Source organism: Mobula hypostoma, chromosome 5 (genome assembly GCF_963921235.1).
Source record: "Mobula hypostoma chromosome 5, sMobHyp1.1, whole genome shotgun sequence".
NCBI classification, from domain to species: Eukaryota; Metazoa; Chordata; class Chondrichthyes; order Myliobatiformes; family Myliobatidae; genus Mobula; species Mobula hypostoma.
The window spans coordinates 20,272-164,450 of NC_086101.1; the positions used below are offsets into that span (position 1 = coordinate 20,272).

Below are 144,179 nucleotides of genomic sequence, written 5' to 3' on the forward strand. Positions count from 1 at the left end.
ATCCTGGGCCTGGAAACCAACATAAACTGGTCAAACCTCCAAAGAAAAAGAGCAGAGAAGAGATGGATTGAAAGACTACAGACACATTCCCCAAACGGCCTAAACGAGGCCTAAAAAAACCAGGCCAGCAACATAAAATGTACTCACTGAAGGGCCAACACTGCACACCGTAATTTTAAAAAATTGAGAAAATTAGAGTAGAGGGGAAGAGGAAGATCCCCTTCAGTCACCCACCCTGAAACAAATTAAGGCAGGGGACCATTAAATAGGAAAGGTTCATCTTACTTTGGAAATAGAGCCTAACAACTAGGCCCCAGAACATAACCTAATTCCCCAAGTAGAGAGGGATAAAATTAGAAATTATAACTCTACAGGAGATAACAATTAGGAAGAATAGATGCGTAACGACCAGTTCAATCCAGATACAGCACTTGCCCCAACCTCCCAGCTTCCCCCATGGGGAAGAATACATCCCCAGCACATGACCCTGCCCTGAAACCTAACATCTTCACACCATATAAACACAGGTCCTCTTCTCACCAGAGGGGCAAACTCACCCCACATCACCAGTTATACCTCCCACTGCCCAGCGGGCCCCCCTCAACCCTAGCCCTCCAACCTAATCCTAACATCCGGAGGACCACACACCCCACCTAAACCCTAACCCTAACCCTAATTTCCAATGGACTGGGCACCCCAACTAAACCGGACAGCACCCCAAATAACCCAAACCACACCACACTAAAGGGCTTATATAATATTCCTTTGCCCTACCACTAAACCTAACACCTCCAACCCTGCTAGACACTCCCATAAACCCAAACCCTCACCCCATCAAGGGGCCAAGTTCACCCAATATCACCAGCAGTTAGGCTCCTTATTCAGCCCTCCCCCCTACTGCAAGGGCAACCCCTCCCCCCCCCGGCAATACCATTTTACACCCCACCCCACCTCCCTTCGCCCTGAACCCTCAACCCCCATTACCGAACTGTACCCCTGGGCATGTCCCTCCCCACACACCCCTGAATTAGCTACTGCACAGCCCCCAGATCACAGCACCCAGTCCCTATAAATAAAGTTCCCAAATCCAAAACACTATCCATAGGCAAGAACTCCACCATTTTAACTTAAACTCCAGAATGGAGGTTAAAGAGGAGGAAGATCCCAATAAAGGCAAGCAGGGGACCGAGATGATGAGAACGTGGGCCAAAAACAAAGTGGCAGGGTGAAGTGATACTGCATCTCCAGTAAGAGATCCACAAACACTAGAGGGATATTTTGCCCACTGCCCGCATACTCGCATCCTACCCCTAACCCCAAACCCTAAACCCTTAAACCCTAACCCTAACCGTAACCCTAGGCACATCCCGATCATCCCAGGCCACACCCCCACAAACCAGATGCCCTTGGTCAGGAAGGGCAAGATCCAAGAAAGGCAAGTGTGGACCTGGTTAATGAAGGCGTGGGCCAGATCAAAGTGGCAGGGTTGCGTGAAATTGAATCTCAAGTGAGGAGATCAAAAAGCACAAGAGGGCTGATTTGCCCACTGCCCGCATACTCTCAACCTAACCTAACAGTGACACACTCTTCATTCTCCCGGTCGACAAAATGCCAAGAAAAAAGCCCAGATGCCCAAAAGGCGAGAGAGAACCAGAGAGTTAAACCCAAGCTGGGTCCACAGAAAACAAGTCACCACCAAACTCAGGTGCAGGGACACCGAATGCCCCGTAAACACTGTCTATTTTACCAATGCAATCCCAGGCATACAGATGCCAGGTAATCATTAAAAACATCATTACCCTCATAGTTACATGCCTCTCATTATCCTGGTCCATGGGAAAACACAAGCTGAGCTTGATCAACTCTGGCTGGGTCGCCTCGGGGAGGGTGTCTAATGATGAAAGACCCAAAACACCCGATGATCCGAGGATGCATTACTGATGATGTGTCCCAGTGCACACCCGGTTCATTGAACCAAGTGGTGTCGGACCACGATAATGAAAGGCATGGGCCAGATTCACCTGGCTTCACCACATTAGCCTATGCGCCATAGCACCTCATACCTCACCACTCAAAACTCTCTGCAGGCTTAACTCTCCCAGTCACACACACACATCCACCAGCCCAACACTCAAACCTAATCCTAAAGTCCAAGGGGGCACACACCCCCACAAACCCTCGGCACATCCCAATTATCATGCCACACCCCCACAAACCCTACGCACACCCCGACTAACCCTGGCCACACCCCCACAAACCCGATTACCTTTGTCAGGAGGGGCAAGATCCAAGAAAGGCAAGTGTTGGACCTGGTTAACGAAGGCGTGGGCCAGAGCAAAGTAGCAGGGTTGCGTGAAATTGAATCTCAAGTGAGGAGATCAAGAAGCACAAGAGGGCTGATTTGCCCACTGCCCACATACTCTCAACCTAACCTTACAGTGACACGCTCTTCATTCTCCCGGTCGACAAAATGCCAGGAAAAAAACCCAGATGCCCAAAAGGCGAGAGAGAACCAGAAAGTTAAACACAAGCTGGGTCCACAGAAAACAAGTCACCACTAAACTCAGGTGCAGAGACACCGAATGCCCAGAAAACACTGTCAATTTAACCCATGCAATCCCAGGCATACAGATGCCAGGTAATGATGTTTAAAAACATCATTACCCTCAGAGTTACATGCCTCTCATTATCCTGGTTCATGGGAAAACACAAGCCGAGCTTGATCAACTCCGGCTGGGTTGCCTCGGGGAGGGTGTCTAATGATTAAAGACCCGAAGCACCCCCATGATCCGAGGATGCATTACTGATGATGTGCCCCAGTGCACACCCGGTTCATTGAACCAAATGGTGTCGGACCACGATAATGAAAGGCATGGGCCAGATTCACCTGGCTTCACCACACAAGCCTATGCGCCATAGCACCCCATACCTCACCACTCAAAACTCCGCAGCCTTACGTCTCCCAGTCACACATATACATTCACCAGCTCAACACTCAAACCTAATCCTAATGTCCGAGGGGGCTCATACCCCCACAAACCCTAGGCACACCCCGACTAACCCTGGCCACACCCCCACAAACCAGATTACCAGATCAGGAGGGGCAAGATCCAAGAAAGGCAAGTGTTGGACCTGATTAATGAAGGCGTGGGCCAGATCAAAGTGGCAGGGTTGCGTGAAATTGAATCTGAAGTGAGGAGATCAAGAAGCACAAGAGAGCTGATTTGCCCACTGCCCACATACTCTCAACCTAACCTTACAGTGACACGCTCTTCATTCTCCCGGTTTACAAAAGGCCTGTTAAAAAGCTCAGATGTCCAAAAGGTGAGAGAGAACCAGTGAATCCCTTTCACAGTCTGAGCAGGTGAATTGCCTCTCCCCAGTGTGAACTCGCTGATGTAACTTCAGTTTAGATGACTGGGTGAATCCTTTCCCACATTCAGAGCAAGTGAACGGCTTCTCCCCAGTGTGAACTCCCTGGTGTGTCAGTAGGTTAGACGCTTGAGTGAATCCCTTCCCACATTCAGAGCAGATGAACAGTTTCTCCCCAGTGTGAATTTGCTGGTGTCTTAAGAGCAGAGATGAACGAATAAATCCTTTCCCACATTCAGAGCAGCTGAACGGCTTCTCCCCAGTGTGGACTCGCTGATGTATCTTCAGTTCAGGTGACCAAGAAAATACCTTCCCACATTCAGAGCAAGTGAACGGCTTCTCCCCAGTGTGAACTCGTTGATGCTCCTTCAGTTGAGATGAATGGGTGAATCCTTTCCCACATTCAGAGCATGTGAATGGCTTCTCCCCAGTGTGAACACTCTGGTGTCTCTGTAGGTTAGACGAGTGATTGAATCGCTTCCCACAGTCTGAGCAGGTGAATGGCCTCTCCCCAGTGTGAACCAACTGATGTCGTAGCAGGTGATTTGTCTGAGTGAATCCCTTCCCACAGTCTGAGCAGGTGTATGGCATCTTTTCAGTGTGAACTCGCTGGTGTTCATTCAGCTGAGATGATTGACTGAACCCTTTCCCACATTCAGAGCAGGTGAATGACTTCTCAGTGTGAACTTGCTGGTGTTCCTGTGGTGTGATTGAGTGTGTGAATGCCTTCCCACCATCTGAGCAGGTCAATGCCCTCTCACTGGTGAATTTTATGATATACCTTTAGCCTCAAGAACAGAATGGCTTCCCGCTTACAGAACAGGTGGACCACCTCACTATAGTGTGAACTTGCTGATGTAACTTTGGACTGGATGACTGAGTAGTTCCCCTCCCTCACACAGAGCGGGTGGATGGCCTCTCCCCACTGTGAACTCACTGGCGTGTCTGCGGGTAGCCTCTGAGTGAATCTCTTCCCACACTGAGAGAAGGAGAATGATATCTCACGGCGATCAATTCTCTGCAATTCAGACGTTTCAATCCCTTGTACAATCAATGCAGTTGAAGAACTGATCTCCAGTGAACAAGTGCTGGTGTTTTCTCAGCTCCTGGTTCCAGTGGATTTCACTGAGTTAAAACAGAAAACTTCATTTCAGAGACAGAATACATCACGAGCTGGGATGAGATACTTCTTCATCTCCAAGGATCGACCACAGATGTGTTGGTGTTGCAAAGAAAATATTTAGTCATTCCTTAAATATCCAGACAGAGTCAGCAAAACTGATGTGTTGTTGTGTTTGAGATTCCTGTACACAAGTGTTCTGCCATTTCAACCCTGCAAAAATATTTGCAAAAGACATCATTGGGTGAAGAACAGTATTTCAGGAGAGATTTTAGTCTGTGGTGAGAACATAAGAACATAAGAAATAGGAGCAGGAGTCGGCCATCTGGCCCGTCGAGCCTGCTCTGCCATTGATTAAGATCATGGCTCCTCCTCATCTCCATCCCAATTTCCCCTGAATTTTGAAGCAATGTCCTCTAGTTCTCATCTCATCTACCAACGGAAACAACTTTCCTGCCTCTATCTTATCTTTCCCTCTCATAATTTTACATGTGTCAATGCAAGGAGCATTTGTAACAAGGTGGATGAATTAAAATCAACACACATCAAAGTTGCTGGTGAACGCAGCAGGCCAGGCAACATCTCTAGGAAGAGGTACAGTCGATGTTTCAGGCTGAGACCCTTCGTCAGGACTAACGAAGGGTCTCGGCCTGAAATGTCAACTGTACCTCTTCCTAGAGATGCTGCCTGGCCTGCTGCATTCACCAGCAACTTTGATGTGCATTGCTTGAATTTCCAGCGTCTGCAGAATTCCTGTTGTTTGGATGAATTAAAAGTGCAGATTGTTATTAATGAATATGATATAGTCGGGATCAAAGAGACATGGCTCCAGGGTGACCAAGGATGGGAGCTCAACATTCAGGGATATTCAATATTCAGGAGGGATAGACATGAAAGAAAAGGAGGTGGGGTAGCATTGCTGGTCAGAGAGGAGATTAACGCAATAGAAAGGAAGGACATTAGCCGGGAGGATGTGGGATCGATATGGGTAGAGCTGCATAACACTAAGGGGCAGAAAACGCTGGTGGGAGTTGTGTACAGGCCACCTAACAATAGTAGTGAGGTTGGGGATGGTATTAAACAGGAAATTAGAAATGTGTGCAATAATGGAACAGCAGTTATAATGGGTGACTTCAATCTACATGTAGATTGGGTGAACCAAATTGGTAAGGGTGCTGAGGAAGAGGATTTCTTGGAATGTATGCGGGATGGTTTTTTGAACCAACATGTCGAGGAACCAACTAGAGAGCAGGCTATTCTAGACTGGGTATTGAGCAATGAGGAAGGGTTAATTAGCAATCTTGTCGTGAGAGGCCCCTTGGGTAAGAGTGACCATAATATGGTGGAATTCTTCATTAAGATGGAGAGTGACATAGTTAATTCAGAAACAAAGGTTCTGAACTTAAAGAAGGGTAACTTTGAAGGTATGAGACGTGAATTAGCTAAGGTAGACTGGCAAATGACACTTAAAGGGTTGATGGTGGATATGCAATGGCAAGCATTTAAAGATCGCATGGATGAACTACAACAATTGTTCATCCCAGTTTGGCAAAAGAATAAATCAGGGAAGGTAGTGCACCTGTGGCTGACAAGGGAAATTAGGGATAGTATCAATTCCAAAGAAGAAGCATACAAATTAGCCAGAAAAAGTGGCTCACCTGAGGACTGGGAGAAATTCAGTGTCCAGCAGAGGAGGACAAAGGGCTTAATTAGGAAAGGAAAAAAAGATTATGAGAAAAAACTGGCAGGGAACATAAAAACTGACTGTAAAAGCTTTTATAGAAAAGATATATAGATATTTGAAAAGAAAAAGATTGGTTAAGACAAATGTAGGACCCTACAGACAGAAACACGTGAATTGATTATGGGGAGCAAGGACATGGCAGACCAATTGAATAACTACTTTGGTTCTATCTTCACTGAGGAGGACATAAATAAGCTTCCGGAAATAGTAGGGGACAGAGGGTCCAGTGAGATGGAGGAACTGATGGAAATACATAGAACATAGAATAGTACAGCACAGTACAGGCCCTTCAGCCCACAATGTTGTGCCGACCCTCAAACCCTGCCTCCCATATAAGCCCCCACCTTAAACTCCTCCATATACCTGTCTGGTAGTCTCTTAAACTTCACTAGTGTATCTGCCTCCACCACTGACTCAGGCAGTGCATTTCACGCACCAACCACTCTCTGAGTAAAAAACCTTCCTCTAATATCCCCCTTGAACTTCCCACCCCTTACCTTAAAGCCATGTCCTCTTGTATTGAGCAGTGGTGCCCTGGGGAAGAGGCGCTGGCTATCCACTCTATGTATTCCTCTTATTATCTTGTACACCTCTGTCATGTCTCCTTTCGTCTTCCTTCTCTCCAAAGAGTAAAGCCCTAGCTCCCTTAATCTCTGATCATAATGCATACACTCTAAACCAGGCAGCATCCTGGTAAATCTCCTCTGTACCCTTTCCAATGCTTCCACATCCTTCCTATAGTGAGGTGACCAGAAATGGACACAGTACTCCAAGTGTGGCCTAACCAGAGTTCTACAGAGCTGCATCATTACATCGCGACTCTTAAACTCTATCCCTCGACTTATGAAAGGTAACACCCCATAAGCTTTCTTAACTACCCTATCCACCTGTGACACAACTTTCAGGGATCTGTGGACATGTACCCCCAGATCCCTCTGCTCCTCCACACTACCAAGTATACTGCCATTTACTTTGTACTCTGCCTTGGAGTTTGTCCTTCCAAAGTGTACCACCTCACACTTCTCCGGGTTGAACTCCATCTGCCAATTCTCAGACCACTTCTGCATCCGATCAATGTCTCTCCGCAATCTTTGACAATCCTATACACTATCTACAACACCACCAACCTTTGTGTCGTCTGCAAACTTGCCAACCCACCCTTCTGCCCCCAAATCCAGGTCGTTAATAAAAATCACGAAAAGTAGAGGTCCCAGAACAGATCCTTGTGGGATACCACTAGTCACAATCCTCCAATCTGAATGTCCTCCCTCCACCTTCTGCAGGCAAGCCAATTCTGAATCCTCCTGGCCAAATTTCCCTGGATCCCATGCCTTCTAACTTTCTGAATAAGCCTACTGTGTGGAACCTTGTCAAATGCCTTACTAAAATCCATATAGATTACATCCACTGCACTACCCTCATCTATATGCCTGGTCACCTCCTCAAAGAACTCTATCAGGCTTGTTAGACACGATCTGCCCTTCACAAAGCCATGCTGACAGTCCCTGATCAGACCGTGATTCTCTAAATGCCTATAGATCCTATCTCTAAGAATGTTTTCCAACAGCTTTCCCACCACAGACATAAGGCTCACTGGTCTATAATTACCCGAACTGTCCCTACTACCTTTTTTGAACAAGGGGACAACATTCGCCTCCCTCCAATCCTCCGGTACCATTCCCGTGGACAACGAGGACATAAAGATCCTAGCCAGAGGCTCAGCAATCCCTTCCCTAGCCTCGTGGAGCAGCCTGGGGAATATTCCGTCAGGCCCCGGGGACTTATCCATCCTAATGTATTTTAATAACTCCAACACCTCTTCTCCCTTAATATCAACATGCTCCAGAACATCAACCTCACTCATATTGTCCTCACCATCATCAAGTTCCCTCTCATTGGTGGATACCGAAGAGAAGTATTCATTGATGACCTCGCTCACTTTCACAGCCTCCAGGCACATCTTCCCACCTTTATCTCTAATCGGTCCTACCTTCACTCCTGTTATCCTTTTTTTCTTCACATAATTGAAGAATGCCTTGAAGAACCCTAATGCGAGGGTTTTCCTTTACCCTACTCGCCAAGGCATTCTCATGCCCCCTTCTTAAGCTCCTTTCTTCTTCCCTATATTCCTCAATAGACCCATCTGATCCTTGCTTCCTAAACCTCCTGTATGCTGCCTTCTTCCACCTGACTAGATTTTCCACCTCACTTGTCACCCATGGTTCCTTCACCCTACCATTCTTTATCTTCCTCACTGGGACAAATTTATCCCTAACATCCCTCAAGAGATCTCTAAACATCGACCACATGTCCATAGTACATTTCCCTGCAAAAACATCATCCCAATTCACACCCACAAGTTCTAGCCTCATAATTTGCCTTTCCCCAATTAAAAATTTTCCTGTCCTCTCTGATTCTATGCTTTTCCATGATAATGCTAAAGGCCAGGGAGCGGTGGTCTCTGTTCCCCCAGATGCTCACCCACTGAGAGATCTGTGACCTGACCCGGTTCATTACTTAGTACTAGATCTAGTATGGCATTCCCCCTGGTCGGCCTGTCCACATACTGTGACAGGAATCCGTCCTGGACACACTTAACAAACTCTGCCCCATCTAAACTCTTGGAACTAATCAGGTGCCAATCAATACTAGGGAAGTTAAAGTCACCCATGATAACAACCCTGTTATTTTTGCACCTTTCCAAAATCTGCCTCCCAATCTGCTCCTCTGTATCTCTGCTGCTACCAGGGGGCCTACAGAATACCCCCAATAGAGTAACTGCTCCCTTCCTGTTCCTGACTTCTACCCATACTGACTCAAAAGAGGATCCTGCTACATTACCCACCATTTCTGTAGCTGTAATAGTATCCATGACCAATAATGCCACCCCTCCTCCCCATTTTCCACCCTCTCTATCCCTTTTAAAGGACTGAAATCCAGGAATATTGAGAATCCATTCTATTACTATTTATTATTTATGGTGCAACTGGAACGAAAACCAATTTCCCCCGGGATCAATAAAGTATGACTATGACTATGTTCCATCTCCCACGACGCCTCAGTCAGCAACACCCGCTTGAAATCGGTCATCCTCAGGGCCGCACCCCGGAGGCGCCATGTTCCCAGCCATGCCTGGAGAATGTCACAAATGGGTCAGCTGATGAGCTCCAGAAACCGGAACTCATCAGCCGTAAAAGCAATCTCGACAGAACCTGAACCACTCGGGAAAAGGAAAAAGAGATATTAAAGAGAGTAATTAAGCTGTTTTCCAGATGATCTCGATAGAACCAGAACGTCCCAGAAAAGGAAAAAGAGATATTAAAGAGAGGAATTAAGCTGCTTTCCAGATGATCTCGATAGAACCCAAGCCACCCAGAAAAGGGAAAAGAGATATTAAAGAGAGGAATTAAGCTGTTTACGAGGATGATCTTGAAGAGGCAGCCACGTGGTGCCCTTATTGTTTTCCTTTGCTGCTGCTTTGGGAAACACTTTGTGTTCTGCCCCTCAGTTTTCAGAGCATACACTGGTGTGTCGGCCTGTGCAGTGGACAGTATCAGCCCCACGGTACTGAAGGGCTGTACAAGCCAGCTGTCTGGTACTTTGCAGCACATTTACAGTCTGAGCCTCAGTCAGGAGAAGATACCGGTGCTATGGAAGACTTCCTGCTTGGTTCCTGTACCCAAGAAGGTGATTATGTCGGGACCTAATGACTGCAGACAAGTTGCTCTAACATCTCATGGGATGAAGGTGCTGGAGAGACTGGTGCTCACTTACCTTGCACCGCATTTGAGATCTTCTTTGGACCCTCTGCAGTTTGCCAAGTAGCCTCTTGTCGGAGTGGATGATGCCATCGTCTACCTGTTGCAGAGAGCTCACTCATTCCTGGATGTGTCACAAGGATCGTTACAGAATAAGCATGTACAACAGTTCATCTTTGTGTGACATGAGAACACACATCATAGTGCAATAGTCTCTGCTTTATTGTTTCCTTTATTTCCTACATTATTATTGCAAATTGGTACATTATTGGTACAGTCTCTGTGGGTGGAGGTTAGGGACATGAAGGGGTCAATATCTTTATTGGGTGTTTTTTATAGGCCGCCCAATAGTAACAGGGATATTGAGGAGCAGATCGGGAAACAGATCCTGGAAAGGTGTAATAATAACAGAGTTGCCGTGATGGGAGATTTTAATTTCCCAAATATCGATTGGCATCTCCCTAGAGCAAGGGGTTTAGATGGGGTGGAGATTGTTATGTGTGATCAGGAAGGTTTCTTGACACAATATGTAGATAAGCCGACAAGAAGAGAGGCTGTACTTGATCTGGTATTGGGAAATGAACCTGGTCAGGTGTCAGATCTCTCTGTGGGAGAGCATTTTGGAGATAGTGATCATAATTATCTCCTTTACAATAGCATTGGAGAGAGATAGGAGCAGACAAACTAGAAAAGCGTTTAATTGGAGTAAGGGGAAATTATGAGGCTATTAGGCAGGAAATTGGAAGTTAAAATTGGAAACTGATTTTCTCAGGGAAAAGTACGGAAGAAATGTGGCAAATGTTCAGGGGATATTTGTGTGGAGTTCTGCAAAGGAATATTCCAATGAGACAGGGAAGTTATGGTAGGGTACAGGAACCGTGGTGTACAAAGGCTGTAATAAATCTAATCAAGAAGAAGAGGAAAGCTTACAAAAGTTTCAGAGAGCTCAGTAATGTTAGAGATCTAGAAGATTTTAAAGCTAATTGGAAGGAGCTTAAGAAGGAAATTAGGAGAGCCAGAAGGGGCCATGAGAAGGCCTTGGCGGGCAGGATTAAGGAAAACCCTAAGGCATTCTACAAGTATGTGGAGTGCAAGAGGATAATACGTGAACGAATAGGACCTATCAAGTGTGACAGTGGGAATGTGTGTATGGAACTGGAGGAAACAGCAGAGGTACTTAATGAATACTTTACTTCTGTATTCACGATGGAAAAGGATCTTGGTGACTGTAGTAATGACTTGCAGCAGACTGAAAAGCTTGAGCATGTAGATATTAAGAAGGAGGATGTGCTGGAGCTTTTGGAAAGCATCAAGTTGGATAAGTCGCCGGGACCGGATGAGATGTATCCCAGTCTACTGTGGGAGGCGAGGGAGGAGATTGCTGAGCCTCTGGTGATGATCTTTGCATCATCAATGGGGACAGAAGAGGTTCTGGAGGATGGGAGGGTTGCCGATGTTGTTCCTTTATTCAAGAAAGGGAGTAGAGACAGCCCTGAAATTATAGGCCAGTGAATCTTACCTCAGTGACTGGTAAGTTGATGGAGAAGATCCTGAGAGGCAGGATTTATGAACATTTGGAGAGGTATAATATGATCAGGAATAGTCAGCATGGCTTTGTCAAGGGAAGGTCGTGCCTTACGAGCCTGATTGAATTTTTGAGGATGTGACTAAACACATTGATGAAGGAAGAGCAGTAGATGTTGTGTATATGGATTTCAGCAAGGCATTTGATAAAGTATCCCATGCCAGGCTTATTGAGAAAGTAAGGAGGCATGGGATCCAAGGGGACATTGCTTTGTGGATCCAGAACTGTCTTGCCCACAAAAAGCAAAGTGTGGTTGTAGATGGGTCATACTTTGCATGGAGGTTGGTCACAAGTGGAGTGACTCAGGGATCTGTTCTGGGACGCTTACTCTTCGTGATCTTTATAAATGACCTGGATGAGGAAGTGGATGGATGGGTTAGTAAGTTTGCTGATGACACAAAAGTTGGAGGTGTTGTGGATAGTGTGGAGAGCTGTCAGAGGTTACAGCGGGACATTGATAGGATGCAAAACGGATCTGAGAAGCGGCAGATGAAGTTCAACCAGGATAAGTGTGAAGTGGTTCATTTTGGTAGGTCAAATATGATTGCAGAATATAGTATTAATGGTAAGACTCTTAGCAGTGTGGAAGATCAGAGGGATCTCGGGGTCCAAGTCCATAGGACGCTCAAAGCAGCTGAACAGGTTGACTCTGGTTAAGAAGGCGTACAGTGTATTGGCCTTCATCAATCGTGGGATTGATCTTAAGAGCCGAGAGGTAGTGTTGCAGCTATATAGGACCCTGGTCAGACCCACTTGGAGTACTGTGTTCAGTTCCAGTCAACTCACTACAGGAAGGATGTGGAAGCCATAAAAAGGGTGTAGAGGAGATTTACAAGGATGTTGCCTGGATTGGGGAGCATGCCTTATGAGAATACGTTGAGTGAAATCGGCCTTTTCTCCTTGGAGAGACGGAGGATGAGAGGTGACCTGATAGAGGTGTATAAAATGATGAGGTGTATATTGATCGTGTGGATAGTCAGAGGCCTTTCCCCAGGGCTGAAATGGTTGCCATAAGAGGAAACGTTTAAGGTGCTGGGGAGGAGATGTCAGTGGTAAGTTTTTTACTGAGAGAGTGGTTAGTGCGTGGAATGGGCTGCCGGCAACGGTGGTGGTGCGGATACAACAGGGTCTTTTAAGAGACTTTTGGAGAGATACATGGAGCGTAGAAAAATAGAGGGCTCTAGGTAAACTTCGTTAATTTCTAATGTAGGGACATGTTCGGCACAACTTTGTGGGCGAAGGGCTTATATTGTGCTGTGGGTTTTCTATGGTTCGATTATTATAGTTCTCTAAGCGAGTTTTTAAAAGTTGCTGCCGTCACGAATTTCCAACTCGGGATCAAATGCGCATGCGTAGAGGTCAGCGCTGATCCCGGATATCGCGCATGCGCTCATTAGATGAGAGGCTCAGGAGGGTCGGCTGCAGGTAGAAGGCTCCGGGCGGGAATTTAATCACCGGTGTTTGAACCGCGACTGAAGTACAATTACTTTGAGCTCCGGCTACACTGGTCCTGATGTTTTCCCTGCGGCAGTCCCGATGCTTTATCTCTTTCTCGGACCCCAGGGACCATTCGTCTGATGAGCGCTGGAGCCGCAGCCAGCACTACAGCGCATGCGCGTCGCTGGATCCTTAGGTTTCTGGTTCGTCGGACATTCTGGGTAAAGAGGCAGCCATGGGTGTAACTGCCAGCCTTGCCCCGTACAGGCGGAGTAAATGGTGGGAGCGGATGTATCTCCCAAATACTGCCGAGCTCCAGCTATGTAAATCCGAGGATTAAGAACTCGGAACAAAAATATAGTTATCTCGGATGAAGAGTCTACCTTCCAGTCAGTGAAAATGTAGTGCTGAATAGGGAAAAAAAACATTCCGTCAGCTTTTGTTCTCTCTGGTAAATAAGGATATGAAACACCTTGGCCCTCCGTGACCAGTGACTTCTAGCTTTCATATCACAAAATTGCCACACTCGAATAACTACTGTCCTCCCCTTCATATTCGTTGGCACTGCCATCGATGGGTTCATGACTGTCAATCAGCTCGGGAGAGGGGATCCGAGGAATTAGGAAATCTCCAGGATCAGACATGTAGTAACAAGTTCACTTTGTAATGTTGTGGAACATGACCAGAACTTGAAATAATACCAAAGGACAGAGAAATTGAGCCAAGTCACATGTTGATTGAGGGCAGAAATGCCCATTCTGATACAGACAGGAATACAGTCAGAGAATTTTCTGGTCAGTTAGGATGCCTGATCCTTGCCCAGTTAGAAAATGAGGAATTAATAGATCTAGTAGAAATCTACAGGACATTACTAACCATTAGGCTCCAATTTGAGATGATCTTTCTAACATTGTGATGCTACAGCTCATGACAGACTAAAATCTAACCTGAAATATTGCCCTTCACCCACTGATATATTTTGCAAATATTTTTACAGGTTTAAGATGCCAGAACACTTGTGCATGGGAATCTCAAATAACAGCATGTCAGTTTTGCTGGCCCTGAACAGATATTTAAGGAGTGGATTGAGACAGGTTGTTCTCTGGCAAGGATGTGATCGGTAAGTGGGAAGCCTTCAAAGGAGAAATTTTGAGAGTGCAGAGCTTGTATGTTCCTGTCAGGATTATAGGCAAAGTGAATAGGAAAAAGGATCCTTGGTTCTCAAGGGATATTGCAACTCTGATAAACATAGAACATAGAATAGTACAGCACAGTACAGGCCCTTCGGCCCACAATGTTGTGCCAACCCTCAAACTCTGCCTCCCATATAAGCCCCCACCTTAAATTCCTCCATATACCTATCTGGTAGTCTCTTAAACTTCACTAGTGAATCTGCCTCCATCACTGACTCAGGCAGTACATTCCACGGTCTGAGTAAAAAACCTTCCTCTAATATCCCCTTTGAACTTCCCACCCCTTACCTTAAAGCCATGTCCTCTTGTATTGAGCAGTGGTGCCCTGGGGAAGAGGCGCTGGCTATCCACTCTATCTATTCCTCTTATTATCTTGTACACCTCTATCATGTCTCCTGTCATCCTCCTTCTCTCCAAAGAGTAAAGCCCTAGCTCCCTTAATCTCTGATCATAATGCATACTCCCTAAACCAGGCAGCATCCTGGTAAATCTCCTCTGTACCCTTTCCAATGCTTCCACATCCTTCCTATAGTGAGGCGACCAGAACTGGACACAGTACTCCAAGTGTGGCCTAAAGAAGAAGAGAGAGTTGTATGACATGTATAGGAAACGGAGTAACTAAGGTGCTTGAGGAGTATAAAAAGTGCCAGAAAATACTTAAGAAGGAAATCAGGAGGGCTAAAAGAAGACATGGGGTTGCCTTGGCAGTCAAAGTGAAGGATAATCCAAAGAGCTTTTACAGGTATATTAAGAGTAAAAGGATTGTAAGGGATAAAATTGGTCCTCTTGAAGATCAGAGTAGTCGGCTCCATGTGGAACCAAAAGAAATGGGGGAGATCTTAAATGGGTTTTTTGTGTCTGTATTTACTATGGAAATTGGCATGAAGTCTATGGGATTAAGGGAAACAAGTAGTGAGATCATGGAAACTGTACAGATTGAAAAGGAGGAGGTGCTTGCTATTTTGAGGCAAATTAAAGTGGATAAATCCTCAGGACCTGACAGGATATTCCCTTGGACCTTGAAGGAGACTAGTGTTGAAATTGCAGGGGCCCTGGCAGATATATTTAAAATGTAGGTGTCTACGGGTGAGGTGCTGGAGGATTGGAGAATGGCTCATGTTGTTCTGTTGTTTAAAAAAAGATCGAAAAGTAGTCCGGGAAATTATAGGCTGGTAATTTGACGTCAGTAGTGGGTAAGTTATTGGAAGGAGTACTAAGAGACAAGCATTTGGATAGACAGGGATTTATTAGCGAGAGTCAACATGGCTTTGTGCATGGTAGGTCACGTTCGACCAATCTATTGGAGTTTTTCGAGGAAGTTACCAGGAAAGTGGATGAAGGGAAGGCAGTGGATGTTGTCTACATGGACTTCAGTAAGGCCTTTGATAAGGTCCCGCATGGGAGATTAGTTAGGAAAATTCAGTCGCTATGTATACATGGAGAGGTGGTAAATTGGATTAGACATTGGCTCAATGGAAGAAGCCAAAGAGTGGTAGCAGAGGATTGCTTCTCAGAGTGGAGGCCGGTGACAAGTGGTAGGCCACAAGGATCTGTGCTGGCTCCATTGTTATTTGTCATCTATATCAATGATCTGGATGATAATGTGGCAAATTGGATTAGCAAATTTGCTGATGATACTAAGATTTGAGGTGCAGTGGACAGTGAGGAAGGTTTTCAAAGCTTGCAGAGGGATTTGGACCAGCTGGAAAAATGGGCTGAAAAATGGCAGATGGAGATTAGTACAGACAAGTGTGAGGTATTGCACTTTGGAAGGACAAACCAAGGTAGAACATACAGGGTAAATGGTAAGGCACTGAGGAGCGCAGTAGAACAGAGGGATCTGGGAATACAGATACAAAATTCACTAAAAGTGGCGTCACAGGTAGATAGGATCATAAAGAGAGCTTTTGGTACATTGGCCTTTATTAATCAAAGTAATGAGTATAAGAGCTGGAATGTTATGATGAGGTTGTATAAGGCATTGGTGAGGCCGAATCTGGAGTACTGTGTTCAGTTTTGGTCACCAAATTACAGGAAGGATATTAATAAGATTGAAAGAGTGCAGAGAAGGTTTACAAGGATGTTGCCGGGACTTGAAAAACTCAGTACAGAGAAAGGTTGAATAGGTTAGAACTTTATTCCCTGGAGCGTAGAAGAATGAGGGGAGATTTGATAGAGGTATATAAAATTATGATGGGTATAGATAGGGTGAATGCAAGCAGGCTTTTTTCCACTGAGGCAAGGGGAGAAAAAACCAGAGGGCGTGGGTTAAGGGTGAAGGGACAAAAGTTTAAAGGGAACATTAGAACATAGAGAACATAGAGTAGTACAGCACAGTACAGCCCCTTCGGCCCACAATGTTGTGCCGACCCTCAAACCCTGCCTCCCATATAAGACCCAACCTTAAATTCCTCCATATACCTGTCTAGTAGTCTCTTAAACTTCACTAGTGCATCTGCCTCCACCACTGACTCAGGCAGTACATTCCACGCACCAACCACTCATCAGTAAAAAACTTCCTCTAATATCCCTCTTGAACTTCCCACCCCTTACCTTAAAGCCATGTCCTCTTGTATTGAGCAGTGGTGCCCTGGGGAAGAGGCGCTGGCTATCCACTCTATCTATTCCTCTTATTATCTTGTACACCTCTATCATGTCTCCTCTCATCCTCCTTCTCTCTAAAGAGTAAAGCCCTAGCTCCCTTAATCTCTTGATCATAATCCATACCCTCCAAATCAGGCAGCATCCTTGTAAATCTCCTCTGTACCCTTTCCAATGCTTCCACATCCTTCCTATAGTGAGATGACCAGAACTGGACACAGTACTCCAAGTGTGGACTAACCAGTTTTATAGCATCATTACATCGCGACTCTTAAACTCTATCCCTCAACTTATGAAAGCTAACGTCCCATAAGCTTTCTTAACTACCCTATCCACCTGTGAGGCAACTTTCAGGGATCTGTGGACATGTACCCCCAGATCCCTCTGCTCCTCCACACTACCAAATATCCTGCCATTTACTTTGTACTCTGCCTTGGAGTTTGTCCTTCCAAAGTGTACCACCTCACACTTCTCTGGGTTGAACTCCATCTCCCACTTCTCAACCCACTTCTGCATCCTATAAATGTCTCTCTGCAATCTTCGATAATCCTCTACACTATCTACACCAACACCAGCCTTTGTGTCATCTGCAAACTTGCCAACGCACCCTTCTACCCCCACATCCAGGTTGTTAATAAAAATCACAAAAAGTAGAGGTCCCAGAACAGATCCTTGTGGGACACCACTAGTCACAATCCTCCATTCTGAATGTACTCCCTCCACCATGACCCTCTGCCTTCTGCAGGCAAGCCAATTCTGAATCCACCTGGCCAAACTTCCTTGGATCCCATGCCTTCTGACTTTCTGAATAAGCCGTATGCACTTCTGGCAGATGTGACTCTGCGGGAGAGGGGAGTTCCCCAAAGACTGCCACATCTCACATGAGAGGCACATCACCATCTCAGGAGGCATTGTAAAAACTAACTGCGAGCAAGCTTGTCCTCCGCCGGCCACAGGCCGCTCTGCTTGAGCTACCCCTCTATTTATCTGTTTGAGCTTTTCTAAATGCTTGGTCACTTGACCTCGATAGCCCAATCAGCTGCTTTCTGCTGAGTCTGAGCTATTCAAATCTTGATTGTCTAATCAACGGCTTTCTGCTGATCTTTTCAAATCTTGATTGACTTGATTGCACAGACATTTCTGAACCAACATGTCGAGGAACCAACTAGAAAGCAGTCCATTCTGGACTGGGTATTGAGCAACGAGGAAGGGTTAGTTAGCAATCTTGTCGTGCGAGTCCCCTTGGGTAAGAGTGACCATAATATGGTGGAATTCTTCATTAAGATGGAGAGTGATATTGTTAATTCAGTAACAAAGGTTCTGAACTTAAAGAAGGGTAACTGAAGGTATGAGACGTGAATTAGCTAAGATAGACTGGCAAATGATACTTAAAGGGTTGACGGTGGATATGCAATGGCAAGCATTTAAAGATTGCATGGATGAACTAGATAGATAGATATAATTTATTGATCCCGAGGGAAATTGAGTTTCGTTACAGCGGCACCAACCAAGAATAGAGGATAAATATAGAAATACAAAAACCACAAACAATCAAACAACATAATGCAAACTATGCCAGATGCAAAATAAGTCCAGAACCAGACTATTGGCTCAGGGTGTCTGACCCTCCACGGGAGGAGCTGCAAGTTCGATGGCCACAGGCAGGAACGACCTCCCGTGCTACCCAGTGTTGTATCTCGGTGGAATATGGCTGAAGTCCAACAGTAAAAAGTTCAATATCCGGTCTACAAGCACGTTCCTTGATCGTAATATGACCCCGATTGCATCATCTGTTGTTAATCAGAACAGTAAGCACCGAACTGCTTTACGCTTACCGGTCTGGAAGCCGTCCATGGAAGAGTTTTGATCGGGTATGTCCTCATGCAGCCCCGTTCCAGTGAAACACATAACACTGCACTCCCGAAATGTTCTCTGACCCCTGGCTAGCGCCATGAACTCGTCCATTTCATTACCTACTGAACTCCTCTTCTCCATAAGTCTCTGTTGTCTCGACCTGGTCCTCTTTCCTCGACTTTGTGATCCCCCTCTGCATCCTCTGTGTGTTTTCCTCCAGATTTCAGCAGGGGTGTCCGCCGCTCTGCTCGCTAAACCGGCCACGGCATAAGCGCAAGCAGCTGGTCCCTGGAATAAACAATGCGACCATACTTCTGTCCCGCTAATGAGACGTGTCAGAACGTAACTATTTCCAGCGCTAAAAACCCAAATAAAACTCTCTCTACCAGCATGTTAGAGAGGGTGCAGCTTCGACGTGTTACTGTGAAAAAAAAATACAAAAAATGATGTAAGTTAAAAAGTAAGAATACTGATTGGAACGGCTGTAACAGGCTACATGCACGACCGGCGCATGCACACTTGAGAAAAACAACAATTGTTCATCCCAGTTTGGCAAAAGAATAAACCAGGGAAGGTAGTGCGCCCGTGGCTGACGAGGGAAATTAGGGATAGTATCAATTCCAAAGAAGAAACACACAAATTAGCCAGAAAAAGCAGCACACCTGAGGACTGGGAGAAATTCAGAGTCCAGTAGAGAAGGACAAAGGGCTTAATTAGGAAGGGGAAAAAAGATTATGAGAGAAAGCTGGCAGGGAACATAAAAACTGACTGTAAAAGCTTTTATAGATATGTGAAAAAAAAAAGATTGGTTAGTACAAATGTAGGTCCCTCACAGTCAGAAACAGGTGAATTGATCATGGGGAACAAGGACATGGCAGACCAATTGAATAATTACTTTGGTTCTGTCTTCACGAAGGAGGACATAAATAATCTTCCGGAAATAGTAAGGGACCGAGGGTCTGGTGAGATGAAGGAACTGAGGGAAGTACATGTTAGTAGGAAAGTGGTGTTAGGTAAATTGAAGGGATTTAAGGCAGATAAATCCCCAGGGCCAGATGGTCTGCATCCCAGAGTGCTTAAGGAAGTAGCCCAAGAAATACTGGATGCATTAGTGATAATTTTTCAAAACTCTTTAGATTCTGGACTAGTTCCTGAGGATTGGAGGGTGGCTAATGTAATCTCACTTTTTAAAAAAGGAGGGAGAGAGAAATTGGGGAATTATAAACCGGTAAGCCTGACATTGGTGGTGGAGAAAATGCTAGAGCCAGTTATCAAAGATGTGATAACAGCACATTTGGAAAGCGGTGAAATCATCGGACAAAGTCAGCATGGGTTTGTGAAAGGAAAATCATGTCTGACGAATCTCATAGAATTTTTTGAGGATGTAACTAGTAGAGTGGATAGGGGAGAACCAGTGGATGTGGTATATTTGGATTTTCAAAAGGCTTTTGACAAGGTCCCACACAGGAGATAAGTGTGCAAACTTAAAACACACAGTATTGGGGGTATGGTACTGATGTGGATAGAGAATTGGTTGGCAGACAGGAAGCAAAGAATGGGAATAAATGGGACCTTTTCAGAATGGCAGGCAGTGACTAGTGGGGTACCGCATGGCTTAGTGCTGGGACCCCAGTTGTTTACAATATATATTAATGACTTGGACGAAGGAATTAAATGCAGCATATCCAAGTTTGCGGATGACACGAAGCTGGGCGGCAGTGTTAGCTGTGAGGAGGATGCTAAGAGGATGCAGGGTGACTTGGATAGGTTAGGTGAGTGGGCAAATTCATGGCGGATGCAATTTAATGTGGATAAATGTGAAGTTATCCACTTTGGTGGCAAGAACAGGAAAACAGATTATTATCTGAATGCTGACCGATTAGGAAAAGGGGAGGTGCAACGAGACCTGGGTGTCATTGTACACCAGTCATTCAAAGTGGGCATGCAGGTACAGCAGGCGGTGAAAAAGGCGAATGGTATGCTGGCATTCACTGCAAGAGGATTCAAGTACAAGAGCAGGGAGGTACTACTGCAGTTGTACAAGGCCTTGGTGAGACCACACCTGGAGTATTGTGTGCAGTTTTGGTCCCCTAATCTGAGGAAAGACATTCTTGCCATAGAGGGAGTACAAAGAAGGTTCACCAGATTGATTCCTGGGATGGCAGGATTTTTATATGATGAAACACTGGATCAACTAGGCTTATACTATCTGGAATTTGGAAGATTGAGGGGGGATCTTATTGAAATGTATAAAATTCTGAAGGGATTGGACAGGCTAGATGAAGCAAGATTGTTCCCGATGTTGGGGAAGTCCAGAACGAGGGGTCACAGTTTGAGGATAACATAGAACATAGAACAGTACAGCACAGTACAGACCCTTCGGCTCACAATGTTGTGCCGACCCTCAAACCCTGCCTCCCATATAAGCCCCCAACTTGAATTCCTCCATATACCTGTCCAGTAGTCTCTTAAACCTCACGAGTGTATTTGCCTCCACCACTGACTCAGGCAGTGCATTCCACACACCAACCACTCTCTGAGTAAAAAAATCTTCCTCTAATATCCCCCTTGAACTTCCCACCCCTTACCTTAAAGACATGTCGTCTTGTATTGAGCAGTGGTGCCCTGGGGAAGAGGCACTGGCTATCCACTCTATCTATTCCTCTTATTATCTTGTACACCTCTGTCATGTCTCCTCTCATCCTCCTCCTCTCCAAAGAGTAAAGCCCTAGCTCCCTTAATCTCTGATCATAATGCATACTCTCTAAACCAGGCAGCATCCTGGTAAATCTCCACTGTACCCTTTCCAATGCTTCCACATCGTTCCTATAGTGAAGTGACCAGAACTGGACACAGTACTCCAAGTGTGGCCTAACCAGAGTTTTATAGAGCTGCATCATTATATCGCGACTCTATCCCTCAACTTATGAAAGCTAACACCCCATAAGCTTTCTTAACTACCCTATCCACCTGTGACGCAACTTTCAGTGATCTGTGGACTTGTACCCCCTGATCCCTTTGCTCCTCCACACTACCAAGTATCCTGCCATTTACTTTGTACTCTGCCTTGGAGTTTGTCCTTCCAAAGTGTACCACCTCACACTTCTCGGGGTTGAACAACATCTGCCACTTCTCAGCCCACTTCTGCATCCTATCAATGTCTCTCTGCAATCTTTGACAATCCTCCACACTATCTTCAACACCACCAACCTTTGCGTCATCTGCAAACTTGCCAACCCACCCTTCTACCCCAACATCCAGGTCGTTAATAAAAATCACGAAAAGTAGAGGTCCCAGAACAGATCCTTGTGACACCACTAGTCACAATCCTCCAATCTGAATGTACTCCCTCCACCACAACTGTCTGCCTTCTGCAGGCAAGCCAATTCTAAATCCACCTGGCCAAACTTCCATGGATCCCATGCATTCTGACTTTCTGAATAAGCCTACCATGTGGAACCTTGTCAAATGCCTTACTAAAATCCATATAGATCACATCCACTACACTACCCTCATCTATATGCCTGGTCACCTCCTCAAAGAACTCTATCAGGCTTGTTAGACACGATCTGCCCTTCACAAAGCCATGCTGACTGTCCCTGATCAGACCATGATTCTCCAAATGCCCAGAGATCCTATCTCTAAGAATGTTTTCAAACAGCTTTCCCACCACAGACGTAAGGCTCACTGGTCTATAATTACCCGGACTATCCCTACTACTTTTTTGAACAAGGGGACAACATTCGCCTCCCTCCAATCCTCCGGTACCATTCCCGTGGACAACGAGGACATAAAGATCCTAGCCAGAGGCTCAGCAATCTCTTCCCTAGCCTTGTGGAGCAACCTGGGGAATATTCCGTCAGGCCCCGGGGACTTATCCATCCTAATGTATTTTAACAACTCCAACACCTCTTCTCCCTTAATATCAACATGCTCCAGAACATCAAACTCACTCATATTGTCCTCACCATCATCAAATTCCCTCTCATTGGTGGACACCGAAGAGAAGTATTCATTGAGGACCTCGCTCACTTCCACAGCCTCCAGGCATATCTTCCCACCTTTATCTCTAATCAATCCTACCTTCACTCCTGTCATCCTTTTTTAAAGGGGAAGCCTTTTAGGACAGAGATGAGGAAAAACTTCTTCACACAGAGAGTGGTGAATCTGTGGAATTCTCTGCCACAGGAAACAGTTGAGGCCAGTTCATTGGCTATATTTAAGAGGGAGTTAGATATGTCCCTCGTGGCTAAAGGGATCGGGGGTATGGAGAGAAGGCAGGTACAGGGTTCTGAGTTGGATGATCAGCCATGATCATACTGAATGGCGGTGCAGGCTCAAAGGACCGAATTGCCTACTCCTGTACCCATTTTCTATGTTTCTATTATTCCCAGAAATACCTGCCATTGTTGTTCCATTGTCATCCCTGCAAGGGTATATTTCCAGTCAGCTTTGGCCAGCTCCTCCCTCATGGCTCCATCGTCCCCATTGTTCAACTGTAATACTGACACTTCCGATTTTCCCTTCTCCCTCTCAAATTGTAGATTAAAACTTATCATATTATGGTCACTACCTCCTAATGGCTCCTTCACCTCAAGTTGTCTTTTCAAATTCCATTTATTACATAACACTAAATCCAGAATCGCCTTCTCCCTGGTAGGTTCCAGTACAAGCTGTTCTAAGAATCCATCTCGAAGGCACTCCACAAACTCCCTTTCTTGGGGCCCAGTATCAACCTGATTTTCCCAGTCTACCTGCATGTTAAAATCCCCCATAACAACTGTAGCATTACCTTTGCGACATGCCAGTTTTAACTCTTGATTCAACTTGCACCCTATATCCAGGCTACTGTTTGGGGGCCTGTTGATAACTCCCATCAGGGTCTTTTTGCCCTTACAATTTCTCAGTTCTATCCATACTGACTCCACGTTTCCTGATTCTATGTCCCCCCTCGCAAGGGACTGAATTTCATTCCTCACCAACAGAGCCACCCCACCCCCTCTGCCCATCCGTCTGTCCTTTTGATAGGATGTATATCCTTGAATATTCATTTCCCAGGCCCTGGTCCTCTTGCGGCCATGTCTCTGTTATTCCTACAACATCATACTTCCCAATTTCCAACTGATCCTCAAGCTCATCCACTTTATTTCTTATACTTCGTGCATTCATATACGATACTTTTAATCCATTACTCCCCTCACCTTTCACATCGATTCCTATTGCTCTTGGCCATACTCTCCAATCTCTTCCTGAGCTTTCTGTCCCGTTAATTCTGTCTTTCTTAACTTTCCTTATTCTCTCTTTCCCTTTAACTCCATCCTTATATTTCCTCTCCTTCCCCCCCCCCCCCAATTACTTAATTTAAACACACCCGTGTAGCAGTGGCAAACCTGCCTGCCAGAACGCTGGTCCCCCGCCTGTTAAGATGCAACCCGTCCCTTCTGTACAATTCACCCTTGCCCCAAAACAAATCCCAGTGGTCTAAGAATCTAAATCCCTGCTCCCTGCACCAGCTCCTCAGCCACACATTCAGATCCCCTCTTCCTGCCCTCACCAGCACGAGGAACTGGAAGCAAACCGGAGATAACTATCCTGGAGGTCCTGCTTTTCAGCCTTCTTCCGAGTTCTGTGAAGTCACGCTGCAGAATTTCTTTCCTCCTCTTCCCGACGTCATTTGTGCCGACATGCACCACCACTTCCGGCTGTTCACCTTCACCCTTGAGGATGCCCTGCAATCAGTCCGTGATGTCCTTGATCCTGGCACCAGGGAGGCAACACACCATACTTAAATCCCGCCTGTTGCCACAGAAACCCCTTTCTGTATCTCTCACTATGGAGTCCCCTACTACCACGGCTCTGCCTGACGTCTGTCTCCTTGGCTTTGTTTCAGTGCCAATTTTTGACTCGCAGACCTATCCGCCTCTCAGACTGGCAGTGTCTTCTATCCCGACAGCTTCCAAGAGAGTGAACCTGTTTTCAAGAGATACATCCCCCCGGGGTCTCCTGTACTCCAAGCATCCATCCCTTCCTCATCGTCGCCCCCCTTCTCTCTTCTGGTGTGTTTGGTGTAACGATCTCGCTGTAGGTCCTGTCCAGAAAACTCTTGTTTTCCCGGATCAACCTGAGGTCATCCAGTTGCTTCTCCAGTGCCCCAACACGGTCCTTCAGAAGCTGAACCTGGACACACCTTCCACATTTGTAGCAGCCAGAGGCCCCTTCAGTGTCCCTGACCTCCCACATCATGCAAGCAGCACACTGAATCAGTTTACCTGTCATTTCCTCACCACCTCTCACCCTCTCCAACTGTGGCGTGTCTCCTCCCTTGGCCTCCTCACCGAAGACTCTCGAGACAAAGACTCGCACTTCTCTCACAGGGCACTTCCCTCGACAAGGCCACTCCCCTACAGCAAACCTTGCTTATATTGACTGATATATTGACTAATTCGTTTCACTTGCCGCACATTTGCCGACCTTGAAGGTATGTGTTGCAGGCTGGTCCCGACCGTTTTTTAAATCACCTGCTCCTGAAAACAACAGAAAAAAGACTCCCAAGACCTTAACTTCTCAGCCAATCCCCGCACTCACTCCTTCACTTGCCGCACCTTTGCCGATCTTGAAAAACTAACCTGAAAAAAAGACTCCCAAGAGCTTAACTTCTCAGCCAATCCCCCCACTCATTTCCCTCCTGGAACCTATCCTTGCAAGCAAGGGAAGTTTTACACGCTCCCATTTACTTCCTCCCTCAGCTCCATTCTGGCTCAGAAACAGTCCTTCCAGGTGAGGCAACATTTCAAAACAGGGTAAGAATAGGAATTCGGCAGGTGGATGTGTGGTTGAGGAACTGGTGCAGGGGCATTGAATCATATCTCTGGGTCATTGGGATCTCTTCAGGGGTGGATTGATCTGTACAACAGGAGCGGGTTGCACCTGAACCTGACGGGGTCCAGTAAGCTTGTGGGCAGGTGTGTTAGAGCTTGTGTTTAAAATAACTTGTCAGGGGATGGGAACCAGAGTGTGAGTGCTGAGGATGAGGTAGTGTGCAGTGACAGTACGAGCAAGCAGAGGCTGATGTCAGGTCAAAATTGCAGTCAACGGGATGAGTTGCAGCGTTAAAGTGGGATAACATTGATAAAGGTGATGTATGCAGGACTGGGGGTGTTATATTTGAATGTGCACAGTGTAGAGATTAACAGAGGTGAACTTTTAGCACAGTGTGATTTGGGTACATATCCGTATCGTGGCTGAACGAAGATTATAACCCTGATCTTAACCTCCAAGCAGACACGTTGTATCGAAAGGACAGGTCGGAAGGCAAAGGGGATGGGTGGCTCTGCTGGTAAATATGAAATAAAATCATTACCAAAAAGAGGCGGCAGAGAACCAGAAGATGTAGAATCTCTGGGTAGACCGAAGAAACATTAAGTGTAACAAGACCCTGAGATAATTTATATTCAGATCTCCAACCGTATTAAGGATGCGGTCTACAAATTACAACGGAAGACAAAATGCATGTCAAAAGGGTCAAAAGGGCTGTGTTAAGATAGTCATGGGGGATATCAATTAGGAAAATCAGGTTAGTGTTGGTTACCAAGAGGGGGAAATTTGTAGAATGCCGACGAGGTGTCTGGTTCAAGCAGCAGGTTGAACACACTGGGATCAGCTGTTCCGGATTGTGTGTTGAGCGATGAACCGGAATTGAGCCCTGTTGAAATACCAGAGAAGACTCAATGGGCCGAATGGCCTGATTGTGCTCCTATATCTTATGGAGTTCTGGTCTAACAAACCCCTGCAATGCTGAGTGACCAGGGTTCTGTCCTGGGTGTGATGAACTGCTGCAATATCTGCAGAATCTGACATTAACAGTCCCTCGTCAACTCGCAACTCAGTTTAGTCACCTTCATTTTTAAACTTTTAACAGACGGCTTACTTGAATTTCCTCCCTAGTGCGAAGTTGCTGGTGTTTCAGCAGGTGGGATAACTGAGTAAATCTCTTCGCTTACTCAGGACAGAAGTATGGCCTCTACTTATTGTGAACTCGCTGGAGCCTCTCAAGGTGGGTTAACTGAATGAAATGCTTCCCATGCTCTGAGAGGTGTACGGCTGCTTCCCCAGCGTGAAATGGCAGAGCTCGATTAACTGATTAAACCCTTCCCACACTCGCCGCTGGTGAATGGGAGTGACCGCTCTGGTATTTCTGCAGATCGGATGTTTGTATGAATCCTTTCCCATACCCGGAGCAGGTGAACGGCCTCACCACAGTGTGAACTTGCTGGTGTATCTGCAGGTACAATGACCTCATGCATCCCCTCCAAAATGAGAGCCTGTGAATGACATCCCACCGCTACCAACTGACTGGCCGTTCATCAGGTCAGGTCACAGACGTGTACACATATTCGGTTCTCCGTGCCACAACTGGGGTGCTGTCTTCTCCAGCATCTCCTCCTCCATATTCGAGGACTGGAGGCATTCAAGTGCTGGTGAACTGATAGACAGCAGAACTGACGTGCTGTTGTGTTTGACATTCCCACACACAAACCCTTTGCCTTTTCCGCGCTGTCAAAATTCTGAAAATGTCATCGATGGGTGAAAGACAACTGAAATAGTTTTAGTCTTAATAGCGACGACTGTTGTAGCAAGGCTGAACACTGGTTGGAGGAGGAATACCTCATCTTCTAACTGAGCACAATTCAAGCATCCAGGCACGACATCCACACACACGGTTGACTTGGAGTATCCCGTCTGACAGTGACTGCAGGTCAGGGTAGGAGACAGCTGACCCTGACCCTGTCGGTATCATCCCCAGAGTACAGAAGGCCTGTGTGAGCCTGCTGTCTGTATTTTGATGCACCTTTACAATCTGATACTGATTCTGGAAAAAGATACCGGTGCTGTGGAAGACTTCCTGCTTGGTTCCTTTACCCAAGAAGGCAACTCCTTCTCAACTTAATGACTACAGACCAATTGCCCTCATATCTCATGTGCTGAAGGTGCTGGAGAAGCTGGTCCTGACTTAGCTTTGACCCTCTACTATTTGTCTACCAACCTCATGAGGGAGTGGATGATACCATCATCTACCTGTTGCAGCGAGCTCACTCCCACTGGGATGATGTTGGTGGCATTGTGGGAATCACATTATTTTTTCTTTCTCGAGTGCATTCAACATAATCCAGCCATGTCTTCTGAGCAAGTAGCTGCAAAAGATGAGCATAGACAACTCCACTACCTCCTGGGTTACTGACTACCTAACAGATAGACCCAGTTTGTACTGCTGGGTATTTCTCTGTCTGAGGTGGAGGTGAGTGACACTGGAGCCCCAGAACGGACTGTCCTGTCTCCATTTCTGTTCACACTGTACACCTCAGACTTTCAGTACAATCCCAAGTGTTGTTTCTGAAGTTCTCTGATGACTCTGCGGTAGCTGGGTGCATCAGAGATGAGCAGGAGGCAGGATACAGAGGACTTGTGGGCAGATTTTTGGAATGGTGCAGGAGGAATCACCTGCTTCCGAATGTGGCCAAAGCCAGGGAAATGGTGATGGATTTTAGGAGGAAGAGGACGGTGACGAGTTCTGTATACATTCTGAGAGAAGAAGCCGCGGTGGCGGAGGAGTACAAATATTTGGGTGTTCACTTCGGCAATAGAAATGGCTGGAAAACCAACACCAAGGCTGTTTACAAGAAGGACTCTATTCTCTAAGGAAGCCAAGATTCACCAATGTGTGCAGCAGGATGTTGGAGATCTTTTACCAGTCTGTTGTAGCGAGTGCTGTCTTCTTTGCTGCTTTATGTTGGGGGAGCAGCATTGGTGCTGGTGATGCAAAACGCCTAAATAAACTAATCAAAAAGGCTGGAACCGTCCTTGGCCACAACCTGGAATCTTTCGAGTTAGTGGTGGAGAAGAGGTCACTAAACAAACTGTTATAGAAACATAGAAAATAGGTGCAGGAGTAGGCCATTCAGCCCTTTGAGCCTGCACCACCATTCAGTATGATCATGGCTGATCATCCAACTCAGAACCCAGTACCAGCCTTCCCTCCATACCCCCGATCCCTTTAGCCACAAGGGCCATATCGAACTCCCTCTTAAATATAGCCAATGAACTGGCCTCAACTGTTTCCTGTGGCAGAGAATTCCACAGATTCACCACTCTCTGTGTGAAGAAGTTTTTCCTAATCTCGGTCCTAAAAGGCTTCCCCTTTATCCTCAAACTGTGACCCCTCGTTCTGGATACAACATATACAACAGATCATCTTTCTGTGACAGGAGAACACACATTATAGTTCAATAGTCTCTGCATTATTATTTTATATATTATTATTGCACATCGGTATATTATTATTGTGTATATTATTATTCTCTATTTTATTTTCAGTAAAGTCTGCACATTGCTAAGTGTGTTTTTAAATGTTGCTGCCGTAACGAAAGAATTCCCCACTCGGGATCAATAAAGTATTTATAATTATAACAATAATAATTACTATTATTATTATTCTCCAGACCTTTATCTCTCTCACCAATCAACTACTCAACTCTTTACTTCACCACTCCCCCTCTCCCGGTTTCACCTTTCACCTCCACTCCCGCCACGTTCCTTTCACCTCCCTTCCTTTCCAGTCCTGAAGAAGGGTCTCGGTCTGAAACGCCGACTGTTCACTCCTCTCCATAGCTGCTGCCTGCCCCCCGATTCCCTCCAGCATTTTGTGCGCGTTGCTTTGGATTTCCACATCTGCAGATTTACGCCCAGTCGATCAGATGCGCACGCGCAAAGGGTTGAGCACGCCACGATTAACACGCATGCGCCTAGTAGACGAGAGGATCGCAAGGATCGGCTGCAGGTAGGAATGGGGCTCCGGGCGGGACTTTAATCATCGGCGTTTGAACCGCGACTGAAGAACAATTAATGTGAGCTCCGGCCACGCTAGACCTGTACCCCGGGACAGTCCCGGTCCTTACCCGCTTTCTCAGCCTCACGATATCGTACTTGGGCCAGGGGACTTTACGGCTGATGAGCGCTTGCGGCATTGCCTTTTCTGCGGCGCATGCGCAACGCTGGTTCCTTGGATGGCGGATAGATTGGTTTCTCCTTCGTGGGGGCTTCTGGGGAGAGAGGCAGCCATGGGTGATATGACCGTCGTTGTCCCCGTACAGGTGGAGGAAATGGAAGCGGATGTATCTCCCAAACACCGCCAAACTCCAGCTATGTAAATCTGAGGATTAGTCATAGTCATACTTTATTGATCCGGGGGGAAATTGGCTTTCGTTACAGTTGCATCATAAATAATTAAATAGTAATAAAACCATAAATAGTTAAATAGTAATAAGTAAATTATGCCAGGAAATAAGTCCAGGACCAGCCTATTAGGAACTCGGAACAAAAATATAGTTACCAGTTAATCTCGGATGAAGAGTCCAGTCAGTGAAAATGTCAATTAGTGCTGTGTGAAAAAAAAATCCTTCCTTCTGCTTTAGTTCTCTCTAGATAAATAACGATATAAGTGACTTGTGGCTTCCACATCCCAAAGGTGCCACACTCCAATGAGAAAAACTATCCCCTTCATATTCATTGGCATTGCAATCGATGGGTTCATCACTGTCAATCAGCTGAGGGAGCGGATCCGAGGAATTAGAAAATCCCCAGGATCAGACATGTAGTAACAAGTTTTGTTTGTAGTGTTGTGGAACACAACCAGAAATTGAAATAATACCAAATGAGGCTATAAGGCTACAACTTGCGGGTGTGAATTGGGATGATGTTTTTGCAGGGAAATGTACTATGGACATGTGGTCAATGTTTAGAGATCTCTTGCGGGATGTTAGGGATAAATTTGTCCTGGTGAGGAAGATAAGGAATGGTAGGGTGAAGGAACCATGGGTGACAAGTGAGGTAGAAAATCTAGTCATGTGGAAGAAGGCAGCATACATGAGGTTTAGGAAGCAAGGATCAGATGGATCTATTGAGGAATATAGGGAAGCAAGAAAGGAGCTTAAGAAGGGGCTGAGAAGAGCACGAAGGGGGACACGGTACATCATTAAAGACCTCTCACACCCTTTCCATGAACTGTTTGTTCTTCTGCCATCAGGCAAACGTTACAGGAGCATCAAAACTAAAACCACAAGGCCTCTAAACAGCTTCCTCCCACAGGCAGTCAGACTAAATAGCTGCTCCACCTGACTCTGCTTTGAACACTTTTAACTTGCACTGGACACTTATAACTGATTTAACTGACATGTGGTGTTGTGTTTTACTATTTATTGTTATGTTTATTATTTAGTATTGAGTTTGTTATGTTATGATTGCACTGCCCCTGAGAAACGCTGCCTCATTCTGCCCTGCAGAGCTGTTGTATGGTTAGAATGACAATAAAGTTTTTTGAATCTTGAATCTTGAATGAGAAGGCCTTGGCGAGTAGGGTAAAGGGAAACCCCAAAGCATTCTTCAATTATGTGACGAACAAAAGGATGACAGGAGTGAAGGTAGGACCGATTAGAGATAAAGGTGGGAAGATGTGCCTGGAGGCTGTGGAAGTGAGTGAGGTCCTCAATGAATACTTCTCTTCGGTATTCACCAATGAGAGGGAACTTGATGATGGTGAGGTGGATGTTCTGGAGCATGTTGATATTAAGGGAGAGGGGGTGTTGGAGTTGTTAAAATACATTAGGATGGATAGGTCCCCGGGGCCTGACGGAATATTCCCCAGGCTGCTCCACGAGGCGAGGAAGAGATTGCTGAACCTCTGGCTAGGATCTTTATGTCCTCATTGTCCACGGGAATGGTACCGGAGGATTGGGGGGAGGCGAATGTTGTCCCCTTGTTCAAAAAAGGTAGTAGGGATAGTCCGGGTAATTATAGACCAGTGAGCCTTGTGTCTGTGGTGGGAAAGCTGTTGGAAAAGATTCTTAGAGATCGGATCTCTGGGCGTTTAGAGATTCATGGTCTGATCAGGGACAGTCAGCATGGCTTTGTGAAGGGCAGATCATGTCTAACAAGCCCCATAGAGTTCTTTGAGGAGGTGACCAGGCATATAGATGAGGGTAGTGCAGTGGATGTGATCTATATGGATTTTAGTAAGGCATTTGACAAGGTTCCACATGGTAGGCTTATTCAGAAAGTCAGAAGGCGTGGTATCCAGGGAAGTTTGGTTAGGTGGATTCAGAATTGGCTTGACTGCAGAAGGCAGAGGGTCGTGGTGGAGGGAGTACATTCAGATTGGAGGACTGTGACCAGTGGTGTCCCAAAAGGATCTGTTCTGGGACCTCTACTTTTTGAGGCTTTTATTGATGACCTGGATGTCGGGGTAGAAGGGTGGGTTGGCAAGTCTGCAGATGACACAAAAGTTGGTGGTGTTGTAGATAGTGTAGAGGATTGTCGAAGGTTGCAGAGAGACATTGATGGGATGCAGAAGTGGGCTGAGAAGTGGCAGATGGAGTTCAGCCCGGAGAAATGTGAGGTGGTACACTTTGGAAGGACAAACTCCAAGGCAGAGTACAAAGTAAATGGCAGGATACTTGGTAGTGTGGAGGAGCAGAGGGATCTGGGGGTACATGTCCACAGATCCCTGAAAGTTGCCTCACAGGTAGATAAGGTAGTTAAGAAATCTTATGGGGTGTTAGCTTTCATAAGTCGAGGGACAGAGTTTAAGAGTCGCGATGTAATGATGCAACTCTATAAAACTCTGGTTAGGCCACACTTGGAGTGCTGTGTCCAGTTCTGGGTCGCCTCACTATAGGAAAGATGTGGAAGCATTGGAAAGGGTACCGAGGAGATTTACCAGGATGCTGCCTGGTTTAGAAAGTATGCATTATGATCAGAGATTAAGGGAGCTAGGGCTTTACTCTTTGGAGAGAAGGAGGATGAGAGGAGACATGATAGAGGTGTACAAGATGATAAGAGGAATAGATAGAGTGGATAGCCAGCGCCTCTTCCCCAGGGCACCACTGCTCAATACAAGAGGACATGGCTTTAAGGTAAGGGGTGGGAAGTTCAAGGGGGATATTAGAGGAAGGTTTTTTACTCAGAGAGTGGTTGGTGCGTGGAATGCACTGCCTGAGTCAGTGGTGGAGGCAGATACACTAGTGAAGTTTAAGAGACTACTAGACAGGTATATGGAGGAATTTAAGATGGGGTGTTATATGGGAGGCAGGGTTTGAGGGTCGGCACAATATTGTGGGCCGAGGGGCCTGTAATGTGCTGTACTATTCTGTGTTCTATGTTCAAAGAACAGAGTCAAATTGAGCTAAGTCACAGGTTGATTGAAGGCAGAAAAATCCCATTTTGATACAGACAGGAATACACTTAGAAAATTTGTTGGTCAGTCAGAATGCCTGATCCATGCCCAGTTGGAAGATGAGGAGTTCAGAGATAAATGTAGAAATCTTCAGTACAGCACAGGCCATTTGGCTCCAACTTGAGATGAACTTCATAACATTGTGATGCCAGAGCTCATGATAGAGTAAAATCTCATCTGAAATATTGTCCTTCACCCACTGATCTCTTTTGCAAATATTTTTACAGGTTTGAAATGGCAGAACACTTGTGCACAGGAATCTCAAACAGAGCAACATGTCAGTTTTGCTGTCTCTGTCTGGATATTTAAGGAGTGACCATATATTTGCTTTGCAACACCAACAGATCTGTTGTCGATCCTTGGAGATGAAGAAGTACCTCGTCCAAACTGCAAATGTGATTTGTGTCTGAAATGAAGTTTTCTGTTTTAACTCTGTGAAATCCACTGGAACCAGGGTGCTGAGAACACACCAGCATTTGTTTACTTGTTCACCAGTTCTTCAAATTCTTTGATTGTACAAGCGATTTAAACGTCTGACTTTCTGAATTGCCAGAGAATTGATCGCAGTGAGATATCATTCTCCTTCTCTCAGTGTGGGAAGGGATTCACTCACAGGCTACCACAGACACACCAGTGAATTCACAGTGGGGAGAGGCCATTCACCCGCTCTGTGTGAGGGAGGGGAATCACTCAGTCAACCAGCCTGAAGATACATCAGCAAGTTCACACCAGAGTGAGATGCTCCACCTGTTGGGACTGTGGGAAGCAATTCATTCTCTCATCGATTCTAAAGATATATCTGAAGATTCACCAGTGAGGGGACATTGACCTGCTTGGGCGGTGGGAAGGCATTCACACACTCAACCACACCACAGTGACACCAGCAAGTTCACACCGGGGAGAAGCCATTTACAGGCTCTGAATGTGGGAAAGGGTTCATTCAATCATCGCAACTGAATGAACATCAGCGAGTTCACACTGATAAGATGCCGTTCACCTGCTCAGACTGTGGGAAGGGATTCACTCACTCGTCCAAACTACAGGGACACCAGCAAGTTCACACTGGGGAGAGGCCATTCACCTGCTCAGATTGTGGGAAGGGATTCACTCATTCCACTCAACTACTGACACACCAGTTAGTTCACACTGGAGAGAGGCCGTTCACCTGCTCAGACTGTGGGAAGGGATTCACTCGGTCATTTCACCTACTGAGACACCAGCGAGTTCAGTCTGGGGAGAAGCCATTTACCTGCTTAGACTGTGGGAAGGGATTCACACAGTCATCTCACCTACTGGCACACCAGTTAGTTCACACCTTGGACACGCCATTCACATGCTCTGAATGTGGGAAGGGATTCACTCAGTCATCCAGCCTTGTGAAGCACTACCGAATTCACACTGGGGAGAGGCCATTCACCTGCTCAAGCTGTGGGAAGGCATTCACTCAGTCCGCTCACCTACTGACACACCAGTTAGTTCACACTGGGGAGAGGCCATTCACATGCTCTGAATGTGGGAAGAGATTCACTCGTTCATCTCAACTGAAGGAACATCAACGAGTTCACACTGGGGAGAAACCATTCTGCTGCTCTGAATGTGGGAAGGAATTCACTCAGTCATCCTCCCTTATGAAGCACTACAGAACTCACACTGGGGAGAAGCCGTTCACCTGCTCAGACTGTGGGAAAGAATTCAGATGGTCATCTGACTTGAAAGTTCATCGCCGAATTCACACTGGGGAGAAGCCAAACACCTGCGCAGATTGTGGGAAGGAATTTACACTCTCATTTGATTTGAAAGTACATCAGCGAATTCACACTGGGGAGAAACCGTTCACCTGCTCAGATTGTGGGAAGAAATTCACACGATCATCTGACTTGAAAGTGCATCAGCGAATTCACACCGGGGAGAGGCCATTCATCTGCTCAGAATGTGGGAAGAGATTCACTCGATCATGTCACTTACGGGAACACCAGCGACTTCACACTGGGGAGAGGCCGTTCACCTGCTCAGACTGTGGGAAGAGATTCACCCGGTCATGCATGCTACAGAGACATCAGCGAATTCACACTGGAGAGAGACCATACACCTGCTCAAACTGTGGGAAGGGATTCACTCAGTCATCTCAATTGAAAAAGCATCAGCAAGTTCACACTGGGTAGAAGCCAATCAACTGCACAGGTTGTGGGAAGGAATTCATTCAGTCATCTCAACTCAAGGAACACACTGGGGGGAAACTTTTCACCTTCCTAAGGCATTTATTCAGTCATCTCACCTATCGAAACACCAGACTGTGTGAAGGCATTCACACACTTTTCCACGTTGGAGAGACAGTGGCGGGTTCACACTGTGGTGAGGGCAGTCTTCTACTCTGAATGTGGGATGGGTTTCAATCATTCATTCATCCTTGTGTCGCCCTGCCGAGCTTTGAATCATGGCTAATTGCAGAAGCTTGAGAGGATGTAACTCACGCAAGCTCGTCAGTCAAGTATTAAAGGCAGTGGTTGAGGGCAGGTTATTTTTGAGCTTTCATCAGTACCCAATCAACATTCAGGATTGATTATCAAGGAAAACTTCAAGTTAGGCAGGAGCAGGAGCAGCGGTCATTGTTGGGGTGAACAGAGATGGAGCAGCGACTTTGAGACTTTACCTCTTTGAGGTTTCAGTGAGGAGAGCATTCCGTCAGAGAAGGCAGAATTATGCCGGAGGTAGAACTTTTTTTTTGCCCCCTTCTTTACATTTGCTCAGTTAGAACAGTGGAGATGCCAGGCAGGATAGTGAAAAGCTCCTCCCGCGGGATTTGGGAAGGCAGGAAACCCTCCTATGTCCTGATAACTACGCCTGTGAGAAGGACATCCAGCTTCAGCTCTGAACAATCCACATTAAGGAGTTGGAGCTGGAACCGGATGAACTCCAGATCATTCGGGAGGTTGGAGGGGTGATAGGTAGGAATTATAGAGAGGTAGTTGCACCCAAGGTCACAGCACAGTAAACTGGGTGACAGTCAGGAAGGGAAAAGGGGGAAACAGTGAGTGTAGTGTACCCCTGTGTCCATCCCCATGGACAACACATATATCACTTTAGATACAGTTAGAGACGGAGGGATGACCTGGCAAAAGAAGGTCACAGCAGGAGGGTCTCTGGCGCTTAGTCTGAAATGCTCTGAGACTGAGAAGGGAAGGGTGGAGAAGAGGCGAGCTGTGGTCATAGGTGATTTGTTAATTAAGGGAACTGACTGGATGTTCTGTGTGCGAGAATGAGATCCCAGGACAGTATGTTGTCTCCTGTGTGCTTGGGGTGAGTGCTCAGCATTCCTCAGGAGGGTGAACAGGGAAGGTCCTGGTCCATGTGGGTACCAATGATATGGGCTGGTAGAGTAACGGGGTTCTGCAAAAGGAGTTCAGGGAGTGAGGTGCTAAGTTAAAGAGCAGCTCGTCCAGGGCTGTGATCACAGGTCTGTCATCTGTGCCACGAGTCAGGAATAGGGAGAATATACAGTTTAACATGTGGCTAAGGAGTTGGTGCAGGAGGGAGGGCATAACATTATTGGATTATTTGAGCCCGCAAGGATTACTGTATGCATAGGAGTGTGAGTGCGTTGGGGGAGAGGGGACATCGTTGATGGAGGGTGAAGTGGGCAGTCAGCTAGCTCTCTCTCTCTCTCTCTCTCTCTCTCTCTCTCACACACACACACACACACACACACACACACACGTGCGAGGGAGGGGAGTGAGAAGGGAAAAGGGGAATGAGGAGGGTGTTGTCAGGGCTCCTTCATAAATTCCCAGACTCAACCCACTCTCCCCCTCTGGAATTGGTCCCATTCCCTACCCCAGGCTGGGGGTTTGCCTTCAGTTGCCTTGCCAACAAGAAAATGAATTGTTCGCTGACATCTGGTTAACACACTTTGATAATAAATTTACATTGAACTTGAACATTGAAATGTAGTTTTTAAAACTTGTACTGATGAGAAATGGTCTCAGTGAAGGTCCGAGAGTGGAAAATGAACCGGTGTTCAGCCCCACTGCTCCGTGCCAGACAAGAACCCCTATCGGAGTCTGTCCCTTCTGTCTGTGCTTGACACGTCTCACTGTAAAGTTTCCTCTTTCTGTAGCTGTCCCTGTGTGTTTTATTTTCCTTCTCAACCCCATTCTCTTGCCTTCTCCCCATGATCTTTGCCGCCTTTACTGATCAAGCACCAATCAAACTCTGTTTTAAATAAACCCAGCACCACACATAAAAGTTGCTGGTGAATGCAGCAGGCCAGGCAGCATCTCTACCTCTGAGCCGTCCATGGCAATGAATTCCACAGGTCCCTCATCTCTCTAAATGCATGCTGTCTGATATGAGACATTTTGACCCCAAAGGATAACAATGGCTGCTCTCTACTCTTATCCATATCTCTCATCATCTTATCAGGCTCCATCAGGTCACCCTGAGCCGCCTCCACTCCAGAAAAATCAGCTCACGTTTGTCCGAACTCTCCTCACACAGTAGCTCAAGCCTCTAATCCAGAGAACATCCTGGTGAGCCTCTTCGTTGCTGCCCTAAACGCCAGTGGCGTAACGGGCTTTAAGTAAGTAAATGGTGGGTTGTTGATTAATAAGGGTGTCAAAGGTGATGGGTAGAAGACAGCAGTATGGATTTTAGAGGATGAATCCAATAGCTTTGATCGAATGGTGGTGAAGACTCAATGGACAGAATGGGTATTTCAGTTCCTATGACGTGTGGTATATGAGGGGTGATTGATAAGTTTGTGGCCTAAGGTAGAAGGAGTCAATTTTGGAAAACCTAGCACATTTATTTTTCAACATAGTCCCCTCCTACATGTACACACTTAGTCCAGCGGTCGTGGAGCATACAGATCCCTGCCTTGTAGAAGTGGTCCACAGCAGGGTGATTGATAAGTTTGTGGCCTAAGGTAGAATGAGATGAGTTATTAACTTCAAACTTTCTGCATTATCAATCAAAGAGTTGAACTGCATGTGCATGTAAAGAGAGCATCATTGCCCTCTGTGAAACCCCTTCCATCTAGTACACCAATTCCCATTACTCTAAACCCTTCAGACCCCAACATGCTTTACCATCTGTGAAAACCCATCTAACCATGTTCTCCTGTAAAAAGGCTGTTCCCTTTTCTCATTTCCTGTATCTGTGCCACATCTGTTCACGGGATGAGGTTGCCCTTTCCAGGACATCAGAGATATCCTTCTCCAAAGAATCCATCTTTGTTGTTGATGTTACTCCCAATGGATCTGTTTCCTTAAAATCCTCCTTCACTCCGTCTTCCAGTTACCTGAGCACTGATGGAGTCCCTCTTGTCCTTACCTGCAACCCATGAGTGTTCGCATCCAACACAGGATTCTCCGCAACTTCTGACCCCACCAAACTCACCCTTACCTCCCCTCCCCGCACCAGATGTCTGCTTTTCACAAGGATTCCATTCGTCCCTCCCTACTAATCTCCCTCCTGGAGCATATCACTACAACTGAGGGGAGTTCTACAGGCTCCCAATTACTTGCTCCCTCAGCCCCTTTCTGGATCACAAACAGTCTGTCCAGGTGAGGTGTGATGGAATCTTAAGTTTATTCCTTATGGGCTGTGCCTTTAAGAATCATGCCTGTAAGAGAGAGAGAGAGAGAGAGAGAGACATACAGCGCAAGCAGCTTGCTACAGAGAGAGAGAAAGGGGAGGAGCTACTTGATGGACAGCTGGTGTTCAGCACACTGGTATTTAAACAAGCATAACTCCCTTTTGCAGGACATGCAGACGCCACTGAACTTTTAAGTGCCCACAAGGGTGGGGCTGAGGATCGATTAAGAGGAATCGATCCATGACTATCAGTGCGTGTAAGGGCGACCCAGTGGAATCTACCGGTGTGTCTAACCCTTGCCTGGGTTGGTAGATTATCACTTGAAGATGGCGCTCTTAAGTTGGTCAAGTTTGGCTAACTTGGAAGATTTGGAGGACATCAAGGAGGATCGATGACACCTGTTTACTTTGATTACAAATCTCTCTCTCTCTCACTTCAAACCCGTGGACTGAACTGAATTTCCTTATCACACCATCGTAAGACTGTATCATTTACCACCCCCGCTCTGAAGAAGTTTGGGAATTTATATATTTACAACTATATATCCATAACACTGTTAACTCTTGATTTGCCTGGTTTAAGTTACTATTACTATTTACGTAATTACTAATAAAATAGTGTTTTGTTAACAGCAAAACCAGACTCCAGGTGTGTTCTATTACTGTTGATACTTTTACAAGGTTGCATTACATGACAGAGGTAACACTTCACCTGTGAGTCTGTCAGGTTGATCTACTGTATCTGATGCTCCCAGTGCAGCCTCTTCTACATCAGTGAGACCCAATGTAGATTGGGAGTGCACTTGTCAAGTACATTCACTCCATCCGCAACAAACGGAATTTCCAGGTCACAAACAAGTGTAAATCTGCGGATGCTGGACATCCAGGCAACACACACACAATCTTTTCAATGATTCTTGCTTTGCACTGTGTTTATTCAGTCCATATACACCTCCACCTCCCACTAGGAAAGCCACAGAGCTCTTTGTTTGGCTTGTTTTCTTTGTTTGAGCCGAGCTCTACTGTCACTTCTGTCTGTCATCTTGCAGTAAACTGGTGTTGGTCACGTGTGTGAATGATTTGGAGGAGAATGCAGGTCGAACAATTAGTGAAGGTGTGGATGACACTAAGCTGGTGGGTGGTGAAAGTGAGGGTTGTTTGAGGTTGCAGTGGGATGGAGACCAACTGGGAAAGTTGTCCAAGGGATGGCAGATATTTCTCAAAAACAGGTTTCCAGGAGCTCAAATAAGACCATTATTCAGATAAAGAGACAGTTTCCTTTGGGGCTTTGGAATCAATCAGACAAGACTGGTGCATTACAGTTCAGTTCATCAGGTTGGAGGGTACCGAGACAGAATATAAGGTGTTCTCCTCCATCCTGAGCGTGACCTCATCAATTATGGGAACACTTTGTCGAGCAGCTTCGCACCATTGGCCACAAGCAGGACTTCCCAGTGCCAAACATTTTCATAGTGATTTCCATTCCCGTTCTGACTTGTCTATCCACGGCCTCCTCTTGTGTCGTGATAAGACCACCGTCAGCTTGGAGGTGCAACACTTTATATTCGGTCTGAGTGCTCCAACTTGATGGCATGAATATTGATCTCTCCTTCTGATAAACAATACTCACCTCCCGTCTTCCGCTATTCCTCACTCTGACCTTTTACTTCCCCCGGGCCCCCTCCTCCTTCCCTCTCTACTATGGTCCACTCTCCTCTCCAACCCTTGACCTTTCCCACCCAACTGGCTTCACCTGTCACCTTCCAGCTAGCCTCTTTCCCCTCCCCATTTTTTAAAAAACTTCTGGCTCCTTCTGGGTACCTCCAGCATCCAGGGCATGTCCTTTTCTCACTGTTACCATCAGGTAGGAGGTTCAGAAGTCTGAAGGCACATACTAGGCGATTCCGGAACAGCTTCTTCCCTTCTGCCATCCGGTTCCGAAATGGTCATTGGACACGACCTCACTTTTTTATATATACAGTAGTTCTGTTTTTTTTCCACTTTTTAAAAATCTATTCGATATAAGTACACTGTAATTCATTCACTTATTTATGTTTTTATTTCATTTGTTATTTTTTTTCTATATTATGTATTGCATTGAACTGTTGCTAATAATCCTGATTCTGATGACCCCTTCCCTCTCAGCCCTGCAGAAGGGTGTCGGCGCATAACGCCGTCTGTTTATTCTTTTCAATAGATGCTGCCTGAGCTGCTGAATTCCTCCGGCATTTTGTGTGAGTTGTTTTGGATTTCCAGCTTTTGTTGGTTCCAGAAATACTGACCGTGAGATCCAGTGCGCATGCGTGAATGTTAGAGGCCCGGAAACTGCGCATGCGCCCAGTGGCCAAAGGGGCGCTGATGCTTGGCGGCAGGGTGGAGTAGGGATCGGGTGCGGGTCTTATCGGCACCGGTGAACTGCGACTGAGGGACAATTACTGTGAGCTCCGGACACAGTGTGGCTCCGCACCTCAGGGCAGTCTCGTTCCTCTCCCTCTCATTCGGCCCCACGCTCCGTACGCAGGCCCCGGGAAGATTTCTGCATATGATGAGCTGGTGTAATCGCTATTCTTATGGCGCATGCGCATCACTGGGACCGTAGCTCCTCAAGGGGTCTCTCGATTGTGGGGTCTTCTGGGTAAAGATGCAGCCATATCTGACACTTCCTGCGCCTTCTGTGTTTCTAAGGGCAGGTAGAGGGAATGGCAGCGGATGGGGTTTACAAAACTGCCGAGCTAACGTTATCTATTAATAATAATGTAATAATAAAATTTTATTTCTTCCAAGGCAGTAAACATCGTTATTGTCCATAGCAATAAAGAGGGGAAATGTGGGAGGATATTGCCCAAACACTAATATTGTATACATCATTGCTTTTATATATATATATATATATGTACCAGATAGAATCAGGTCAAAGGTTCCAAGGATTCTGAACTCAGAACAAAAGTACAGTTCCCAGTTCAACTTGGATGAAGAATTTACATTCCAGTCAGTGAATTTGTCAATTAGTGATATATGAAAGAAACACAAAGTCCTTCCAATAGCTTTAATTCTTGAAAGAAAACCATCTTTGCTGAACCTCCTCTAGTTCCGGACCATTCTACCCGTGAGAACATGTTTGATACCATTTGATACTCTGGGTACAAAATGATATCAAACACCTTTGTCCTGGGTAACGAGTGACCTGTAGATTTCACATCACAAATGTGACACTCCGGTGAGAAAAACTACTGTCCTCCTCCTCATATTCATTGGCTCTGCCATCGATGGGATCACCACCGTCAATCACCTGGAGTGGGTGGGTGGGTCAGAATAATTGGAATGTCTCCAGGATTAGCTGTGTAACATCACATGCTCTTTGTAGAACTGTGGGACATGACCATTGGTCTGAGCAGGATTTGCTTTACGCGGCTTGAAAACTGCACGGCACGTTCAATTAACATGTGAAAGAAAATTCTATCAGTGCAGCACCAAATGCGATCTGCAAGGGAGCATTTCAGGTACTGTGCAGCCACGCATGCGCAGCTTAGAGATATCAGCACATCCTTTCTTAGATATCGGGCTCAAAACTGCTCCCAATACTCCAAGTGAACATAGAACATAGAACATAGAATAGTACAGCACAGTACAGGCCCTTCGGCCCATAATGTGCCGACCCTCAAACCCTGCCTCCCATATAAGCCCCCACCTTACATTCCTCCATATACCTGTCTAGTAGTTTCTTAAACTTCACTAGTGTATCTGCCTCCACCACTGACTCAGGCAGTGCATTCCACGCACCAACCACTCTCTGAGTAAAAAACCTTCCTCTAATATCCCCCTTGAACTTCCCACCCCTTACCTTAAAGCCATGTCCTCTTGTATTGAGCAGTGGTGCCCTGGGGAAGAGGCGCTGGCTATCCACTCTATCTATTCCTCTTATTATCTTGTACACCTCTATCATGTCTCCTCTCATCCTCCTTCTCTCCAAAGAGTAAAGCCCTAGCTCCCTTAATCTCTGATCATAATGCATACTTTCTAAACCAGGCAGCATCCTGGTAAATCTCCTCTGTACCCTTTCCGATGCTTCCACATCTTTCCTATAAGTGAGGTGACCAGAACTGGACACAATACTCCAAGTGTGGCCTAACCAGAGTTTTATAGAGCTGCATCATTACATCGCGACTCTTAACCTCTATCCCTCGACTTATGAAAGCTAACACCCCATAAGCTTTCTTAACTACCCTATCCACCTGTGAGGCAACTTTCAAGGATCTGTGGACATGTACCCCGAGATCCCTCTGCTCCTCCACACTACCAAGTGAGACCTTGCCAGATCTTTGTAAAGCCTCAGCAATGCGTCCTTGCTTATGTTCTCATCCTCTCAAAATGAATGAATGCTAATTGTCCTTCCTCACCACCGACTCAACCTGCAAATTAACCTGCACGAGGATTCAGAAGTCTCTTTGACATTTTTGAAATTTTCTCCAGTTAGAAAATAGTCTACACTATTATTTCTTCGGAATTAGAAGAATCAGAATCAAGTTTATTATCAGCGGCATGTGACATAAAATTTGTTAACTTAGCAGTAGCAGTTCAATACAATACATATAGCAGAGAGAAAAAAATAATAATAAATAAAATAAAGCATAATAATAAACAAGTAAATCAATTACATATATGGAATAGATTATTTAAAAGGTGCAAAGACAGAAATACTGTATATTAAAAAAAGTGAGGCCATGTTGTTACAATACCCCGTGGGTATCTTGTGTCTGTCTTATGATTATGATGTAATTGAGTATCTTGTGAGCATGATGTATTTGTCTTATGAAGGTGGGGTAATGTAATTTTCCCGCCAGTGTGAGGTCACATGTTGTAATTTTCCCGCCGGTGTGAGGTCACGTGCTGGCATGTCCCAACAGCTATATAAGACCATAAGACCATAAGACAAAGGAGCAGAAGTCGGCCATTCGGCCCATCGAGTCTGCTCCGCCATTTTATCATAAACTGATCCATTCTCCCATTTAGTCCCACTCCCCCGCCTTCTCACCATAACCTTTGATGCCCTGGCTACTCAGATACCTATCAATCTCTGCCTTAAATACACCCAATGACTTGGCCTCCATTGCTGCCCGTGGCAACAAATTCCATAGATTCACCACCCTCTGACTAAAAAAATTTCTTCGCATTTCTGTTCTGAATGGGCACCCTTCAATCCTTAAGTCATGCCCTCTCGTACTAGACTCCCCCATCATGGGAAACAACTTTGCCACATCCACTCTGTCCATGTCTTTCAACATTCGAAATGTTTCTATGAGGTCTTCCGTCATTCTTCTAAACTCCAAGGAATACAATCCAAGAGCGGTCAAACTTTCCTCATATGTTAACCCTCTCATTCCTGGAATCATTCTAGTGAATCTTCTCTGTACCCTCTCCAACGTCAGCACATCCTTTCTTAAATAAGGAGACCAAAACTGCCCACAGTACTCCAAGTGAGGTCTCACCAGCGACTTATAGAGCCTCAACATCACATCATATAAGGGTAAATCCCTGTTGTCACGCAGTTAGTTTGTTAGTTAGTTTTGCTGCGTATTCGTCTCATGACGCAGTTTCGTTTTAAAGTGGAGTTTTTACTTTCTCTTGTAAGGTGCAAAAACGTTGTGCCGGCAGTTCGCCTTGGAAGGAGATGCTGCCCTGACCGGGATGACAGCAGAGGAGGAATGATGTCAGTTTCTGGGAAAATGAGGAAGGTGAAGGATAGATGTATTCCAAAAATAAATGAATACTCAAATGGCAAAATAGTTTAGTAGGAAGACGAAGGATTGGGGAGATTTTGAATACCTACAGAGAGGAACTAAACGAATTATTGCGAGGGGAAAAATGAAACATGAAATTGAATTGAATTGAATTGAATTGACTTTATTACTTTCATTCTTCATATGCACGGAGTAAAAATCTTTACGTTACATCTCTGTCTAAATGGGTGAAGTGCAATTTATAGTACTTTATGATAAATGATACGTATAACATGCTAGTCAATATAACATAGAAATACAGTTGTCTCAGCATGAGTTAAGCAGTTTGATGGCCTGGTGGAAGAAGCTGACCTGGAGCCTGATGCTACTGGCTTTTATGCTGCGGTATCGTTTCCCGGATAGTAGCAACTGGTAGAGTTTGTTGCTGGGGTCGGGTCTCCAATGATCTTTTGGGCCCTTTTTACACACCTGCCTTTGTAAAACAAGCTCGCAAACAATATCAGATTTTTTTTTAAGTATCATAAAACAATAAAATAGAGATGAGAGTGGATATAGGACCGCTGGAAAATGAGGCTGGATATGTAATAACGAGGGACAAAGAGATGGCAGATGAACTAAATGAGTATTTTGCATCAGTATTCACTGTGGAAGGCACTAGAACTGTGCCAGATGCTGAAGGGTGCGAGGGAAGAGAAGTGAGTGCAGTTATTATTACAAGGGAGTTGGTGCTCAAAAATCTGAAAGACCTAAAGGTGCATAAGTCACCCAGACCAGATGAACTGCACCCAAGTGTTCTGAAAGAGGTAGCAGTAGACATTCTGGAGGCATGAGCAATGATCTTTAAAAAATCATTGGACCTTGACATGGTGCCAGAGGACTGGAAAATTATAAATGTCACTCAGCTCTTTAAGAAAGGAGGAAGGCAACAGAAAGGGGATTGTACAGCAGTTAGCCTTACATCTGTGGTTGGGAAGAAATTAGTGTCAATTGTTAAGTAAGAGGTTAATGCAATACTTGGTGACACTGGACAAAATAGGACGTCAGCATGGCTTCCTTAATGGAATATCTTGCTTGACAAACCTGTTGGAATTCTTTGAGGAGATTACAAGGAGGATAGATAAAGGGGATGTAGTGGATGTTGTATATTTGGAATCTCAGAGGGCCTTTGACAAGGTGCGACAAATGAAGCTGCTTACCAAGTTAAGAGTTCATGGTATTACAGAAAGTTTCTGGCATAGTTAGAACATTGGCTGATTGGTAGGAAACAGCGAATGGGCATCCTTCTCTGGTTGGCTGCCAGTGACTAGTGTTCCACATGGGTCAGTGTTGGGACCACGTCTTTTTATGCTGTGTATCAAGCTTCAGCTGATTTGTGTGTGTGCGTCCCATTTGTCTATGTTTGCCCCATACCCTCTAACCATTTCCTATCTGTGTACCTGTCTAAATTTATTATAAAGTATTTTCATTTTACCTGTTTCTACAGCATCTGACAGCAAATGCCATATACCCACCTCCCTCTCTGTGAGAACGTTACCCGATTGATCCCTTGTAAAAATACCCCTTCTCACTTCCAATCTGAGCTCTCTGGTTCTGTACTCCCATTTCTCGGAAAAAAACTCACTTTATCTAGGCCCCTTATCAATGTATTTACCTCGATGTGGGGTCATCCCTGAACATCCTACACTACGGCTAAATAGCTCAAGCTTATCCACACCCCTCTTTTAACCCAAACCCCTTCCCCTAAGTCCTGGTAATATCTTCCTCAAGCTTCCTGTCCAGTGCAATGACATCCTCCCCATATTCGGGGAACCAGATATGCACACAATACCGCAATTGTGGTCTATCATCGACACCAAAGCCCTTGCTGAAGTTCATGTGGACAGTGTCGAATAGGCTGATGAATATAGGACTGAAGGTGTTATATTGGAATGCACCAGTATATGGAATAAGGTAGATGATTTTGCAGCACAGGTAGAGATTGGCAGGTACAACGTTGTTGGCATCACTGACTTGTGGGTGAAAGGAGATCCTGGCTTGAAGCCCAACATCCAAGGATACACTTTGTATTCAAAGGACAGGCAGGTAGGCGGAGGGGCTGGGGAAGCTCTGTTGCTAAAAAAAACTAATGAAAAGGATTAGAAGATGTTGAATCATTGTAGGTAGAGTTATGAAACTGCCATGGTAAGAAGACTCTGATGGGAGTTATACACAGGTCTCCAAATAGTAGCTAGGATAGAAACGGGATACAAATTACAGCAGGAGATAGAAAAAAAGGACAAGGTGAAGATCGGAATGGGGAGTTACAACATGAAGGTAGATTGGAAAAGTCAGGTTGGTGCTGCATTCCAGGAGAGGGAATTTGTAGAATGCTCCCGAGATGGCTTTTTAGTACAGCTTGTGGTTGAGCCCAATGGGAAAAAGGCAATTCTGGAGCGGGATTTGTATAATGAAGCAGATATGATTTGGGAGATGAAGGTAAAAGTACCTTTAGGAAGTAGTGATCATAAAATGATAGAATTCACCCCAGAGTTTCAGAGGGAGATAAAGTCAGATGTGTCAGTATCAGAGTGGAGTAAGTCAGTTACAGAGGCATGAGGAAGGATCTGACCAATGTAGATTGGAAGGGGACACCAGCAGGGATGATTGCAGAACCACAAAGACTGGAGTTCCAGGGGCAATTCGGATAGATAAATCCCAAAGATGAAGAAGTATTATACAGGGAGGATGGGGTAACCGTGTTTGACAAGGGAAGTCAAAGACAGCATAAAAGCGAAAGAGAGGGGTTAGAAGAGAGCAAAAATTAGCATGATGTTGGAGTATCGAGAAGATTGTGATAATCAACAGAAAAAAGTTATAAAGCCACAAGCAGAGAAAATGAGATATGAAGGAAAGCTTTCCAACAATACTCAAGAGGACACAAAACTGCAAAGAATAAAAGAGAGACAAGAGTGGATATTGGACACCTAGAAAATGAAGAGGAGAAATGTGAGATTAAGGCATGGCAGAGGTACTTAATTAGTATTTTGTGTCAGTCCTCACTGTGAAAGATACTAGCTGTATGTCAGAAATGTGAGAGTGCCAGGGGACGGAAATGAGTGTTGTTGCTATTAAAAAGGAGAGAGTACGTGGGAAGATTGAAGGTCTGAAGGTACTTGGACCAGATGGACTACACCTCAGTGTTCGGAAAGATTTAGCTGAAGAGAATATGTGGGCATTAGTAATGATCTTTCAAGGATCACTAGATACTCGGTCATTCAAGACGACTGGAAATTCCTATTGAAAGAAATTTGCTTAAATTAAAAAGTCAATTTTATATGTTTGGAGATAAAAGTAATAAGCTATTAGCATCCCAATTAAAAGCAGTTAGAACTAAAAGACAAATTTTAAAAATTTGTAAGGGAGATGGTAGTTTAGCTTGTAATTATGAAGATATTAATACAATTTTTCAAAACTGTTACAGTGAACTCTATAAATCTGAGTTTCCAGCTGATCCTTCTAAAATGAATGCCTTTTTACAAAAGATTGATTTTCCTAGATTATCTGCTGAAGATCAACAAATTCTTGATACTCCTTTTACTGAAAAAGAAATCCAGAAAGCTATTTTTTCAATGCAATCTGGTAAAGCTCCTGGACTGGATGGTCTTTCTGAGGATTTTATAAAAAAAATGAAAATTTGCTTACTCCTTATACGTTGGAAATGCTTAAAGATTCTTTATTGTTAGGAGAGTTACCTTCTACATTTTATGAAGCATTTATTTCTTTAATTCTTAAGAAAGATAAAGACCCTACGGATTGTGCTTCATATCGACCTATATTATTATTAAATGTAGATGCTAAAATTCTTTTAAGAATAATGGCTAATCGGTTGGAGAATATATTAGCTAAAATTATTTCTCAGGACCAAACGGGTTTTATAAAAGGCCGTTATTCTTTTTCTAATACTCGGAGACTGTTAAATATTATATACTCACCCCTCTCGAAAACTCCCCAATGTGTTGTTTCTCTTGATGCTGAAAAGGCATTCGATAGAGTTGAATGGAAATACTTATTTAACGTTTTAGAGAAATTTAGCTTTGGTACTAATTTTAATAAGTGGATTAGAATAATATATAAAAGCCCTATTGCCACTGTGATTACTAATAACTGTAGATCCCCCTTTTTTTCAACTTTCGCGGGGTACGAGACAAGGATGTCCGTTAAGTCCTCTGTTGTTTAATTTGGCGCTGGAACCTTTGGCTATTGCACTTCGTGAAGCAAAGGATATTCAAGGAATTTCTATAAATGGAACTATTCATAAGATTTCTCTGTATGCTGATGAGCTCTTAGATTATGTTTCGAATCCTGAAGAATCTATTCCTAGTTTATTGAAATTATTATATGAATTTGGAAAGTTTTCAGGATATAAATTAAACCTGCATAAGAGTGAATTATTTCCTTTAAATGATTCTGCTTTTATATATGCTTTTATAAAGCTAGGGCTTTACTCTTTGGAGAGAAGGAGGATGAGAGGAGACATGATAGAGGTGTACAAGATAATAAGAGGAATAGATAGAGTGGATAGCCAGCGCCTCTTCCCCAGGGCACCACTGCTCAATACAAGAGGACATGGCTTTAAGGTAAGGGGTGGGAAGTTCAAGGGGGATATTAGAGGAAGGTTTTTTTACTCAGAGAGTGGTTGGTGCGTGGAATGCACTGCCTGAGTCAGTGGTGGAGGCAGATACACTAGTGAAGTTTAAGAGACTACTAGACAGGTATATGGAGGAATGTAAGGTGGGGGCTTATATGGGAGGCAGGGTTTGAGGGTCGGCACAACATTGTGGGCCGAAGGGCCTGTACTGTGCTGTACTATTCTATGTTCTATGTTCTATATGATGATATTCCTTTTAAAGTTACAGATTCCTTTAAATATTTAGGTATTATCATCACTAAAAATTATGGAGACCTTTATAGAGCTAATTTAGTTCCCTTAGTGGATTTTATGAAGCGATTATTTTCTAGATGGAATCCTCTCACACGTTCGTTAGTTGGTCGAATTCACCCTGTTAAAATGATGATTTTACCAAAATTTTTATATATATTTCAAAATATTCCTTTTTTTTAACCAAGAAGTTTTTTGATCAGGTTGACTCTATTATTTCATCTTTTCTTTGGAATAATAAAAGACCAAGAATTGGAAAATGTCATTTACAAAAGTTAGAAAAGGATGGAGGTCTTGCTTTGCCTAATTTAAGAATGTATTATTGGGAGGTTAATATACGCTATGCGTGTTCTTGGTTAAAAATAAAAGAGAAGAAGTATAACATAGCAAAGGCGAGTGGGAAGCCGGAGGATTGAGAAACTGTTGAAGAGCAACAGAAGGTAACTAAAAAGGCAATACGCGGGGAAAAAATAAGGTACGAAGGTAAACTAGCTAAGAATATAAAGGAGGATAGTAAAGGCTTCTTTAGGTATGTGAAAAGGTAAAAAATAGTTAAGACCAAAATTGGGCCCTTGAAGACAGAAGCGGGTGAATTTATTATGGGGAACAAGGAAATGGCAGACGAGTTGAACAGGTACTTTGGATCTGTCTTCATTAGGGAAGACACAAACAATCTCCCAGATGTAATAGTGGCCAAAAGACCTAGGGTAATGGATGAATTGAAGGAGATTTATATTAGGCAGGAAATGGTGTTGGATAGACTGTTGGGTCTGAAGGCTGATAAGTCCCCGGGACCTGATGGTCTGCATCCCAGGGTACTTAAGGAGGTGGTTTCAGAAATCGTGGACGCATTGGTAATCATTTTCCAATGTCCTATAGATTCAGGATCAGTTCCTGTGAATTGGAGGGTGGCTAATGTTGTCCCTCTCTTCAAGAAGGGAGGAAGAGAGAAAACAGGGAATTATAGACCGGTTAGCCTGACGTCGGTGGTGGGAAAGATGCTGGAGTCAATTATAAAGGATGAAATTACGACACATCTGGATAGCAGTAACGGGATTGGTCCGAGTTTGCATGGATTTATGAAGGGGAAATCGTGTTTGACTAATCTTCTGGAATTTTCTGAGGATATAACTATGAAAATGGACAAGGGCCAGCCAGTGGATGTAGTGTACCTGGATTTTCAGAAAGCCCTTGATAAAGTCCCACATAGGAGATTAGTGGGCAAAATTAGGACACATGGTATTGGGGGCAGAGTACTGACATGGATTGAAAATTGGCTGGCTGACAGAAAACAAAGAGTAGCGATTAACGGGTCCCTTTTGGAATGGCAGGCAGTGACCAGTGGGGTACCGCAGGGTTCAGTGCTGGGACCGCAGCTGTTTACAATATATATTAATGATTTAGATAAGGGAACTAAAAATAATATTGGCAAATTTGCCGATGACACAAAGCTGGGTGGCAGTGTGAAATGTGAGGAGGATGTTATGAGAATGCAGGATGACTTGTACAGGCTGGGTGAGTGGGCAGATGCATGGCAGATGCAGTTTAATGTGGATAAATGTGAGGTTATCCACTTTGGTGGTAAGAACGAAGAACGGGAAGCAGATTATTATCTAAATGGAGTCAAGTTAGGAAAAGGGGAAGCACAACGAGATCTAGGTGTTCTTGTACATCAGTCACTGAAAGCAAGCATGCAAGTACAGCAGGCAGTGAAGAAAACTAATGGCATGCTGGCCTTCATAACAAGGGGAATTGAGTATAAGAGCAAAGAGGTCCTTCTGCAGCTGTACAGGGCCCTGGTGAGATCAGCACCGAATCTCCAATTTTCAACTCCGGCCACTCCGTTCCTCGTCCTCTGGAATCCTTAAGGGTATTTTTTACCTGGGAGTGGAGAAACTTTAGAGAGAATTACAAAAAAAAACTTTATTGTCATTCTAACCGTACATCAGCTCTGCAGGGCAGAACGAGACAGGATGTCAGTTGGCGAAAGTACTTCTGCAACTCCTCCCCCATAATGTGTAGATCCACCTGAGTCGGGGGTATCCTGGGCGGCCATGAACAATTTCCGCTGCAGATACCCCTGCAGTGGAATGTGGGGTAATCCTCATATGATACAAAGCTAACGGAAGGACCTTCAGCCAGTTCAGTCCGGTTTCGGACATTAACTTAGCTAGCTTATTTTCTTAGGATGCCGTTAGCCCGCTCCACTGCTCCTGCAGCCTCCGGGTGGTAGGCACAATGAAACTGCTGTTCAATGTGCAGCACCTCGCATAACTCTTTATTTATTTTTCCCACAAAATGAGGACCATTGTCCGGACTAATCTGTCTGGGCACTCCGAATCTTGGTATAATCTCTGTAGGGAACAACCTTACCACCGTGGAACCTTTATTATTGGTAGTCAAAAAGGCTTCAATCCATCTACTGAACACAACTACAATCACTAAACAATACTTACAACAGTGTACACACGGTAGTTCGATAAAATCAAGCTGAATACATTCAAAAGGACCACTTGGCAAGGGGGTTTTTCCTGGGGTACATTTCACTCCCTTTCCCGCGTTTGTTTGTTGGCATATCAGACACGATCGTATTTTCTCTTGTGCCGCCTCTTCCAATCTAGGGTGCCACCAGGTGCGTAATAAAACGTTACTCATTTCCTCCTTGCCAAGGTGCGTATCAGTATGCAGGTAACCAATAAGCATTGGTAACAAAGCATCGGAAATACAAACTTGGCCAGAGGCCTGTGGACACCAAATGCGCACATCCGTGTGTCTTCCGGAGTTGTTTTTCTGAATCAGGGGCGTCCCCTTGGAGTTTTTGAACTGTAGCCCTGTCTGGAGTGCCCGGCGCTCCTGGTGATTTAGTCATGGTGAAAGCTAATCACTCTGGAGTGGAAACTATAATGGTCGCCTCCTGCGCAGCCAAGTCGGCCCAGTTGTTCCCTTTAGTCACTGCAGATTCGTCTTTTAGATGAACCGAACATTTAATAATGGCCAATTTTTCGGGGAGCAGTATAGCCTGGAGCAGATTCTTTACGTACATGACATTCTGGATGGGGGTCCCGGAGGAGGTGAGAAACGCCCGCTGCACCCAGAGTTGTCCAAAATCATGGGCCACCCCAAATGCGTAGCGAGAGTCTGTATAAACACTGGCCTTTTTGTCCTTGGCTAAAATACAGGCGCGAGTGAGAGCAAAAAGTTCTGCCTTTTGGGCAGAGACTAGGGGGTTAGAGAGCGCCACTTTCGAGTCTGCGGTCATCATCGGCAACAGCGTAGCCGCAGAGGCGCTCCCCGGTCTCAGAGACTGTGGAACTGCCATCCACTGCCATGCCAATGGTGTGGGACGAATACACAGTAACTGGTTGTTGGAGGGTGATGGTTGGAAGCAGCCGTAACCAGGAAGTAAATGGCCGGGAGCATCTGCCATACGGGGTCTAACTTAGTGGAATTATAGGCAACAGGTCTGCGCCTATCCCCATGAGTCTGAGTGAGCACTGTAGTGGCGCAGCCGACTAAAGCATTCACAAAAAGCTGGAAGGGGCGGTCATAGAGTGGGCGGTCGAGAGCAGGCGCTCTTGAGAGTGATTTCCTCCAATTCCTCAAAGGCTTCTTTCTGTTGCTCAGTTAGTTCCAGAGGCCCTTTAAACGCACTGGAAGCCAAAGGGCTCAAATGTCTTGTATACAGAGCAACATATGGAATCCACTGTCTACAAAAGTTTACCAGGCCAAGGAAAGCACGCATGGCTTTCGGCGTAGTGGTGGGGGGTGGGGGTCGCAAGGATTGGGGTCACCCTTTCTGGGGTGAGCTGTCTTTCGGTTGCACTCAAAAGAGTTCCCAGAAATCTCACTTGCCGTGGGGTTCTCTTTACTTTTTGGGGTGGGATCACGTATCCTCACGAGTGCAGGGCATTCAGAAGTGTATTGGTGTGATGGGCATTTGCTGTCTCTGACGGGCTTGCCAGTAGGTCGTCGGCGTACTATATTACCGTAGACCACCCCCCGCCCCCCGGGAAATTGTAACTCCCTAAGCTGCCTATGCAAAATCTGCGAGAAAATGGTGAGAGAGTGCACGAAACCTTGGGGTAACCTAGTCCAAGTGTACTGCTGATCTTGAAAGGTAAATGCAAAAAGGTACTGCGACTCAGGAGCAAGGGGAATTGCAAAAACTGCATGCTGCAGATCTACTATGGTCAAAAACTTGGGAGTCCGGTGGAATGCTGCTTAAAATCGTAGCCGGATTAGGGACTACCAGATATATAGACTGCACAATTTCATTAATCTTGCGGAGATCTTGCACTAACCGCCAATCTGACCTTGCCGGCTTTGGAACCGGCAAGATAGGAGTACTGCAAGGGGACTGGCATGGAACTAGAATGCCCTGCTTACAGAAGGATTCTATGAGGTGGGTGATGCCGTCAACCGCCTCCTTCTTGAGAGGATATTGGGGAATAGATGGCATCTGAGCCCCTTCCCGAACGTCTGTTTTTACGGGAGGGACCGAAGTGAGGCCCACCTCCGTTTTGGAGACGGCCCAAAGATCCAGTTGGCCCGTGGCAAAGCGGATGGGGGTGCAGACACCCCGGGACACTGAAGGGTTGTTGGTAGAAGGTGAGGGTCCCGTCAGGGGAACTCTGTGGTCTGCCAATCACTGCCAGGGTAGCCTGTTCCTGTAGTTTGTTGGGTAAAAATCCCATCTCCTTGGGTTTGTGTCCCTCCGTGACCGTGAGAGTCACGTGGGGAGAGACCAATCCCGATCGGTTCCACAGTTCTTCAGGTACCTCAGCCAACAAAGCTGAGTCCTCCTTCCCTTCAACAACGCCAAAAATGGTCACAGGGACGGAATTTTCAAGGAAATGAGAACCCTCTTTATAGGGCTTCTGCCCCTTCCCTCTACAGTCCTGACGAAGGGTTCCGGCCCGAAACGTCGACTCATCGTTTCCAGGGGTGCTGCCCGACCTGCTGAGTTCCTCCAGCGTGTTGTGAGAGTTGCTTTGATCCCAGCATCTGCAGATTATTTTGTGTTTATGATTCGCTACTCCGCTGCGAAGTCTCTTCGAGGTATGCCTACCCTGAAGCAGTTTAAAACTTCTCTTCGACGGGAGTTCAGTGAGACCCTCTCTCACTGCTCCCCCTCTGTCATCTCCGCCTCTTCGACCAGATCTTCACCCAGACCCGCTACCACAGCCACGTCTCTTGCCTATCACCTCCCTGCTTCCCCACCCCCACCCCTTTGTCTTTCCCCTTACTGGTTTTTCACCTGGAACCTACCAGCCTTCTCCTTCCCACCCTCCCCCCACCTTCTTTATAGGGCCTCTGCCCCTTCCCTCTACAGTCCTGCCGAAGGGTTCTGAAAGGGTCTGAAAGAGGAGGATGCTAAGAGGATGCAGGGTGACTTGGATAGGTTGGGTGAGTGGGCAAATTCATGGCAGATGCAATTTAATGTGGATAAATGTGAAGTTATCCACTTTGGTGGCAAAAATAGGAAAACAGATTATTATCTGAATGGTGGCCGATTAGGAAAGGGGGAGGTGCAACGAGACCTGGGTGTCATTATACACCAGTCATTGAAAGTGGGCATGCAGGTACAGCAGGCGGTGAAAAAGGCGAATGGTATGCTGGCATTTATAGCGAGAGGATTCGAGTACAGGAGCAGGGAGGTACTACTGCAGTTGTACAAGGCCTTGGTGAGACCACACCTGGAGTATTGTGTGCAGTTTTGGTCCCCTAATCTGAGGAAAGACATCCTTGCCATAGAGGGAGTACAAAGAAGGTTCACCAGATTGATTCCTGGGATGGCAAGACTTTCATATGAAGAAAGACTGGATGAACTAGGCTTGTACTCGTTGGAATTTAGAAGATTGAGGGGGGATCTGATTGAAACGTATAAAATCCTAAAGGGATTGGACAGGCTAGATGCAAGAAGATTGTTCCCGATGTTGGGGAAGTCCAGAACGAGGGGTCACAGTTTGAGGATAAGGGGGAAGCCTTTTAGGACTGAGATTAGGAAAAACTTCTTCACACAGAGAGTGGTGAATCTGTGGAATTCTCTGCCACAGGAAACAGTTGAGGCCAGTTCATTGGCTATATTTAAGAGGGAGTTAGATATGGCCCTTGTGGCTACGGGGATCAGGGGGTATGCAGGGAAGGCTGGTGCAGGGTTCTGAGTTGGATGATCAGCCATGATCATAATAAATGGCGGTGCAGGCTCGAAGGGCCGAATGGCCTACTCCTGCACCTATTTTCTATGTTTCTGGCTCGAAACGTCGACTCATCGTTTCCACGGATGCTGCCCGACCTGCTGAGTTCCTCCAGCGTGTTGTGAGTGTTGTATAAATCGCTTCTCGCTCCCTCGAATTGCTCGAGGGATCATATGCTAAAGTCACATGGGGGTCAGGGGGTAATTGCTCATATGATAATAAGTCCTGTCGTGTAATATCAAGGGACCACCACTGGGGTGGGTGGTGACCCCAGAAAACTTTCCGGGAATCAGAAATACCGATGGTAATTCCCTCATCTAAGCACTGGATGCGGAGGTGCAGGGCGCATAAAAGATCCCACCCGGCTAGATTGACCCCTATGTCTGCGGTCACAGCAAACTGTATCGCGCCCTGCCGTTCCCTGTAATTCACCTGCAGTGGAATGGTGAGGGGGTAGGATTTTTCCCGTCCTATCTGGCCACTGAGTGTTATCGAGTAAGCGGACAGAACAAAGCTATGCTGGGCAATACAGGAAGCCTCCAGGGTCGAAGCAATGGCGCCGGTGTCTATCATAAAAGGTAAGATCTGCCCTTCTACGGACAGGCTGATAATCGGCTGGCTGGTGTCGTGTGCGCCAGACCTCCTCCTCCTCAGTCTCATTATCATCAAACAGCATGGGCAGTCCAGACAGGTCAGGAGGTACCTCCGTTTTACTTTTGCCGGCTTCATCCTTACCTTGTCGTCTATCCTTAACCTGCCGATCTATCGTCTCGTTATCCTGTTTTCCCTTACTCGTATCATAATCCTCATACAGACCTTTTAATGTCTCCCACGATTTCAAATTTCTTTCACTGTCACATACACTAATCGCTCTGTGACGTGCATTGTGCTCCCAACTACTTTGCTTAGATCTGTTATTTAATTCTTCGGCCGTTTTTCTCCAGTTGGACATTAAAACCTTTCATTTTTGTCCGGTATTACGTTTCCAAATTGCGTCTTCTGCCTTCAGACATTTATCTAAGTCCCAGGTCCCACCCAAAGGCCAAATTTCACCACCCAATTTCTGATTTAGGCATGCCGATAACCTTCGGTAATCATTTTCACTTTCAGGATCATCTCCACATAGTTTAAATAATGGCGTGTTATTTCCGGATTTATCTAATGTTTGCCCCATACTTCCTAGTCGCGTGGGTCAGCCACCTCCTTTTCTCACATCCACTTCAGGGTCCTGAAAAGAAAGGAGACCTCACACTGAAAGGAGACCTTTTAGAAACATGTAAAATGACCCCTTTCGAACAGACTCACTCAACTCCACTGTCACCAGGATCGTTACAGAAAATCTTTCTTACCAAATGCAACAGGTGAACACACATTATAGTTCAATAGTGTCTGCATTATTGTTTCATACATTATTATCACACATTCGTACATTATTATTGTATATATTATTATAGAACATAAAACATAGAATAGTACAGCACAGTACAGGCCCTTCGGCCCACAATGTTGTGCCGACGCTCAAACCCTGCCTCCCATATAAGCCCCCACCTTAAATTCCTCCATATACCTGTCTAGTCGTCTCTTAAACTTCACTAGTGTATCTGCCTCCACCACTGACTCAGGCAGTGCATTCCACGCACCAACCACTCTCTGAGTAAAAACACCTTCATCTAATATCCCCTTTGAAATTCCCACCCCTTAAAGCCATGTTCTCTTGTGTTGAGCAGTGGTGCCCCGGGGAAGAGGCCCTGGCTATCGACTCTATCTATTCCTCTTATTATCTTGTACACCTCTATCATGTCTCCTCTCATCCTCCTTCTCTCCAAAGAGTAAAGCACTAGCTCCCTTAATCTCTGATCATAATGCATACTTTCTAAACCAGGCAGCATCCTGGTAAATCTCCTTTGTACCCTTTCCAATGCTTCCACATTCTTCCTATAGTGAGGCGACCAGAACTGGACACAGTACTCCAAGTGTGGCCTAACCAGAGTTTTATAGAACTGCATCATTACATCGCGACTCTTAAACTCTATCCCTCGATTTATGAAAGCTAACACCCCATAAGCTTTCTTAACTACCCTATCCACCTGTGAGGCAACTTTCAGGGATCGGTGGACATCTACCCCAAGATCCCTCTGCTCCTCCACACTACCAAGTATCCTGCCATTTACTTTGTACTCTGCCTTGGAGTTTGTCCTTCCAAAGTGTACCACCTCACAGTTCTCCGGTTGAACTCCATCTGCCACTTCTCAGCCCACTTCTGCATCCCATCAATGTCTCCCTGCAATCTTTGACAATCCTCTACAATATCTACAACACCACTAACCTTTGTGTCGTCTGCAAACTTGCCAACCCACCCTTCTACCCCAACATCCAGGTCGTTAATAAAAATCACGAAAAGTAGAGATCCCAGAACAGATCCTTGTGGGACACCACTGGTCACAATCCTCTAATCTGAATGTATTTCCGCCAGAACGACCCTCTGCCTTCTGCAGGCAAGCCAATACTGGCCAAACTTCCCTGGATCCCATGCATTCTGACTTTTTGAATAAGCCTACCGTGTGGAACCTTGTCAAATGCCTTACTAAAATCCATATAGATCATATCCACTGCACTACCCTTATCTATATGCCTGGTCACCTCCTCAAAGAACTCTATCAGGCTTGTTAGACACGATCTGCCCTTCACAAAGCCATGCTGATTGTCCCTGATCAGACCATGATTCTGTAAATGCCCAGAGACGTAAGGCTCACTGGTCTATAATTACCCGGACTATCCCTACTACATTTTTTGAACAAGGGGAGAACATTCGCCTCCCTCCAATCCTCCGGTACCATTCCCGTGGACGACGAGGACATTATTCTCTATTTTATTTTAAAGTCTGCACGTTGCTTAAAGTGTTTTTAAATGTTGCTGCTGAAACGAATAAATTTCCCACTGGGGATCAATAGAATATTTATTAAATGATGATTATCATTATCATCATCATCCTCCAGCCCTTTATCTCTCTCATCAACCAACTACCCAGCTCTTTACTTCACTCCTCCTCCTCTTCCGCTTTTACCTCTCACCTCACCTGCCCCACAGTATTACCCCCTCCCTTCCTTTCCAGATCTGAAGAAGGATGTTGGTCTGAAACGGCGACTGTTCACTCCTCTCCATAGTTGTCCGCCCCCTGACTTTCCTCCAGCATTTTCCTGGGGTTGCTTTGGATTTACGCATCCGCAGATTTTATCTTGTTACACACATGCGCATGCGCAGAGGTTTGAGGCACCATTCCCCCAAATCGCGCATGCGCGCAGTAGAGGAGCGGATCGCAAGGTTCGGCTGCAGGTAGGAGGGGTCTCCAGTCGGGAATTAAACATCGGCGTCTGAAACGCGTTTGAAGGGCTATTACTTTGAGTTCCTACCGCGCTGGTCCTACACCCCAGGACAGCCCCGGTTCGTTCCCTTTCCCTCAGCCCCTCAATCTGTATCCGAGCCCCGCCGGGCTTTTGGCTGATGAGGGCTGGAGCCGCCGCCATTTCTGCGGCGCATGCGCATCACGTGATTTTTGGTGGCTGACGGTCTGGTTTCTCGTTCGTGGGGCCTTCTGGGTAAAGAGGCAGCCATGGGTGACACTGCCAGCGTTGTCCCCGTACAGTAGGAGGAAATGGGAGCCAATGTACCTCCTAAACACTGCCGAGTTCCAGCTATGTAAATCTGAGGATTAGTGACTCGGAACAAAAATGTATTTCCCAGTTAATCTCGGATGAAGAGTCTACCTTCTAGTCAGTAAAATGTTAATTAGTGCTGTATGGCAAAAAAAATCTTTACGTCAGATTTAGTTCTCTCTGGGTAAATAACGATATGAAACACCTTTGTCCTCGATGACAAGTGACTTGTGGGTTTCACATCACGAAAGTGCCGCACTCCGATCAGAATAACTACCACCCTACTCTTCATGCAACACACACAAACAATGCTGGTGGAACGCAGCAGGCCAGGCAGCATCCATAGGAAGAGGTACAACGGACGTTTCGGGCCGAGACCCTTCGTCAGGACTAACTGAAGGAAGTGATAGTACGAGATTTGAAAGTGGGAGGAGGAGATCCGAAATGATAGGAGAAGACAGGAGGGGGAGGGATGGAGCTAACAGCTGGAAAGTTGATTGGCAAAAGGGACACGAGGCTGGAGAATGGAGAGGATCATGGGATGGGAGGATGAGGGAGAAAGGAAGGGGGAGGGGGGAAAAATAATAAATAAATAAATAAATAAGGGATGGGGTACAAAGGGGAAGTGGGGCATTAACAGAAGTTAGAGAAATCAATGTTTATGCCATCAGGTTGGAGGCTACCCAGATGGAATATAAGGTGTTGTTCGCCCAACTTGAGTGTGGCTTCATCTTTACAGTAGAGGAGGCCGTGGATAGACATATCAGAATGGGAATGGGACATGGAATTAAAATGTGTGGCTACTGGGAGATCCTGCTTTCTCTGGTGGACAGAGCGTAGGTATTCAGTGAAATGGTCTCCCAACCTGTGTTGGATCTTGCCAATATATAGAAGGCCGCATCGGGAGCACCAGATGCAGTATATCACCCCAGCCGACTCACAGGTGAAGTGTAAGAGCATGTGTAGCACTTGTTCCGCTTACAAGTATAAGTGACGGGAGGGAGATCGGTGGGAAGGGATGGGGTGACGAGTGGACAAGGGAGTCGTGTAGGGAGGGATCCCTGCGGAAAGTGGGGGGTGGAGGGAAGGAAGGATGTGCTCAGTGGTGGAATCCCGTTGGAGGTGGCAGAAGTTACGGAGAATTATATGTTGGACCCGGAGGCTGGTAGGATGGTAGGTTAGGACAAGGGAAATGTATTCCTAGTGGGGTGGTGGGAGGATTGGATGAGAGCAGATATGCATGAAATGGGAGAGATGCATTTGAGAACAGAGTTGATAGTGGAGGAAGGGAAGCTTCTTTCTTTAAAAAAGACATCTCCTTCGTCTTGGAATGAAAAGCCTCATCCTGACAGCAGATGCGGCAGAGACGGAGGAATTGTGAGAAGGGGATGGCATTTTTGCGAGAGACATGGTGGGAAGAGGAATAGTCCAGGTAGCTGTGAGTGTCCGTAGGCTTATAGTAGACATCAGTAGATAAGCTGTCTCCAGAGATAGAGACAGAAAGATCAAGAAGTGGGAGGGAGGTGTCGGAAATGGACCAGGTAAACTTGAGGGCAGGGTGAAAGTTGGAGGCAAAGTTACTGAAGTGAACGAGCTCAACATGCGTGCAGGAAGCAGCGCCAATGCAGTCATCGATGTAGCGAAGGAAAAGTGGGGGACAGATACCAGTATAGGCTTGGAACATGAATTATTCCACAAAGCGAACAAAAAAGCAGGCATAGCTGGGACCCGTATGGGTGCCCATGACTACACCTTCATGGCCCTAACCTTCATGGTCATTGGCATTGCCATCGATGGATTCATCAGTGTCAATCAGCTGGGGGGGTGGAGGGGGATGCCTGTAATTAGAAAATCTCCAGGATCATAGATGTAGTAACAAGTGCTGTTTGTAAAGTTGTGGAACATGACCAGAACTTGAAATGATACCAAAGGTCAGGACAAATTGAGCTAAGTCACAGGTTGACTGGAGGCAGAAATAGCCCATTCTCATACAGACAGAGAATTTGATAGTCACTCAGGATGCCTGATCCGTGCCTTGTTAGAAGATGAGGAGTTCATATAGAAACATAGAAATTTACAGCACATTACATGCCCTTCGGCCCAGAACGTTGTGCTGATCGTGCAACCTAATTGAGAAGCGGTCTAGAATTTTCCTACCACATAGCCCTCTGCTTTTCCTAGCTCCATATATCTATCTGAGAGTCTCTTAAAATACCCTATTGTATCCACCTCTCCCACCTTCGCAGTGTATTCAACACACCCACCACTCTCTGTGTGTAAAACTTGCCTCTGACATCCCCCTTGTACCTACTTCCAAACACCTTAAAACTGTGCCCCCTCATGTGAGCCATTTCAGTCTTGGGAAAAAGCCTCTGGCCCTCATCATCTTATTCACCTCTATCAGGTCACCTCTCATCTTCTGTTGCTCCAAAGTTCACTCAACCGATTCTCATAAGGCATGTTCTCCAATCCAAGCAACATCCTTGTAAATCTTTTCTGCACTCTTTCTATATTATCCTCATGCTTCCTGTAGTGAGGTGACCAGAATTGAATTAAACACCAAAAGTGGGGTTTAACTAAGGCCTTATATATTGGTAACATTACCTCATGGCTTTTGATCTCAGTCCCATGGCTGATGAAGGATTTCCTAAACAACAATGTTAACCTGAACAGCACCTTTGCGTGTACTATTGACATGGACTCCAAGATCTCGCTGATCCTCCACACTGCCACGAGTCCGAACATTAATATTGTTTTTTGTCTTCAAATTGGACCTAACAAAATGAACCACTGGGTTGAACTCCACCTGCCACCTCTCAGCCCAGATTTGCATCCTATCAATGTGTCGCAGTAACTTCTGACAACCAACCTGACTATCCACAACACCTCAACTTTTGTGTCATCAGCAAACTTACTACCCCACCCTTCTACTTTCTCGTGAAGGTCATTTGTAAAAATTAGAAAGAAGAGAGGTCCTAGAACAGATCCCTGTGAAACACTATTGATCACCGTCCTCCATGAAGAATGTGAACCATCTACAACCTCACTTTGCCTCCTGTGGACAAGCCAATTCTGGATCCACAAAGCAAGGTCTCCTTGGATCCTTGTCTTGTTACTTTCTGAATGGGCCTCACATGAGGAACATTGTCAAAAGTCTTACTGAAAGCCATGTATGCTACACCCAGTGCTCTACTTTCATCAGCGTGTTTTGTTACATCGTCAAAGAATTCAATCAGGGTTGTAAAGCATGACCTGCCCTTGACAAAGCCATGCTGACTACCCCTAATCAAATTATATCTCTGCAAATGTTCATAAATACTGCCTGCCAGGATCTTCTCCAACAACTTGCCCACCACTGAAGTAAGGTTCACTGGTCTATACTTTCCTAGGTTACCTCTACACCCTTTCTTGAACAAGAGAACAATGTCTTCCAGTCCTCTGGTTCTTCTCCTGTCCTGATTGATAATACAAAGGTCATTGCCAGAGGCTCAGCAATCTCCTCCCTCGCTCCCCACAGTAGCCTGGGATATATCTCAACCTGAGCTGAACTGGGTAATATTGTAATGCCAGACATCACACTGAAAGGAGACCTTTTAGGACCCTGAAGACCTCAGGATAAGATAAGATAGAGGCAGGAAAGTTGTTTTCACTGGCAGGTGAGACTAGAACTAGAGGACATTGCCTCAAGATTCGGGGGATGTGGGACGGAAATGAGGAGGAACTGTTTCTCCCAGAGAGTGGTGAATCTGCAGGTTTCTCTGCCCAAAGAAGCAGTGGAGGCAGCCTCAGTAAATGTTTTTGAGAGAAGGTTGGATAGATTTCAGCACAGTAGGGGGGTTAAGGGATATGGGGAAAAGGCAGGTAGGTGGAGATGAGTCCATGGCCAGATCAGCCATGATCTTATTAAATGGTGGAACAGGCTCGACGGGCCAGATGGCCAACTCCTGCTCCTATTTCTTATGTTCTTGAGTTCTCACCACAGACTAAAATCTCACCTGGAATATTTTGTAAATATTTTTACAGGTTCAAAATGGCGGAACACTTGTGTACCAGAAGCTCAAAAACAACATGTCAGTTTTGCTCTTTCTGTCTGGATATTTAAAGAGTGAACAAGTATTTTCCTTGTAACATCAACACATCTATTTCCGATCCTTGGAGATGAAGAATGATCTCATCCCAGCTGGAAATGTATTCTGTCTCTGAAATAAAGTTTTCTGTTGTAACTCAGTGAAATTCACTGGAACCGGGAGCTGAGAAACACCAGCATTAGTTCACTGGAGATCAGTTCTTCAACTGCATTGATTGTACAAGGGATTCAAACGTCTGACTTTCTGAATTGCCAGAGAATTGATCGTAGTGAGATATCATTCTCCTTCTCTCAGTGTGGGAAGAGATTCACTCACAGACTACCCGCAGACACGCCAGTGAGTTCACAGTGGGGAGAGGCCATTCACCCGCTCTGTGTGAGGGAGGGGAACCACTCAGTCATCAAGTCTGAAGACACCTCAGCAAGTTCACACCATAGTGAGATGCTCCACCTGTTCTGACTGTGGGAAGCAATTCATTCTGTCATCGATGCTGAAGATAATCCGAAAATTCACTAGCTCACTCACACACTCAACCACAGCACAGTGACAGCAGTGAGTTCACACCGGGGAGAAGCCATTCACCTGTTCTGGATGTGAAAAAGGGTTCACGCAATCATCTCAACTGAATGAACATCAGCAAGTTCACACTGAGAAGATGCCATTTATCTGCTCAGACTGTGGGAAGGGATTCACTCACTTTTCAACACTACAGAGACACCAGCGAGTTCACACTGGGGAGAGGCCATTCACCTGCTCAGACTGTGGGAAGGCATTCACTCGGTCATCTCACCTACTGACGCACCAGTTAGTTCACACCTGGGACAGGCCATTCACATGCTCTGAATTTGGAAAGGGATTCATTCGGTCACATCACCTACTGAGTCACCAGTTAGTTCACACTGGGGAGTGGCCATTCTGCTGCTCTGAATGTGGGAAGGGATTCACTCAGTCATCCACCCTTGTGAAGGACTACGGAATTCACACTGGGGAGAGGCCATTCACCTGCTCAGACTGTGGGAAGGGATTCACTCGGCCATCTCACCTACTGACACATCAGTTAGTTCACACTGGAGAGAAACCATTCACCTGCTCAGATTGTGGGAAAGAATTCACACGGTCATATAACTTGAAAGTTCATCAGCGAATTCACACTGGGGAGAAGCCGTACACCTGCTCAGACTGTGGGAAGGAATTCACACGGTCATCTGACTTAAAAATACATCAGCGAGTTCACACGGGCGAGAAACCATTCACCTGTTCAGATTGTGGGAAGGAATTTGCACGGTCATCTGACCTGAAAGTACATCAGCGACTTCACACCGGGGAGAGGCCATTTACCTGTTCCGAATGTGGGAAGAGATTCACTAGATCATCTCACCTACTGACACACCAGTTAGTTCACACTGGGAAGAAACCATTCACCTGCTCAGTCTGTGGGAAGCAATTCATTTGGTCATCTGACTTGAAAGTTCATCAGCGAGTTCACACTGGGGAGAAGCCATTCACCTGTTCTGAATGTGGGAAGAGATTTACTCGGTCTTCTCAACTGAAGGAACATCAGCGAATTCACACTGGGGAAAAACCTTTCAAATGCTCAGACTGTGGGAAGGAATTCAGTCGGTCATCTCAACTGAACGAACATCAGCGAGTTCACACTGGGGAGAGGCCTTTCACTCGGCATCCCTGTAAACCCTCCACCACCCACCCCAACACATTCAGGTGATGGCTGACTTGAGAACGACACCGACCGTGGCAGGTGGCAGGTCTCACAAATCACATTCACACCAGCTAACTTTTTTTTTAACCTACAGATTTGCACAGTTATCTTGACTAAACTGCTTCCTACCTTCCTATCTTTACATCCCTCCCCCCCATTAATCTCCCTCCTGAAATATTCCTTGCCAGCAAGGGAAGTTCTACACACTCCCATTTACTTCCTCCCTCAGCTCCATTCTGGATCACAAACAGTCCTTCCAGGTGAGGCAACACTTCACCTGCGAGTCTGTCAGATTGATCTACTCTATCTGATGCTCCCGGTGTGACCTCCTCTACATCAGTGAGACCCAATGCAGTCCATTTTGCAATTACATTTGCTCTATCTGCAAGAAACAGAATTGACCATTCACAAACAAGCGAAAATCTGCAGATGCTGGAAATCCAAGCAACACACATAAAATCTTTTCAATGATTTAAAATTCCCTGCCCCGATCATCTTATTTTCACTGTGGATACCCCGTCCATATACACCTCCACCTCCCACCAGGAAAGCCACAGAGCTCTCCGTTTCCACCTGGACACCAGATCCGACGAGTTCCCTCCACCACCACTCTCCTGCTCTTCGTTTCGCTTGTCTTCTTTGTTTGAGCTGAGCTCTACTGTCACTTCTCTCTGTCATCTTGCAGTAAACTGGTGTGAGTCACGTGTGTGAATGATTTGGAGGAAAATGTAGGTCGGACAATTAGTGAGGGTGTGCATGACACCAGAACTGGTGTGTGGTGAAAGTGAGGGTTGTCTACAATGGGACAGAGATCAGCTGGGAATGTGGGCTCAGGAACGGCAGGTGGAGCTTAACTGGGACAAGCAAAATGTGATTGATTTTGGGAAGTTAAACCAGAGCAGAACATACAGAGTGAATGACAGGGCCCAGGGAGTGTGGCAGAGCAGAGGGGCAGAGGGATACAAGTACAGAGTTCCCTGAAAGTGGTGACACACGTAGACGGGGTAGTGAAGAAAGTGTGGACAAGTTCTTTGCTGTGTAAATGGTCTTGTCATTATCCAGTTGTAAGCCGGTGAATTAACTTCATCTTTCTTCTCTTAGAGGGACAAGAATGCTGGAAACCATGCCATCTGGGTGAGTGCAGGGAACCACAGCATTTCACTGTATGAGCCAACAGTGAAGCCCACAGTACACAGTTCACAGTACAAGCACGAGACAGCAGATGGTATTGCAAAGGTCAAATGGCTACAGCAATTAATCGACACTACTAAGGAAGTCCATTAAATCGCAGACCATAATGTGGAAAAGAAAACACAGCAGCTTAGAGCTAATTTTGACATGCGAACAAAACTTTGGAAGTTGGAAAGATGACAGAAGGTTACGACCTCCATACATCAGCTGGGGTCTATCACATTTCTGAGATATGCAAGGTCATGTCAGGGACAGAGCCAGCCCATCAGTCTGTGTGACGAAGGCTCATCACTGACTACGGACGGCACATGGCGCACTTGGGAAAACACTCATCCCCAGCAGTAATAGTGACTGGGTCTGAATCAGAGCTGCTGCATGGAGCTGTCTCATATAGAGGCAGCAACAACCTGCACAGGTGTGCTGATGGTGGAGGATACCATTTTTAATTGGATAATTGAGTTAATTAGCTTTTGGTTGGTCTGGGGGGAGGGGCTTAGCAGTTACAAGCCTCGGGTTACCAAGGCTTTGGGGTTAGTTTTCTTTTGTGTTTAGTCTGAGGGTGGCTATATATATATATATATATATATATATATATATATATTGTGTTTTCTTCCCAGTTTTTTGTCTTGCTTTGAGGTAAGTGAAAGCACCTCAATCTATTTTTGCGACTCAAGCCATCTTGTTATTTTTCTTAAACAATTGACCCACAGTTTTTTTGTGGCAGTCTGTCAGATCCAGACAGCTCTAGAGAGTTTAGGTTGGCACCATATGAACCAACTTGGAGATAGTGAATGTTCTTTGGAAGCTGAGGTCCATAAGTCACATTGTCAATGGGATGCTCTGGATGGAGATGATGATACTCTCAGATTTATCTTTCAGCCAATTGACGATGGTGACGGTGAAGGAGCAGTTGACCCCTCAGTGAGTTGGGCAAACACTTTCACTTTGCACCCAGAGCTGAAGGGTAGTTCACTTCATAGTCAGCATCCACAAGGGTGGGTTAAGGCAAGGCGATCTTTTCCCTCCTCTCAGCCAAGGCAGAGACAATGGAGGAGAGAAACAGATACGTTCGTCACCAAATGTTCTGGGAATGAAGCGGGGGATAGAGAAGTTGAATTTCAAGGAGGTATCAGGTAATCAGATAAGTACAGAAATTGCTTTTGATGGTTTATTCACAGATATTCAGAAATGGTTGATGTTGGAATACGACTGATAAGTGTCCTCGTAATGGTCGAATGCTCAATTGAAGGTTACATGTTCTCCAATAAAGTGTATTATTTCCCAGTTGTATATTCGTTATTCATGTGGACTGATGGAAGTGTAGTGGTAGCTAAGTGTCATTCCTCTGTCACTCAGTTAGCCACTTCCACATGGGAGGAGTTCACACACTGTACGAGCAGGGTTGTCAATAAAGATCTGTTGAGTATCCTGCATGCGGATGTCCTGGTGTGCTCTGCACTATCCCTCAATAACGTAAACAACATGGAGTAAGAAGTGGTTCATCAATGCAAAATCAATGGGTTGAAGATCTGACCTCCAGTGAACAAATGCTGGTGCGTTCTCAGCAGCCCAGTTCCGGTAGATTTCACTGAATTACAACAGAAAATTTATTTCAGACAAAACTTGTTTTGACAGTATTCTGAGAGGTGTATCATTGTGCAGTTTGTTATATCAAATAAAAGTGCAGAGCATTTTCTAAAGGGAGGGGAATATCAAACATCTGAGCTGCAAAGACACTTGAGAGTCCTTGTGCTGGATTCCCTGGAGGTTAGTTTGTAGGCTGAGTTGGCAAGGAAGAAAAATACTATGTATGCATTCATTTCAGGAGGACCAGAATATACACTCGAGGATGTATTGTTAAATATTTATAATGCACAGGCGAGGCGTCACTTGGAGTATTGGATGATAGGCAAATTGCAGTGGGTCCAGGTGCCTGCTGAAGCGGGAGTTGATCTCAGCCATAATCCAACTCTCAAAGCACTTCGTCACCTAAGATGAGAGTGCTAGTGAACAATAGTCATTAAGGGAGCTCACCCAGCTCTTCCTGGGCACTGGTATAATTGTAGCCCTTTGGAAGTCGGTGGGAAGTTCCGACCATAGCAATGAGATTGAAAATGTCTTTTAATACCCCCACTAATTGGTTAGCTCTGGTTTCAGAGCATTACCTTTGTAGGAAGTAATGGTGTGTAAACCCTGCCAGAATTGACATTCGATGTCGCCTGCAACCTCGCTTGGAATTGTTTCTTGGCTCTTGAAATAGCCCTCTGCAAGTCGTGCCTCATTTATTTGTACAGACCTGGGTGGCCAGACTTAAATGCCACAGATCTAACGCCCGGCAGACTACGAGCCTCCTGGTCATCCACAACTTTTGATCTGGGAAATGTGTAGTAAGTTCTTGTTGGGACACACTCATCCACACAGGTTTTAATGAAGTCGGTGTCAGCTGTGACATACTCACTCACACTCGAAGATGAGTCCCTGAATACACCCATTCTAAGTTGTCCTGTAAGTGCTTCTGCACCTCGCTTGTTCATATCTTCTTGGTCCTCACTGCTGCTGTTGCAATATTCTGTGTCTGCCGATCCTCCGGGAGAAGACGTACAGCCAGGTGTTCAGACATTCCAAAGTGTGAGCCTGGGACAGCACGGTAAGCAAACTTGATGGTGATGTGACAGTGGCTCAGGGTGTTGGTTCCTCTGGTACTATCAGTGATTTGTTGGTAATTATTTCGAGACTTTTTCAAGCTGGCCTGGTTCAAATCTCCCCCAGAATGACGGGAGTAGCACCAGGGTGAACTATTGGTGCCTGTTGATCACATTACTGAGTTCGTCTGTAGCCTGAGGTGGAATATAGACCTCCACCAAAATGATTGCTGAAATCTCCCATGGCAGGTAAAATGGCTGACACTTGATTGTCAGGTGTTTGAGCAGTAATCTGGATTATTGTGCGCAGTTTTGGTTACCTCCCTGCATGAAAGACGTAAATAAGGTTGGAAGAGCAGAGAGAAATTTGACAAGGATGTTGCTGGATCTGGTGGACCTGAGGTATGAGAAAGGATTGAAGAGGTTTGGACTTTATTCAATTGTACATGGAAGATTGAGAGGAGATTTGGTGGAGGTAGACAAAACTATGAGTGGTTTAGATAGGGTAAACGCAAGCAGGCTTTTTCAACTGAGATTAAGTGGGAGTAAAACCTGAGGTCATGAGTTATGGGTGAAAGCTGAAAACTTCTGGGGAAAGTAGGGTGTAGCTCCTTCACTCGGAGCTCCATTAGAGTGTGGAATGAGCTGCCAGCACAAGTGGTGTGAAAGAGCTCGATTTCAACGTATAAGCAATGCTTGGTTAGGTACTGAGGACTATAGTCCCAAAGCAGGTCGAAGAGATTAGGCAGTTTAAATGGTTTTGGCATGGGCAGAAGGGCCAGTTTCTGTGCAGTACTTTCCAAAGGTTCTGTCACTTCACTTGGATCTTCCAGCTGTGAGGGGATCCAGGAGTGCCCCTATTAATTGTTTGAAGAGAGACAGAGAGAGACATTTATCATTGATGGTTTGTTTGGAAAGGAGAGAAAGACCAAGATCTTTGGACTGCCACTTTAAGGCATTGGAAGTAACTTTGGATTTCTACTGAGTTTGGAGTTGGAGTCAGCACCGAGCAGCTCGAAAGTTGCTATGGTGACCGAAAGGACATTATTGATGTTACTTTCAATGACTTGCTGCCTGCTTGTGCATTTCTTCACAGACAAAGGAAGGAGGGACTCTTTGAATAACAGGTGATGCTCAGCACAGAGAAATAAATAGGAGGTCAGATGATATAGACATCAGACACATGATCTGGACACTGAATGAGCATTGTTGTGCCCGCAGAGAAAGTGGGTTTTGGAGGATCGATCAGGCGGATCGATTCCAAATTGCTATTCCAGCGTGAAGAAGGGGTTGACTGGTGGGAAGTTGTCTATGTGTCCACCCTTGCCGGGGTGATAGCTCCACCACAGAAAACCGGTCCCCCTGGTTAAAGTCCAGTCGGAGACTTGTAACGGATTTCGGCGGATGACGAGAAGATCAACGGCATCAGCTCACTTGAGGATTCAATTCACTCTCTCTCTCTCTCCATCACTACTCAACTAAATACCACGACCTGAACTGAACTGAACTTTACTCAACATTGTAAGACTGTATCTTTTTACCCCTAGACTTAAAGAAGCTTGGTTTTTCATACATATATATATATTCCACACTTACTTTTATATATAATCATTGCTAACCTGTTTGATTTATCTACATTTATATTACTGTATTGCATAGTTACTAATAAATATTATTAGTTAATAGCAATACTGGACTCCAAAGTGTTTTCCATCTCTGCTGGTTCTTTATTCCCGTCACGGGGTATGTGACACAGCATACATCTCATTAGAACAGCTTTTAAATCGCTGGTATTTTTTTTCTTTTCTCTAACTGTTTTCCACAAGTATTCCCCGAGGTCCATGATACCTCACCCTCTTCTCGAGTTGGAGTTGTAGTTGGAGTTGGATGGGCTGAGGATCATTTAGAAGGCTGAAAATATCGATGAGATTCTTGGAGAGGTGGTCACAAGTAGAGTAAAGGCTTCGGACAGTAGGTGGGTGACAACCAGGAAAGGTAAGGTGATTAAGAAGTCAGTACAGTGTTCCCCTTTTGCCATTCCCATCAGCAAAATATATACCCCTTCGGATACTGCTGGTGGGAAATGACCCATCAACTCACGGCAGCAGCAGCCAGGCTTGTGGCACTGTGGCCGGCTCTGAGCCTGACACGGAAGGGTAAAGGAGGCAGTACAGTAGTTATAGGGGACAGGATAGTTCGGGGAACAGCAAGGAGATTCTGTGGCCACAAAAGAGACAGCAGAGTGGTGTGTTACCTCCCGGGTGCCGGGATCCAGAACGGATCAAAGCAGCGGCAGGATAGGTGGCAAAATGGAAATAACAGGCATGATGGGTCGGATAGTTTGTCGTGTATATTGTGATTAAAGGTGATGGACAGAGCATTGATCAGTACATGGAACCATTACTGAGAGGAGCAGGGAAGCGTGATTAATGCACCAGATATTCCATGTTTTAGAGAAGTTAAAGGAGGAGGTAAAAGAGGGTGTGGAGTTGCACTCCTAATCAGGACACTATCACAGCTGCACTCCTTGGAGACATAATGGTGCGGTCAGACACTGAGTCCATTGAGTAGAACTTGGGAATAAGAAGGTGCAATCACACTAGCAGAAGAGATTCGCACACTCATGTGTACTGGACTGCTTCACGCCTGTTTCCACTGGTAGTAGCCCACTCCACCTGCACCTCCTGGTGCGACCAAGGCCGGATCAGGGCTTGGGAAGGTGGTGCTGGACAGGGTACTGTTGGTGACTGGAATAGATAGTTGGTGTTGAGAGAACGTATGGAGGACTTTCCGAACTCGCAGTTCCGTACTGAGATCCCCCTTGTGTTCAGTACATCAGCCAAAATCACAGCAGGTCATGGCCGACTCAAACAGGGACTCCTGGGAAGTTTTCTTTGAGTGAACCAGAAGGGAGGGAAGTTTGGATGGGAATTACTAGGAATAGAGATGAGAGTGGCTAACCAGCTCCAAGCTCATGATGTCCAGACCGACGGAGTTTAACCCTCGCCATGAACACCTGCTACTCAGTCAAGCTGCCTCTGGGGCCGATATACTCTCTCTGGCTGTGCCAGCCGCAGGAACAAAGATAGTTGCATAGGGATTGTGGAGAGGGCTTGCAGGTATGTCCATGTTGGAGAGTGGGGTTGGGGGGGGGGTCACATAAAAGGTCAGTTGAGATCTGAGACTGCCCTCTGCAAAGTTTAACCCACCCACAACAGGGATGCCCCTGAATGGGGTCGAGTCCAAATGGTTGGTTCCCCAAAAAGAGCTGTTGCCAAGTGGAGAGCAGGATCCTCGGTGCCAGTCTGTACTGGGGTTTACCATGCAGTGTGGCCTGGAACATCAGTGACAGGGTCCCCTCCAGAGCCACTACAGTAACTGTCAGCTGGTCCACCAGGGGGAAAGCCCATTGATCAGACCAAACAACTTCAGACAGAACTGCTCCGGAAGACAAACACCCACCGGCACATAGAAATGGTAACTTTTAAAATTAGAAATAAATCAATGTTAAAAAAAAATAGAGGTTGAATGTTGATCCCTCTGATCTCAGGATAGAAGGGATGGAAAGGGTCCTGAGGTGAGAGAGGTGGTTACACACCGTCTCCACGACTCAGTCGACCCATGAAGAGGAACGGGAACATCTATTGTGTCAACACCGAGAGGTGGATGGGACACGGAGGGACTGACCTCAAGAGGGTCAGTTCAGTTGCAACTGGGAAGTTGAGGCTTCTTCACTAAATATACTTAAGATACAGTTAGATAGGTTTTTACATAGGGGAATTAAAGGTTATGGGGAAAAGGCAGGTAGATGGAGCTGAGTTTACGGACAGATCAGCCATGATCTTATTGAATGGCAGGGCAGGCTCGATGGGCCACATGGCCTACATCTGCTCCTATTTCTTAAGTTCTTATGTTCTATGACTGTGTTCCTGTCTGTATGAGAATGGGCGATTTCTGCCCTCAATCAACCTGTGACTTGGCTCAATTTGACCCTGTCCATTGGTGTTATTTTAAGTTCTTGTCATGTCCCACAGCAGTACAAACAGCACTTCTTACAACATGCTTGATCCTGTCAATTTTCTAATTACTCTAATACCCTCCCAACAAGCGATTGACAGTGATGAACCCATTGATGGCAATGCCAACGGACATGAAAGGGAGGGTAGTGGTAATTATCATAGTAGCACTCTTCTGATGTGAAAGTCACAAGTCACTTGTCATCAAGGGCAAAGGTGTTTCATGTCGTTATTTACCCACAGAGAACTAAAGCTGACGGAAGGATTTTTTCTTTTAGCCGAACAGCACTAATTGAGATTTTCAATGACTGAAAGGTAGATTATTCATCAGAGATTAACTGGGAAATATATTTTTGTTCTGAGTTCTAGTCCTTGGATTTATATAGCTGGAGCTCGGCAGTGTTTGGGAGATACATCAGCTCCCATCTCCTCCGATTGTACGGGGACAACAGCGGTAGTATTAGACAAAATAATCTGCAGATGCTGTGATCAAAACAACACTTTCAGTATGCTGGATGAACTCAGCAGGTTGGGCAGCATCAGTTAGAAATGATGAGTTGACTTTTCGGGCTGGAACCCTTCGTCAGGACTGAAGAATGAAAGATGGGGAAGGATTTGAAGAATGCTTGGAGTTTCAGTTGAAAGACCAGTAATTTGAAAGACAGAGGGGTGGGAGAGGGGAAGCATTGATGTCATAGCCCTGAAAACAATGAGTAGTAGAAGAAGGAGGCGGAACCATGAGGGAGCTGGGGGAGGGGGTAGTGTGACATAGGGATAGAGGAAGGGAGGGGGAGGGAATTACCAGAAGTTGGAGAATTCTATTTTCATACCAAGGGGCTGGAGACTACCTAGACAGTATATGAAGTGTTGCTCCTCCAACATGAGTTTAGCCTCATCATGGCAGTAGAGGAGGCCATGTATGGATATATCTGAATGGGAATGGGAAGCAGAGTTGAAGTGGGTGGCTATCGGGAGATCCTGTCTGTTGTGGCAGATGGAGTGGAGGTGCTCGACGAAGCAGTCCCCCAATCTGCGTCAGGTTTCACTGATGTAGAGGAGGCCGCACCGGGAGCACTGGATGCAATAGATGACCCCAACAGACTCACAGGTGAAGTGTTGTCTCACCCGGAAGGACTGTTTGGGGCCCTGAATGGTTGCAGGAGATGAGTTGTCGGGACAGGTATAGCACTTACGCTTACAGGGATAAGTGCCGGGTTGGAGATCAGTGGGGATGGACGTGTGGATAAGGGAGTTGCGGAGGGACCGATCCCTGCTAAGCACATCCTTCCCTCTCCACCCCTCTCCATTTTCCGCAGGGATTGGTCCCTCCGCGACTCCCTTATCCGCACGTCCATCCCCACTGACCTCCAACCCGGCACTTATCCCTGTAAGCTTAAGTGCTACACCTGTCCCTACACCTCATTTCTTGCAACCATTCAGGGCCTGAAACAGTCCGTCCAGGTGAGACAAGACTTCACTTGTGAGTCTGTTGGGGTCATCTACTGCATCTGGTGCTCCCGGTGCGGCCTCCTCTACATCGGTGAAACCCAACGCAGATTGGGGGACCGCTTTGTTGAGCACCTCCACTCCGTCCGCCACAACAGACAGGATCACCCGGTAGCCACCCACTTCAACTCTGTTTCCCATTCCCATTCAGATATGTCCATACATGGCCTCCTCTACTGCCATGATGAGGCTAAACTCATGTTGGAGGAGCAACACTTCATATACTGTCTAGGTAGTCTCCAGCCCCTTGGTATGAAAATAGAATTCTCCAACTTCTGGCAATTCCCTCCCCCTCTCTTCCCCTATCCCTATTTCACTCTACCCTCCCCCCCAGCTCCCTCATCGTTCCGCCTCTTTCTTCTTCTTCTTCTGCTACCCTTTGTTTTCAGGGCTATGATGTCAATGCTTCCCCTCCCCCACCCCTCTGTCTTTCAAATTACTGGTTTTTCAACTGAAACTACAAGCATTCTTCAAATCCTTCCCTATCTTTCATTCTTCAGTCCTGACGAAGGGTTCCGGCCCGAAACGTCGACTCATCGTTTCTAACTGGTGCTGCCCGACCTGCTGAATTCATCCAGCGTACTGAAACCGGTAGTATTACCCATGGCTGCCTCATTACCCGGAAGCCCACACCAACAAAACCGATCTATCCGCCATCCAAGGATCCAGCGCTGCGCATGCGCCGCAGAAATGGCGACGACGCCAACGGTCATCAACCGAAAACTCTGGGGCTGAAAAAGAGGGAAAGGACCGTGAACTGTCCAGAGTTGCAGGAGTGGTGTGGCCGGGGCGCACAGTCATTGTTGTTCAATCGCAGTTCAAACACCGATAATTAAAGACCCACCCGGAACTCCCTCTTACCTGCGGCCAATCCTCGAGCGCCTCTCATCTATTGAGCGCATGCGCGATATCCGGAATTCGCTCAGACCTCTACCCATGGGCGTCTAATCCCGAGTTGGAATTTCTATCATTATGGCAGCATAATTTAAAAACACACCAAGAAGTGTGCAGATTTAAGTAAAAATCAAATATAGAATGAATAATAATTAATTAATTTTCAATAATAAAGCAGATACTATTGTACTATGATGTGTGTCCTCCTGTCGCATGACGATGAACTGATGTATACGCTTATTCTGTAACGATCCTTGTGACACTAACATAAAGCAGCTGTGACGGACATGTTTGTGCCTTTAAAATGGAGAGAAAGAGATAAACTGACTACAGTACTGCCACAAACAACAGGAATTCTGCAGATGCTGGAAATTCAAGCAACACACATAAAAGTTGCTGGTGAACGCAGCAGGCCAGGCAGCATCTATAGGAAGAGGCGCAGTCGACGTTACAGGCCGAGACCCTTCATCAGGACTTCGTCGACTGCGCCTCTTCCTATAGATGCTGCCTGGCCTGCTGCGTTCACCAGCAACTTTTATGTGTGTTGCTACAGTACTGCCGCCTGCTTGTGGATTGCGATGGTGAGAGAGAGGTGGGGTTATGTGATGGACAGTTCGATGTTTACAGTTGCTTCGCAGTGTGTTTATTTAAGCAAGGTCAGATGACTCTCTCGCGGAGACACAGAGTGGAACACCGGTTAAGGCGACCGGTCAACGAAAGGAAGCCAGTGACGGAAGAGTCACTGGGTGGAACTGTCGAGTGCCCACCAGGGTGGGTTGAGGATCGATCAGTGGCTATCACGGTGTGTAGCAGGGCTGACCCTGTGGAGGCTACTCGTGTTAGAAACCAGAGAAACCATAGAAACTACAGCACAGAAACAGGCCTTTTGGCCCTTCTTGGCTGTGCCGAACCATTTTCTGCCTAGTCCCACTGACCTGCACACGGACCATATCCCTCCATACACCTCCCATCCATGTATCTGTCCAATATATTCTTAAATGTTAAAAAAGAACCCGCATTTACCACCTCGTCTGGCAGCTCATTCCATACTCCCACCACTCTCTGTGTGAAGAAGCCCCCCTCTAATGTTCCCTTTAAACTTTTCCCCCTTCACCCTTAACCCATGTCCTCTGGTTTTTTTCTCCCCTTGCCTCAGTGGAAAAAGCCTGCTTGCACTCACTCTATCTCTACCCATCATAATTTTATATACCTCTATCAAATCTCCCCTCATTCTTCTACGCTCCAGGGAATAAAGTCCCAACCTATTCAACCTTTCTCTGTAACTGAGTTTCTCAAGTCCCGGCAACATCCTTGTAAACCTTCTCTGCACTCTTTCAACCTTATTTATATCCTTCCTGTAATTTGGTGACCAAAACTGAACACAATACTCCAGATTCGGGCTCACCAATGCCTTATACAACCTCATCATAACATTCCAGCTCTTATACTCAATACTTTTGATTAATAAAGGCCAATGTACCAAAAGCTCACTTTACGACCCTATATACCTGTGACGCCACTTTTAGGGAATTTTGTATCTGTATTACCAGATCCCTCTGTTCCACTGCACTCCTCAGTGCCTTACCATTAACCCTGTATGTTGTACCTTGGTTTGTCCTTCAAACGTGCAATACCTCACACTTGTCAGTATTAAACTCCATCAGCCATTTTTTAGCCCATTTTTCCAGCTGGTCCAAGTCCCTCTGCAGGCTCTGAAAACCTTCCTCACTGTCTACTACACCTCCAATCTTTGTATCATCAACAAACTTGCTGATCCAATTTACCACATTATCATCCAGATCATTGATATAGATGACAAATAACAATGGACCCAGCACTGATCCCTGTGGCACACCACTAGTCACAGGCCTCTACTCAGAGAAGCAATTCTCTACCACCACTCTCTGGCTTCTTCCATCAAGCCAATGTCTAATCCAATTTACCACCTCTCCATGTATACCTAGCGACTGAATTTTCCTAACTAACCTCCCATGTGGGACCTTGTCAAAGGCCTTACCGAAGTTCATGTAGACAATATCCACTGCCTTCCCTTCATCCACTTTCCTGGTAACCTCCTCGAAAAACTCCAGTAGATTGGTCAAACATGACCTACCACACGCAAAGCCATGTTGACTCTCCCTAATAAGTCCCTGTCTATCCAAATGCTTGTAGATTCTGTCTCTTAGTACTCCCTCCAATAACTTACCTACCACCGACGTTAAACTTACTGGCCTATAATTTCCCGGATTACTTTTCGATCCTTTTTTAAACAACGGAACAACATGAGCCACTCTCCAATCCTCCGGCACCTCACCTGTAGACAGCGACATTTTAAATATTTCAGGCAGGGCCCCTGCAATTTCAACACGAGTCTCCTTCAAGGTCCGAGGGAACCGCCTGTCAGGTCTTGGGGATTTATCCACTTTAATTTTCCTCAAGACAGCAAGGACCTCCTCCTTTTCGATCTGTACAGTTTCCATGATCTCACTACTTGTTTCCCTTAATTCCATAGACTTCATGCCAGTTTCCTGAGTAAACACAGACGCAAAAAAACTATTTCCTTTGGTTCCGCACATAGCCGACCACTCTGATCTTCAAGAGGACCAATTTTATCCCTTACAATCCTTTTGCTCTTAATATACCTGTAAAAGCTCTTTGGATTATCCTTCACTTTGACTACCAAGGCAACCTCATGTCTTCTTTTAGCCCTCCTGATTTCTTTCTTAAGTATTTTCTTGCACTTCTTATACTCCTCAAGCACCTTATTTACTCCCTGCTTCCTATACATGTCATACAACTCCCTCTTCTTCTTTATCAGAGTTGCAATATCCCTTGAGGACCAAGGTTCCTTATTCCTATTCACCTTGCCTTTAATCCTGACAGGAACATACAAACTCCGCACTCTCAGAATTTCCCCTTTGAAGGCTTCCCACCTATCGATCACATCTATGCCAGAGAACAACCTGTCCCAATCCACGCTTTTTAGATCCTTTCTCATTTCTTCAAATTTGGCCTTCTTCCAGTTAAGAACCTCAACCCTAGGACCAGATCTATCCTTGTCCATGATCAAGTTGAAACTAATGGTGTTATGATCACTGGAACCAAAGTGCTCCCCTACACAGACTTCTGTCACTTGTCCTAACTTGTTTCCTAACAGGAGATCCAATATTGCATCCCCTCTAGTTGGTCCATCTATATATTGATTTAGAAAACTTTCCTGAACACATTTTACAAACTCTAAACCATCTCGACCCCTAACAGTATGGGAGACCCAATCAATATATGGAAAATTAAAATCCCCAACCAGCACAACTTTATGTTTCCTACAGTTGCCTGCTATCTCTCTGCAGATTTGCACTTCCAATTCTCTTTGACTATTGGGTGGTCTGTAATACAATCCCACTAGTGTGGCCATACCTTTCCTATTTCTCAGCTCCAGCCACAAGGACTCAGTAGACAAGCCCTCTAATCTGTCCTGCCTGAGCACTGCTGTAATGTTTTCCCTAACAAGCAATGCCACTCCCCCACCTTTCATTCCTCTGCCTCGATCACATCTGAAACATCGGAACCCTGGAATATTAAGCTGCCAGTCCTGCCCCTCCTGTAGCCAAGTTTCACTAATTGCTACAACGTCATAATTCCACGTGTCAATCCACACCCTCAACTCATCCGCCTTCCCCACAATACTCCTAGCATTGAAATATATACACCTCAGAAGATTTTTACCACCATTCACAACCTTTCTATCAGTGGATTTGCTTGAACTTTTAACATCATGTATTTTCACCCTAGCCACACTATCCTTGCCTGGGTGATAGTTTTGCCTTGAAGACGGTCCCCTATGTGAGAAGCTACTTTTGGCTATTTCTCAAGAGTGGATTCGGAGTCCGACGACGGAAGATGGAAGACTGCTAATTCGTTCTTTTCCTATTGTGGATTTCACCTCGGCTTACAAACACCTCTCTCTCCCCCACCAACTCCATGAATTGCGCTGAACTTCCTTACATTACCATCGTAAGACTTTAAATCTTGCCACCCGAGCTTGAACGAGTTTGGGAATTATATTCACACACACACACACACACACACACACACACACACACACACACACACACACACATATATTTGCAGAGTCGCACTGAAAGTCTGAGGCATACAGTGTGAACAGAAACGGAGACAGGACAGTCCCTCGTGTGACTCCAGTACCACTCACCTCCACCTCAGGCAGAGAACTACCTGGGGTACAAACTGGAATCTATCTGTCAGGTAGTCAGTAATCCAGGAGACAGTGCAGTGTTCTACGCCCATCCTTTGCAGATTCTCGCTCAGAAGAAGTGGCTGAATTGTATTCAAGGCACTAGAGAAATCAAACAGTGTGATGCTCACAATGCCAGCAACATCATCCAGGTAAGAGTGAGCTCGCTGTGACAGGTAGACGATGGCATCATCTACTCCCACAAGAGGCTGCTTGGCAAACTGCAGAGGGTCCAATGAAGATCTCAAATGTGGCCCAACACCAGCCACTCCAGAACCTTCATCGCATGAGATGTTAGGGCAATTGGTATGTAGCCATAAAGACTCGATTGAGTCACCTTCTTGGATAGAGAAACCAAGTGAGAAGTCTTCCACAGCACTGGTATCTTTTCCTGACAGACTCAGATTGTAAAGATGCTACAAAATACCAGGCAGGTGGCTCGTACAGGCCTTCAGTACCCTGTGGCTGATACCATCCGGTCCAGCAGTGAGTGAGTGAGCCAGTGAAGGAGTGGAGTTTTGAGGCTTTGACTCGAGAGGCTTCGACGAGAAAAGGCGGAGGACGAGCTTGCTCGCAGTTAGTCTTGAGATGGTAATGTGCCTCTCATGTGAAATATGGCAGTCTTGGGGGAAAGCCCCTCTCCCATAGAGTCACATCTGCCAGAAGTGCATACGGCTGGGCGATCTGGAAGACCGTGTAAGGAATCTGGAGCAGCAGCTGGATGACCTTCGACTCATAAGGGAGAATGAGGCAGTCAGAGCTGAGAGCTACAGAGAGGCAGTCACACCTAGGCTGTCGGAAGCAGATTGTTTGGTGACAGTCAGAGGGGGGAAAGTGAAGGTGAGCAGACAGGTAGTGCAGAGCACCCCTGTAGTCATTCCCCTGAATAATAAGTTTACCGGCCTGGATACTGTTGGTGGGGACGACCGACCAGCTGTGAGCCACTGTGGCAGGGCCTCCGGCACTGAGTCTGACCCGGTGGTGCAGAAGCGTGGGACGGAGAAGAGGAGAGCTGTCGTCATTGGAGACTCTATAGTCCGGGGAGCAGACAGGAGATTTTGTGGACGTGAGAAGGACAGCCGCTTGGTTTGTTGCCTCCCGGGTGCCAGGGTCTGGGATGTCTCTGACCGGGTGCACGACATCCTGGTACGAGAGGGAAAGCAGCCAGAAGTCGTGATACATGTTGGTACCAACGACATAGGCAGGAAGAGGAATGAGGTGCTGAAGCGTGAGTTTCGGGAACTAGGCAGAAGGTTGAAGAACAGGACCTCAAGGGTGGCGTTCTCAGGATTGCTGCCAGTGCTACGTGACAGTGATGGTAAGAATTGGAGGAGATGGCAGTTGAATGCGTGGCTGAGGATTTGGTGCAGGGAGCAGGGTTTTAGATGTTTAGATCATTGAGATCTCTTCTGGGGAAGGTGGGACCTGTACAGATTGGATGGGTTGTACCTGAACTCGAGGGGGAACAATATCCTTGCAGGTAGGTTTGCTAGCATGGTTTGGGAGGGTTTAAACTAATTTGCAAGGGGGATGGGACCCGGAGTGATAGACCAATGAAAGAAGTGCATGGGGTAAAGCCAGATCCACCACCGCTCCCTGGCCTTTAGCATTATCATGGAAAAGGATAGAATCAGAGAAAACAAGAAAATTTTTAATTGGGGAAGGGCAAATTATGAGGCTATAAGGCTAGAACTTGCGGCTGTGAATTGGGATGATGTTTTTGCAGGGAAATGTACTATGGACATGTGGTCGATGTTTAGAGATCTCTTGCAGGATGTTAGGGATAAATTTGTCCCAGTGAGGAAGATAAAAAATGGTAGGGTGAAGGAACCATGGGTGACAAGTGATGTGGAAAATCTAGTCAGGTGGAAGAAGGCAGCATACATGAGGTTCAGGAAGCAAGGATCAGATGGGTCTATTTAGGAATATAGGGAAGCAAGAAAGGGTCTTAAGAAGGGGCTGAGGAGAGCAAGAAGGGGGCATGAGAAGGCCTTGGCGAGTAGGGTAAAGGAAAACCCCAAGGCATTCTTCAATTATGTGAAGAAAAAAAGGATGACAGGAGTGAAGGTAGGACCGATTAGAGATAAAGGTCGGAAGATGTGCCTGGAGGCTGTGGAAGTGAGCGAGGTCCTCAGTGAATACTTCTTTCGGTTTTCACCAATGAGTGGGAACTTGATGATGGTGAGGACAATATGAGTGAGGTTGATGTTCTGAAGCATGTTGATATTAAGGAAGAGGCGGTTTTGAAGTTGTTAAAATACATTAGGACGGATATATCCCTGGGGCCTGACGGAATATTCCCCAGGCTGCTCCATGAGGCGAGGGAAGGGATTGCTGAGCCTCTGGCTAGGACCTTTATGTCCTCGTTGTCCATGGGAATGGTACCGGAGGATTGGAGGGAAGCGAATGTTGTCCCCTTGTTCAAAAAAGGTAGTAGGGATAGTCCGGGTAATTATAGACAAGTGAGCCTTACGTCTGTGGTGGGAAAGCTGTTGGAAAGGATTCTTAGCGATAGGATCTCTGGGCATTTAGAGAATCACGGTCTGATCAGGGACAGTCAGCATGGCTTTGTGAAGGGCAGATCATGTCTAATAAGCCTGATAGAGTTCTTTGAGGAGGTGACTAGGCATATAGATGAGAGTAGTGCAGTGGATGTGATCTACTTGGATTTCAGTAGGGCATTTGACAAGGTTCCACATGGTAGGCTTATTCAGAAAGTCAGAAGGCATGGGATTCAGGGAAGTTTGGCCGGGTGGATTCAGAGTTGGTTTGTCCGCAGAAGGCAGAGGGTCGTGGTGGAGGGAGTACATTCAGAATGGAGGATTGTGACTAGTGGTGTCCCACAAGGATCTGTTTTGGGACCACTACTTTTCGTGATTTTTATCAACGACCTAGATGTGGGGGTAGAGGGGTGAATTGGCAAGTTTGCCGACGACACCAAGGTTGGTGGTGTTGTAGATAGTGTAGAGTATTATCAAAGATTGCAGAGAGACATCGATAGGATACAGAAGTGGGCTGAGAAGTGGCAGATGGAGTTCAACCCGGTGAAGTGCGAGGTGGTACACTTTGGAAGGACAATCTCCAAGGCAGAGTACAAAGTAAATGTCAGGATACTTGATAGTGTGGAGGAGCAGAGGGATCTCGGGGTACATGTCCACAGATCTCTGGAAGTTGCCTCACAGGTAGATAGGGTAGTTAAGAAAGCTTATGGGGCGTTAGCTTTCATAAGTCGAGGGGCAGAGTTTAACAGTCACGATGTAATGATGCAGCTCTATAAAATTCTCTGGTTAGGCTACAATTGGAGTACTGTGTCCAGTTCTGGTCACCTCACTATAGGAAGGATGTGGAAGCATTGGAAATGGTACAGAGGAGATTTGCCAGGATGCTGCCTGGTTTAGAGTGTATGCATTATGATCAGAGTTCAAGGGAGCTCGGGCTTTACTCTTTGGAGAGAAGGAGGATGAGAGGAGACATGACAGAGATGTACAAGATATTAAGAGGAATACACAGAGTGGATAGCCAGCGCCACTTCCCAAGGGCACCACTACTCAATACAAGAGGACATGGCTTTAAGGTAAGGGGTGGGAAGTTCAAGGGAGATATTAAAGGAAGGTTTTTTACTCAGAGAGTAGTTGGTGCGTGGAATGCACTGCCTGAGTCAGTGGTGGAGGCAGATACACTCGTGAGGCTTAAGAGGCTACTAGACAGGTATATGGAGGAATTTAAAGTGGGAGTTATATGGGGGGCAGGGTTTGAGGCTCGGCACACCATTGTTAGCTGAAGGGCCTGTACTGTGCTGTACTATTCTATGTTCTATGTTCCGTGTTCTATCGAACATATAGAGAGGCTTTGAGAAAAGAGAAGCATAATACATGGTGTAAAGGTAGTAAGGTAGAAGGGCTGAAATGTGTGTACCTCAATGCAAGAAGCATCAGGAACAAAGGTGATGAACTGAGAGCTTGGATACATATATGGAATTATGATGTAGTGGCCATTACAGAGACTTGGATGGCACCAGGGCAGGAATGGATTCTCAATATTCCTGGATTTCAGTGCTTTAAAATGGATAGAGAGGGTGGAAAAAGGGGGTGGAAAAAGGGGAGGAGGGGTGGCATTACTGGTCAGGGATACTATTACAGCTACAGAAAGGGTGGGTAATGTAGCAGAATCCACTTTTGAGTCAGTATGGGTGGAAGTCAGGAACAGGAAGGGGGCAGTTATTCTATTGGGGGTATTCTATAGGCCCCCTGGTAGCAGCAGAGATACAGAGGACCAAATTGGGATGCAGATTTTGGAAAGGTGCAAAAATAACAGGGTTGTTATCATGGGTGACTTTACCTTCCCGAATACTGATTGGCACCTGATTAGTTCCAACGGTATAGATGGGGCAGAGTTTGTTAAGTGTGTCCAGGATGGATTTCTGTCACAGTATGTGGACAGGCCGACTAGGGGGAATGCCATACTAGATCGAGGCAGGACAGATTAGAGGGCTTGTCTACTGAGTCCTTATGGGTGGAGCTGAGAAACAAGAAAGGTATGGCCACATTAGTGGGATTGTATTACAGACCAACCAATAGTCAACGAGAATTGGAAGAGCAAATCTGCAGAGAGAGAGCAGGCAACTGCAGGAAACATAAAGTTGTGGTGGTAGGGGATTTTAATTTTCCATATATTGATTGGGTCTCCCATACTGTTAGGGGTCTAGATGGTTTAGAGTTTGTAAAATGTGTTCAGGAAAGTTTTCTAAATCAATATATAGAGGGACCAACTGGAGCGGATGCAATATTGGATCTCCTGTTAGGAAGTGAGTTAGGACAAGTGACGCAAGTCTGTGTAAGGGAGCACTTTGGTTCCAGTGATCATAACACCATTAGTTTCAACTTGATCATGGACAAGGATAGATCTGGTCCTAGGGTTGAGGTTCTGAACTGGAAGAAGGCCAAATTTGAAGAAATGAGGAAGGATCTAAAAAGTGTGGATTGGGACATGTTGTTCTTTGGCAAAGATGTGATCGGTAGGTGGGAAGCCTTCAAAGGAGAAATTTTGAGAGTGCAGAGTTTGTATGTTTCTGTCAGGATTAAAGGCAAAGTGAGTAGGAATAAGGAACCTTGGTTCTCAAGGGATATTGCAGCTCTGATAAAGAAGAAGAGGGAGTTGTATGACATGTATAGGAAACAGGGAGTAAATAAGGTGCTTGAGGAGTATAAGAAGTGCAAGAAAATACTTAAGAAAGAAATCAGGAGGGCTAAAAGAAGACATGAGGTTGCCTTGGCAGTCAAAATGAAGGATAAAGTACTTAGGAAGCTGAATAGTCTAAAGGTAGATAAATCTCCTGGATCAGATGGAATGCACCCTCGTGTTCTGAAGGAAGTAGCTGTGGAGATTGCGGAGGCATTAGCAATGATCTTTCAAAAGTCAATAGATTCTGGCATGGTTCCGGAAGACTGGAAGATTGCAAATGTCACTCCGCTATTTAAGAAGGGGGCAAGGAAGCAAAAAGGAAATTATAGACCTGTTAGCTTAGCATCGGTGGTTGGGAAGTTTTTGAAGTCGATTGTCAAGGATGAGGTTACAGAGTACCTGGAGGCATATGACAAGATAGACAAAACTCAGCATGGATTCCTTAAAGGAACATCCTGCCTGACAAACCTATTACAATTTTTTGAGGAAATTACCAGTAGGCTAGACAAGGGAGATGCAGTGGATGTTGTATATTTGGATTTTCAGAAGGCCTTTGACAATGTGCCACACATGAGGCTACTTAACAAGATAAAAGTCCATGGAATTACGGGAAAGTTACATACGTGGATAGAGCATTGGCTGATTGGCAGGAAACAGAGAGTGGGAATAAAGGGATCGTATTCTGGTTGGCTGCCGGTTACCAGTGGTGTTCCACAGGGGTCAGTGTTGGGGTCGCTTCTTTTTACATTGTACATCAACGATTTGGATTATGGAATAGATGGCTTTGTGGGTAAATTTTCTGACGATACGAAGATAGGTGGAGGGGCTGGTAGTGCTGAGGAAATGGAGAGTCTGCAGAGAGACTTGGATAGATTGGAAGAATGGGCAAAGAAGTGGCAAATGAAGTACAATGTTGGAAAGTGTATGGTTATGCACTTTGGCAGAAAAAATAAATGGGCAGACTATTATTTAAATGGGGAAAGAATTCAAAGTTCTGAGATGCAATGGGACTTGGGAGTCCTCGTACAGGATACCCTTAAAGTTAACCTCCAGGTTGAGTCAGTAGTGAAGAAGGCGAATGCAATGTTGGCATTCATTTCTAGAGGAATAGAGTATAGGAGCAGGGATGTGATGTTGAGGCTCTATAAGGCGCTGGTGAGACCTCACTTGGAATACTGTGGGCAGTTTTGGTCTCCTTATTTAAGAAAGGATGTGCTGACGTTGGAGAGGGTAGAGAGGAGATTCACTAGAATGATTCCAGGAATGAGAGGGTTAAAATATGAGGAACGTTTGTCTGCTCTTGGACTATATTCCTTGGAGTTTAGAAGAATGACGGGAGACCTCATAGAAACATTTCAAATGTTGAAAGGCATGGACAGAGTGGATGTGGCAAAGTTGTTTCCCATGATGGGGGAGTCTAGTGTGAGAGGGCATGCCCTAAGGATTGAAGGGCGCCCATTCAGAACAGAAATGCAAAGAAATTTTTTTCGTCAGAGGGTGGTGAATCTATGGAATTTGTTGTCACGGGCGGCAGTGGAGGCCAAGTCATTGGGTGTATTTAAGGCAGAGATTGATAGGTATCTGAGTAGCCAGGGCATCAAAGGTTATGGTGAGAAGGCGGGGGAGTGGGACTAAATAGGAGAATGTATCAGCTCATGATAAAATGGCGGAGCAGACTCGATGGGCCGAATGGACTACTCCTTCTCCTTTGTCTTATGGTCTTATGGTTTTATAATCCAAAGAGCTTTTACAGGTATATGAAGAGCAAAAGGATTGTCAGGGATAAAATTAGTCCTCTTGAAGATCAGAGTGGTTGGCTATGTGCGGATCCAAAGGAAATGGGGGAGTCTTAAATAGGTTTTTTGCGTCTGTATTTACTAAGGAAACTTGCATGAAGTCTATGGAATTAAGGGAAACAAGTAGTGAGATCATGGAAATTGTACAGATTGAAAAGGAGGAGGTGCTTGCTGTCTTGAGGAAAATTAAAGTGGATAAATCCCCAGGACCTGACAGGCGGTTCCCTCGGACCATGAAGGAGACTAGTGTTGAAATTGCAGGGGCCCTGGCAGAAATATTTAAAATGTCACTGTCTACAGGTGAGGTGCCGGAGGATTGGAGAGTGGCTCAAGTTGTTCCGTTGTTTAAAAAAGGATCGAAAAGTAATCTGGGAAATTATAGGCTGGTAAATTTAACATCGGTAGTAGGTAAGTTATTGGAGGGAGTACTAAGAGACAGCATCTACAAGCATTTGGATAGACAGGGACTTATTAGGGAGAGTCAACATGGCTTTGTGCGTGGTAGGTCATGTTTGACCAATCTATTGGAGTTTTTCGAGGAGTTTACCAGGAAAGTGGATGAAGGGAAGGCAGTGGATATTGTCTACATGGACTTCAGTAAGGCCTTTGACAAGGTCCCGCATGGGAGGTTAGTTAGGAAAATTCAGTCGCTAGGTATACATGGAGAGGTGGTAAATTGGATTAGACATTGGCTCAATGGAAGAAGCCAAAGAGTGGTAGTAGAGAATTGCTTCTCCGAGTGGAGGCCTGTGACTAGTGGTGTGCCACAGGGATCAGTGCTGGGTCCATTGTTATTTGTCATCTATATCAATGATCTAGATGATAATGTGGTAAATTGGATCAGCAAATTTGCTGATGATACCAAGATTGGAGGTGTAGTAGACAGTGAGGAAGGTTTTCAGAGGACTTGGACCAGCTGGAAAAATGAGCTGAAAAATGGCAGATGGAGTTTAATACTGACAAGTGTGAGGTATTGCACGTTTGAAGGACAAACCAAGGTAGAACATACAGGGTTAATGGTAAGGCACTGAGGAGGGCAGTAGAACAGAGCGATCTGGGAATACAGATACAAAATTCCCTGAAAGTGGCGTCACAGGTAGATAGGGTCATAAAGAGAGCTTTTGTTACATTGGACTTTATTAATCAAAGTATTGAGTATAAGAGCTGGAATGTTATTATGAGGTTGTGTAAGGCATTGGTGATCGGAATCTGGAGTATTGTGTTCAGTTTTGGTCACCAAATTACAGGAAGGATATAAATAAGGTTGAAAGAGTGCAGAGAAGGTTGACAAGGATGTTGCCAGGACTTGAGAAACTCAGTTACAGAGAAAGGTTGAATAGGTTTGGACTTTATTCCCTGGAGTTTAGAAGAATGAGGGGAGATTTGATAGAGGTATATAAAATTATGATGGGTATAGATAAAGTGAATGCAAGAGGGCCTTTTCCACTGAGGCAAGGGGAGAAAAAAACCAGAGGACATGGGTTAAGGGTGAGGGGGGAAAAGTTTAAAGGGAACTTTGGGGGAGCTTCTTCACACAGAGAGTGGTGGGAGTATGGAATGAACTGCCAGACGAGATGGTAAATGCGGGTTCTTTTTTAACATTTAAGAATAAATTGGACAGATACATGGATGGGAGGTGTATGGAGGGATATGGACCGTGTGCAGGTCAGTGGGACTAGGCAGAAAATGTATCGACACAGCCAAGAAGGGCCTGTTTCTGTACTGTAGTTTTTCTATGATTTCTATGGTTTGTATCTAGTACTTGGTAATGAACCGGGTCAGGTCACAGATCTCTCAGTGTTTGAGCATCTGGGGGACAGTGACCACCGCTCCCTGGCCTTTAGCATTATTATGGAAAAGGATTGAATCAGAGAGGAGAGGAAAGTTTTTAATTGGGGAAGGGCAAATTATGAGGGTATAAGGCTAGAACTTATGGGTGTGAATTGGGATGATGTTTTTGCTGTGAAATGTACTATGGACATATGGTTACAACAGGAATTCTGCAGATGCTGGAAATTCAAGCAACATACATCAAAGTTGCTGGTGAACGCAGCAGGCCAGGCAGCATCTATAGGAAGAGGCGCAGTCGACGTTTCAGGCCGAGACCCTTCGTCAGGACTAACTGAAGGAAGAGTGAGTAAGGGATTTGAAAGCTGGAGGGGGAGGGGGAGATGCAAAATGATAGGAGAAGACAGGAGGGGGAGGGATAGAGCCAAGAGCTGGACAGGTGATAGGCAAAAGGGGATACGAGAGGATCATGGGACAGGAGGTCCGGGAAGAAAGACGGGGGGGTGGGGGGGGGTGACCCAGAGGATGGGCAAGAGGTATATTCAGAGGGACAGAGGGAGAAAAAGGAGAGTGAGAGAAAGAATGTGTGCATTAAAAAGAGTAACAGATGGGGTACGAGGGGGAGGTGGGGCCTAGCGGAAGTTAGAGAAGTCAATGTTCATGCCATCAGGTTGGAGGCTACCCAGACGGAATATAAGGTGTTATATTTGGGGTGATATACTGCGTCCGGTGCTCCCGATGTGGCCTTTTATATATTGGTGAGACCCGACGCAGACTGGGAGACCGCTTTGCTGAACATCTACGCTCTGTCCGCCAGAGAAAGCAGGATCTCCCAGTGGCCACACATTTTAATTCCACATCCCATTCCCATTCTGACATGTCTATCCACGGCCTCCTCTACTGTATAGATGAAGCCACACTCAGGTTGGAGGAACAACACCTTATATTCCGTCTGGGTAGCCTCCAACCTGATGGCATGAACATTGACTTCTCTAACTTCCGCTAGGCCCCACCTCCCCCTCGTACCCCATCTGTTACTCTTTTTAATGCACACATTCTTTCTCTCACTCTCCTTTTTCTCCCTCTGTCCCTCTGAATATACCTCTTGCCCATCCTCTGGGTCACCCCCCCCCCTGTCTTTCTTCCCGGACCTCCTGTCCCATGATCCTCTCGTATCCCCTTTTGCCTATCACCTGTCCAGCTCTTTGCTCTATCCCTCCCCCTCCTGTCTTCTCCTATCATTTTGCATCTCCCCCTCCCCCTCCAGCTTTCAAATCCCTTACTCACTCTTCCTTCAGTTAGTCCTGACGAAGGGTCTCGGCCTGAAACGTCGACTGCGCCTCTTCCTATAGATGCTGCCTGGCCTGCTGCGTTCACCAGCAACTTTGATGTATGTTGCATGGACATATGGTTGATGTTTAGAGATCTCTTGCAGGATGTTAGAGATAAATTTGTCCCGGTGAGGAAGATAAAGAATGGTAGGGTGAAGGAACCATGGGTGACAAGTGAGGTGAAAAAATCTAGTCAGGTGGAAGAAGGCAGCATACATGAGGTTTAGGAAGCAAGGATCAGATGGGTCTATTGAGGAATATAGGGAAGCAAGAAAGGAGCTTAAGAAGGGGCTGAGAAGAACAAGAAGGGGGCATGAGAAGGCCTTAGCGAGTAGGGTAAAGGAAAACATCAAGGCATTCTTCAATTATCTGAAGAACAAAAGGATGACAGGAGTGAAGGAAGGACCGATCAAAGGTAAAGTTGGGAAGATGTGCTTGGAGGTCGTGGAAGTGAGCGAGGTCCTCAATGAATACTTCTCTTCGATATTCACCAATGAGAAGGAACTTGATGATGGTGAGGACAATATGAGTGAAGTTGATGTTCTGGAGCATGTTGATATTAAGGGAGCGGAGGTGTTGGAGTTGTTAAAATACATTAGGACGGATATGTCCCCGGGGCCTGACGGAATATTCCCCAGGCTGCTCCATGAGGCGAGAGAAGGGATTGCTGAGCCTCTGGCTGGGATCTTTATGTCCTCGTTGTCCACGGGAATGGTACCGGAGGATTGGAGGGAAGCGAATGTTGTCCCCTTGTTCAAAAAAGGTAGTAGGGTTAGTCCAGGTAATTATAGACCAGTGAGCCTTACGTCTGTGGTGGGAAAGCTGTTGGAAAAGATTCTTAGGGATAGGATCTCTGGGCATTTAGAGAATCACGGTCTGATCAGGGAGAGTCAGCATGGCTTTGTGAAGGGCAGATTGTGTCTAACAAGCCTGATAGAGTTCTTTGAGCAGGTGACCAGACATATAGATGAGAGTAGTGCAGTGGATGTGATCTATATGGATTTCAGTAAGGCATTTGACAAGGTGTCACACGGTAGGCTTATTCAGAAAGTCAGAAGGCATGGGATTCATGGAAGTTTGTCCAGGTGGATTCAGAATTGGCTTGACTGCAGAAGGCAGAGGGTCTTGCTGGAGGGAGTACATTCAGATTGGAGGATTGAGACTAGTGGTGTCCCACAAGGATCTGTTCTGAGACCTATACTGTTCGTGATTTTTATTAACGACCTGGATGTGGGGTTAGAGGGGTGGGTTTGCAATTTTGCAGAAGACACCAAGGTTGGTGGTGTTGTAGATAGTGTAGAGGATTGTCGAAGATTGCAGAGAGACATTGATAGGATGCAGAAGTGGGCTGAGAAGATGGAGTCAACCCGGAGAGGTGTGAGGTGTTACACTTTGCAAGGAGAAACTGCAAGGCAGAGAACAAACTAAATGGCAGGATACTTGGTTGTGTGGAGGAGCAGAGGGATCTGGGGGCACATGTCGACACATCCCTGAAAGTTGCCTGACAGGTAGATCGGTTAGTTAAGAAAGCTTATGGGGTGTTAGCTTTCATAAGTCGAGGAACAGAGTTTAAGATTTGCGATGTAATGATACAGATCTATAAAACTCTGGTTAGGCCACACTTGGAGTATTGTGTCCAGTTCTGGTCGCCTCCCTATAGGAAGGATGTGGAAGCATTGGAAAGGGTACAGAGGAGATTTACCAGGATGCTGCCTGGTTTAGAGAGTATGCATTATGATGAGAGATTAAAGGAGCTGGGGCTTTACTCTTTGGAGAAAAGAAGGATGATAGGAGACATGATAGAGGTGTACAAGATAATAAGAGGAATAGATAGAGTGGATAGCCAGCACCTCTTCCCCAGGGCACCACTGCTCAATACAAGAGAACATGGCTTTAAGGTAAGGGGTGGGAAGTTCAAGTGGGATATTAGAGGAAGTTTTTTTACTCAGAGAGTGGTTGGTGTGTGGAATGTACTGCCTGAGTCAGTGGTGGAGGCAGATACACTCGTAAAGTTTAAGAGACTACTAGACATGTATATGGAGTAATTTAAGGTTATATGGGAGGGAGGGTTTGAAGGTCGGCACAATATTGTGGGCTGAAGGGGCTGTAATGTGCTGTACTAATCTGTGTTCTATGTTCTATACCCATCATAATTTTATATACTTGTATCAAATCTCCCCTCATTCTTCTATGCTCCAGGGAATAAAGTCCTAACCTATTTAACCTTTCTCTGTAACTGAGTTTCTCAAGTCCCGGCAACATCTTTGGAAACCTTCTCTGCACTCTTTGAACCTTATTAATATCCTTCCTGTAATTTGGTGACCAAAACTGAACAGAATACTCCAGATTCGGCCTCACCAATGCCTGATACAACGTCATCATAACATTCCAGCTCTTATACTCAATACTTTGATTAATAAAGGCCAATGTACCAAAAGCTCTCTTTACTACCCTATCTACCTGTGACGCCACTTTTAGGGAATTTTGTATCTGTATTCCCAGATCCCGCCGTTCAACTGCATTCCTTAGTGCCTTACCATTCACCCTGTATGTTCTACTGGCCGAATTTAAGAGGGGATGTTGTGAATTTTTGGAGGACTTGCCATACCTGCCAGGTTGAGGTGAAACTTAATTCGTTTATTCAAGTAACACTACTTAAACCGATACCTGCTTTTGGTGAACCTTTTTCTCAGGTCATAGTGGATTGTGTGGGCCCATTGCTGAAGACTGCAGCTGGTCATCAGTATTTGTTAACAATTATGTGTGCTGTATCTAGGTTCCCTGAAGCCGTGCCCCCTGGAAACACCAAGGCCAAGACTGTGGTAAAAGCATTCAGTACGTTTTGCGCACTGATAGGTCTGCTCAAGGATATCCAATTTGACCAGGGTAGTAACCTTACTTCGAGAACAATCCAGTGGATAGTTGGAGAACTGGGAGCAAAGCACATTGTGTCATATGCATATCACACAGAGTCCGAGGGAGCCTTGGAACGGTTAAACTCCACTCTTAAGACCATAATTAAAACATATTATGTGAAAAATGGGAAACACTAGGATGAGGGGTTCCCCTACTCTTATTTGCTGTTGGAGATACGATTCAAAAATCATTGGAGGATAGTGTGTTTGAACCTGTGTTCTGTCACAAGCTAAAATGACCTTTGACCTTGCTCAAGGAGCAATGGTCTAACCCAAAAGTGTGTGTCAACGTGTTAGATTATGTTTTATAATTCCGGAAAAGATTTAATGAGTTTTGTGACCTTGCAAAGGAAAGTTTTCAAAATGTTCAAATTAAAAAAGAACACTTGTTTGATAGGATGGCACCTGTGGGTACTGTTATGAAAACAAATGGAGCCGTGGAGGCTGAAAATGAAATGAAAAATTATTTTAACCCGCTGAATTTAGTATCAACAAGATTTAAGAATTCCATTGTTTTGAAAAATATTACTGAGAAGGTCCATCAATTGGAACCTACACCGCAAAAACAATTGGAAGAATTAATTAGCAAACATAAAGATTTATTTCCTGACATTCTAAGACAGTGTGCATCTGCAGTGCATGACATCATTGTAAATTTATCCCAGCCCATCAGAGAGCATCCTTATACAATGAATTTAGAGGAAAGTAAAATGGTTGAACGAGAAATTGGAAACAAGAAGGAAAAAGGAAAGAGAGTGGATAACTGTATTGATAAAGTGGGGAAGTCTAAATACCTTACAAAGATTGACCTATTAAGAGGATATTGGGGTGTTCCTTTAACAGAGAGGGCTAAAGAGATATCAGCATTTGTGACACCACCTGGACCGTATGAGTACAAGGTTTTACCCTTCGGGATGAGAAATGCTCCAGAGACATTTCAAAGAATGGTTAATTCTGTGATTAGAGGGTTAGAAAACACAGGGGCTTATAGCGATGATTTAGTAGGCTGGAATGACACATGGGAAGAGCATATTGCGGCTGTAGAAAAATTGTTCAAAATGCTGTTCAAGGCAAATCTTACTGTGAACCTCGCTAAAAGTGAGTTTGGCCACGCCACTGTCACGTATCTTGGCTATGTAGTAGGCCAGGGCCAACTGGTTCCTGTACAGGCCAAAGTTCAAGCTATTGCTGAGGTTCCCGTTCCAACGGGCAAGAAAGCTTTAAACAGATTTTTGGAAATGTTTGGGTATTATCGTAAGTTTTGTAAGAACTTTGCTGACATCACTCTCCCCCTAACAAAACTCCTAGGGAAGAGTAAAAAATTTGTATGGAATGACTTTTGCCAGGAGGCATTTGAACACCTGAAAACCATCCTGTGTTATCATCCTGTGCTCAAGGCACCTGATTTTTCCAAGCCATTTTCTATAGCAACAGACGCTAGTGACGGAGCTGCTGAGGCAGTACTGTTACAGAAGGGTGTGAATGATATTGAACATCCAGTAGCTTATTTCTCAAAGAAATTTAATGAGCATCAGAAAAATTATTCCAAATTATTGAAAAGGAATTGCTAGCACTTATTCTGGCTTTACAACATTTTGAAGTCTATGTTTGTCATGCCCAGAGACAACTTGTGGTTTACACGGATCACAATTCCTTGGTATTTCTAACTAAGACGAAGGATAAGAATAGATGGTTATTAAATTGGAGCCTGATATTGCAAGAATATGACCCAACAAATCAAACAAGTGAAAGTTACTGACATTATACCTGATTGTTTATCCAGATGTTAAGTTATAAATTGTACACGTTTTTGCTCTGTCATCTAATGATTATACATGTATTGTTTCAAACTCTGAAATTTCCATTTAAACAAAAATTTTGCCTTCGTCAAATTTTTTTTTGAAGGAAGGGGGTGTGACGGGGTCCTGAAATACCCCGATGAACTGTCCTTAATTACCCCCATGAACTGTGCTTTTGAAAGAGAGAAAGAGAGAGAGAGAGAGAGAGAGAGTGTTATTTAACACCGACATCTTGTTTTTAAGAGAGAGAGAGAGGCGAAGACTGCTCACAGTTTGTTTACACTTTTGCAAAGACACTTAGCAGCTTCCAAGTTCTTAGAGACAGAGAAGGGAGGAGCTGTTTGAGTGACAGTTAGTATTCAGCAGTGAGATAAATAGAAGGTCAGATTATAAACGGACAGACACATGATACTGGACACTGAATGAGCTTTGTTGTTCCCACAGAAAAAGTGGGTTTTGGAGGACCGATCAGTGGCTCTCACAGTGTGAAAAGGGAGTGACCGGTGGGGAGTTGTTTGTGTGTCCGACCCTCACCTGGGTTGATAATTCCATTACTGAAGAACAGTCCCCTTTGTTTTGGTCACAGTTGGTGACTTAAAAGGATTTCGGAGGACAACGGGAAGATCGATGGCGTCAGCTCACCTGAAGACTCAAATCTCTCCCTCTCTCTCTCCATCACTACTCAACTCAATACCACGAACTGAACTGAACTTTACTCATCATCGTAAGACTATTTACCTCTAGATTTGAAGAAGCTTGGTTTTCATATATTTCCACACTTACTTATGTATAATCATTGCTAACCTGTTTGATTTATCTGCATTTATATTACTGTATTGTGTAGTTACTAATAAATACCCTTAATTAACAGCAATACTGGACTCCAAAGTGCTGGTTCTTTAACCCGTCACCGGGTGCGTGACAGTACACTCCAACCTGATGAGCTGAACTATAACACCAGTTTTGTCTTCTGAATCCAGAGCCCCAAGGGAAACACGCACCAGTTTACCACAAGATGACAGAGCGAAGTGACAGTAGAGCTCAGCTCAAACAAAGAAAACAACCGAAACAAAGAGCAGGAGAGTGGTGGTGGAGAGAACTCGTTGGGTCTGGTGTCCAGATGGAAACGGAGAGCTCTGTGGCTTTCCTGGTGGGAGGTAGAGATGAATATGGACTGAGTATCCACCGTGACAATAAGATGATCGGGGCTGGGGAACTTGATATTATTGTAAAGAGTTTTTGTGCGTTGCTTGGATTTCCAGCATCTGCAGATTTTTGATGGGAAATTCCGTTTGTTGTGGACTGAGCGAATGTGTTTGTCAAAGTGGACTCCCGGTCTGCATTGGGTCTCACTAATGTAGAAATGGCCTCACTGGGAGCATCAGATACAGTAGATCAAATTGACAGTCTTGCAGGTGAAGTGTTCCCTCACCTGGAAGGGCTGATTGTGATTCAGAATGGGACTGAAGGAGGAAGTAAATGGGAGTGCGTAGAACTTCCTGCGCTTGCAAGGAATGTTCTGGGGGGTGGGGGGGGGGAGATGAGTGGGTAGTGACGAATGGAATCCTTGTGAAAAGCAGAAAGTTGGGGCTGGGGCTGGGGAGGTAAAGATAGGAAAGCAGGAAGCAGTTTAGTCAAGACAACCGTATAAATCGGTAGGTTTATAAAAAATGTCAGCTCGTGTGAATGTTTGGTGAGCCCTACCACGGCCGGTGTCTTCCTCGGGTCCGCTGTGATCTGAATCTGCCAGGGTGGATGGTGGAGGGTTTTACAGAGATGGCAAGTGTGTAGGTGTCAGTTGGATTCATAGAATGGTGATGGGTGTAGCTTTAGAAGGGTTTTCACAGATGGTGAGGGCTGCAAGGATTGGAGGTGTTAACAGAAATGGGGAGTGGTGTCGGGGTTGGAAGGGTTTTCACAGATGGTGGACACTGCAAGGATCGGAGGTGTTAACAGAAGTGGGGAGTGGTGTAGTGATGGAAGGGTTTTCACAGACGGTGAGCGGTGTAAGAATGCTTCTCCACCACCGTGGAAATGTAATTCACTTGTCAACCAAAATGTTTTTTTTTCTGTCTGTAACCAGCTGGAACCTGTATTGTATCAGAGTGCTTTGCTAATAATGTTCGTGCAACATGATGCTGATGGTACCTGAGCACTTGACTGTAGACCTGCAGCTGTGTTACTGGAAGAATGCCAAATACTCTGATTCAGCAGACAAACAGAATACACCCTGTCCTTGGACTTGTGTCCAGAGGAGTGACAGTACTGGCTTCTGGTTTTTTTGGACAATAGCTGTTACCAGCTCTTGTGCAGTACTAGCCTTCCCTTGCTGCAAGTAAAAATAAACGCTTTTATAATTGATACGCTCTGAGCTAATTGTTGGTTATAAGACATAGTGAAAAGGTGCTTGACACCACCTCCTACCTGGACCCCCACTCTTACCTGCAGCGGCACCTTACTCCCCACGGCTTCGCCATTTCACCACAATACCACAAGACATAGGAACTGAAATACCCATTCCGTCCATTAAGTCTTCTCCACCATTCGATCATAGCTATTGGATTGTCCCTCTAAACTCCATACTGCTGCCTTCTACCCGTCACCTTTGACATCCTTATTAATCAACAACCCACCGTTTACTTACTTAAAGCCTGCTATGCTGCTGGTGTATAGGGTAGCAATGAAGAGGCTCACCAGAAAGTTGTCTGGATTAGAAGCACGAGCTACTGTGTGAGGAGAGTTCAGACAAACTCGGGCTGTTTTCTCTGGAGTGGAGGAGGCTCAGGGGTCCTGATAGAGCTCGATAAGATTACGAGAGGTACAGATCGAGTGGACAGCTGCCATTTTTAACCTTCCGGGTCACAATGTTCTATACCAGAGAGCACACATTTAGAGAGATGAGGGACCTGTGGAATTCATTGCCACGGACAGCTCAGAGGCCAAGTCATTGGGTTTATTTAAAACCGAGATTGATCAGTAAAGGTGTCAAAGGTCATGGGGAGAAGGCAGGCGAATGGAGTTGAGAAGAAAAATAAAAGACACAAGGACAGCGACAGAAAGAGGAAACTTTAGAGAGAGACGTGTCAAGCACAGACAGAAGGGACAGACTCAGGTGGGGGGTTCTTGTCTGGCGTAGAGCAGTAGGGCTGAACACCGGTTCATTTTGCACTCTTGGATCTTCAGTGAGACCCAGTTTCTCATCAGTACATATTTCACAAACAATACATTTCAATGTTCAAGTTCAACATAAATTTATTATCAAAGTGTGTTAACCAGATGTTATCAAACAATTCCTTTTCTTCTTGACAAGGCAACTCAATGTTCACCCCCAGCCTGGGGTAGGGAATGGGACTAATTCCAGAGGGGGAGGGGTGGGTTTGTCTGGGACTTTGTGAACGAGCCCTAACAACATCCTCCTCATTCCCCTTTTCCCTTCTCACTCCCCTGCAGGTGTTTGTGTGTGAGAGAGACCTGCCTGCCCAGTCACACTCCATCAATGATGTGCTCTCTCCCCCAACACACTCACACTCCTCTGCACACAGCAATCCTCACCAGCTCAAATGATCCAAAAATCGTATACCCTCCCTCCTGCACCAACTCCTTAGCCACGTGTTAAACTGTATAATCTTCTGATTCCTGGCAATTGGCACAGATCACACTCCTGTGATCACACTCGTGGACGAGCTGCCCTTTAACTTAGCACCTCACCTCCTGAACTCCCTTTGCAGTACCTCGCTACTCTACCAGCCCATATCATTGTTATCAACGTGGACCACGACCTTCATTGTTGCCCCTCCTTAGGAATGCTGAGCTCTCGACCTGAGATGTCCCAGATCTGGAGCACACAGGAGGCTACATACCATCCTGGAATCTCATTCTCACTCACAGAACATCCAGTCAGTTCCCTTAATTAACAAATCACCTACGACTATAGCTCCCCTCTTCTCCACCCTTCCCTCCTCAGTCTCAGAGCCAGACTAAGTGCTAGAGAACCGACTGCTGTGTCCTTCCTTTGCCAGGTCATCCCACCGTCTATGAGTGTGTCTAAAGTGATATATGTGTTGTTCAGGGGGATGGACACAGGGTTAAACAGCACTTGGTTTCCCCCTTTCCCCTTCCTGTCACCCAGTTTCCTGTGCCGTACACCTTGGGTGTAACTACCTCCCTATATGTCCTTCCTATCACCCCTTCAGCCTCCCAAATGATCTGGAGTTCATTCATTTCCAGCTGCAACTCCTTAATGTGGATTGTTCAGAGCTGCAGTTGGATGCACTTCTCACAGGTGCAGTTATCAGGGACGCAGGAGGGTTTCCTGCTTTCCCACGTCCCACAAGAGAAGCTTACCACTATCCTGCCTGGCATCTCTACTGTTCTGAGCAAATGTTAAGATAAAAATTCTAGTTCCATCATGATTTTGCCTTCTCTGACTGCTCTCCTCAATGAGGTAAAGCCTCGAAGTCTCCGCTCCAACTCTGTCTGCTCCACTTGCACCTGCACGACTTGATAATCAATCCTGAATTCTGATTGGCCACTGCTGAAAGCTTAAAAAAAAATCTGCCCTGAACCACTGCTGGTAATACACAATTGGCAAACCAGAGTGAATTACGTCCCCTCAAGCCTCTGATCTCTCTGATTAACGATAGGTCAAAGCTCAGTGGTGTGACACAAGGATGAATGACTCATTGCAACCCATCCCACATTCATAGCTGGTGATTGCCCTCACCACAGCATGAACCCGCCACTGTCTCTGCAGCGTGGATGTGTGTGAATGCCTTCCCATGGTCTGAACAAGTCAACGTCCTCTCATTGCTGCAAAAAGCCTGGTGTGTTGGTAGGTGAGATGTGAGATACTCAAAGTGTTGAGTATAAGAGCTGGAATGTTATGATGAGGTTGTATAAGGCATTGGTGAGCCCGAATCTGGAGTATTGTGTTCAGTTTTGGTCACCAAATTACAGGAAGGATATAAATAAGGTTGAAAGGGTGCAGAGAAGGTTTACAAGGATGTTGCTGGGACTTGAGAAACTCAGTTACATAGAAAGGTTGAATAGGTTAGGACTTTATTCCCTGGAGCATAGAAGAATGAGGGGAGATTTGATAGAAGTATATAAAATTATGCTGGGTATAGATAGAGTGAATGCAAGCAGGCTTTTTCCACTGAGGCAAGGGGAGAAAAAAACCAGAGGACATGGGTTAAGGGTGAAGGGGGAAAAGTTTAAAGGGAACATTAGGGGGAGTCTCTTCACACAGAGAGTGGTGGGAGTGTGGAATGAGCTGCCAGACGAGGTGGTAAATGCGGGTTCTTTTTTAACATTTAAGAATAAATTGGACAGATACATGGATAGGAGGTGTATGGAGGGATATGGTCTGTGTGCAGGTCAGTGGGACTAGGCAGAAAATAGTTCGGCACAGCCAAGAAGGGCCAAAAGGCCTGTTTCTGTGCTGTAGTCTTTCTATAGTTTCTGTGGTTTTCTAAGTCGGAGTGAATTCCTTCCCCCAGTCTGAGGAAGGTGAACAGTTTCTCCCTCAGTGTGAACTTGCTGACGTTCATTCAATTGATATGTCTGAGCAAATCCTTTCCCACATTTAGAACAGGTGAGTGGTGTCCCCCAGTGTGAATTCGCTGATGTACTTTAAAGTCTGATGACTGAGTGAATTCCTTCCCACGATCTGAGCAGGTGAACGGTTTCTCCCCAGTGTTAATTTGCTGATGCACCTTCAATGAGATGCCTGAGTGAATCCTTTCCCACATTCAGAGCACATGAATTGCTTCTCCCCACTGTGAATTCGGTAGTGCTTCACAAGGGTGTCTGACTCTGTGAATCCTTTCCCACATTCAACGCAGCTGAATGGCTTCTCCCCAGTGTGAACTCTCTGATGTTCAATCAGTCGAGATGGCCGAGCAAATCCCTTCCCACATTCAGAGCAAGTGAATGGCCTCTTCCCAGTGTGAATTTGGTAGTGTTCCAAAAGTTGGGATGACTGAGTGAATCGCTTTCCACATTCAGAGCAAGTGAATGGCTTCTCCCCAGTGTGAATTCGGCAGTGCTTCACTAGGTGGGATGAGTCAGTGAATCCCTTCCCACATTCAGAGCAGCTGAATGGTTTCTCCCCAGTGTGAATTCGCTGATGTACCTTCAGTTGATATGACTTAGTGAATCCCTTCCCACATTCAGAGCACGTGAATGGCTTCTCCCCAGTGTGAATTCGGCAGTGCTTCACAAGGTGGGATGAGTCACTGAATCCCTTCCCACATTCAGAGCATGTGAATGGTTTAACCCCAGTGTGAATTCGCTGATGTACCTGCAGATGAGATGACTGAGTGAAACCCCTCCCACATTCAGAGCATGTGAATGGCCTCTCCCCAGTGTGAACTCGCTGATGTACTTTCAGATTAGATGACTGAGTGAATCCCTTCCCACATTCAGTGCAAGTGAATGGCTTCTCCCCACTGTGAATTCGACAGTGATTCACAAGGGAGTATGAATCAGCGAATCCCTTCCCACATTCAGAGCATGTGAATGGTCTCTCCCCAGTGTGAACTCGCTGATGTACTTTCAGATTAGATGACTGAGTGAATCCTTTCCTACATTCAGAGCAAGTGAATGGCTTCTCCCCAGTGTGGACTCGCTGGTGTCTCTGTAGTGTGGATGAACTAGAAAATTGCTTCCCACAGTCTGAGCAGGTGAACGGCATGCTTTCAGTGTGAACTCGCTGGTGTTCATTCAGCTGAGATGATTGAGAGAACACTTTCCCACATTCAGAGCAGGTGAATGGCTTCTCCCTGGTGTAAACTCGCTGATGTCACTGTGGCGTGGTTGAGTGTGTGAATGCCTTCCCATCATCTAAGCAGGTTACCGTCCTCTCACTGTTGAATATTTGGATATATCTTTATCAACGACGACAGAATGAATTGCTTCCCACAGTCAGAACAGGTGGAACATCTCACTATGGTGTGAACTTGGTGATGTATCTTCAGACTAGATGACTGAGTAGATAGATCCCCTCCCACATATAGAGCAGGTGAATGGCCTCTCCCCACTGTGAACTCACTGGCGTGTCTGCGGGTAGCCTGTGAGTGAATCTCTTCCCACACTGAGAGAAGGAGAATGATATCTCACTACGATCAATTCTCTGGCAATTCAGAAAGTCAGACGTTTGAATCTCTTGTACAATCAATGCAGTTGAAGAACTGATCTCCAGCGACCAATTGCTGTTGTGTTCTCAGAACCCTGGTTCCAGTGGATTTCACTGAGTTACAACAGAAAACTTCATTTCAAACACAAATATATTTCCAGCTGTGAGGATATACTTCTTCATCTCCAAGGATCGAAAACTGATGTGTTGGTCTTGCAAAGGTAATATCTGGTCACTCCTTATATATCCGGACAGAGAGAGCAAAGCTGACATGTTGAGATTCTCATGCACAAGTGTTCTGCCATTTCAAACCTGTAAAAATATTTGAAAGGACATCAATGGGTGAAGAACAAATTTTCAGGTGAGATTTTAGTTTATGGCGAGAACATAACAAATAGGAGCACGAGAACGCCATCTGGCCCATCTCCACCAACCTGCCTTTTCCCCATCACTTTAATTTCCCTACTTTGCAAAAATCTATCCAACCTTGTCTCAAATACATTTACTGAGGTAGCCTCCACTGCTTTATTCAGCAGAGAAATCCACATATTCACCACCCTCAGGGAAAAGCAGTTCCTCCTCATCTCCATCCCAAATGCCCTGAACCTCTAGTTCTAGTATCACCTAGCAGTGGAAACAACTTACCTGCCTCTATTTTATCTTTCCCTTTCATAATTTTACATGTTTTTATAAGATCTTCTCTCAGTGTGAGCTCTGGCATCATAACATTACCCAGTTTAACTCAAGTTGAGATGTACCGCAGGCTACAGTGGGAAGCGAGGGAGGAGATTGCTGAGCATCTGGCAATGATCTTTGTATCATCAATAAGGATGGGAGAAGTACCCCAGGATTGTTCAAGAAAGGGAGTAGAGGTAACCCAGGAAATAATAGACCAGCGAGTCTTGTATCAGTGGTTGGCAAGTTGTTGGAGAAGATCCTAAGAGGGAGGACTTATGAGCATCAGATTAGGGGTAGTCAGCATGGCTTTGTCAAGGGCAGGTCATGCCTTACGAACCTGATTGAATACTTTGAGGATGTAACAAAACACACCGATGAAGGTGGAGCGTTGGATGTAGTGTACATGATTTTCAGTAAGACTTTTGATAAGGTTCCCCGTACGAGGCTCATTGAGAAAGTAATGAGGCAAGGATCCAAGGAGACCTGTTTAGTGGATCCAGGACTGGCTTGCCCACAGAAGGTAAAGGGTGGTTGTCGATGGTTTGTATTCTGCATGGAGGATGGGGACCAGTGATATTCTGCAGCGATCTGTTCTGGGACCCCTCCTCTCTCCTCTTTGTGATTTTTAAAAACGACCTTGATGAGGAAGTGGGAGAGTGAGTTTGTCAGTTTGTCGATAACACAAATGTAGGGGGTGTTGTGGATAGTCTGAATGGTTGTCAGAGTGGAGCGTGACATTGATAGGATGCAGAACTGGGCTGAGAAGTGACTGATGGAGTTCAACCCAGTGGTTCATTCCGGTAGGTCAAATTTGAAGACAGAATACAATATTAATGATAGGACTCTTGGCAGTTCGGAGGATCAGCGAGATCTTGGGGTCCGTGACAATTGTACATGCAAAGCTGCTGCACAGGTTGACAATGTTGTTAAGAAGGCCTTCATCAACCATGGGACTGAGTTCAAAAACCGTGAGGTAATGTTACAGATGTATAAGGCCTTAGTGAGACCCTACTTTTAGTACCGTGTTCAATTCTGATCATCTCACTGCAGGAAACATGTAGGTACTCTAGAAAGGGCGCAGAGGAGATTTACAAGGATGTTGCTTGGATTGGAGATCATGCCTTACAAGAATAGGTTGAGTAAACTTTGGAGCGATGGGAGATGAGAGGTGACCTGAGAGAGTTGTAGAAGATGATGAGAGGCATTGATCATGTGGATAGCCAGAGGTTATTTCCCAGGACTGAATTAGCCAACATGCGAGGGCATAGTTTTAAGGTGCTTGGAAGTAGGTACAAGGGGGATACCAGAGATAAGGTTTTCACACAGAGTGGCAGGTGCACGGAATACACTGCTAGTGACGGTGGTAGAGGCGGATACAATAAGGGTATTTTTAGACACTGTTAGGTAGATATGTGGAGCTTAGAATAATAGAAGGCTATGTGGTAGTGAAACTCGAGGCAGATTCTAGAGTAGATTGTATGGTTGGCACGACATTGTGGGCTGAAGGGCCTGTAATGTATTGCAGACTTTTGTTTCTGTGTTTCTATATGAACTCCTCATCTTCTAACAAGGCACGGACGAGGCATCCTAACTGACCAACAAATTCTCTGACTGTATTCCCTCTGTATGAGAATGGGTTATTTCTGCTTTCAATCCATCTGTGACTTAGCTCAATTTGTCTCTGTCCTTTGGTATTATTTCAATTTCTGGTTGTGTTCCACAACACTACAAAGAGAACTTGTTACTACATGTCTGCTCCTGGAGATTTCCTAACTACTGGGTTCTCTCCCATCCCCAGCTGATTGACAGTGATGAACCCATCGATGGCAATGCCAATGAACACGAAGGGGTGGGTAGTAGTTATTCTGATCGAGTGTGACACTTTTGTGATGTGAAAGCCACAAGTCACTTGTCATCGAGGACAAAGGTGCTTCATGTCATTATTTACCCAGAGAGAACTAAATCTGACGTATGGATTTCTTTTTGCCATGCAGCGCTAATTGACATTTTCACTGACTGGAAGGTGAACTCTTCATCCGAAAGTAACTGGACACTATATATTTGTTCCGAGTTACTCATCCTCGGATTTACATGGCTGGCGGTCGGCAGTGTTTGAGACATATTCTCCGAGGACAATGCTGGTAGTGTCAACCTTCCGTTAAGGTCCCACCTTCCCTTAGTACCCCATCCCTTATTTTTTTTATTATTATTTTGTTTATTTTTCTCTTTCCCTTTTTTTCTCTCTCTTTTTTCTCCCTCTGTCCCTCTCACTATAACTCCTTGCCCATCCTCTGGGCTTTCCCCCCCTCCTTTCTTCATGTCGAGGCCTCCTGTCCCATGATCCTCTCACTTCTCCAGCCTCGTAACCCTTTTGCTAATCAACTTTCCAGCTCTTGGCTCCATCCCTCCACCTCCTGTCTTCTCCTATCATTTCGGATCTCCCCCTCCCCGTCCCACTTCCAAATCTCTTACTATCTCTTCTTTTAGGTTGTCCTGACGAAGGGTCTCGGCCCGAAATGTCAACTGTATATAGGAACATAGAAAATAGGTGCAGGAGTAGGCCATTCGAGCCTGCACTGCCATTCAGTAGGATCACAGCTGATCATCCAACTCAGAACCCTGTACCTGCCTCCTCTCCACACCCGCTGATCCCTTTAGCCACAAGGGCCATATCTAACACCCTCTTAAATATAGCCAATGAACTGGCCTCAACTGTTTCCTGTGGCAGAGAATTCCACAGATTCACCACTGTCTGTGAGAAGAAGTTTTTCCTCATCTCGATCCTAAAAGGCTTCCCCTTTATCCTCAAACTGTGACCCCTTGTCCTGGAAAGATATCTGTTTTCCTGTTCTTGCCACCAAAGTGGATAATCTCACATTTAACCACATTAAATTGCATCTGCCATGAATTTGCCCACTCACCTAACCTATCCAAGTCACCCTGCATCTGTCAGCATCCTCCTCACAGCTAACACTGCCGCCCAGCTTCGTGTCATCCGCAAACTTGGAGATGCTGCATTTAATTCCCTCATCTAAGTCATTAATATATATTGTAAACAACTGGGGTCCCAGCACTGAGCCTTGCGGTACCCCGCTAGTCACTGCCTGCCATTCTGAAAAGGTCCCGTTTATTCCCACTCTTTGCTTCCTGTCTGCCAACCAATTCTCTATCCACATCAATACCATACCCCCAATACTGTGTGCTTTAAGTTTGCACACTAATCTCCTGTGTGGGACCTTGTCAAAAGCCTTTTGAAAATCCAAATATACTGCATGCACTGGTTCTCCCCTACCCACTCTACTAGTCACATCCTCAAAAAAATTCTATGAGATTCGTCAGACATGATTTTCCTTTCACAAATCCATGCTGACTTTGTCCGATGATTTCAACGCTTTCCAAATGTGCTGTTATCACATCTTTGATAACTCACTCTAGCATTTTCCCCACCACCGATGTCAGGCTAACCGGTCTATACTTCCCCGGTTTCTCACTCCCTCCTTTTTTAAAAAGCGGGGTTACATTAGCCACCCACCAATCCTCAGGAACTAATCCAAAATCTTAAGAGTTTTAGAAAATAGGTGCAGGAGTAGGCCATTTGGCCCTTCGAGCCTGCACCGCCATTCAGTATGATCATGGCTGATCATCCAACTCAGAACCCTGTACCAGCCTTCCCTCTATACCTCCGATCCCTTTAGTCACAAGGGCCGTATCTAACTCCCTCTTAAATATAGCCAATGAACTGGCCTCAACTGTTTCCTGTGGTCGAGAATTCCACAGATTCACCACTCTCTGTGTGAAGAAGTTTTTCCTCATCTCGATCCTAAAAGGCTTCCCCTTTATCCTCAAACTGTGACCCTTCGTTCTGGACTTCCCCAACATCGGGAAAAATCTTCCTGCATCTAGCCTGTCCAATCCCTTTAGGATTTTATATGTTTCAATAAGATCCCCCCTCAATCTTCCAAATACCAACGAGTATAAGCCTAGTCGATCCAGTCTTTCATCATATGAAAGTCCTGCCATCCCAGGAATCAATCTGGTGAACCTTCTTTGTACTCCTTCTATGGGAAGAATGTCTTTCCTCAGAGTAGGGGACCAAAACTGCACACAATACTCCAGGTGTGGTCTCACCAAGGCCTTGTACAACTGCAGTAGTACCTCCCTGCTCCTGTACTCGAATGCTCTTGCTATGAATGCCAGCATACCATTCGCCTTTTTCACCGCCTGCTGTACCTGCATGCCCACTTTCAACGACTGGTGTGTAATGACACCCAGGTCTCATTGCACCTCCCCTTTCCCTAATCGGCCACCATTCGGATAATAATCTGTTTTCCTGTTTTTGCCACCAAAGTAGATAACCTCACATTTATCCACATTAAGTTGCATCTGCCATGAATTTGCCCAATCACCTAACCTATCCAAGTCACCCTGCGTCCTCTTAGCATCCTCCTCACAGCTAACACTGCCGCCCAGCTTTGTGTCATCCGCAAACTTGGAGATGCTGTATTTAATTCCCTCATCTAAGTCATTAATATATATTGTAAACAACTGGGGTCCCAGCACTGAGCCTTGCAGTACCCCGCTAGTCACTGCCTGCCATTCTGAAAAGGTCCCGTTTATTCCCACTCATTGCTTCCTGTCTGCCAACCAATTCTCTATCCACGTCAATACCATACCCCCAATACTGTGTGCTTTAAGTTTGCACACTAATCTCCTGTGTGGGACCTTGTCAAAAGCCTTTTGAAAATCCAAATATACCACATCCACTGGTTCTCTACTATCCCTCTACTAGTCACATCCTCAAAAAAATACTATGAGATTCGTCAGACATGATTTGCCTTTCACAAATCCATGCTGACTTTGTCTGATGATTTCACCGCTTTCCAAATGTGCTGTTATTGCATCTTTGATAACTGACTCTAGCATTTTCCCCACCACCGATGTTAGGCTAACCGGTCTATAATTCCCCGGTTTCTCTCTCTCTCCTTTTTTAAAAAGCAGGGTTACATTAGCCACCCTCCAATCCTCAGGAACTAGTCCAGAATCTAAAGAGTTTTGAAAAATTATCACTAATGCAGCCACTGTTTCTTGGGCTACTTCCTTAAGTACTCTGGGATGCAGACCATCTGGCCCTGGGGATTTATCTGCCATTAATCCCTTCAAATTACCGAACACCACTTCCCTACTAACATGTATTTCCCTCAGTTCTTCCATCTTACTGGACCCTCTGTCGCCTACTATTTCCAGAAGATTATTTATGTCCTCCTTAGTGAAGACAGAACCAAAGTAGTTATTCAATTGGTCTGCCATGTCCTTGTTCCTCATAAGCAATTCACCTGTTTCTGTCTGTAGGGGACCTACATTTGTCTTAACCAATCTCTTTCTTTTCACATATCTATAAAAGCTATTACAGTCAGTTTTTATGTTCCCTTCCAGTTTTCACTCATAATCTTTTTTCCCTTTTCTCATTAAGCCCTTTGTCCTCCTCTGCTGAACTCTGAATTTCTCCCAGTCCTCAGGTGAGCCACTTTTTCTGGCTAATTTCTATGCTTCTTCTTTGGAATTGATACTATCCCTAATTTCCCTTGTCAGCCTCAGGTGCACTACCTTCCCTGATTTATTCTTTTGCCAAACTGGGATGAACAATTGTTGTAGTTCATCCATGCAATCTTTAAACGCTTGCCGTTGCATATCCACTGTCAACCCTTTAAGTATCATTTGCCAGTCTATCTTAGCTAATTCATGTCTCATACCTTCAAAGTTACCCTTCTTTAAGTTCAGAACCTTTGTTACTGAATTAACTATGTCATTCTCCAACTTAATGAAGAATTCCACCATATTATGATCAATCTTACCCAAGGGGCCTCTCACGACAAGATTGCTAATTAACCCTTCCTCATTGCTCAATACCCAGTCTAGAATAGTCTGCCCTCTAGTTGGTTCCTCGACATGTTGGTTCAAGAAACCATCCCGTATACGTTCCAAGAAATCCTCTTCCTCAGCACCCTTACCAATTTGGTTCACCCAATCTATATGAGGATTGAAGTCGCCCATTAGAACTGCTGTTCCTTTATTGCACGCATTTCTAATTTCCTGTTTAATACCATCCCCAACCTCAGTACTACTGTTAGGTGGCCTGTACACAACTCCCACCAGTGTTTTCTGCCTTATAGTGTTATGCAGCTCTACCCATATCGATTTCACATCCTCCCGGCTAATGTCCTTCCTTTCTATTGCGTTAATCTCCTCTCTGACCGGCAATGCTACCCCACCTCCTTTTCTTTCATGTCTGTCCCTCCTGCATATTGAATATCCTTGAATGTTGAGCTCCCATCCTTGGTGAACCTGGCGCCATGTCTCTGTGATCCCAACTATATCATATTCATTAATAACAATCTGCACTTTTAATTCATACACCTTGTTATGAATGCTCCTTGCATTGACAAACAAAGCCTCCAGGCTTGCTTTTGCAACACTCTTGACCCTTATACAATTATGTTGAAAAGTGGCCCTTTTTGATTTTTGCCCTGGATTTGCCAGCCTGCCACTTTTACTTTTCAGCTTACTATATTTTGTTTCTACCCTCATTTTACAACCCTCTGTCTCTCTGCACTGGTTCCCATCCCCCTGTTGTGAACTAACCTCCTCTCTCCTAGTCTCTTTAAATTGATTCCCACCCCCCCAACCATTCCAGTTTAAAGTCAGCTCAGTAGCCCTCGCAAATCTCCCCACCAGGATATTGGTCACCCTAGGATTCAACCTGCACCAAAAGAGGTCCCAATGATCCAAAAACTTGAATCCCTGCCCCCTGCTCCAATCCCTCAGCCACACATTTATCCTCCACCTCACTGCATTCCTACTCTCACTGTCGCGTAGCACAGGTAGTAATCCCAAGTTATTACCTTTGTGGTCCTTTTTCTCAACTCCCTTCCTAACTCCCTATATTCTCCTTTCAGGACCTCTTCCCTTTTCCTATCTATGTCATTGGTACCTATATGTAATACGACCTCTGGCTCCTCAGCCTCCCACCGAGTCTGTGGTGACCACTGCTATCATGTTTGCTGTTGTGTGCTGGGGCAGCAGGCTGAGGGTAGCAGACACCAACGGAATCAACAAACTCATTTGTAAGGCCAGTGATGGAACTGGACTCTCTCACGGTGGTGTCTGAAAAGAGGATGCTGTCTAAGTTGCATGCCATCTTGGTCAATGTCTCCCATCCACTACATAATGTACTGGGTGGGCACAGAAGTACATTCAGCCAGAGACTCATTCCTCCGAGATGCAGCACAGAGCATCAGAGGAAGCCGTTCCTGCCCGTGGCCATCAAACTTTACAACTCCTCCGTTGGAGGGTCAGACACCCTGAGCCGATAGGCTGGTCCTGGACTTATTTCATAATTTACTGGCATAACTTACATATTACTATTTAACTATTTATGGTTCTGTTACTATTTATTATTTATGGTGCAACTGTAACAAAAACCAATTTCCCCCAGGATCAGTGAAGTATGACTATGACTACTTCAGGATATCTTGGAAGCGATCAGAAATATCCTGTACCTTGGCACCAGGGAGGCAAACTACCATCCGGGTCTCTGGACTGCGTCCACAGAATCGCCAATCTGACACCCTTACTATCGAGTCCCCTATTCTTACTGCTCTCCTCTTCCTTTGAAAAATTATCACTAATGCATCCACTATTTCTTGGGCTACTTCCTTAAGCACTCTGGGATGCAGATCATCTGGCCCTGGGGATTTATCTGCCTTTAATCCCTTCAATTTACCTAACACCACTTCCCTACTAACATGCATTTCCCTCAGTTCCTCCATCTCACTAGACCCTTGGTCCTCAATTTCCAGAAGATTATTTATGTCCTCCTTAGTGAAGGCAGAGCCAAAGTAGTTATTCAAATGGTCTGCCATGTCCTTGTTCCCCATGATCAATTCACCTGTTTCTGACTGCAAGGGACCTACATTTGTCTTAACGAATCTTTTTCTTTTCACATATCTATAAAAGCTTTTACAGTCAGTTTTTATGTTCCCTGCCAGCTTTCTCTCATAGTCTTTTTTCTCTTTCCTAATTAAGCCCTTTACCCTCCTCTGCTGGACTCTGAATTTCTCCCAGTCCTCAGGTGTGCTGCTTTATCTGGCTAATTTGTACCTCTTCCTATAGATGCTGCCTGCCCTGCTGTGTCCAGCAGGTGTGTGTGTGTGTATATATATGTGTGTGTTGGTTCAACTATTGGTGCCACTTTATCCAGATGCCCCCACGAACAAGGAAGATCCAAGGACTCAGCGATGCGCATGCGCCGCAGAACTGGCGGCGCCAGCTCACATCAGCTGGAAGATCCCCGTGGATCGGGTAAATCGCCGGGGCTGAGACACAGGGAAAGGACTGGGACTGTACTGAGGTGCAGGAGCTTCTAGCAATTTTTCTTCAATCGCGGTTCAGACGCCGGTGATTAAGTACCCGCCCGCATCCCACTCCTACCTGCGTCCCATTCAAGAGAGCCTCCCGTCGGCTGAGCGCATGCGCAATATTCGGGCTAAAATATGACACCCACGCATGCGCATTACTTTAAACTGGCGCAAAACTGCAGATGCGGACTTCCAAAGCAACACCCACAAAATGCTGGAGGAAATCAGGGGAGCAGGTAGCGTCTCTCGATAGGAGTGAACAGTGGATGTTTCAGGCCGAGACCCTTTTTCAGGGCTTGAAAGGAAGGGAGGGTGTCAGAATGTGAGGTGGGGGAAGGTAAACACAAAATAATCTGCAGATGCAGGGCTCAAAGGAACACGCTGGAGGAACTCAGCAGGTCGGGCATCATCCATGGAAAAGATCGGTGACGTTTCGGGCCGGAACCCTTCGTCAGGACTGCTATCCTGCTATCATGTTTGCTGTTGTGTGCTAGGGCAGCAGGTTGAGGATAGCAGACACCAACAGAATCAACAAACTCATTCGTAAGGCCAGTGATGTTGTGGGGATGGAACTGGACTTTCTGACGGTGTTATCTGAAAAGAGGATGCTGTCTAAGTTGCATGCCATCTTGGGCACTGTCTCCCATTCACTGCAAACGTACTGGTTGCGCGCAGGAGTACATTCAGCCAGAGACTCATTCCGCCAAGATGCAACACAGAGCGTCACAGGAAGTCATTACTGCCTGTGGCCATCCCCTTGGAGGGTCAGACACCCTGAGCCAATAGGCTGGTCCTGGACTTATTTCCTGGCATAATTTACATATTACTATTTAACTATTTATGGTTTTATTACTATTTAATTATTTATGTTGCAACTGTAACGAAAACCAATTTCCTCCAGGATCAATAGAGTATGACTATGACTATAAAGAAGGTGGGTGGAGGGTGGGAAGGAGAAGGCTGGTAGGTTCCAGGTGAAAAACCAGTAAGGGGAAAGATAAAGGGGTGGGGGAGGGGAGGCAGGGAGGTGATGAGCAGGAAAGGTGAGGAAAGAATAGGGGAAAACACAATGGGTAGTAGAAACCATAGAAAAACTACAGCACAGAAACAGGCCTTTTGGCCCTTCTTGGCTGTGCTCAACTATTTTCTACCTAGTCCCACTGACCTGCACACGGACCGTATCCCTCCACACATCCTCTCATCCATGTATCTGTCCAATTTATTTCAAAATGTTAAAAAAGAACCCGCATTTACCACCTCGATTGGCAGCTCATTCCATACTCCCACCACTCTCTGTGTGAAGAAGCCCCCCTCTAATGTTCCCTTTAAACTTTCCCTCCCTCACCCTTAACCCATGTCCTCTGTTTTTTTCTCCCCTTGCCTCAGTGGAAAAAGCCTGCTTGCATTCACTCTATCTATACCCATCATAATTTTATATACCTCTATCAAATCTCCCCTCATTCATCTACGCTCCAGGGAATAAAGTCCTAACCTATTCAACCTTTCACTGTAACTGAGTTTCTCAAGTCCCGGCAACATCCTTGTAAACCTTCTCTGCACTCTTTCAACCTTATTAATATCCTTCCTGTTGGTGACCAAAACTGAACACAATACTCCAGATTCGGCCTCACCAATGCCTTATACAACCTCATCATAACATTCCAGCTCTTATTCTCAATACTTTGATTAATAAAGGCCAATGTTCGAAAAGCTCTCTTTACGACCCTATCTACCTGTGACGCCACTTTTAGGGAATTTTGTAGCTGTATTCCCAGATCCCTCTGTTCTACTGCACTCCTCAGTGCCTTACCATTTACGCTGTATGTTCTACCTTGGTTTGTCCTTCCAAAGTGCAAAATCTCACACTTATCTGTATTAAACTCCATCTGCCATTTTCAGCCCATTTTTCCAGCTGGTCCAAGTCCCTCTGTAGGCTCTGAAAACCTTCCTCTCTGTCCACTGCACTTCCAATCTTTGTATCATCAGCAAATTTACTGATCCAATTTACCATATTATCATCCAGATCATTGATATAGATGACAAATAACAATGGACTCAGCACTGATCCCTGTGGCACACCACTAGTCACAGGCCTCCACTCTGAGAAGCAATTCTCTACTACCGCTCTTTGGCTTCTTCCATTGAGCCAATGTCGAATCCAATTTACCACCTCTCCATGTATACCTTGCAACTGAATTTTCCTAACTAACCTCCCATGCGGGACCTTGTCAAAGGCTTTACTGAAGTCCATGTAGACAACATCCACTGCCTTCCCTTCATCCACTTTCCTGGTAACTTCCTCGAAAAACTCCAATTGGTTGGTCAAACATGACCTACCACGCACAAAGCCATGTTGACTCTCCCTAATAAGTCCGTGTCTATCCAAATGCTTGTAGATTCTGTCTTTTAGTACACCCTCCAATAACTTACCCACTACCGACGTCAAACTTACCGGCCTATAATTTCCCGGATTTCTTTTCGATCATTTCTTAAACAACGGAACAACATGAGCTACTCTCCAATTCTCCGGCACCTCACCCGTAGACACCGACATTTTAAATATATTTGCCAGGGCCCCTGCAGTTTCAACACTAGTCTCCTTCAAGGTCCGAGGGAACACCCTGTCAGGTCCCGGGGATTTATTTACTTTAATTTGCCTCAAGATAGCAAGCACCTCCTCCTTTTCAATCTGTACAGTTTCCATGATCTCACTACTTGTATCCCTTAATTCCATAGACTTCATGCCAGTTTCCTTAGTAAATACAGATGCAAAAAACCTATTTAAGGTCTCCCCCATTTCCTTTGGTTCCGCACATAGCCGACCACTCTGATCTTCAAGAGGACCAATTTTATCCCTTACAATCCTTTTGCTCTTAATATACCTGTAAAAGCTCTTCAGATTATCCTTCACTTTGACTGCCAAGGCAACCTCATGTCCTCTTTTAACCCTCCTGATTTCTTGCTTAAGTATTTTCTTGCACTTCCTATATTCCTCAAGCACCTTATTTACTCCCTGCTTCCTATACATGTGATACAACTCCCTCTTCTTCTTTATGAACCAAGGTTCCTTATTCTTATTCACTTTGCCTTTAATCCTGACAGGAACATACAAACTCTGCACTCTCAAAATTTCTCCTTTGAAGGCTTCCCACCTACCGATCACATCCTTGCCAGAGAACAACCTGTCCCAATCCACACTTTTTAGATCCTTTCTCATTTCTTCAAATTTGGCTTTCTTCCAGTTAAGAACCTCAACTCTAGGACCAGATCTATCCTTGTCCATAATCAAATTGAAACTAATGGTGTTATGATCACTGGAGCCAAAGTGCTCTCCTAAACAGAGTACACTCTGGCCCTACATTCACCCTTAGAACACCTGGAGAATAAAGATGCATATGTAAGGCTCCTTTTCATTGACTACAGCTCTGCCTTTAATACCATCATTCAAAATAAACTGATTCCTAAGCTCCAGAACCTGGGCCTTAGCACTCAGATTGGCAGCTGGATCTTCAACTTCCTCACAGACAGGAGCCAGGCTGTAAAAATAGGGGACAGGCTCTCCTCTGCAATCACTCTGAGCACCGGTGCCCCACAAATATGTGTACTCATCACCCTGCTGTATACACTGTACACCCATAATTGTGCAGCCAAGTTTCCATCGAAATGAATATATAAGTTTGCTGATGACACCACAGTTGTAGGCTGTATCTCGGGTAATGATGAGTTTGAGTGCAGAGAGGAAATTAAGAACCTGGTGGCATCGTGCGAAGACAATAACCTATCCCTCAACGTCAGCAAGACGAAGGAATTGGTTGTTGACTTCAGAAGGTGTAGCGGACCGCACAACCCAATTTACGTCGGTGGTGCACAAGTGGAACAGGTCAAAAACTTTAAGTTCCTCGGGGTCAAATCACATATGACCTGACCTCGTCCAACGAAGCAAAGTCCACTGCTAAGAAGGCCCACCAGCGCCTTTACTTCCTGAGAAAGCTAAAGAAATTTGGCCTGTCTCCTAAAACACTGACTAATTTTTATATGTTGTTGTTTGTCCATCGTAGACGTCGATGAGGACCTCGACACCATAATGATGGTGTCGAGACTAGCGCATGATTTGGATTTAAGTGAGGGAGAATTGCGCAGCGACAGCCTCACTCTCTCTTCCCAATTCCCATCTGTGTCCAGTGGCAAGACAGAGTCTAGACGGCTGGAGATGGGACTAGGCGCAGTGGATGACCAGGACATCTTCTTTATAGATGTCAATTTTTATAGATGCACTGTAGAAATCATTCTTCTAGAGTGCATCACAACCTGGTATGGAAGTTGTCCTGTCCAAGACTGGAAGAAGCTGTAAAAGGACATGAACACGGCGCAGCACATCACATAAACCAATCTTCCGTCCTTGGACTCATTTTAAACCGCACGCTGTCAGAGCAGTGCTGCCAGGATAATCAAGGACACGACCCACTCAGCCAACACACTTTTCATCCCTCTTCCCTCCGGGAGAAGGCTCAGGAGCTTGAAGACTCGTATGACCAGATTTGGGAATAGCTTCTTTCCAACTGTGATAAGACTGCTGAACGGATCCTGACCCGGATCTGGGCCGTACCCTCCAAATATCCGGACCCGCCTCTCAGTTTCTTTTTTGGACTACCTTACTTTCCCTTTTCTATTGTCTGTTTATGATTTATAGTTTAAATTTTTACTATTTACTATCAATTTGTACTCCAGGGAGGGCGAATGGCAGAATCAAGTATCGCTGTAATGATTGTACTCTCTAGTATCAATTGTTTGGCGACAATAAAGTAAAGTAAAGTAAAGTAAATAATAAAGATCATAAGACCATAAGACAAAGGAGCAGAAGTCGGCCATTCGGCCCATCAAGTCTGCTCCGCCATTTTATCATAAGCTGATCCATTCTCCCATTTAGTTCCACTCCCCCGCCTTCTCAGCATAACCTTGGATGCCTTGGCTACTCAGTTACCTATCAATCTCTGCCTTAAATACACCCAGTGATTTGGCCTCTACTGCTGGCCGTGGCAACGAATTCCATAGATTCACCACCCTCTGGCTAAAAAAGGTTTTTCGCATTTCTGTTCTGAATGGGCGCCCTTCAATTCTTAAGTCATGCCCTCTCATATTAGACTCCCCCATCACATCCACTCTGTCCATGCCTTTCAAGAATCAAGATGTTTCTATGACGTCTCCCCTCATTCTTCTAAACTCCAAGGAATCCGGTGCAGGCTCGAAGGGCCGAATGGTCTACTTCTGCACCTATTGTCTATTGTCTATTGAATACAGTCCAAGAGCGGACAAACGTTCCTCATATGTTAACCCTCTCATTCCCGGAATCATTCTAGTGAATCTTCTCTGTACCCTCTCCAACATCAGCACATCCTTTCTTAAATAAGGAGACCAAAACTGCCAACAGTACTCCAAGTGAGGTCTCACCAGCGCCTTATAGAGCCTCAACATCACATCCCCACTCCTATACTCTATTCCTATAGAAATTAATGCCAACATTGCATTCACCTTCTTCGCTACTGACTCAACCTGGAGGTTAACTTTAAGGGAATCCTGTAAGAGAACTCCCAAGTCCCGTTGCATCTCAGAACTTTGAATTCTTTCCCCATCTAAATAATAGTCTGCCTGTTTATTTCTTCTGCCAAAGTGCACAACCATACACTTTCCAACACTGTATTTCATTTGCCACTTCTTTGCCAATTCTTCCAATCTATCCAAGTCTCTCTTCAGAATCTCCATTTCCTCAGCACTACCGGCCCCTCCACCTATCCTCGTATAGTCAGCAACTTAACCACAAAGCCACCTATTCCATAATGCAAATCATTGACGTACAATGTAAAAAGAAGCGGTCCCAATCCGGACCCCTGTGGAACACCACTGGTAACCGGCAGCCAACCAGAATAGGATCCCTTTATTCCCACTCTCTGTTTCCTTCCAATCAGCCAACACTCTATCCACGTATGTAACTTCCCCGTAATTCCATGGGCTCTTATCTTGTTAAATAGCCTCATGTGTGGCACCTTGTCAGAGGCATTCAGAAAATCCAAATATACAACATCCACTTGTGAGGGGATCCAGGAGTGCCCTAATAACTGTTTGGAGAGAGACATTTATCATCAATGGTTTGTTTGGAAAGGAGAGAGAGACAGAGTTATTTATCACCGATATGTTGCTTTTGGAAAAGAGAGAGACAGACGAAGATTGACAGTTGGACTATCACTTTAAGGCATTGGAAGTAACTTTGGATTTCTACTGAGTATGGAGTTGGAGACAGCACCAAGCAGCTCGTAAGTTGCTGTGGTGACCAAAGGCAGATTGTTGATGTTACTTTCAAGGACTTGTTGCCTGCTTGTGCACTTCTTTGCAGACAAAGGTGTGAGGGACTCTTTGAATGACAGGTGATGCTCAACACAGAGAAATAAATGGGAGGTCAGATGATACAGACCTCAAACACACGATCTGGACACTGAGCGGAGTCACATTTGCAATCTTCCAGTCCTCCAGAACCATGCCAGAATCTATTGACTTTTGAAAGATCATCGCTAATGCCTCCACAATCTCCACAGATACTTCCTTCAGAACACGAGGGTGCATTCCATCTGGTCCAGGAGATTTATTTACCTTTAGACTATTCAGCTTCCTGAGTACTTTCTCTGTCATAATTGTGAGATAGCAAATATTTGTAGAAAGCACAAGGGATAGCTCAAGCTAAGCGGCCAGTGGAAAGCGCCCAGTGCGTGAGTGGGCCAGTGAAGGAGTGGAGCTTTGAGGCTTTGACTCGAGAGATTCTGGCAGTTTTGGCAGTTGGCCTGTGCAATCAAGTCAATCAAGATTTGAATAAGCTCAGACTCAGCAGAAAGCAGCTGGTTGGGCAGTCGAGGTCAGGTGACCAAACATTTTGAAAAGTTCAAACAGACAAATAGAGGGATAGCTCAAGCGAAGCGGCCAGTGTGTGAGTGGGCCAGTGAAGGAGTGGAACTTTGAGGCTTTGACTCCAGAGGCTTCGACGAGAAGAGGCGGAGGACGAGCTTGTTCCCAGTTAGTTTTTACAATGTCTCCTGAGATGGTGATGTGCCTCTCATGTGAGATGTGGCAGTCTTGGGGGAACGCCCCTCTCCCGCAGAGTCACATCTGCCAGAAGTGCATACGTCTGGGCGATCTGGAAGACCGTGTAAGGAATCTGGAGCAGCAACTGGATGACCTTCGACTCATAAGGGAGAATCAGGCAGTCATAGATGAGAGCTACAGGGAGGTAGTCACACCTAGGCTGTCGGAAGCAGGTCGTTGGGTGACAGTCAGAGGGGGGAAAGCGAAGGTGAGCAGACAGGTAGTGCAGAGCACCCCTGTAGCCATTCCCCTGAATATTAAGTTTACCATCCTGGATACTGTTGGCGGGGACGACCGACCAGGTGTGAGCCACGGTGGTAGGGCCTCCGGCACTGAGTCTGACCCTGTGGTGCAGAAGGATGGGACGGAGAAGAGGAGAGCTGTCGTCATTGGAGACTCTATAGTCAGGGGAGCAGACAGGAGGTTTTGTGGACGTGAGAAGGACACCCGTATGGTTTGTTTCCTCCCGGGTGCCAGGGACCTGGGATGTCTCTGACTGGGTGCACGACATCCTGGTACGAGAGAGAAAGCAACCAGAAGTCGTGATACATGTTGGGACCAAAGACATAGGCAGGAAGAGGGATGAGGTCCTGAAGTGTGAGTTTCGGGAATTAGGTAGAAGGCTGAAGAACAGAACCTCAGGGGGGTGATGTTCTCAGGATTGCTGCCAGTGCTACGTGACAGTGATGGTAAGAATTGGAGGAGATGGCAGTTGAATGCCTGGCTGAGGAGTTGGTGCAGGGAGCAAGGTTTTAGATTTTTAGATCATTGGGATCTCTTCTGGGGAAGGTGGGACCTGTACAGATTGGATGGGTTGCACCCAAACTCGAGGGGGAGCAATATCCTTGCAGGTAGGTTTGCTAGCATGGTTCGAGAGGGTTTAAACTAATTTGTGAGGGGGATGGGACCCAGAGCGATAGAGCAGTGAAAGAAGTGCATGGAGTAAAGCCAGATCTAACATACAGAGAGGCTTTGAGGAAAGAGAAACAGAATAAACTGTGTAAAGACAGTAAGGTAGAAGGGCTGAAATGTGTGTACTTCAATGCAAGAAGCATCAGGAACAAAGGTGATGAATTGAGAGCTAGGATACATACATGGAATTATGATGTAGTGGCCATTACAGAGACTTGGCTGTCACCAGGGCAGGAATGGATTCTCAATATTCCTGGAATTCAGTGCTTTAAAAGGGATAGAGAGGGCGGAAAAAGGGGAGGAGGGGTGGCATTACTGGTCAGGGATACTATTACAGCTACAGAAAGGGTGGGTAATGTAGCAGAATCCACTTTTGAGTCAGTATGGGTGGAAGTCAGGAACAGGAAGGTAGCAGTTACTCTACTGGGGGTATTCTATAGGCTCCCTGGTAGCAGCAGAGATACAGAGGAGCAGATTGGGAGGCAGATTTTGGAAAGGTGCAAAAATAACAGTTGTTATCATGGGTGACTTTAACTTCCCTAATATTGATTGGCACCTGATTAGTTCCAAGGGTTCAGATGGGGCAGAGTTTTTTAAGTGTGTCCAGGATGGATTCCTGTCACAGTATGTGGACAGGCCGACCAGGGGGAATGCCATACTAGATCTAGTACTAGGTAATGAACTGAGTCAGGTCACAGATCTCTCAGTGGGTGAGCATCTGGGGGACAGTGACCACCGCTCCCTAGCCTTTATAATTATCATGGAAAAGGATAGAATCAAAGAGGACAGGAAATTTTTAATTGGGGAAATGCAAATTATGAAGCTATAAGGCTGGAACTTGCGGGTGTGAATTGGGATGATGTTTTTGCAGGGAAATGTACTATGGACATGTGGTCAATGTTTAGAGATCTCTTGCGGGATGTAAGGGATAAATTTGTCCCAGTGAGGAAGATAAAGAATGGTATGGTGAAGGAACCATGGGTGACAAGTGAGGTGGAAAATCTAGTCAGGTGGAAGAAGGCAGCATACATGAGGTTTAGGAAGCAAGGATCAGATGGTTCTATTGAGGATATATAAGGAAGCAAGAAAGGAGCTTAAGAAGGGGCTGAGAAGAGCAAGAAGGGGGCATGAGAAGGCCTTGGCGAGTAGGGTAAAGGAAGACCCAAGGCATTCTTCAATTATGTGAAGAAAAAAAGGATGACAGGAGTGAAGGTAGGACCGATTAGAGATAAAGGTGGGAAGATGTGCCTGGAGGCTGTGGAAGTGAGCGAGGTCTTCAGTGAATACTTCTCTTCGGTATTCACCAATGAGAGGGAACTTGATGATGGTGAGGACAGTATGAGTGAGGTTGATGTTCTGGAGCATGTTGATATTAAGGGAGAGGAGGTGCTGGAGTTGTTAAAATACATTAGGACAGATAAGTCCCCGGGGCCTGACGGAATATTCCCCAGGCTGCTCCACGAGGCGAGAGAAGAGATTGCTGAGCATCTGGCTAGGATCTTTATGTCCTCGTTGTCCACGGGAATGGTACCGGAGGATTGGAGGGAGGCGAATGTTGTCCCCTTGTTCAAAAAAGGTAGTAGGGATAGTCCGGGTAATTATAGACCAGTGAGCCTTACGTCTGTGGTGGGAAAGCTGTTGGAAAAGATTCTTAGAGATAGGATCTATAGGCACTTAGAGAATCATGGTCTGATCAGGGACAGTCAGCATGGCTTTGTGAAGGGCAGATCGTGTCTAACAAGCCTGATAGAGTTCTTTGAGGAGGTGACCAGGCATATAGATGAGGGTAGTGCAGTGGATGTGATTTATATGGATTTTAGTAAGGCACTTGACAAGGTTCCACACGGTAGGCTTATTCAGAAAGTTAGAAGGCATGTGATCCAGGGAAGTTTGGCCAGGTGGATTCAGAATTGGCTTGCCTGCAGAAGGCAGAGGGTGGTGGTGGAGGGAGTACATTCAGATTGGAGGATTGTGACTAGTGGTGTCCCACAAGGATCTGTTATGGGACCTCTACTTTTTGTGATTTTTATTAACGACCTGGATGTTGGGGTAGAAGGGTGGGTTGGCAAGTTTGCAGACGACACAAAGGTTGGTGGTGTTGTAGATAGTGTAGAGGATTGTCAACGATTGCAGACAGACATTGATAGGATGCAGAAGTGGGCTGAGAAGTGGCAGATGGAGTTCAACCCAGAGAAGTGTGAGGTGGTACACTTTGGAAGGACAAACTCCAAGGCAGAGTACAAAGTAAATGGCAGGATACTTGGTAGTGTGGAGGAGCAGAGGGATCTCGGGGTACATGTGCATAGATCCCTGAAAGTTGCCTCACAGGTGGATAGGGTAGTTAAGAAAGCTTATTGGGTGTTAGCTTTCATAAGTCGAGGGACAGAGTTTAAGAGTCGCGATGTAATGATGCAGCTCTGTAAAACTCTGGTTAGGCCACACTTGGAGTACTGTGTCCAGTTCTGGTCACCTCACTATTGGAAGGATGTGGAAGCATTGGAAAGTGTACAGAGGAGGTTTACCAGGATGCTGCCTGGTTTAGAAAGTATGCATTATGATCAGAGATTAAGGGAGCTAGGGCTTTATTCTTTGGAGAGAAGGAGGATGAGAGGAGACATGACAGAGGTGTACAAGATAATAAGAGGCATAGATAGAGTGGATAGCCAGCGCCTCTTCCCCAGGGCACCACTGCTCAATACAAGAGGACATGGCTTAAAGGTAAGGGGTGGGAAGTTCAAGGTGGATATTAGAGGAATGTTTTTTACTCAGAGAGTGGTTGTGTGTGGAATGCACTGCCTGAGTCAGTGGTGGAGGCAGATACACCAGTGAAGTTTAGACAGGTATATGGAGGAATCTAAGGTGCGGGCTTATATGAGAGGCAGGGTTTGAAGGTCGGCACAACATTGTGAGCCGAAGGGCCCGTACTGTGCTGTACTATTCTATGGTCTATGTTCTATGTTGGGATTGTGGGAGAATATAATTTTCCATACATACACAGGGAAGCCAATTCTGTTAAAATGCTGGATGGTTTGGAGTATGTCAAATGTGTGCAAGATAGGTTTTTGCAGCAATGCATAGAGGTACCAATTAGAGAAGGGGCAGTGTTGGATCTCCTGTTAGGGAATGAGATAGGGCAGGTGACGAAGGTATTTGTTGGGAAGCACTTCGGGTCCAGTGATCACAATACCATTGGTTCCAATATAATTATGGAGAAAGATAGGACTGGACCCAGAGTTGAGATTTTTGATTGGAGAAAGGCTAACTTAGAGGAGATGCGTAAGGATTTAGAAGGAGTGGATTGGGACAATTTGTTTTATGGGAAGGAAGTAAGAGAGAAATAGAGGTCATTTAAAGGTGAAATTTTGAGGGTACAGGATCTTAATGTTCCTGTTATGTTCAGGTCACAGACCGCCAGGGCCAGGACTTGACTCAGAACTGGGAAGTCGCCAAGGCCAGGACTTGACTTGACTTGGTGCTTGAATGCCGCCAGGGCCAGGACTTGACTTGGTGCTTGAATGCCGCCAGGGCCAGGACTTGACTTGGTGCGTGAATGCTGCCAGGAACAGGACTTGACTTGGTGCTAGATTGCCGCTGGAGCCAGGACTTGACTTGGAGCCTCTGGGTAGTGGCGAGCTCTTGACTCGGCCCGGGAACAGAAGACAGCGGTTCTTGATTCCCTCCGGCGGGTTAACTGACGGACCCATCTTGATGAGGAAACTTTCCAGGCTCACTTCGGCGAGGTAACTGGACAGGGTTGCTCCGGTGAGGAAGGGCGAATTACCTGCACTCGCTTCAGCAGAGACTAGGCTTGCTCCGGCCAGATGACATTGGCACGCCGTGACTTTGCAGACTCTCCTGCCCCGAACTGCTGAAAGCCGGAGAGTATAAACTACCGGTTCAGCTGAGTATTAATGCCTCTAATCACCAAAGTTGAGGGACACAGGAAAACAGGGAATCAACGGTCCGGATCGTAACATAAACAAGGTAATTTTAAAGGGACCCTGATCCGGACCATGACAGTACCCCCCTCCCAATGGGAGCTTCCAGGCGACCAACAGATTTGCTTGTATTATCCATGACCTGGGTGGGTGGGTGGGGGATTTGGCCGGCGGGCAAAACAGAACAACAACACCTTCACGTTCAGGCTGACAAGAGTTTGGAAAAACAGTTTGTGTCTGCTGGGTCCATGTTTGGCCAGAGCGTTTTGTCACAATGGCGGGGGTATTGGGAGCAAGAGTGGACCAAATGCAAGACACATCTTGTGAGGTTACTTAGATTTAGTTTATTGTTCGATACCAGGAGAGCTAGGCAGGAGCAGGAAATAGCGAACCGGATAAGGACTCAGGACTATGACTAGGCTGGGACCAAGAGTCTGGGCTTGGACTCGGAATCGGCTCCCAGAACTAGAGGAGACATGAAAAGGCTAGGGTATGGACTCCGAGCCAGAGCCTGGGCAAGGACCCAGTACCTGGGTCTTGCCTCGGGCTTGGACCCCAGAACCAGGCAAGGACATGACATGGGCTAGGGATAGGAGGAACATGGAAACACAGAGCCTCGGTCTCGGGAGAGCAGGTACATCGAACCATGGACACATACACAGAACACAGAGTCGGGACTTCTCCTTGGGTACAGGACATAGGGCCGGGACTCATGACCCTCCGCGGAGCAACGGCAAGACGGCCTGACTTACCCCACGGAGGCAAGGACAAGACGAGACAGAACATAAGCCCCCGCGGGGCAACGGCAAGGTAACTGGACTGGATTGCTCAGGTGAGGAAGGGCGAATTACCGGCACTCGCTTTGGCAGAGACTAGGGTTGCTCCGGCCAGATGACATTGGCACGCTGTGACTTTGCTGACGCTCCCGCGCCGAACGGTTGAAAGCCGGAGACTATAAACTACCCGTTCAGCCGAGTGTTAATTGCCTCTAATCACCAAAGTCGAGAGACACGGGAAAACAGGGAATCAACGGTCCGGATCGTAACATAAACAAGGTAATTTTAAAGGGACCACGATCCGGACCATGACAGCTACCTGTGCCACATGCTAGAGGGCAAGAATAGTAGGATCAGGCAGATGAATACGTGGCTGAGAGACTGGTGCAGGCGGCAGGGCTTCAGATTTTGGATAATTGGGATCTCTTCTGGGGAGAGTTTGACCTGTTCAAAAAGGACAGGTTACACATGGTCCCGAAGGGGACCAATATCCTGGCGGGGAAGTTTAATAGAGCTGTTAGGGAGGGTTTAAACTAATTTGGCAGGGGGATGGGAACCGGAATGACAGAGCGGAGGAAGGAGAAAGCAGAAATAAATTTAAGATAGTGAGTAGTAAAGATGTCAGGAAAGACAGGCAGGTGATGGGGCAACTTTGTAGCCATTGGGATGAGTTGCAGTGCAATAAAGTTGCAGTGAAATCAAAGTGCAAAGTACCAAATACCGGTCTTAAGGTGTTATGCTTAAATGCACGCAGCATAAGGAATAAGGTGGATGATCTTGTCGTACAGCTACAGATTGGCAGGTATGATATTGTGGCCATCACTGAGATGTGGCTAAAGGATGCATGTCTCTGGGAGCTGAACGTCTGAGGATACACGGTGGATAGGAAGGTAGACAGAGGGAGAGGCGTGGCTTTATTGGTAAGAAATGATATAATATCATTAGAAAGAGGTGATATAGCATCGGAAGGTTCAGAATCTTTATGGGTTGAGGTAAGAAATAGCAGGGGTAAAAGGACCCCGATGGCAGTTATTTATAGGCCTCCAAACAGCTGCAGTGATGTGGACTACAAATTAGAACAGGAAATAGAAAAGGCTTGTCAGAAGGGCAGTGTTATGATAATTGTGTGGGACTTTAACATGCAAGTGGATTGGGTAAATCACGTCGGCTCAAGAGAGAGAATTTGTAGAATGTCTGCGAGATGGCTTTTTAGAGCAGCTTGTTGGTGACCCCACTAGGGGATTGGCTGGACTGGATTGGGTATTGTGTAATGAACCGGAGGTGATTAGAGAGGTTGAGGTGAAGGAACACTTAGGAGGCAGTGATCATAACATGATTCAGTTCACTGTGAAATTTGAAAAAGAGAAGCCGAAATCCGATGTGTCGGTATTTCAGTGGAGTAAAGGAAATTACAGTGGCATGAGAGAGGAACTGGTCAAAGTTGACTGGAAAGGGTCACTGGTGGGAAAGACGGCAGAGAAGCAGTGGCTGGAGTTTATGCGAGAAGTGAGGAAGGTGCAAGACAGGTATATTCCATAAATGAAGAAATTTTCGAATGAAAAAAGGATGCAACCGCGGTTCACAAGAGAAGTCGGGACTGCGCAGGCGTGTGACGTTGAGCAGTGTCGCGCGGAAGGTTTAAAAGGACAGAAATCCTGCTTCAGGTTTAATTTGAAGATGGAAGTCTGAGAATCGGAGCGGGAGTGCAGAGGAAGCCATTTTTGAATTTTTCGTTTTTTTTCCCATCGGCGTCCAGAGAGGCGGGACTGCGCAGGCGTGTGACGTCGGGCTGTGAAGCGCGGAAGATTGAAAAGGAACACAGAGTTATGCAGCGGGCAGCGTCGTTTGCGGGCTGCGGAGAGAGCCGGCAGCAGAGTGAAGACTTAAGGGCCTCGGTTCACCGGGCGTAGGCCGAAACGGGCGAGGCGAGAAAGGTGTGGTATTCATTTTTTGTTGTTATTTGAGGAGAGGGGTAGTATGAGTGTGAGGGCAGCTTGTTGTTCTCGGTGCCGGATGTGGGAGGCCCTGGAGTCTCCAAGCCTCCCGGACGTCCACATCTGCCCCAGGTGCGCCGAGATGCAGCTCCTAAGGGACCGCGTTAGGGAACTGGTCAGGGAGAGTGAGGAGTTGATAGAGAGGAGTTACAGGCAGGTGGTCACACCGGGGCCACGGGAGGCAGACAAGTGGGTCACGGTTAAGAGGGGGAAGGGGAAGAGTTAGGTAATAGAGAGTACCCTGGTGGCTGTGCCCCTTGACAATAGGTACTCCTGTTTGAGTACTGTTGGGGGCCGACAGCTTACCTGGGGGAAGCGACAGTGGCCGTGCCTCCGGCACAGAGTCCGGCCCTGTAGCTCAGAAACGTAGGGAAAGGAAGAGGAAGGCAGTTGTAATAGGGGACTCAATAGTAAGGGGGTCAGATAGGCGATTCTGTGGAGGCAGTCCAGAGACCCGGATGGTAGTTTGCCTCCCTGTTGCCAGGGTCCGGGATATTTCTGATCGTGTCCAAGATATCCTGAAGTGGGAGGGTGAGAAGCCAGAGGTCGTGGTACATGTAGGTACCAATGACATAGGTAGGGAAAGGGAAGAGGTCCTGAAAGGAGAATATAGGGAGTGAGGAAGGGAGTTGAGAAAAAGGACCGCAAAGGTAATAATCTCGGGATTAGTGCCTGTGCCACGCGACAGTGAGAGTAGGAATGCAATGAGGTGGAGGATAAATGCGTGGCTGAGGGATTGGAGCAGGGGGCAGGAATTCAGGTTTTTGGATTATTGGGACCTCTTTTGGCGTAAGCGTGACCGGTACAAAAAGGACAGGTTACACTTGAATCCTAGGGGGACCAATATGCTGGCGGGGAGATTTGCGAGGGCTACTGAGGTGACCTTAAACTAGAATGGTTGGGGGGTGGGAATCAAATTAAAGAGACTAGGAAAAAGGAGGTTAGTTCACAACAGTGGGATGGGAAACAGTGCAGAGAGACAGAAGGGTGTAAAATGAGGGTAGAAGCAAAAAGTAGCAAGGTGAAAAGTAAAAGTGGTAGGCCGGCAAATCCAGGGCAAAAATCAAAAAGGTGTAGCGATGTGCTACACACAGCGCTAGAATAACCACATGGAGTCGGTGAGTTAGAGTTGCGATGAAAGAGATTTATTCAAACTTCGCGGCCAGCTTTAAAGCCTTCCCGTTCCCGCCCTCCCTGGGCGGGATTGCTTTGGGGAATGCATATTCCCAGACCCTTTCTGCGCGCGGGATTTTCCCCCTGCTGGTGAAGATGGCCTGGCGCCCTTTTTGGGGCCGGTCCTCTGCCTGCGCGCGCTGTTGTGAGCCGGTTCGTGTGTGCCAGAAAGTGGGTCGCCACAAAGGGCCACTTTTCAACATAATTGTATGAGGGCTAAGAGAGTTGTAAAACCGAGCCTGAAGGCTTTGTGTGTCAATGCAAGGAGCATTCGTAACAATGTGGATGAATTAAAAGTGCAGATTGTTATTAATGAATATGATATAGTTGGGATCACAGAGACATGGCTCCAGGGTGACCAAGGATGGGAGCTCAACATTCAAGGATATTCAATATTCAGGAGGGATAGTCATGAAAGAGAAGGAGGTGGGGTAGCATTGCTGGTTACAGAGGAGATTAACGCAATAGAAAGGAAGGACATTAGCCGGGAGAATGTGGAATCGATATGGATAGAGCTGCATAACACTAAGGGGCAGAAAACACTGGTGGGAGTTGTGTACAGGCCACCTAACAGTAGTAGTGAGGTTGGGGATGGTATTAAACAGGAAATTAGAAATGTGTGCAATAAAGGAACAGCAGTTATAATGGGTGACTGCAATCTACATATAGATTGGGTGAACCGAATTGGTAAGGGTGCTGAGGAAGAGGATTTCTTGGAATGTATGCGGGATAGTTTTTTTGAACCAACATGTCGAGGAACCAACCAGAGAGCAGGCTATTCTAGACTGAGTATTGAGCAATGAGGAAGGGTTAATTAGCAATCTTATCGTGAGAGGCCCCTTGGGAAAGAGTGACCATAATATTGTGGAATTCTTCATTAAGATGGAGGGTGACACAGTTGATTCAGAAACAAAGGTTCTGAACTTAAAGAAGGGTAACTTTGAAGGTATGAGATGTGAATTAGCTAAGATAGACTGGCAAATGACACTTAAAGGGTTGACAGTGGATATGCAATGGCAAGCACTTAAAGATCGCATGGATGAAATACAACAATTGTTCATCCCAGTTTGGCAAAAGAATAAATCATGGAAGGTAGAGCACCCATGGCTGATAAGGGAAATTCGGGATAATATCAATTCCACAGAAGAAGCATACAAATTAGCCAGAAAAAGTGGCTCACCTGAGGACTGAGAGAAATTCAGAGTCCAGTAGAGAAGGACAAAGGGCTTAATTACGAAAGGGAAAAAAGATTGAGAGAAAACTGGCAGGGAACATAAAAACTGACTGTAAAAGCTTTCATAGATATGTGAAAATAAAAAGATTGGTTAAGCCAAATGTATGACCCCTACAGATAGAAACAGGTGAATTGATTATGGGGAGCAAGGACATGGCAGACCAATTGAATAACTACTTTGGTTCTTTCTTTACTAAGGAGGACATAAATAATCTTCCGGAAATAGTAGGGGACAGAGGGTCCAGTGAGATGGAGGAACTGAGGGAAATACATGTTAGTAGGGAATTGGTGTTAGGTAAATTGAAGGGATTAAAGGCAGATAAATCCCCAGGGCCAGATGGTCTGCATCCCAGAGTGCTTAAGGAAGTAGCCCAAGAAATAGTGGATGCATTAGTGATAATTTTTCAAAACTCTTTAGATTCTGAACTAGTTCCTGAGGATTGGATGATAGCTAATGTAACCCCGCATTTTAAAAAAGGAAGGAGAGAGAAACCAGGGAATTATAGACCAGTTAGCCTAACATCGGTGGTGGGGAAACTGTTAGAGTCAGTTATCAAAGATGTGATAACAGCACATTTGGAAAGCGGTGAAATCATCGGGCAAAGTCAGCATGGATTTGTGAAAGGAAAATCATGTCTGACGAATCTCATAGAATTTTTTGAGGATGTAACTAGTAGAGTGGATAGGGGAGAACCAGTGGATGTAGTATATTTGGATTTTCAAAAGGCTTTTGACAAGGTCCCACACAGGAGATTAGTGTGCAAACTTAAAGCACATGGTATTGGGGGTAAGGTATTGATGTCGATAGAGAATTGGTTGGCAGACAGGAAGCAAAGAGTGGGAATAAATGGGACTTTTTCAGAATGGCAGGCATGACTAGTGGGGTGCCGCAAGGCTCAGTACTGGGACCCCAGTTGTTTACAATATATATTAATGACTTAGATGAGGGAATTAAATGCAGCATCTCCAAGTTTGTGGATGACACGAAGCTGCGGGGGGGGGTGCAAATGCAGGGTGACTTGGATAGGTTAGGTGCGTGGGCAAATTCATGGCAGATGCAATTTAATGTGGATAAATGTGAGGTTATCCACTTTGGTGGCAAAAGCAGGAAATCAGATTATTATCTGAATGGTGGCCGATTAGGAAAAGGGGAGGTGCAACGAGACCTAGGTGTCATTATAAACCAGTCATTGAAAGTGGGCATGCAGGTACAGCAGGCGGTGAAAAAGGCGAATGATATGCTGGCACTTATAGCAAGAGGATTCGAGTACAGGAGCAGGGAGGTACCACTGCAGTTGTACAAGGCCTTGGTGAGACCACACCTGGAGTATTGTGTGCAGTTTTGGTCCCCTAATCTGAGGACAGACATCCTTGCCATAGAGGGAGTACAAAGAAGGTTCACCAGATTGATTCCTGGGATGGCAGGACTTTCATATGATGAAAGACTGGGTGAACTACACTTATACTCGTTGGAATTTAGAAGATTGAGGGGGATAAAATCTTATTGAAACGGATAAAATCCTAAAGGGATTGAACAGGCTAGATGCAGGAAGATTGTTCCCGATGTTGGGGAAGTCCAGAACGAGGGGTCACAGTTTGAAGATAAAGGGGAAGCCTTTTAGGACCGAGATTAGGAAAAACTTCTTCACACAGAGTGGTGAATCTGTGGAATTCTCTGCCACAGGAAACAGTTGAGGCCAGTTGATTGGCTATATTTAAGAGGGAGTTAGATATGGCCCTTATGGCTAATGGGATCAGGGGGTACGGAGGGAAGGCTGGTACAGGGTTCTGAGTTAGATGATCAGCCATGATCATACTGAATGGCGGTGCAGGCTCGATGGGCCGAATGCCCTACTCCTGCACCTATTTTCTATATTTCTAGGTCAAAGCCAAAGTTAAAGCAAAGGAGAGGGCATACAAGGAAGCAATAATTAGTGGGGAGACAGAGGATTGGGAAGTTTTTAAAACCTTACAAAAGGAAATTAAGAAAGTCATTAAGAGCTAAAAGATTAACTATGAAAGGAAGCGAGCAAATAATATCAAAGAGGATACTAAAAGCTTTTTCAAGTATACAAAGTGTAAAAGACAAGTGAGTAGATATAGGACGGATAGAAAATGATGCTGGAGAAATTGAAATGGGAGATAGGAAGGTGGCGAAGGAACTGAACGAGTATTTTGCATCAGTCTTCACTGAGTAAGACATCAGCCATAATTCGGACACTCAAGGGTGGCAGGGAAGAGAAGTGTGCGCAGTCACAATTACGACAGTGAAAGTACTTAGGAAGCTGAATAGTCTAAAGGCAGAGAAATCTCCTGGAACTGATGGAATGTACCCTTGTGTTCTGGAGGAAGTAGCTGTGGAGATTGCAGAGGCATTAGCGATGATCTTTCAAAAGTCGATGGACTCTGGCATGGTTCCGGAGGACTGGAAGATTGCAAATGTCACTCCGCTATTTAAGAAGGAGGCAAGGAAGCTAAAAGGAAATTATAGACCTGTTAGCTTGACATCAGTGGTTGGGAAGTTGTTGGAGTCGATTGGTTACAGAGTACCTGGAGGCATATGACAAGATAGGCAGAACTCAGCATGGATTCCTTAAAGGAAAATCCTGCCTGACAGACCTATTACAATATTTGAGGAAATTACCAGTAGGCTAGACAAGGAAGATGCAGTGGATATTGTATATTTGGATTTTGAGAAGGCCTTTGACAAGGTGCCACACATGAGGCTACTTAACAAGATAAGAGTCCATGGAATTGCGGGAAAGTTACATACGTGGATAGAGCGTTGGCTGATTGGCAGGAAACAGAGAGTGGGAATAAAGGGATCCTCTTCTGGTTGGCTGCCGGTTACCAGTGGTGTTCCACAGGGGTCTGTGTTGGGGCCGCTTCTTTTTAAATTGTACATCAACGACTTGGGTTATGGCTTTGTGGTTAAGTTGCTGACTATACGAGGATAGGTGGAGGGGCCGGTAGTGCTGAGGAAGCGGAGAGTCTGCAGAGAGACTTGGATAGATTGGAAGAATGGGCAAAGAAGTGGCAAATGAAATACAATGTTGGAAAGTGTATGGTTATGCACTTTGGCAGAAGAAATAAACGGACAGACTATTATTTAAATAGGGAAAGAATTCAAAGTTCTGAGATGCAACGGGACTTGGGAATCCTCGTACAGGATATCCTTAAGGTTAACCTCCAGGTTGAGTCGGTAGTGAAGAAGGCGAATACAATGTTGGCATTCATTACTAGAGGAATAGAGTATAGGAGCAGGGATGTGATGTTGAGGCTCTATAAGGTGCTGGTGAGACCTCACTTGGAGTACTGTGGGCAGTTTTGGTATCCTTAAGAAAGGATGTGCTGACGTTGGAGTGGGTACAGAGAAGATTCACTAGAATGATTCCAGGAATGAGAGGGTTAACACATGAGGAACATTTGTCCACTCTTGGACTGTATTCCTTGGAGTTTAGAAGAATGAGGGGAGACCTCATAGAAACATTTCGAATGTTGAAAGGCACGGACAGAGTGGATGTGGCAAAGTTGATTCCCATGATGGGGGAGTCTAGTACGAGAGGGCATGACTTAAGGATTGAGGTGCACCCATTCAGAACAGAAATGCGAAGAATTTTTTTTAGTCAGAGGGTGGTGATCCCTGGAATTTGTTGCCACGGGCAGCAGTGGAGGCCAAGTCATTGGGTGTATTTAAGGCAGAGATTGATAGGTATCTGAGTAGCCAGGGCATCAAAGGTTATGGTGAGAGGCGGGGGAGTGGGACTAAATGGGAGAATGGATCAGCTCATGATAAAATGGCGGAGCAGACTCGATGGGCCTACTCCTTTATCTTATGGTCTTATGGTTATGTTGAAAGGAAAGGTTAAAAGTTTGAGAGAGCCATGGTTTTCAAGGGATATAGGAAACTTGGTTCGGAAAAACAGAGAGATCTACAATAAATAGAGGCAGGTTGGAGTTAATGAGATGCTCGAGGAATATAAAAAATCTAAAACAAATCTTATGAAAGAAATTAGAAAAGCTAAAAGAAGATACGAGGCAGCTTTAGCAAGTAAGGTGAAAATCAGTCCAAAGGGTTTCTACAGTTATATAAATAGCAAAAGGATATTGAGGGATGAAAATGATCCCTAAGAGAATCAGTGGCCGGCTATGTGTGGAGCCAAAAGAGATGGGGGAGATTTTGAACAATTTATTTTCTTCGTTATTCACTGAGGAGAAGGATATTGAACTGTGTAAGGTAAAGGAAAAATGAAGGGTGGTTATGGAAAGTATGACGATAAAGGAAGTGGAAGTACTGGTGCTTTTAAGGAATATAAAAGTGGATAAGTCTCCGGGTCCGGACAAGATATTCCCTGAGTCCTTGAGGGAAGTCAGTGTGGAAGTCGCAGGGGCTCTGACAGAAATATTTCAAATGTCATTAGAAACGGGGATGGTGCCGGATGATTGGTGTGTTGCTCATGTGGTTCCATTGTTTATAAAGGGTTCCAAGAGTAAACCTAGCAATTATCGGCCTGTGAGTTTGACGTCACAGTGGGTAAATTGATGGAAAGCATTCTTAGAGATGGTGTATATAATTATCTGGATAGACAGGGTCTGATTAGGAACAGTCAACATGGATTTGTGTGTGGATGGTCATGTCTGACAAATCTTATTGAATTTTTTGATGAGGTTACTAGGAAAGTTGACGAGGGTAAAGTGGTGGATGTTGTCTATATGGACTTCAGGAAGGCCTTTGACAAGGTTCCACACGGAAGGTTAGTTAGGAAGGTTCAATCGTTAGGCATTAATATCGAAGTAGTAAAATGGATTCAGCAGTGGCTGGATGGAAGACGCCAGAGAGCAGAGGTGGATAACTGTGTGTCAGATTGGAGGACAGTGTGTAGCGGTGTGCCTCAAGGATCTGTACTGGGTCCAATGTTGTTTATCATATATATTAATGATCTGGATGATGGGGTGATAAATTGGATTAGTAAGTATGCAGATGATACTAAGATCAGTGGCGTTGTGGATAATGAAGGAGGTTTTCAAAACTTGCCGAGAGATTTAGGCCAGTTAGAAGAGTGGGCTGAAAGGTGGCAGATGGAGTTTAATGCTGAAAAGTGAGGTGCTACGTTTTGGTACAACTAATCAAAATAGGACATACATGCTAAATGGTAGGCCTTTGAAGAATGCTGTAGAACAGAGGGATCTAGGAATAATGGTGCATAGTTCTCTGAAGGTGGAATCTCCTGTGGGTAGGGTGGTGAAGAAAGCTTTTGGTATGCTAGCTTTTATTAATCAGAGCACAGAGTATAGGATTTGGGATGTAATGTTGAAATTGTACAAGGCATTGGTCAGGCCAAATTTGGAGTACTGTGTACAGATCTGGTCACCAAATTATAGGAAAGATGTCAATAAAATTGAGAGAGTACAGAGGAAGTTTATTAAAATGTTGCCTGGGTTTCATCTCCTACGTTACAGAGAAAAGTTGAACAAATTAGGTCTTTATTCTTTGTAGCGTAGAAGGTTGAGGGGGGACTTGATACAGGTGTTTAAAATTATGAGGGGGATTGATAGAGTTGACGCGGATAGGCTTTTTCCATTAAGAGTGGGGGAGATTCAAACAAGAGGACATGAGTTGAGAGTTAAAGGGCAAAAGTTTAGGGGTAACATGAGGGGGAACTTCTTTACTCAGAGAGTGGTGGCTGTGTGGAACGAGCTTACAGCAGAAGTGGTTGAGACAGGTTCGATGTTGTCATTTAAAGTTAAATTGGATAGATATATGGACAGGAAGGAAATGGAGGGTTATGGACCGAGTGCAGGTCGTGGGATTAGGTGAGAGTAGGAGATTGGCATAGACTAGAAGGGCCGAGATGGCCTGTTTCTGTGCAGTAATTGTTATATGTTATAAGTTCATTCTTCCATAAATATCATCTGCCTTTTCTCTATCAATAACACTCTATTACAACATCTTTATTTAACTGTGCTTTCCTAACATTATATTCCAAACGTAACACTGATTCCAATGTCATTCAACCCTTCCGAATTCCACTCTGATGAAACCCGAAATGAACTCTTATATCCAAAATATAATTCAAACGCTCTTATAACCCTACGTTGCTTACTTTACATAAATGAGATGTTAATGATATTAGCCTATATCCAGAAGCTGGGAACTCCCAGGTTTTAGGACAGACACTACTACAACCATTTTCCATGAGGAAGGAAGATTGTCAAGCTTCCAAGTACAATTGAGAAATTTTAACATGATCTCAAGAGATTTGACAGTCATCAGTCTGATCATACAATAACGTATATCATCCTATCTTAGAAGCGTCTGACCTGCCAATATTAGACCATAAGACCAAAAGACAAAAGAGCAGAACTTGGCCATTCGGCCCATCGAGTCTGCTCCGCCATTTTATCATGAGCTCCCATTTAGTCCCAGTCCCCCGCCTTCTTACCATAACCTGTGATGCCCTGGTTACTCAGATACCTAACAATCCTTGCCTTAAATACACCCAATGACTTGGACTCCACTGAAGCCCGTGGCAACAAATTCCATAGATTCACCACCCTCTGACTAAAAAAACTTCTTCGCATTTCTGTTCTGAATGGGCGCCCTTCAATCGTTACATCATGCCCTCTCGTACTAGACTCCCATATCATGGGAAACAACTTTGCCACATCCACTCTGTCCATGCCTTTTAACATTTGAAATGTTTCTGAGGTCCCCCCTCATTCTTCTAAACTCCAAGGAATACAGTCCAAGAGCGGACAAATGTTCCTCAAATGTTAACCCTTTCATTCCCGGAATCATTCTAGTGAATCTTCTCTGTACCCACTCCAACGTCAGCACATCCTTTCTTAAATAAGGAGACCAAAACTGCCCACAGTTCTCCAAGTGAGGTCACACCAGTGCCTGAAAGAGCCTCAGCATCACATCCCTGCTCCTATACTCTATTCCTCTAGAAATGAATGCCAACATTGCATTCGCCTTCTTCACTACCGACCCAACCTGGAGGTTAATCTGAAGGGTATCCTGTGCGAGGACTCCCAAGTCCCATTGCATCTCAGAACTTTGAATTCTTTCCCCATTTAAATAATAGTCTGCCCACTTATTTTTTCTGCCAAAGTGCATAACCATACACTTTCCAACATTGTATTTCATTTGTCACTTCTTTGCCCATTCTTCCAATCTATCCAAGTCTCTCTGCAGACTCTCTGTTTCCTCAGCACTACCGGCCCCTCCACCTATCTCGTAGCGTCAGCAAACTTGCCCACAAAGCCATCTATTCCATAATCCAAATTGTTGATGTACAATGTAAAAAGAAGCGGCCGCAACGCAGTCCCCTGTGGAACACCACTGGTAACTGGCAGCCAACCAGAATAGGATCCCTTTATTCCCACTCTCTGTTTCCTGCCAATCAGCCAACACTGTATCCACGTATGTATCTTTCCCGTAATTCCATGGGCTCTTATCTTGTTAAGTAGCCTCATGTGTGGCACCTTGTGAAAGGCCTTCTGAAAATCCAATTATACAACATCTACCGCATCTCCCTTGTGTAGCCTACTGGTAATTTCCTCAAAAATTGTAATAGGTTTGTCAAGCAGGATTTTCCTTTAAAGATTCCATGCTGAGTTCTGCCTATCTTGTCATATGCCTTCAGGTACTCTGTAACCTCATCCTTGACCATCGATTCCAACAACTTCCCAACCACCGATGTCAAGCTAAAAGGTCTATAATTTCCTTTTTGCTTCCTTGCCACCTTGTTAAATACTGGTGTGACATTTACTATCTTCCAGTCCTCTGGAACCATGCCAGAATCTATCACTCATTCCTCCACAATCTCCACAGCTACTTTCTTCAGAACACGAGAGTGCATTCCATCTGGTCCGGGAGATTTATCTACCTGTTGGCTATTGAACTTCCTGAGTACTATCTCTGTCGGAATTGACAATAAACTGGACTGGTCTAAGAACACTGAGGCTGTCTGCAAGATGGGTCAGAGCCGTCTCTATTTCCTGAGGAGACTGAGGTCCTTTAACATCTGCCGGATGATGCTGAGGATGTTCTACGAGTCTGTGGTGGCCAGTGCTATCATGTTTGCTGTTGTGTGCTGGGGCAGCAGGCTGAGGATTGCAGACACCAACAGAATCAACATACTCATTCGTAAGGCCAGTGATGTTGTGGGGATGGAACTGGACTCTCTCACGGTGGTGTCTGAAAAGAGGATGCTGTCAAGTTGCATGCCATCTTGGTCAATGTCTCCCATCCACTACATGATGTACTGGGTGGGCACAGGAGTACATTCAGCCAGAGACTCATTCCACCAAGATGCAGCACAGAGCGTCATAGGAAGTCATTCCTGCCTATTGTCATCAAACTTTACAACTCCTCCCTTGGAGGGTCAGACACCCTGAGCCGATAGGCTGGTCCTGGACTTATTTCATAATTTACTGGTGTAATTTACATATTACTATTTAACTATTTATTAATATTTTTCTATTGCTATTCTATTACTATTTATTATTTCCATGACTATACTATTTACTAATAGTAGTATTACTATTTCTATTAGTATTTATTATTTATGGTGCAACTGTAACAAAAACCAGTTTCCCCCGGGATCAATGAAGTATGACTATGTGACTGCGCACATTTCTCTTTCCTGCCACCCTTGCGTGTCCGGTATACTGCTGATGTCTTCCTCACTGAAGACTGATGCAAAATACTCGTTCAGTTCCTCCGCTATCTCCTTACCTCCCATTACAATTTCTCCAGCATCATTTTCTATTGGTCCTATATCTACTCTCACCTGTCTTTTACTGTTTATACACTTGAAAAAGCTTTCAGTATCCTCTGACATTATTTGATAGCTTCCTTTCACAGTTAATCTTTCCCCTCTTAATGACCTTCTTAGTTTCCTTTTCTAAGCGCTTAAAAACTTCCCAGTCCTCTGTCTTCCCACTAATTTTTGCTTCCTTGTATGCCCTCTCCTTTGCTTTAACTTTGGCTTTGACTTCTCTTGTCAACCACGGTTGCATCTTTTTTCCATTCAAAAATTTCTTCATTTTTGGAATATTCCTGTCTTGCACCTTCCTCACTTCTTGCATAAACTCCAGCCACTGCTCCTCTGCCGTCTTTCCCGCCAGCGTCCCTTTCCAGTCAACTTTGGCCAGTTCCCCTCTCATGCCACTGTAATTTCCTTTACTCCACTGAAACACCGACACATCGGATTTCGGCTTCTCTTTTTCAAATTTCACAGTGAATTCAATCATGTTATGATCACTGCCTCCTAAGGGTTCCTTCACCTCAATCTCTCTAATCACCTCCGGTTCATTACACAATACCCAATCCAGTACAGCTGATCCCCTAATAGGCTCAACAACAAGCTGCTCTAAAAAGCCATCTCGCAGACATTCGACAAATTCTCTCTCTTGAGATCCAGTGCCGACATGATTTTCCCAATCCACTCGCATGTTAAAATCCCCCACGATTATCATAACACTACCCTTCTGACAAGCCTTTTCTATTTTCTGTTGTAAGTTGTAGTCCACATCACTGCAGCTGTTTGGAGGCCTATAAATAACTGCCATCAGGGTCCTTTTACCCCTGTGATTCCTTAGCTCCACCCATAAAGATTCTGCACCTTCCGATCCGATATCACATCTTTCTAATGATTTAATATTATTTCTTACCAATAAAGCCACGCTTCCCCCTCTGCCTACCTTCCTATCCTTCCGATACACGGTGTATCCTTGGACGTACAGCTCCCAGAGACATGCATCCTTTAGCCACGTCTCAGTGATGACCACAATATCATACCTGTCAATCTGTAGCTGTATGACAAGATCATCCACCTTATTCCTTATGCTGCGTGCATTTAAGTATAACACCTTAAGACCAGTATTTGGTACTTTTTGCTTTGATTTCACTGCAACTTTATTGCACTACAACTTATCCCAATGGATACCAATTTGCCCCATCACCTGCCTGTCTTTCCTGACATTTTTACTGCTCACCATCTTAGATTTATTTCTGTTTTCCCCTTCCTCCACTCTGTCATTCTGGTTCCCATCCCCCTGCCAAATTAGTTTAAACCTTCCCTACCAGCTCTATTAAACTTTCCCGCCAGGATATTGGTCCCCTTCGGGTTCAGGTGTAACCTGTCCTTTTTGGACAGGTCATACTTCCTCCAGAAGAGATCCCAATTATCCAAGAATCTGAAGCCCTACCCCCTGCACCAGTCTCTCAGCCACGCATTCATCTGCCTGATCCTACTATTCTTGCCCTCGCTAGCATGTGGCACAGGTAGCCATCCCGAGATCACTACCCTGGAGGTCCTGCTTCTCAGCTTCCTTCCTAACTCCCAGAAATCTCACTTCAGGACCTCCTCCTTTGTCCTATCTATGTCATTGGTACCAACATGTATCAAAAGAACTGGCTGCTCCCCCTCCACCTTCAGAATATTCTGGACCCGATCCGAGATATCCCGTACCCTGGCACCTGGGAGGCAGCACACCATGCTGGTATCTCTATCAGGCTCACAGATCTCCTGTCCGTTCCCCTGACTCTGGAATCCCCTATGACTACTGCATTCCTCTTCTCCCTCCTTCTCTCCTGCACAACAGCGCCTGGCTCAGTGCCAGAGACCCGGTCACCGTGGGCGTCCCCTGTCAGGTCATCCCCCTCAACAGCATCCAGAACAAGATATTTGTCGCTGAGGGGGACAGCCACAGGTGTGCTCTCCACTATCTGGGCATTTCCCTTCCCTCTCTTGACAGTGACCCAGTTTTCTGACCCCTGTAGCCTAGGGATGACTACCTCCCTGTAGCTCCTTTCTATCACCTCCTCACTTTCCCTGATAAGCAGTAGGTCATCAGGCTGCAGCTCCAGATCCCTAACACGGTCTCTGAGGAGCTGCATCTCGGTGCACCTGGCACAGATAGACAATAGACAATATGTGCAGAAGTAGATCATTCGGCCCTTCGAGCCTGCACCGCCATTCTGAGATCATGGCTGATCATCTACTACCAATACCCGGTTCATGCCTTGTCCCCATAACCCTTGATTCCCCTATCCATAAGATACCTATCTAGCTCCTTCTTGAAAGCATCCAGAGACTTGGCCTCCACTGCCTTCTGAGGCAGTGCGTTCCACACCTCCATAACTCTCTGGGAGAAGAAGTTCCTCCTCAACTCTGTTCTAAATGACCTACCCCTTAATCATCAGGGAGGCTGGAGGACTCCCAGGATTCCCACATCTGACACCCTGAACAGAGCACTAACCCTGCAGGCATGCTATCTAATTCTACAGGAATGAAACAGGAAAAATAAGTCTACTCACCCACTTACCTTGACAAACGGACTAACCTTTTAAACCGTTAACTAGTACAGTTCCCTATGAGAGCTCTGCTGTACCTGTCTGTCCGGGCCGATTTGTGAAAGGGGCGGGGGGAGAAAAAAAGAGTTGGTGCTTCGCTCTCACCTCTTCCTGTTTACTGCCGAAGCCCGTTGAAGCCAAAGCCCTACACTCTGCTACCGCTCACTCCGCTGCCGGCTGTATAGGGTGCTCTCTGTTTTAAACTCTCTGCGTTGTCCTGTTGACGTCACGCGCCTGCACAGTCTCATCCTTCTTGCACTCGAAGTTTTTAAAAAAACTGCTTTCCTTCAGAATTCAGCTCCCATGACGCTCTGTAGTCCCGATCCAAAAGTTCCTAAACACCTTATTTCTCTCCCTACTTGCCTCTCCACACTCCTCAGTCCACTATGGTACAGCATTTCTCCTACTAATTCTGTTTGTAATGGGAATCATTTCCAGCGCAGTTTGCTGAATAACATGAAATAAACTTTCACTGCAAAAATACACATCTTCCTCAACATTCTGTAGCAGTTCCAGAACTACTATAAGCAGTAAATCTCGTAGCCATTCAGATACACAAGTTGAAAAGCTCTGCTACAATCAAACCATGAGCATTTTTCCACAAACAACACCACAGTGAACAATGTGCATTAAAATTCCCACATGTACTTTCTCACAAATCAACAGCAAGTTTTCCACAAGGGTTGTAAAAACTAACCACTTTTATACAGCTACCTGTTGAATGAACCATTTCTACTACAATGTCCTCATACGTTTCATTCACATTCACAACTCTATACCCTGTCCCTTTCATTATAAAACTGGCAACACCAATCCTCTACCAATTTAGCCATCACGCCTAACAGTAATGAACAGAAAAAAAATAGTCTGCAAATAGCTAGGTTTCCTGAATACACAAAACATCAGGAGAACCTGACAAATCAGAAATAAGCTTCTTAAAGTCTTGACCATTAGAATATTTTAATCACACTGCGAAATCTTTAATCCCATTATGTACCTTCACAAGTGGATACTCCACCCATTAGAGCTTCATTTACAGCTTCCCACATAACACGAGTAACAATAAGATACCTTTCTGCAGCTAACACAATAATTTCAATTTCCTTAGCCTATCTTCTTTTGTTTAAGGCATTCGTTAGTCTCATGACACCATGGATTTGCGCCTTGGAAGGTTTCCAGGGCACAGGCCTGGGCAAGATTGTAAAAGATCCTCTTTAGAGTCCGTATGGGTGGAAGTCAGGAACAGGAAGGGAGCAGTTACTCTACTGGAGGTATTCTACAGTCCCCCTGGTAGCAGCAGAGATGCAGAGGAGCAGATTGGGAGACAGATTTTGGAAAGGTGCAAAAATAACAGGGTTGTTATCATGGGTGACTTTAACTTGCGTAATTTGATTGGCACCTGATTAGTTCCAAGGGTTTAGATGGGGCAGAGTTTGTTAAGTGTGTCCAGGACGGATTCCTGTCACAGTACGTGGACAGGCCGACCGGGGGAATGCCATACTAGATCTAGTTCTAAGTAATGAACCAGGTCAGGTCACAGATCTCTCAGTGTGTGAGCAGTGCAGAGAGACAGAGGGGTGTAAAGTGAGGGTAGAAGCAAAAAGTACAAAGGAGAAAAGTAAAAGTGGCAGGCCGACAAATCCAGGGCAAGCATTAAAAAGGGCCACTTTTCAACATAATTGTATAAGGGCTAAGAGAGTTGTAAAAGAGCGCCTGAAGGCTTTATGTGTCAATGCAAGGAGCATTCGTAATAAGGTGGATGAATTGAAAGTGCAGATTGTTATTAATGATTATGATATAGTTGGGATCACAGAGACATGGCTCCAGGATGACCAGGGATGGGAGCTCAACGTTCAGGGATATTCAATATTCAGGAGGGTTAGACATGAAGGAAGGGGAGGTGGGGTGGCGTTGCTGGTTAAAGAAGAGATTAACGCAATAGAAAGGAAGGACATAAGCCGGGAAGATGTGGAATCGATATGGGTAGAGCTACGTAACACTAAGGGGCAGACGACGCTGGTGGGAGTTGTGTACAGGCCACCTAACAGTAGTAGTGAGGTCGGAGATGGTATTAAACAGGAAATTAGAAATGTGTGCAATAAAGGAACAGCAGTTATAATGGGTGACTTAAATCTACATGTAGACTGGGTGAACCAAATTGGTAAAGGTGCTGAGGAAGAGGATTTCTTGGAATGTATGCGGGATGGTTTTTTGAACCAACATGTCGAGGAACCAACCAGAGAGCAGGCTATTCTGGACTGGGTTTTGAGCAATGAGGAAGGGTTAGTTAGCGATCTTGTCGTGAGAGGCCCCTTGGGTAAGAGTGACCATAATATGGTGGAATTCTTCATTAATATGGAGAGTGACATAGTTAATTCAGAAACAAAGGTTCTGAACTTAAAGAGGGGTAACTTTGAAGGTATGAGACGTGAATTAGCTAAGATAGACTGGCAAATGACACTTAAAGGATTGACGGTGGATATGCAATGGCAAGCATTTAAAGGTTGCATGGATGAACTACAACAATTGTTCATCCCAGTTTGGCAAAAGAATAAATCAAGGAAGGTAGTGCACCTGTGGCTGACAAGAGAAATTAGGGATAGTATCAATTCCAAAGAAGTAGCATACAAATTAGCCACAGCAAGTGGCTCACCTGAGGACTGGGAGAAATTCAGAGTTCAGCAGAGGAGGACAAAGAGCTTAATTAGGAAGGGGTAAAAAGATTATGAGAGAAAACTGGCGGGGAACATAAAAACGGACTGTAAAAGCTTTTATAGATATGTAAAAAGGAAAAGACTGGTAAAGACAAATGTAGGTCCCCTGTAGACAGAAACAGGTGAATTGATGATGGGGAGCAAGGACATGGCAGACCAATTGAATAATTACTTTGGTTCTGTCTTCACTAAGGAGGACATAAATAATCTTCCAGAAATAGTAAGGGACAGAGGGTCCAGTGAGATGGAGGAACTGAGTGAAATACATGTTAGTAGGGAAGTGGCGTTAGGTAAATTGAAGGGATTGAAGGCAGATAAATCCCCAGGGCCAGATGGTCTGCATCCTAGAGTGCTTAAGGAAGTAGCCCAAGAAATAGTGGATGCATTAGTGATAATTTTTCAAAACTCGTTAGACTCTGGACTAGTTCCTGAGGATTGGAGGGTGGCTAATGTAACCCCACTTTTTAAAAAAGGAGGGAGAGAGAAACCGGGGAATTATAGACCGGTTAGCCTAACGTCGGTGGTGGGGAAACTGCTGGAGTCAGTTATCAAGGATGTGATAACAGCACATTTGGAAAGCAGTGAAATGATCGGACAAAGTCAGCATGGATTTGTGAAAGGAAAATCATGTCTGACGAATCTCATAGAATTTTTTTGAGGATGTAACTAGTAGAGTGGATAGGGGAGAACCAGTGGATGTGGTATATTTGGATTTTCAAAAGGCTTTTGACAAGGTCCCACACAGGAGATTAGTGTGGAAACTTAAAGCACACGGTATTGGGGGTAAGGTATTGGTGTGGGTGGAGAATTGGTTAGCAGACAGGAAGCAAAGAGTGGGAATAAACGGGACCTTTTCAGAATGGCAGGCGGTGACTAGTGGGGTACCGCAAGGCTCAGTGCTGGGACCCCAGTTGTTTACAATATATATTAATGACTTGGATGAGGGAATTAAATGCAGCATCTCCAAGTTTGCGGATGACACGAAGCTGGGTGGCAGTGTTAGAAGTGAGGAGGATGCTAAGAGGATGCAGGGTGACTTGGATAGGTTGGGTGAGTGGGCAAACTCATCGCAGATGCAATTTAATGTGGATAAATGTGAAGTTATCCACTTTGGTGGCAAAAATAGGAAAACAGATTATTATCTGAATGGTGGCCGATTAGGAAAAGGGGAGGTGCAACGAGACCTGGGTGTCATTATACACCAGTCATTGAAAGTGGGCATGCAGGTACAGCAGGCGGTGAAAAAGGCGAATGGTATGCTGGCATTCATAGGAAGAGGATTCGAGTACAGGAGCAGGGAGGTACTACTGCAGTTGTACAAGGCCTTGGTGAGACCACACCTGGAGTATTGTGTGCAGTTTTGGTCCCCTAATCTGAGGAAAGACATCTTTGCCATAGAGGGAGTACAAAGAAGGTTCACCAGATTGATTCCTGGGATGGCAGGACTTTCATATGAAGAAAGACTGGATGAACTGGGCTTATACTCGTTGGAATTTAGAAGATTGAGGGGGGATCTGATTGAAACGTATAAGATCCTAAAGGGATTGGACAGGCTAGATGCAGGAAGATTGTTCCCGATGTTGGGGAAGTCCAGAACGAGGGGTCACAGTTTGAGGATTGAGGGGAAGCCTTTTAGGACCGAGATTAGGAAAAACTTCTTCACACAGAGAGTGGTGAATCTGTGGAATTCTCTGCCACAGGAAACTGTTGAGGCCAGTTCATTGGCTATGTTTAAGAGGGAGTTAGATATGGCCCTTGTGGCTACAGGGGTCAGGGGGTATGGAGGGAAGGCTGGGGCGGGGTTCTGAGTTGGATGATCAGCCATGATCATAATAAATGGCGGTGCAGGCTCGAAGGGCCGAATGGCCTACTCCTGCACCTATTTTCTATGTTTCTATGTTTCTATCTGGGGGACAGTGACCACCACTCCCAGGCTTTTGGCACTTTCATGGAAAAGGATATATTTCAATGCTAGGAGTATTGCGGGGAAGGCGGATGAGTTGAGGGCGTGGATTGACATGTGGAATGATGACGTTATAGCAATTAGTGAAACTTGGCTACAGCAGGGGCAGGACTGGCAGCTTAATATTCCAGAGTTCCGATGTTTCAGATGTGATCGAGGCAGAGGAATGAAAGGTGGGGGAGTAGCATTGCTTGTTGGGGAAAATATTACAGCAGTGCTCAGGCCGGACAGATTAGAGAGCTTGTCTACTGAGTCCTTATGGGTGGAGCTGAGAACAGGAAAGGTATGGCCACATTAGTGGCATTGTATTACAGACCACCCAATAGTCAACGACAATTGGAAGAGCAAATCTGCAGAGAGATAGCAGGCAACTGCAGGAAACATAAAGTTGTGGTTGCAGGGGATTTTAATTTTCCATATAATTGATTGGGTCTCCCATACTGTTAGGGGTCTAGATGGTTTAGAGTTTGTAAAATGTGTTCAGGAAAGTTTTCTAGATCAATATATAGAGGGACCAACGAGAGGGGATGCAATATTGGATCTCCTGTTAGGAAATGAGTTAGGACAAGTGACAGAAGTCTGGGTAGGGG

At 45.5% G+C, this 144,179-nt stretch overlaps 1 protein-coding gene and 2 pseudogenes across 1 annotated transcript; 1 reads left to right on the forward strand and 2 right to left on the reverse strand.

Moving 5' to 3' along the window:
- Positions 1–3,375: 3,375 nt before the first annotated feature.
- On the reverse strand, positions 3,376–4,041 carry LOC134346066 (zinc finger protein 214-like; the record flags this gene model as incomplete). The annotated part of the gene is made up of 1 exon (XM_063047363.1): positions 3,376–4,041. A coding segment is annotated over one exon (666 nt), but the record flags the coding sequence as incomplete, so codon positions are not given.
- A 25,737-nt stretch (positions 4,042–29,778) lies between these two features.
- Positions 29,779–67,429, forward strand: LOC134346408 (zinc finger protein 91-like; annotated as a pseudogene).
- A 30,010-nt stretch (positions 67,430–97,439) lies between these two features.
- LOC134346067 (gastrula zinc finger protein XlCGF8.2DB-like) lies at positions 97,440–110,505 on the reverse strand (annotated as a pseudogene).
- Between the last annotated feature and the right edge of the window lie 33,674 nt (positions 110,506–144,179).